Raw genomic sequence first — 144,179 nt, forward strand, 5'->3', positions numbered from 1 at the left:
TCAAGCTTATCATTAAGCCCATTTGGGAACATTCTTTTCTGAGGAGTACTTTGTCATTGTCACCTCCTCTACCATTGTTAATGCCTCTGTCAATACCTATGAACAGGAGGGAGTCAGGATTGCTAGTATGAAATTTTTCGAAGTGTTTAGCCACATTGCTCTTTTAGTTCACAAATGTTCAGTGAAGTGATCTTTGATCATACTTTTAGTTTTTCCCACATAGTACCAGGGACACGAGCAGGAAAGCAGGTACACAACCCCTTCGGAGTTACAATTGGTAAAATGTTTAAGTTTGTAGATCTTGCCATTATTTACAGCAAATTCTTTTGTTTTCACCATGTATTTGTAGGCAACACACTTGCCACATCGGTGGTTGCCCACAATTTTGTTTTGAGTTAGCTAGTGTTTTTCTTTCGGTTGGGACACAAACTGGCTTCTTACAAGTTTGTCTCACAAACTGGGGGCCCTTCTTGCAGTTAGGCCTGGGTATTCCCCCACTTCACGGGCAACACTTTCGTCACTCAGGAGCGTGCTCCAATTTCTAGCAAGAACCTCTTTTAAACCATTCCACAATTAAATTCAGTAATGAATCTAATTTTGGAATTTTAGTCTTTATCTTTTGGAATGAGTAATTTATCTCTATTGGTTTGTCCTGCATCATTTTTTGCCCCCTTTACAACCCTTTTTGAGTAGCCTCTTTCCACAAAATGTTTTTCCATCTCCACTGCATGTTTTAAGTATTTTTCCCTAAAGGAACAGATTCTATGTAGTCTTAGAAACTGTCCTTTAGGGATACTTCTTTTTAGGTGGGCCGGGTGATGGCTTGAAGCCAAGAGGAGACTATTTGTGGCCGTCTGTTTCCGATAGTTCTCGGTTACTAGGGTGCCTTTCTCTACTCTGACTTTTATGTCGAGGAAGGCAAGTTCTTCTTTAATGTATTGTAGAGTAACGGTTATATTTTTATTGTTCAGGTTTAAGACCAAAACAAATTATTTCAAGCTTTCAACAGTACCTTCCCATATCATGAAGATATCATCCACATATCAAATCCATATGTGGATGTTCCTCTCGAAAAGGGGATTTTGATATACCCCATTCATCTCCCAGGAAGCGAGATGGAGACAGGCATAAATAGGTGCGCAAGTAGCCCCCATCGCAGTTCCTCTCAGCTGTTTATAGATTTTGCCATCAAACATAAAAAATGTATTTGTCAAAACAAAAGTTAGTAGTCTGATGACAAAATCTGTATGGTTGCGGAAAGAGTGCCCTCTTGTCATGAGGAAGTGTTCACAGGCTTGTATGCCAGTGTCATGAAGAATAGAAGAGTATAACCCCTCTACATCTAGCGACACCAGGATAGCTTCCTGGGGAATGGTTAGTCCATCTATTTTATGCAGAAAATCAGCCGTTTCCAATACAAACAAAGGCATTGTACTGAGGAAGGGTCTAAGGAAGAGATCAATATAGTTCCCAAGATTCTCAGTGAGACTACCTATGCCCGCTATGATGGGCCTCCCCGGTGGATTGTATAGATTTTTATGAATCTTGGGGATTCAATAGAATTCTGGCATCACTGGGAAGTCTGGGTACATATATTTGAGTTCTGCAAGACTAATGATACCTTCACTTTTAGCATCATTAAGTATTTTAAACAAAGTAGACTGTAGGGAAGAGATCGGACTATGTGTGAGACGCTTATATTGATCGTTGTCAAGGAGTTGTCTTTTGACCTCAAGAGTATATTTGTTCTCATCCCAGAGGACAAGGTTCCCACCCTTGTCTGCCGGTTTGATGACCACCTCTTTGACATGCATACGTTCATTCAAGGCCTTTCTTTCAGCCTTGTTCAATTGTCATTCACTAAGCCAAAAGTAGAGAATTTTTTAATATCTTTCTCTACCTGCTTAACGAATATGTTGACAGCTGGTACCATCAACAGCTGGGGCATATATTTGGACTTGGGTCTGAAGTTTGAGACAGCTTTAGTCTGAGGAGCATCCTCCTCAGGCTGTGTTAATAACTGCTGGCTCCCTTCACTGTCTACTAATAGTTCTTGGAAGTCCTGGATTGCCAATATGTCCTCTCTACTCAGGGCTACGTCTTCTACCAGATGTTTACTTTTGCCTTTCACAATTTGCGAGAGTACAATACATCTTGCAAACAGATGTAGATCTTTCAAGAAATTGAATTTATCAAAGTTATTGGTAGGACAAAAAGATAAGCTCTTTTTGAGAATACTCATATGTGCTATATTGAGCTTGAAAGAGGACAGGTTGACCACCTGTAGATCAGTGCTCTGGGAAGTTAATAGCCCCTGCGGCCTCGAAATCTCTGTGGTCGATTCTGTTAAAATCTCTCCTGGTTCTGATTGTAGTTTTTTTGACGTCTTTGTCTGGAAGGATACCGCCTCTCTTTGGAGTTTGTATTTCCCCCTCCCACATCTCTTCCTCCCCCCTCTCCTTCTCCTAAAAAACTTTGCAAATTACTTGCTCTATTTTTTAGGGTTTCTGATTCAATATCTGACCCATCAGTCCTGGAGCCATAGGACCCCCTTGCTGACTGGTAGCTATATTCTCTAATATTTTTAAAATCATCACTGTCTCTTGAAAACTTCCGACCCTTCCTGAGTTTAATGTCTGTTTGAAGTCTGGCAATCTGTTATTTTATTTCTTCATTAAGTTTCACAAAGTTGGGGTCACTTTCAAAATTATTAACCACTTTTAGGTATTCGTCAGCCTGTACTATGGTTTTGTCTAGTCTCTCTTTGTTTCGTTTCACCATCTTGTTCATAAGAATGATGGAGCAGTCAGAGAGACTGGAATTCCAGTCTTCCATAAACTCCTCTCCACCTTCATCTTCCCTAAGGTTGGTTCCTGGATCAAGTCTAAGTCTAAGACCTCTAGGGGTTATTTTGGTTTTTATATATTTTTGTAGGCTTGATGTTTCTGCTCTAAGTTTAACTTGTTTTACAAGTAATTGCTTATAGTCTTTAAATGCTCCATATATATTAGTCGGAGTAGTGCCTTTATCCTGGCCCTCTACCAGGTTAGACATAGCAGAGTGGCAGTCAGTTCTGCTTCACAATTCTCATCTTACAAAGTAAATGCCATCTTAAAGTACTGATGCAGTGTGTTTACAAGTGAAAAAAAACTTAACCAAAATCTCAGAGAATAAAACTGTCTAGCTCGGGATCAACCACTGGGGAAAACCTTGGTCTATGGGCAACTAGGCCTAAGTATACAAGGTAGTAAAGTATTTTATCAAGCAAGATACAGAGTGGGAAGCAGTTGCTTGCTTTTAAAAAGTGTTGGAGAGGTGAAGCAATGCTTTATTTAATTTTGATTACATGTGTAATTCAATGAGAAATAATGACGTCGAAATTTGCTACCATTTATCTGAGCATGCGCGCATGTCCATTGCCACTTTAAGAAGAAATGTGAGGACTAAGTTTCTTCTCTGTAGAGATTTGCTACCTGCATGTGCGCATGTTTGTAATTATGTAATTGCATTCCACACATTATTTTAAAACATATGTGGATGGAGATTATGTGATTGTGCACATGTTCACATGAAGGCAGCAAATCTCGACGAGGGAGTTTCAACAGAACACCAACCCATTTCTGGAGAACTATAGGGCAGCAGTTTTGCAAAAATGTTATCCATTTGCAAGAGCACTAGATGGCAGCATTAATTCCTGTCAAGTAGGGCCCCAGATACCTACCAAGGTATCTCTTCAACAAATAATATCATGGGAACTAAGAAAATTGGATAAAAGAAGTAAATTGCAATATTTTTTTTAATGGTATGCTCGGTCTCATTCACAAAATATTTTTTTGGGTTTCATATCCCTTTAAGTCTAACTGTAAATATGTTGTTTGCTTAGTTCAAAACAATCACAATGTATTTTGAAGCTGGGTTAAATAATTATGTAGCATACCTAACATAATTTGATCTCCAGCCTTTCAAGCACACTTTTAAGAGGTATTTTACAGCAAAATCAAGCAAAATAAATAATTAATGTATATTGCTGCTTTATTGTCATTTAAATGAATTAGTGTCCCTTTATTAAGGATCAATGTCCCTTTAATAAGACAGCTAGAAACATTCCATACTTAGCTACATAATTAGAGGCCCATACTATTCATGGCACATACTATTCATGGCACCACTAATCATCATCATCAAAAGGGAACAGCACTGTGATAACACCTGTCCTATAACAACATGGAAGAATATCCTCTGAGCCATTTAAGTTGAACTGGGGGTTAACTGATCAATGTCACTTGTGATTTCTCCACCTGAAAGGTTTAGAAGCCATGACATACACTTGACATTCACACTGCAGAGGCAGTGTTCATATATCTTAACTAAACATCATTTATACCTGTAATTAAATATCCAGTTCTTTGGATATTGATGTGCAATGACAAAAGGTGTTTCCCTCATTTATAGCGATCCTATTGTTCAACTGCCTTTGTTATAGCAGAGACAGACATAAATCACAATATATATATTGGTATGTAAAATTCTTTATTTACCAGCAGACAACAATTATATCTGTTTGAATCTGGTTTTAAAACTACCTACAACTGCTTTTTACAGGTGACTTCCAACAAAGCAGAACATTCTAAAGTTGCCCGGGCATATAACCTGCTATCTGTAACACTTATTTCTATATACTTGTATCTGTTGTTACATACACATTTTGAAAATCTTTGTTTTATTGGTTTAATATTGTTTGAAAAATATACTAGAATTTTCACAAAACATTTGGGGCCAGTTTACAAGAGGTGCACTAATTAACGCTCCTGCTCTAGCGTTAACTGAGCTAGAAGTAAGCTTTTTGCGCTCGTCGGGTTGTGTTGGTATCATGAGTCGAAAGTAAACTGTTTTCACTCACGTGCTAACCCGACGAGTGCAGGAAGCTGAACTTAGAATATTGCGTGCGTGCAAACTCAATTGCATAGTCTCATGTGCGCTAACCCGACATGAAAATAGGAATATTTCACATTGCAATGTTCTTCACATACAAGAATATGTTCTATTTATTAAAAAATACATACTTCAACATATATCTGATGGTATTTTGGTACAATATATATTTACACCTATATATATATATATATATATATATATATATATACACAGTATATATAATCCAAGAAAATAGTAGTCTCAGCACTGTTTTATCAATTAATCCTTTATTGAGGTGAGAAGAAAAAAAACACAGCAACGTTTCGGGCCTACATAGCCCTTACTCATATATATACCTGTATATTATGATTATTTATACACTTTAGACATGTATATGTATGTATCTCTATGTTAAAGCCTATTTCTTGCCTCATATCTTTTAGCACTTATAACTTTTGGTGCAATATATTTTTTAAATATTTATTATGAGTGTAAATATACTTTTTAATGTATTTTTGATGTGTTCTGTGACACTTTTTAATTTCATGAAACTGTTAATCAGATCTCTGAAGTTGCGGTAATCATTCTAGCATAAATTGCGATTGTGCTCAATCGATCGTATTTACTTTCAACTCGTAATATGAGCGGTAAACCAGATGAGCACAAACCTCCGTGTTAAACCCCTTATCACTTGCGCAAATATTTGCGCTCCACTCATAGGGGCCGATTTATAAAAGTCTGGTGGACATGATACGCTGTAGCGTATCATGTCCGCCAGACATCACTGAATGCCGACAGCATACACTGTCAGCATTTAACATTGCACAAGCAGTTCTGTTGAACTGCTTGTGCAATGCCGCCCCCTGCAGATTTGCGGCCAATTGGCAGCTAACAGGGGGTGTCAATCAACATAATTGTACACGATTGGGCGGATTGCAGACCGCAGCCTCAGAGGAAGTGGACCAGTTAAGGAGCAGCTGTCTTAAGACCGCTGCTTCATAACAGCTGTTTCTGGCGAGTCTGAAGGCTCACGCGGAAACAGGGGCATCAGGGGCCTTCTGCCTTGATAAATCGGCCCCATAATCTGGCCCTTTATAAATCATCAATATGAAATGAAGTGAAATTACTGCCATGATTATATTATGAACATCCGTGTGCTCGTATTACAAGTAAATTGTAACTGAAGTGCACGTATCACTGGAGTGCAAGTTACCAGAGCTGAATGTATATAAACCATGATTTCGATTGTGAAGTTACCAGAACTCTAGATACACCTAATATAAATGCAAATCACTAACACTAAGGACATTACATTGATACCATTGTACAGAGTGAAAGACAAAAACAATTTATACATTTAATCTGGGGCATTAGGGGTCTATGGTATATATGACTATGACTTGCAATTTACATTTATTATACTGTCAAATTGTAAAACATGTGTATACATTATTGAACTCAGAGTCGCAAATGCTCGTTCCAGTTTACAAGTTCAATAATGTATACACTGTTGTGTACAATTCAACAAATGTTATTTGGAGTTTGCGAGTTCAAAAACCTAGTGGTGTCTATAGGTGCATAAATCCAGTCACATTTTACTGACAACAGAAAGCTAATTCTTACACATCTTGTATGCAAGTATCAGTTTAGCGTATCATATCTGCCAAAGCTGAGGTAAAACTCATATTAGGTGACTCCTACACATATTTTAAAACTTATGACACATTTCAAATCAAACCATGTGTAAAATCTCCAGTAAAATGGGGTAGGCTGTAGTTTATTGGTAGATGATGATTTCATGGTTGCAAGGTTCAATTCATACCTTTAATTAGAGCACGCTGGGACTGGCAGATGCATCTAGATGATACTAACAGCAGAAGAGCAGGACAGGTGCTGATTGGATATGTTGCTAAATATAGTGCTGATAATGACCACATATATACCTAAAATGGCAGAAATTGGAGACAACTCTTGGGGCTGCACCCAAGTGTGTAACACGAAATAGTTGCACAAAAAACAGATATACTCAACTCTAGTATTGATTGCAAACTTATATAGAATAGGACATGATCAGTAAATCTGACTGCCCAGATGTACAACATAATTACCGTGTAAGACCTACATTGTGAAACACAAAGTGTAATTCTTATTATTAAATATATACATACTGTATATATATATATATATATATATATATATATATATATATATATATATATCAATATGTATTTACAATAAAAATAACATATTATATATACAGGCATAGCTCATTTTATTACGCTTCTCAGATATTGCACTTTTTAGAAATTGAAGGTTTGTGGCAACGCTGTGTTAAGCAAGTCTATCTGCACCATTTTACAACAAATATACACATATAAACACAAATACAACTGAATACACATATATGCACACCTATATGTACACACCACCAGCAAAAAAGATTATGGGGCCTATTTATCAAGCCGTCAACTTACTTGCATTCAACGGCACCAATACGCTTGCCTGAGATCGCCTAACATCGCTGCTGCGGACCTGAATACGCTCTCCAAAGTTACCAAAAAAGCTGTCAAAAAGCCGCGCACCAAGTACGGGGCAATGAGCAGCGGACTGTTGTTAACTAACAGTCATCGATCTCGCTGCTCTTCGGCTTTTTCCCAGATTTATTGGTACCCTGTCACTAAACACCACCACTATACTACACTGTTTTACCCCTATCCCGCTGCTCACGAACCCCGCCGCAACTAAATAAAGTTATTAAACCTTAAACCGCCACTCCCGGAGCCCACCGCCACTCTAATAAACTTATTAACCCCTATCCTGCCGCTCCCGGAGCCCACCGCCACTCTAATAAACTTATTAACCCCTATCCTGCCGCTCCCGGAGCCCACCGCCACCTACATTATGTTATTAACCCTTAATCTGCCCCCTACACCGCCGCCACCTTCATTATATTTATTAACCCCTAATCTGCCGTCCCCAACGTTGCCGCCGCTATATTAAATGTATTAACCCCTAAACCTAACACCCCTAATTTAAATTTAATTTAAATAAATCTAAATAAAATTCCTATCATTACCTAAATTATTCCTATTTAAATCTAAATACTTACCTATAAATAAACCCTAAGCTAGCTACAATATAACTAATAGTTACATTGTAGCTAGCTTAGGGTTTATTTTTATTTTACAGGCAAGTTTGTATTTATTTTTACTAGGTAGAATTAACTATTTAATAACTACCTAGCTAAAATAAATACAAAAGTACCTGTAAAATAAAACCTAACCTAAGTTACAATAACACCTAACACTACACTATAATTAAATAAATTAACTAAATTAAATACAATGAACTAAATTATATACAATTATCTAAAGTACGAAAACAAACACTAAATTACAGAAAATAATAAACAAATTACAGATATTTAAACTAATTACACCTAATCTAATAGCCCTATTAAAATAAAAAAGCCCCACCCAAATAAAAAAACCCTAGCCTAAACTAAACTACCAATAGCCCTTAAAATGGCCTTTTGTGGGGCATTGCCCCAAAGTAATGAGCTCTTTTAGCTGTAAAAAAAACAAACAAACAACCCCCCCAACAGTAAAACCCACCACCCACACAACCAAACCCCCCAAATAAAATACTATCTAAAAAACCTATGCTCCCCATTGCCCTGAAAAGGGCATTTGGATGGGCATTGCCCTTAAAAGGGCAGTTAGCTCTTTTGCGACCCAAAGCCCTAACCTAAAAATAAAACCCACTCAATACACCCTTAAAAAAACCTAACACTAACCCCCTGAAGATCGACTTACCGGGAGGCGTCTTCATCCAAGCTGGGCGAAGTGGTTCTCCAGACGGGCAGAAGTCTTCATCCAAGCCAGGCAGAAGTAGTCCTCCAGACGGGCAGAAGTCTTCATCCAAGCCGGGCAGAAGTGGTCCTCCAGAAGGCAGAAGTCTTCATCCAAACGTTATCTTCTATCTTCATCCATCCGGCGCGGAGCGGGTCCATCTTCAAGACATCCGATGCGGAGCATCCTCTTCTGCAGACGACTACCCGATGAATAAAGGTTCCTTTAAGTGATGCCATCCAAGATGGCGTCCCTTAGATTCCAATTGGCTGATAGAATTCTATCAGCCAATAGGAATTAAGGTAGAAAAATCTTATTGGCTGATGCAATCAGCCAATAGGATTGAAGTTCAATCCTATTGGCTGATCCAATCAGCCAATAGGATTGAGCTTGCATTCTATTGGCTGTTCCAATCAGCCAATAGAATGCAAGCTCAATCCTATTGGCTGATTGGATCAGCCAATAGGATTTTTTCTACCTTAATTCCGATTGGCTGATAGAATTCTATCAGCCAATCGGAATCTAAGGGACGCCATCTTGGATGACATCACTTAAAGGAACCTTCATTCGTCGGGTAGTCGTCGGCAGAAGAGGATGCTCCGCGTCAGATGTCTTGAAGATGGACCCGCTCCGCGACGGAAAGATGAAGATAGAAGATGCCGTCTGGATGAAGACTTCTGCCGTCTGAAGGACCACTTCTGCCTGGCTTGGATGAAGACTTCTGCCCATCTGGAGGACCACTTCACCTGGCTTGGATGAAGACGTCTCCCGGTAAGTCGATCTTCAGGGGGTTAGTGTTAGGTTTTTTTAAGGGTGTATTGGGTGGGTTTTATTTTTAGGTTAGGGCTTTGGGCCTGCAAAAGAGCTAACTGCCCTTTTAAGGGCAATGCCCAACCAAATGCCATTTTCAGGGCAATGGGGAGCTTAGGTTTTTTAGATAGTATTTTATTTGGGGGGTTGGTTGTGTGGGTGGTGGGTTTTACTGTTGGGGGGGTTGTTTGTATTTTTTTTACAGGTAAAAGAGCTGATTACTTTGGGGCAATGCCCTGCAAAAGGCCCTTTTATGGGCTATTGGTAGTTTAGTTTAGACTAGGTTTTTTTTTATTTTGGGGGGCTTTTTTTATTTTGATAGGGCTATTAGATTAGGTGTAATTATTTTAAAGATCTGTAATTTGTTTATTATTTTCTGTAATTTAGTGGGGTTTTTTTGCACTTTAGATAATTGTATATAATTTAGTACATTGTATTTAATTTAGTTAATTTATTTAATTATAGTGTAGTGTTAGGTGTTAGTATAATTTAGGTTAGGTTTTATTTTACAGGTATTTTTGTATTTATTTTAGCTAGTTAGTTATTAAATAGTTAAAAACTATTTAGTAACTCTTCTACCTAGTTAAAATAAATACAAACTTGCCTGTAAAATAAAAATAAACTCTAAGCTATCTACAATGTAACTATTAGTTATAGTGTATCTAGCTTAGGGTTTATTTTACAGGTAAGTATTTAGTTTTAAATAGGAATAATGTAGTTAATGATAGTAATTTTATTTAGATTTATTTAAATTATATTTAAGTTAGGGGTGTTAGGGTTAGATTTAGGTTTAGGGGTTTATAAATGTAATATAGTGGCGGCGGCGATGTTGGGGACGGCAGATTAGGGGTTAATAAGTATAATGTAGGTGGCGGCGGTGTAGGGGCGGCAGATTAGGGGTTAATAAGTATAATGTAGGTGGCGGCGGTGTAGGGGTGGCAGATTAGGGGTTAATTAGTATAATGTAGGTGGCGGCCGTGTAGGGGGCAGCAGATTAGGGGTGTTTAGACTTGGGGTACATGTTAGGGTGTTAGGTGTAAACATAACTTTATTCTCCCATAGGAATCAATTGGATTTCAGGCAGCAGCGAACATGAGCTTTCGCTGCTTTCAGACTCCCATTGATTCCTATGACATCCGCCGCCTCCAGGGCGGTGGATTGAAAAGCAGGTACGCTGGGCCGGAATAGTGGCGAGTGTACATGGTAGTTATTTGATAAGTAGCAAAAGTAGTCAGATAGTGCCGAATTTGCATTTGGAACATCTGTAGTGACGTAATTATCAATCTGTGTCAGACTGAGACCATGGAATCGTATATTACGTCACAAAATTCTACTTTTGCCGGTCTGTAGCCTTTGATAAATAAGGCGAATCAGGCTCGCCACAATTACGCTGTTGATAAATAGGCCCCTATGATTCACTGAAGGCTCAGATGGTGGTTAGCATTTTTTAAGCAGTAAAGTATTTTTACTTAAAGTATGTACATTGTTTTTTAGACATAATGCTATTGCTTAGTGTGACTCACTTTATTGCTATTTTTGGTTTATTGCGGTTGTCTGGAACCGAACCCGCAGTTTCTCTGAGGTACGCCTGTACTGTGTGTATATATATATATATATGTGTGTGTGTGTGTGTGTATGTATATATATATATATATATATATATATACATACGTATATATATATATATATATATATATATATATATATATATATATATATATATATATTTAAATTTAATAGCCCTTTGCAGTCAAATACTTAGCCATATACTATACACCTTTGAACCCTTATAAATATTTTTTATGAATACTTGTAAGATAAATTTTTTTTTTATCAGATAGTGTTTATATGAGTATAACAGTATATTGTAATCATGTATCTATGTTTTATTTGGTGCAACTTTTATTTTAGCCCTAACCCTTTATGCCAGCTGTGATAATCAGCCGAGCATTAAATTAAATTGTGCTCAAGCAAACCCATTTAGTTTCAACTTGCAATACACATGCAAATTAATGCACCCGCAATATTCTTATGTTGCGCGCACGCTAACATCACACCACTTGTAATCTAACTGGCCTATGGAGACTTTAAAGTATTATTTGCTGGGCAGGCACTTCATCCTTGTCATAGACCATGCTCTGTTGAAATGGATACACACCAACAAAGACAGAAACTCACGATCCACTAGATGGTTTTTGTCCGTACAGTCATTTAGTTTTGCAGTGAAGCACAGAGCTGGTTTGCTCCATGGCAACGCTGGTGTTATGCTGGGGAGGGGGATGTGTGACAGGTTGAGAGAATGAGTGTATATTAGCAGGAAACTGGAGAGGTCACATTTTCCCTGCTACTAAAGGGTTAATTTGTTAGCAGCTTACCACAGCTGAGACCTATTAGACCAGCTTGAGCCTTTAGATACAGCTTTGTAAATGCAATCTTGGTCTCATTGTGCAGACTTTTATTTAGAGAGGGAGGAACCCTCCCTCTCTAAATAAAGAGACCTTGCTGGATATCTGACTGTATAACTGGCAGTAACAAGAGAGTGGTTAGCAAATTAGGATTAACTTTACTTCATTTAATTTGTTTTGATGACTGGAACCCAGTTCTGGTAAGGTATGAAAACATTGAGGGCCAGATTATGAGTGGAACGTTAACAGTTACTCTCGAGCAAAAAGGGTTTTATCGCCGATGTTTGCGCGGGTCGGGCTTACTGCTCGTATTACAAGTTAAAAGTAATTGCGATCGCTTGAGCACAATTGTGATTTACGCTAGAATGATTACCGCGGTCTCAAAACTCTGGTTAACTGTTTTGTGAAACAAAAAAAGTGTCACAAACACGTAAAAAATATATTACAAAGTACAGTTACACTCATAATAACACTGATAAAACATTACAAACATTGCACAAAAAAATTATAAGGGTTCTCAGGTATTAGAAAAAAAAGGAAGGCAAAGGGATTAACAAAGAGATGCATACATATACATGTCTAAATATATACACGTATGTACACATATATAGACATATACATATATAAGTGCATCGGAGCCCTTTGCAGTCAGAGGAAAGCATGTAAAAGCATATTTATGGAACATTCCTATTTAATAAAGGTTTTAACTATTTATTTACTGTAAATATTTCACAATCCAGTGTTCTGCACATAGCAGAATATGTTCTAAGTATTTATATATAGATATTCCTATATACTGTATATACATAATAATCATGTATATATAGGTATGGATATATAGTGTACCAAAATGCCACCAGATACTGTATATGTAGAAATATGCATTTATTAATAAATAGAACATATTGTGCTATGTGAAAAACTTTGGAATGTGAAATATTCCTATTTTCGAGTTGGGTTATCACACTTGAGAATATGCGATCAGGCTTGCGCTCTAGTAGGGTGTTTCCCCACTTTTTTTGCTGACTATTTGTGCTTTAGTTAGCAGTCAGGCTAGCCACTGTCATAAAGTTAGCATAAAATGCATTCATTTCCAGTTGTTTTCAGTTAAAGCCAGTTATGGACATATATTTAGCAGAGTCAGCAAGGTGCATTTCAAGTTCTGAGTATTAGAAATTGCTTAATTTTGAGAGCTAAATTACATGAAAAGGGTCCAAAATAAATATATATATATATATTGCAAAGCTGTTTCAGTATGCATAGCTAAACATTTTATATACAAATCTCAATATATTTACTATTCCTTTAAAGTGGGGAAGAGCACTCCATGTTAAAATTCTTGATTAAAAAAAAAGAACCTAAAGAAACCATATTTCATGCTAAAGTCACTAATCCTGCTTACCCAGTTAAACATGGAGGAAATGGGGGGGCGGAGCGTGGAGCCGAATGGAGACGGATGTGTGAACTCCTAGCTCCGTGCTACTTGTTAAAATAAAAGTAGTTTACACTGACTACCTAACCTGGATTACACTCAGACAGGCTAGGGGAAGACTCCTGGCTCTGATATAGCCATATATCATGGATCCCAGCAACGGAATAGAGCTGGTGGACAAAACGAAGCGGCCACCATTACAGCTATGGCGCAGCAACACCCATGCTGAAGTGAACAGACTGCCACTACCTCTAGCGGATTACAGAGCCCGAAAATAATGCCAAATTAGGGGGAAAGAAGAATGCAAAGCTGAAGCATAGCGTTGCTAAGACCTTCTACACCGCCATTACAGTAACTTAGCAATTTTATGCAAGCGGGGGAAGGCTACAGGAAAAATCCTCCCACATGGCACCGATGTACTATTAAACATCAAACAAGCTGAATATCAATAGCGTTTATCACCTAATCACTACAGAAACATTTACTGGCTTAAACATTATACAGGCCTATAAATAAGCACTGCTACTATCTCAGCGTGGGCCAAAACCACACCATGGCCTTTATTTCAGACAACCATATCTAGCTGCACTACTCATAGATGACAAGGAGTAAATTCAGCAGCTCACTCCTATGCCTGCTACATCTAAATGCAGAAGTACCCTACGAAACATACCTCCACATGATTAAAGACATTTATACATAAAATAAAATTCTACAAGAGACTATAACCTACTTACTAATTTCTCAAGAAGAACTACTCATGGACTGACAAAACTTTACATAGCCCTTTTCCTGATATCACCTAACAACTGGAACTTTACATAGACTATATGCTGGTAAGGGGTGACTGAAATATTCACAACACAAAACTCTCTAGAACACACTTCATCTTTATTCAGCATATCTCTTGAACTGTGAAATGAATATGTCAGCTAGGAAACAAACTAAGCCTAACACAATGAACAAGACATCAGCAGCCGCTTTATTTTTTAAATCTGCAAAAGGTGATAAGGCCTTAGAAGCCTATAATATCACACTTGAAGAAGATTCAGAACCTGATATGGAAACCCAAACTGCAATGGATGATGCAATTCCCGTCACCAAGGCTGATCTTAAGCTACTGGTTTCTAAGCAGGACATATCAGTCAATTTTGAAAAATTGTGGGAGAAATTTGACACCCTACAAAATACAGTCACTAATAGCCTAGCAGAACTGAAATGAGATATGAATGTTCTTGGCACTAGAGTGATTACTTTAGAGGATGCAGAATCGGTCACGGTCGATGAAATATCTACTCTAACTCAGCAAGTCTCCACGTAACAGCAAACAATTACTGATATTCAGTACAAAATGGTGGATTTGGAGAACCAGAGCCGCAGAAATAACTTGAGACTAAAAGGCATCCTAGAATTAGTCACCCCAGACTAGCATAATAACGACTTATTACAACTCTTTCAAGCTATATCAGGAGAGACAGTGAGGCGACAACATGTTCCAAATGGAACGGGCACATTGCAAACTCCACGCAAAACCCAAAGAAAATGCCCCACCACACGATGGGATCGTCAAGATGCTCCGCTTCCCAGACATAGAGACTCTTCTCTCTGCAGCAAGAAAGTACTCAACGTTCAAGATTCAGGGCTCCATTATTCAATTCTATCAAGATCTATTCTTGTAGAATATAAAGAAGAACAGAGGGGCGCCTCGTGCAGGATTATCAAACACAAATATGAACTCGATATAATATAGGCCAAATAGGTACTCACATATTAATAGAGCACACCCATGTGCTAGTAGGTGCAGGCTGTAGAATTATCGGGTGTAACAGCTCACCCACAGCTGGGATTTTCAGTGTGCTGCAATGGATATAAAGCATAGATAGAAGGTACTACATGTGCAGATCAATCAGAGTATAACCATATATTTTGTTAATGCCAAATGGGTACTCACATATTCACCAAGCACACCAATGTGCTAGTAGATGCAGACTGACAGATGTATAGCAGGTGTGTCAGCTCACCCCACTGTGGTTCTCCCAATGAGGCAATGGGTAGATTAGGTTTTTTTTAGTTAGGTTTTTTTTTGTGGGTTTGGGGAGGTTGGGGGTTTGTAATGTTTGGGGGGGGTAGGTGTTTGATTTTATTTGTTTGCAAAAGAGCTGTTAATATTAGGGCAATGCCCTACAAAAGGCCCTTGGTAGTTCTAATAGATTAGGGTTTTTTATTTAGGTGTTTTTTTGATTTTTTTAAACGGGGTATTAGAATAGGAATAATTTTGATTATTTTGCATAATTTCGTTTGTTATTTTTTGTAATGGTTAATTTTTAGTAGTTTAAATTTTTTAGTAATCTTAGGTTTTTTTATTTTTAGTAATATTAGGAGTTTTATTTTTAGTAATGTTAGCTTTTATTAGTGTAAGCTTGGCTTTTATTTTTATTTCACAGGTAAGTTTGTATTTATTTTTAAATAGGTAGGTAGTTAATTGTAACTATAATTTAGCTCTATTTTAATTATGTTAAAGTTAGGTGGTGTTAGGTTTAGGGGTTAATAGTTTAATTTAGGTTGCTACGATGTGGGGGCCGGCAGTTTAGGGGTTCATAGGTTTAGTTAGTGTTGGTGATGTTTGGGGACGGTGGTTTAGGGGTTAATAGATTTAGTTAGTGTTGGCGATGTTTGGGAATGGCGGTTTAGGGGTTAATAGGTTTATTTAGTGTTTCAGTTAGTGTCAGCGATGTCAGGGAACTGCGGTTTATGGGTTAATAAGTTTAGTTAGTGTTGGCAATGCTTGGGAACGATGGTTTAGAGGTTAATAGGTTTATTTAGTCATTTAGTTAGTATCAGCAATGTCGGAGAACTGCGGTTTAGATTAGAACAATGAAAAATTCCGAATATGAATTATGGATCTGAAAATTCAGAAACTGATTTATTAATTTTTGGAATTTTTCGGGATTTTAGTTATGGTGCCGATTCGGAAATTCGGATGCATTAGCATCTCTGAATGGGACAAAATTCGTCTGAAAACTAAATTCGGCTGAAACGAAATGCACATGTCTAATAATAACTAAGTTCTGACAGGTGTAGTATTGAGAACACAGCAAATATATTTATACAGTAACAAGGGCTCAGCTATGATAAAATATATAACAGATTTATTAAAATATTAACAAGATGCAAATAAGCAACAAGTCATTCAAACTATATACAAGGACAATAAAAATGTAAATAGATTGCAAAATAGTTATTTATATATATATATATATATATATATATATATATATATATATACATACAGGGAGTGCAGAATTATTAGGCAAGTTGTATTTTTGAGGATTAATTTTATTATTGAACAACAACCATGTTCTTAATGAACCCAAAAAACTCATTAATATCAAAGCTGAATAGTTTTGGAAGTAGTTTTTAGTTTGTTTTTAGTTATAGCTATTTTAGGGGGATATCTGTGGGTGCAGGTGACTATTACTGTGCATAATTATTAGGCAACTTAACAAAAAACAAATATATACCCATTTCAATTATTTATTTTTACCAGTGAAACCAATATAACATCTCAACATTCACAAATATACATTTCTGACATTCAAAAACAAAACAAAAACAAATCAGTGACCAATATAGCCACTTTTCATTGCAAGGACACTCAAAAGCCTGCCATCCATGGATTCTGTCAGTGTTTTGATCTGTTCACCATCAACATTGCGTGCAGCAGCAACCACAGCCTCCCAGACACTGTTCAGAGAGGTGTACTGTTTTCCCTCCTTGTAAATCTCACATTTGATGATGGACCACAGGTTCTCAATGGGGTTCAGATCAGGTGAACAAGGAGGCCATGTCATTAGATTTTCTTCTTTTATACCCTTTCTTGCCAGCCACGCTGTGGAGTACTTGGACGCGTGTGATGGAGCATTGTCCTGCATGAAAATCATGTTTTTCTTGAAGGATGCAGACTTCTTCCTGTACCACTGCTTGAAGAAGGTGTCTTCCAGAAACTGGCAGTAGGACTGGGAGTTGAGCTTGACTCCATCCTCAACCCGAAAAGGCCCCACAAGCTCATCTTTGATGATACCAGCCCAAACCAGTACTCCACCTCCACCTTGCTGGCGTCTGAGTCGGACTGGAGCTCTCTGCCCTTTACCAATCCAGCCACGGGCCCATCCATCTGGCCCATCAAGACTCACTCTCATTTCATCAGTCCATAAAACCTTAGAAAAATCAGTCTTGAGATATTTCTTGGCCCAGTCTTGACGTTTCAGCTTGTGTGTCTTGTTCAGTGGTGGTCGTCTTTCAGCCTTTCTTACCTTGGCCATGTCTCTGAGTATTGCACACCTTGTGCTTTTGGGCACTCCAGTGATGTTGCAGCTCTGAAATATGGCCAAACTGGTGGCAAGTGGCATCTTGGCAGCTGCACGCTTGACTTTTCTCAGTTCATGGGCAGTTATTTTGCGCCTTGGTTTTTCCACACGCTTCTTGCGACCCTGTTGACTATTTTGAATGAAACGCTTGATTGTTCGATGATCACGCTTCAGAAGCTTTGCAATTTTAAGAGTGCTGCATCCCTCTGCAAGATATCTCACTATTTTTGACTTTTCTGAGCCTGTCAAGTCCTTCTTTTGACCCATTTTGCCAAAGGAAAGGAAGTTGCCTTATAATTATGCACACCTGATATAGGGTGTTGATGTCATTAGACCACACCCCTTCTCATTACAGAGATGCACATCACCTAATATGCTTAATTGGTAGTAGGCTTTCGAGCCTATACAGCTTGGAGTAAGACAACATGCATAAAGAGGATGATGTGGTAAAAATACTCATTTGCCTAATAATTCTGCACTCCCTGTATATATATATATATATATACAGGTGTCCCTCAATTTACAATGGTTCAATTTGCACCGTTTCAGAATAACAACCTTTTTTATGTCATGTGACTGCTATTAAAAAGCATTGAGAAGCAGTGCATTGATTAAAATAGCCAGTAGGTGGAGCTGTCCGCTTGTGTTGCAGCAAAGATATGCAAGCCAAGCAAGCTAAAATGAATCAGTTTAACTAGACCTGAGCTATCGAGCAGCTTTCATAGGAACAAGATCTTCCAGTCTATAAATCAGTCCAGATTGGAATGCATAGAAAGAATTGTTTGCATCAGTAACACACTATGTCGCCAGGGACTCAGATCCTGCAGTGCCAGACGTGTCCACCTGCTTAAGCCAGTACATGTCTGGGCCCGTCTGAAGTATGCTAGAGAGCATTTGGATGATCCAGAAGCAGATTGGGAGAATGTCATATGGTCAGATGAAACCAAAGTAGAACTGTTTGGTAGAAACACAATTTGTCGTGTTTGGAGGAGAGAGAGAATGCTGAGTTGCAACCAAAGAACACCATACCTATTGTGAAGCATGGGGGTGGCAGACACCATACCTACTGTGAAGCATGGGGTTGGCAACATCATGCTTTGGGGCTGTTTCTCTGCAAAGGGAACAGGATGAATGATCCGTGTACATGAAAGAATGAATGGGGACATGTATTGTGAGATTTTGAGTGCAAACCTCCTTCCATCAGCAAGGGCATTGACGATGAAACATGGCTGGGTCTTTCAGCATGAAAATGATCCCAAACACACCGCTCGGGCAACGAAGGAGTGGCTTCGTAAGAAGCATTTCAAGGTCCTGGAGTGGCCTAGCCAGTCTCCAGATCTTAACCCCATAGAAATCCTTTGGAGGGAGTTGAAAATCTGTGTTGCCCAGCAACAGCCCCAAAACATCACTGCTCTAGAGGAGATCTGCATGCAGGAATGGGCCAACATACCAGCAACAGTGTGTGATGTGACAACCTTGTGAAGACTTACAGAAAACGTTTGACCTCTGTCATTGCCAACAAAGGATATATAACAAAGTATTGAGGTGAACTTTTGATATTGACCAAATACTTATTTTCCACCATAATTTGCAAATAAATTCTTTCCAAATCAGACAATGTGATTGTCTGGATTTGTTTCCACATTTTGTCTCTCATATTTGAGGTATACATATGATGAATATTAGAGGCCTCTCTCATCTTCTTAAGTGGGAGAACTTGTACAATTGGTGGCTGACTAAATACTTTCCCCCCCAACTGTATACATATTTATATATGTGTATACTTGTGTATATGGGTGTTTCTATGTGTATGTATAAATTTACATTCATATATACACATATAAACACATATATGCACATATATACATGTGTATATATACGTTTCACTCAAATACCTTAAAATATGAAACATTTAATATTTAATAATGTGTTTTCCTATGTATGTACTGTAAGTATTTTACATTCCAATGTTCTTCACATAGGGGAAATGTTCTATTTATTTATATATTTTACAAAAAATACTTTAGATATATATATAGAAATATTTATTTAAAAATAAAAAGAACATTTTCTTCTATGTATAGATCATTGGAATGTAAAATATTCATGAATACCTTTGTGTTAGCGCTGTAGTTTCAACACCTGTTGGGTTAGCGTGCAAGCGATAAGTGTTAGGTTTGTGCTTTCCATTGAAGTCTATGGGGAGAAGAAGTATCTGAAGAAATGAAGTTAGCGCGTGTTGGTTTTTTCCATGGTAATACGCATAACTTTCACTGGTAATACGCATAACTTGCACTGGTAATACGCATAACTTGCATGCATAAAATGTTTACTTCTGGCTGTGTTTGCGCACTAGTTAAATTGCTAAATAGCGAACCACTTGCAATCAGTGTGCTTAAGTGACAGCATGAAGAAGAACGATCAGGTGGACGATGGAAGAAGACTTCGGATAGGAGATAAGATGGATGACTTCGGATCAGATGGAAGATGGATGAAAAGGACAGCCCCAGAGGAGCGCCGCCATGGACCTTTAGCTGCCTCCATAAGGAGTGTGATTCAAGTTTGGGGTTTAGCGGAAGGGTTTTTTTGGGGTGGGTTTTTGGGGGGGTTTTGGGGGTTTTGGTATAGGGTTTTTTAATGTTGTTTTTTTATCAAAAGAGCTTAATTGCTGATGCCCTTTTCAGGGCATCTTTTTAAGGATAGGGTTTTTTTATTTTTCCTGGCAAAAAAAGCTTTACTCACTTATACCCTTTTCAAGGCATACTTTTTTCGCCATTTAGTTTTTTTTAGTGTAGGATTATTTTATCATAATATTATTTTAGACTGTAAAAAGAACTATAATCACGTATGCCCTTTTCAGGGCACACTTTTTTTTGGCAATATAGTTTTTTTTAGCATTGAATTTTTTAGCATAGGAATTTTAAAGATAGGATTTTTTTGTAATGAAAAAGAGCTATAATTACTTTAGGGCACTCCCCAACACTATTATTTTCTCAGGGAAATTTGTTTAGGATAGTTTTTTTGGGGGGTGGGGGTTGGTTATTTGGTTTTAGGATAGTTTTTTTTTATGCAAAAGAGATAACCACTTCAACTAGGGCACTGCCTGACAAATGTCCTTTTCATGGCAGTTTTTAGAGTAGGGTTTAGTGCTAGTTTAGGTTTTTTTAGGGGTGGGCTGTTTTTTAAGTGTGATACTGTTTTTTATTTTTTGTAACTTTTTCTTTATTTTTTTGTAACTTAGGGGATCTTAGGTTAAGGGTCTTCTGGGGGTTTTCTGACATTAGGAGGTATTTTGCGATGGGGGGGTTGTGGTGGTAGGGAAGATAATAGGTTAGGGGGTAGTTTGCGATGGGAGGTTGTGGCGGTTAGGACTTTAAGAGCTTAGGGGTTAGTTTCCTATGGGGGTTGTGGTGGTTTAATGGTTACTAGTATAGGGAGTTATTTGCAGTGGTCTATGTGGCGGTTAAAGGGTTACTAGTGTAGTGGAGTTTTTTGCGGTGGGCTATACAGTGGTTTAGGGGTTAATAGTGTAGCAGAATAATTTGTGGTGGGCTACAGTATGTAATGGTTTAGGGATTAATAGTGTAGGGAGTTTATTGTGGTGGGGGTTGTGGTTGTTTAGGAGTTATTAAAGTAGGGGGCTTATTGCATTTGGGCTTATAATGCAGGAGTGTAGGTGTTTTTTTTAACATAGCTGCTCCATTGAATAGAGTTACCGTGATATCAAAAACACTATATCCTCTTGTGCATGCGTCTGGTTTGGAACAAATGTCAAATTTTTACTTTCAGCTTGTAATACCAAAGCTACCTGACGTTCACAAAAAGTTAACCTCTAGCAATGTTAACGCACGAGCGAGATCGGTAATTACAACTCTACTCTACATACTCTAGCCCACAATTTATTATATGTAACTCAAACACAAATCTGTGTAAATAAATTTAGAAGATATTTCAGTACTTTCAATAAATGAAGCTCAAAATGTCAAAAAATGTTTGTTATGTATAACAACATTTTTATCTAAATATTTTACTCATCGGAGTAGCCAGGGCATCAGAACTTCAGTAGAGTAGAGATGGCTTCAGCGCAGCAAAGGGGGTAAGTAGCGCAGCGATGGCAGCCTGTTTAAATATATATATATACGAGTATACACATATATATTTATGTGTATATACACATATTATAAAATATTATAAACATATTATATAAATATATATGCATACAGTTTATAAGCATATACAAAAAGAAGGTTTTAATGTCTGGAATCAATATGATAATAAATCAAGGCTTATAAGCCTGTATGCCCCAACAGCTATTGCCCATAGACCTCTATGTGTAAAGTGCTATTTATGCAAGTAAATGCGTTCCTTGTAGAAAAAAGGGGCAATCTCAAATGCCAGACTGTCAGGCTGAAGGAAAGTCCGCAAACTAAAGTGTCCACAAAATGAACAGACAAAATGCAGCAGTCACATGTAGAGAAAGTTTTCAGGCACTACCAGTAAGGATCTATAGCACTTTAAACGATATATACATATACAAGTGAAAACCGCTATGCGGCTGGATCCACTCAACGGTCCTGGTGCCCCTTCAGTATTTTACCACTGACTGTGTCAGCTATAATTTCAGCATTTTTGCGAGCATATCCTAATCACTGCAAGTCGTTCAAGCTCTGGTGGTGTGTGTTAGAAAAACACGTGTCCTGCTTGTCCAATCCAAAGCGAGATTAGGACTGTCAGCTGTAGCTCGTATGAGACGATATCCTTCGTAGTACACTGGGTCTAGGCTGCAAAGTGCTGTAAATGCTTAGGTGGGGGCAGGAGAGCGATATTCAAAGAATGAAAGAGTTGCCTCTGCATGTCCTGGTAAAGATTCAGTCCATAGAAAATAGAGTTTGCAGAGGTAATCTTTCAGTTAAAACATCCACATTTTTTAGAGTATTTAAAAGATATAAAAATCCAACATGAAAAAGGTACCAAATATAGGAAAATTAGTAATGTAACAGCAACTACAATGCTAACATGTTTCGGCACAGGGCCGTATTCATAGCTAATGGGTACACCTGTGACCTGACTTTAAGTACCCCCTGTGGATTTCTCATTGCTTTAAAAACAAACAGTGGTGATTGCTGCTAATAGACACAGTGAAAATTTAAAGGCATATAGCCCTCCCTGCTAAAACAACTGAATAAGTTGTTTTGTAATCCATTACTGCTGACTATACTCAAGCAGAATCTTTGTTAACAAACAAAGGATAGACAGAAAACAAGGATCGAGCAAACATTCAAAATAAACTGAAAAGTTATATAGAAAACACTACAAAGGAAACAAATGTTACAAACAAAATGAACAGAATCCTGCATAGATTTTAGATAGTTAACACCATATATACATGATCTAAAAAGTAAGTATAAAACCAACTCATCATATTAGATGTCTCCAGAATAAACAAAAGATGAGAAGCTGATAGAGACAATGGCATCTACTTATCAAGCCGTCAACTTACTTGCATTCGACGGCACCAATATGCTTGCCTAAGATCGCCTAACATCGCTGCCGCGGACCTGAATACGCTCTCCAAAGTTACCAAAAAAGCTGTCAAAAAGCCGCGCACCAAGTATGGGGGCAATGAGCAGTGGACTGTTGTTAACTAACAATCATCAATCTCGTTGCTCTTTGGCTTTTTCCCAGCTTTATTGGTACCCTGTCACTAAACACCCACACTATATTAAACTGTTTATCCCCTATACCGCCGCTCCAGGAGCCCACCGTAACTCTAATAAATGTATTAACCCCTAAACCGATGCTCACGGACCCCGCCGCAACTAAATAAAGTGTTTAACCCCTAAACCGCCGCTCCCGGAGCCCACTGCCACCTACATTATACTTATTAACTCCTAATCTGCCGCCCCCTACACCGTCGCCACCTACATTATACTTATTAACCCCTAATCTGCTGCCCCCTACACCGACGCCACTTACATTATACTTATTAACCCCTAATCTGCCTCCCCCTACACCGCCGCCACCTACATTATATTTATTAACCCCTAATCTGCCGCCCCCACTATATTAAATTTATTAACCGCTAAAACCTAAGTCTAACTCTAACCCTAACGCCCCCTAACTTAAATATAATTTAAATAAATATAAATAAATATCCCTATCATTAAATAAATTATTCCTATTTAAAACTAAATACCTATAAAATAAACCCTAAGATAGCTACAATATAACTAATAGTTACATTGTATCTAGCTTAGGGTTTATTTTTATTTTATAGGCAAGTTTGTATTTATTTTAACTAGATAGAATAGTTATTAAATAGTTATTAACTATTTAATAACGTCCTAGTTAAAATAAATACAAAAGTACCTGTAAAATAAAACCTACCCTAAATTACACTAACACCTAACACTACACTATAATTAAATGAATTCCCTAAATTAAATACAATTAAATAAAAATAATACAATTAAATAAAATAAAAACAAACACTAAATTACAGAAAATAATAAACAAATTACAAGATTTTAAAACTAATTACACCTAATCTAATCCCCCTAACAAAATAAAAAAAGCCCCCCAAAATAAAAAAGCCTTACCCTACACTAAATTACAAATAGCCCTTAAAAGGGCCTTTTGCGGGGCATTGCCCCAAAGTAATCAGCTCTTTTACCTGTAAAAAAAAATTACAAATCCACCCCCAACATTAAAACCCACCACCCACACAACCAACCCTACTCTAAAACCCCCCCAATAACCCCTTAAAATAACTTAACACTAACCCCTTGAAGATCACCTTACCGGGAGAAGTCTTCACCCAACCGGGCCGAAGTCCTCTTCAATCGACGTCTTCTTGTTGAATGAAGGTACCTTTAAGTGACGTCATCCAAGATGGCGTCCCTTAGATTCCGATTGACTGATAGAATTCTATCAGCCAATCGGAATTAAGGTAGAAAAAAATCCTATTGGCTGATGCAATCAGCCAATAGGATTTAAGTACAATCCTATTGGCTGATCCAATCAGCCAATAGGATTGAGCTTGCATTCTATTGGCTGTTCCAATCAGCCAATAGAATGCGAGCTCAATCCTATTGGCTGATTGCATCAGCCAATAGGATTGAACTTAAATCCTATTGGCTGATTGCATCAGCCAATAGGACTTTTTATACCTTAATTCAGCCAATCGGAATCTAAGGGACGCCATCTTGGATGACGTCACTTAAAGGTACCTTCATTCAACCCGTCTGGAGGAGCACTTCTGCCCGTCTGGAGGACCACTTCGCCCGGCTTGGATGAAGACTTCTGTCGGATTTGTTGAGGACTTCGGCCCAGTTGAGTGAAGACTTCTCCCGGTAAGGTGATCTTCAAGGGGTTAGTGTTAGGTTTTTTTAAGGGGGTATTGGGTGGGTTTTAGAGTAGGGTTGGTTGCGTGGGTGGTGGGTTTTAATGTTGGTGGGGGATTTGTATTTTTTTTTACAGGTAAAAGAGCTGATTACTTTGGGGCAACGCCCCGCAAAAGGCCCTTTTGAAGGGCTATTTGTAATTTAGTGTAGGGTAGGGCTTTTTTTATTTTGGGGGGGCTTTTTTATTTTGTTAGGGGGATTAGATTAGGTGTAATTAGTTTAAAAATCTTGTAATTTGTTTATTATTTTCTGTAATTTAGTGGGGGTTTTTTGTACTTTAGATAATTTTATGTAATTGTATTTAATTGTATTTAATTTAGGGAATTAATTTAACCCCTTAACGACTGAGGACGTGCAGGGTACGTCCTCAGAAAAAAGGACGTTAACGCCTGAGAACGTACCCTGCACGTCCTCAGTGTGGAAAGCAGCTGGAAGCGATCCTGCTCGCTTCCAGATGCTTTCCGGTTATTGCAGTGATGCCTCGATATGGAGGCATCCTGCAATAACCTTTTTAAGCCATCCGGTGCAGAGAGAGCCACTCTGTGGCCCTCTCTGCACCGGAGATCGGTGGCTTCCTTCGTTGGTGGGTGGGAGCCGGACCAGGAGGCAGGTGGCGGCCATCGATGGCCCTGGTTGTGTGAAGGGGGGCGGGCTCGTGGGCGGGGGTGGCTGGGGGCATGCATGGGCACGCGCGCGTGCACGGGAGGGTGGGGGCGGGCGCGTGCACGGGGAGGGAGCGGGTGGGAACCGCTACACTACAGAAAATGCTGAAATAAAAAATGTAAAAAAAATGTAAATAATGTAAAAAAAAAAACGATCAGCAAGGTGGTGGGGGTTTGTCTGTGTGTGTGTGGGGGGGGGAAGCTACAAAGCTACACTACAGAAAAAAACAAAAAACAAAAAAAAAGCACTTTTTATTGCAAACTGGGTACTGGCAGACAGCTGCCAGTACCCAAGATGGCCCCCAATAAGGCAGAGGGGAGGGTTAGAGAGCGGTTTTGGGGGGGGATCAGGGAGGTTGGGGGCTAAGGGGGGGATCCTACACAGTAGCATATGTAAATATGCTAAAAAAAAATGTATTTATTTTTTTAAAACCCTTTTATTTTAGTACTGGCAAACTTTCTGCCAGTACTTAAGATGGCGGGGACAATTGTGGGGTGGGGGAGGGAAGGGAGCTGTTTGGGAGGGATCAGGGGGTGGGATGTGTCAGATGGGAGGCTGATCTCTACACTAAAGCTAAAATTAACCCTGCAAGCTCCCTACAAACTCCCTAATTAACCCCTTCACTGCTAGCCATAATACACGTGTGAGGCGCAGCAGGATTTAGCGGCCTTCTAATTACCAGAAAGCAACGCCAAAGTCATATATGTCTGCTATTTCTGAACAAAGGGGATCCCAGACAAGCATTTACAACCATTTGTGCCATAATTGCACAAGCTGTTTGTAAATGATTTCAGTGAGAAACCTAAAATTGTGAAAAAATTTACGTTTTTTTTAATTTGATCGCATTTGGCGGTGAAATGGTGGCATGAAATATACCAAAATGTGCCTAGATCAATACTTGGGGTTGTCTACTACACTACACTAAAGCTAAAATTAACCCTACAAGCTCCCTAAAAGCTCCCTAATTAACCCCTTAAGTGCTGGGCATAATACACTTGTGGTGCGCAGTGGCATTTAGCGGCCTTCTAATTACCAAAAAGCAACGCCAAAGCCATATATGTCTGCTATTTCTGAACAAAGGGGATCCCAGAGAAGAATTTACAACCATTTATGCCATAATTGCACAAGTTGTTTGTAAATAATTTCAGTGAGAAACCGAAAGTTTGTGAAAAAGTGAACGATTTTTTTGTATTTGATCGCATTTGGCGGTGAAATGGTGGTATGAAATATACCAAAATGGGTCTAGATCAATACTTTGGGATGTCTACTAAAAAAAATATATACATGTCAAGGGATATTCAGGGATTCCTGAAAGATATTAGTGTTCTAATGTAACTAGCGCTAATTTTGGAAAAAAATGGTTTGGAAATAGCAAAGTGCTACTTGTATTTATGGCCCTATAACTTGCAAAAAAAGCAAAGAACATGTAAACATTGGGTATTTCTAAACTCAGGACAAAATGTAGAAACTATTTAGCATGGGTGTTTTTTGGTGGTTGTAGATATGTAACAGATTTTGGGGCTCAAAGTTAGAAAAAGTGTGTTTTTTTCCATTTTTCCTCATATTTTATCATTTTTTTATAGTAAATTATAAGATATGATGAAAATAATGGTATCTTTAGAAATTCCATTTAATGGCGAGAAAAACGGTATATAATATGTGTGGGTACAGTAAATGAGTAAGAAGAAAATTACAGCTAAACACAAACACCGCAAAAATGTAAAAATAGCCTTGGTTCCAAACGGACAGAAAATGGAAAAGTGCTGTGGTCATTAAGGGGTTAATTATAGTGTAGTGTTAGGTGTTAGTGTAACATAGGTTAGGTTTTATTTTACAGGTATATTTGTATTTATTTTAGCTAGGTAGTTAGTAAATAGTTAATAACTATTTAGTAACTATTCTACCTAGTTAAAATAAATACAAACTTGCCTGTAAAATAAAAATAAATCCTAAGCTAGCTACAATGTAACTATTAGTTATATTGTAGCTAGCTTAGGGTTTATTTTACAGGTAAGTAATTAGTTTTAAATAGGAATAATTTATTTAATGATAGGAATATTTATTTAGATTTATTTAAATTATATTTAAGTTAGGGGGTGTTAAGGTTAGGGTTAGACTTAGGTTTAGGGGTTAATAAATTTAATATAGTGGCGGCGGTGTAGGGGGTGACATATTAGGGGTTAATAAGTATAATGTAGGAGGTGGTGGTGTAGGGGGCAGATTAGGGGTTAATAAGTATAATGTAGGTGGTGGCGGTGTAGGGGGGCAGATTAGGGGTTAATAAGTATAATGTAGGTGGCGGAGGTGTAGGGGGGGCAGATTAGGGGTTAATAAGTATAATGTAGGTGGCGGCGGTGTCGGGCGGCAGATTAGGGGTTAATAAGTATAATGTATGTGGCGGCAGTGTAGGGGGCGGCAGATTAGGGGTGTACATGTTAGGGTGTTAGGTGTAAACATTACCATAGGAATCAATGGGATCTCGGGCAGCAGCGAACATGAGCTTTCTCTGCTTTCAGACTCCCAATGATTCCTATGGTATCTGCCGCCTCTAGGGCTGTTAGGAATTTGTTAACTAGCAAAAGTAGTCAGATAGTGCCGAATTTGTATTCGGAACATCTGTAATGACGTAAGCATCGATCTGTGTCGGACTTTGCCCGGCGGATAGTATGTTACATCACAAAATTCTACTTTTGCCAGTCTGTAGGGTTTGATAACTAAGGGGAATCAGGCTCGCCACAAATATGCTGCGGAATTCCAGCGTATTTGCGTTTGATAAATAGATTGATAAATAGATGCCAATATGTATATAGGTGAAGGGACAAATGTGCCACTGTCATATTGATATCTAATAGTGGTAAACACATTAGGAGCATCCACATAGAAACATTAACATCTATGAGATTATATTGCGTATCCATATACATGTGTATGTAAGGGGTATAAACATATTGAAATGATATACAATGTATAACAATACATAACAATTGATACAACAATATAAACAGCTCAGAGTCTGTATTTACTTCCAATAATTTATCAAATCGAATTCTGAATTCATTCCATGGGGAACTCTGGTGCCTAGGATGAAAATCCAAAACATCTCCCTCTTGCCCAGCAACTTTTCCCTGTCACCTCCTCTAGGTGGGGTATATACCTTTTCAATGGCTTGCCATCGAAAGGTAGCCAACGATTTATTGTGTTTCTTGGCAAAATGCTGGACAAGAGGGGTAGTTAACAAAGATTCTGCTTGAGTATAGTCAGCAATAATGGATTACAAAACTAATGGATTGTCTATTAGCAGCAATCAGCACTGTTTGTTTTTAAACCAATGATAAAGCAACAGGGGGTACTTAAAGTCAGATCACAGGTGTACCCATTAGCTATAAATATGGCCCTGTGTCGAAACATGTTAGCATTGTAGTTGCTGTTACACTACTAATTTTCCTATATATGGTACCTTTTTCATGTTGGATTTTTATATCTTTTGAATAGTCTAATAAATGTGGATGTTTTAACTGAAAGATTACCTCTGCAAAATTGTTTTTCTATGGACTATATAAACCTGTTTCTCACCCTCCTACCCATTTAGATTGTAAGTTCCCACGGGAACAGGGCTCCCAATTCCTCCTGTATTTGTTTGTTAAATTTTGTCTGGTGTCTCATATTGTACTGTCCTTTTATCTTTGTTACCTATGAACAGTGCTGCGGAATCTGTTGGCGCTTTATAAATAAAGAATAATAATAATAATATATTTAGTGGGGACACACAGTTCCAATAGAAGGCAATGTAAAGGCACTTTTCAGTGCCTTTTTTTCCTAACACCGCACTCCCACCAACTTTAACCCCAAATTACTGCCTTCCGCAGTAATTTTATTAAAAAGATGCTGTCATATTTGGGTTGGATTACAAGTGGAGCGCTAAATTATCGGGAGTGGGAGTGCGGTAATTAAACAACCATTACAAGTGGCTGGTTATTGCTACTACAAGCAATTAGCACTCTAAAAATTAACCAGAGATTAGATCTCTTATTTATTTTCTTAAAGTGCCCAAAATGCCCTCAAAATAGGGCATTGTAGTTTTTAATTAACAAAAAATTTGCATTTTTTTAATTAAAAACAACTGCACTAGGCAGTTTTTGGGGGTTTAAAGTTGATGGGAACGGGTGTTGGAAAACAAAAAGGCACTGAAAAGTGCTTTTACATTGCGGTCTATGGGAACTGTGTGTTCCCATAGACTGCAATGTAAATATAGTAAAGTATATGATTATATAAATATATATTTATGTGTTAAAATGTGTATATACACAGATTAACACATAAATATATACGTATATAATCATATACATATATATTTAAAAATGCTGCCCATCGCTTTTCTACTTACCCCTTTGATGCGCAAGGTTCTCATTTCGTCTGTAAAAATTAAGCCCTCCACTTGTTATCTATCCCTTAATGTATTCTTTAACATATTTTGCTTTTCAATATCTGTTCCCAACAGTAATATGCCTGTACGTGATGTGCTAAATGTAAAAAACAAATTAATATCGCTGATTTATTCTAATAAAGGGACATTAAATTCATTGTTACAAGTTAAAGGGACAGTCTACACCAGAATTTTTATTGTTTTAAAAGATAGATTATCCCTTTATTACCCATTCCCCAGTTTTGCATAACCAACACAGTTATATTTATATACTTTTTACCTCTGTGATTATCTTGTATCTAAGCTTCTGCAAACTGCCCCTTTATTTCAGTTCTTTTGACAGTTTAGCCAATCAGTGCTGGCTCCCAGATAACTTCACGTGCATGAGCTCAATGTTATCTATATAAAACACATGAACTAATGCCTTCTAGTGGTGAAAAACTGTTAAAATGCATTCTGAAAAGAGGTGGCCTTCAAGGTCTAAGAAATTAGCATATGAACCTCCTAGGTTAAGCTTTCAACTAAGAATACCAAGAGTATGTACCATATATATATATATATATATATATATATATATATATATATATACATATATATATATATATATATATATATATATATATATATATATATATATATATAAAAAATTATATATATATATATATAATCTATATATAAAACGTGCCTCTGTATTTTACTCACATAATAATGTTTTACCTTAAACAGAGTTAGGGTACAAGTGAAAAAAAGAAAAAACTAAATGTTCCACCCTGCAGCATGTGTAGCTCATAAGTTTCCAGGAAAACATGGCCGAAGTGGCAACCCTAGTGCAACAATATTGAAATCTGACTTTCACTAAATTCTAGTGCTGACATGTGTGAATAGGTGCAGCAACAGTTTGTCGGAAATTTAATTAACACATTGGGGTCGAATTATCAAGCTCCAAATGGAGCTTGATGCCCCTGTTTCCGCAGGAGCCTTTAGGCTTGCCGGAAACAGCAGTTATGAAGCAGCGGTCTAAAGAACGCTGCTCTATAAGTGATCCGCTGCCTCTGAGGCTGCGATCTTCAATCTGCCCGATCCTATACGATTGGGCTGATTGACACCCCCTGCTAGCAGCCAATTGGTCACAAATCTGCAGGGGGCGGCATTGCACAAGCAGTTCTGGTGAACTGCTTGTGCAATGATAAATGCCGACAGCTTATGCTTTCTGCATTCAGCTATGTCTGTCGGACATGATATGCTACAGCGTATCATGTCGGACAGACATTGATAAATTGGCCCCTTAGATTCCAAAATAGCTGTACCCATAATTAGATGAAGTATTATAAAATGTATTTAGGCCTAGATTACAAGTGAAGCGCTATTGAAAGCTCAGGGTGTGCTTTCCATACCGTGGTCATGCATTAATTTGGTGATTGGGGTGAGTGGAACTCAATACGCAGAAATAGATGTACAGGAAACTAAAAGTCTTTTACAAGGTTTTAATAAAGCAAGAGAAAACTAAAATCTTGTCAATTGCAAGGGGTAAAACAAGAGCAGAATCCAGGAACAGGCCATAGGTCGGGTACAGAAAGATCAGTCCAACAACTAGATACCAAGGGGCAAACAAGAGCAGAGTCCAGGAACAGGTCAAAGGTTAGATACCGTGATATCATTCCAGCAACTAGGTATCAAGGGGAAAGGCAGGAGCAATGTCTAGCAGGTAAAGGTGACAGATTAGCACAGGATACCAGATGGGTACAGTAGTGAAAACAGGATTCAGTTAAGCGTCCACTGGTACAGCAAATATTGGAGACTCAGCAGTCAAAGGATACCCAGCAGTTACTGTAGAATTCCAGGTAGGTGCAGGAATTACAGCAAGATTCAGGTTAAATGCCATGGGTACAGCAACCACAGGAAACGTAGCAGGAAGAGGTTACCCAGCGGGTACTGTTGATGAGGCTGTCACAGAATATCAGGTAGGTGCCGTGAGATGCAGGTAAACTGCCAATGGCACAGCAGGATACAAATGAGTCAGTAGGCACAGTATACCCAGTAGAAACTGTTTATGAAACTGTTATGGGATACCAGGTGAGTGTAGCAGGTACAGCGGGATACAGGTAATCTGCCACTGGCACAGCATGATACAGGTGACTAAGCAGGTTATTGTTGATGAAACTGTCATGAGATAGCAGGTGAAAGCAGCAGGTACAATGGGAGAAAAAAAAAGTACGAATGTGTAAAGTGAACTAAGTGGAGACCCACTAGTGCACTATACCAAACAAGGGGGCGCGCACCAGTAGGAAGAGCTAGTATACAGTGTCAGTGAAATAGGATACAATGTAGGTGAAGACAATAGCAATATCAATCTGTAACAATAACAGTCTGTCTGTAAGATTCTCAGTAGACAATAATAGATATTTAATATCTAGAGCATTCATAAGAGGTAAAAGTATATGACTAAAATGTGTGCCTGCTTGGTTTTCCAGCAACTTGAGCTGACACCCCACAGGGTTTCTGTGAATGTACTGACGCTGTCTGACTCCTCCCGGCATCGCTCATCTACAAGCCAGAATCTAGCCTCCCGCTATTACCAGTGATTGTCTCGCTGGGGGGACCGGTGTGCCTCAGCTCGCCTCTCACGCACCACTGGTGGTGCCTGTAAACACGTGAGTTGCCAACTGTCTTCCCTTTGCAAGTTATCACTTGTCCTTAGATACCACCCTATGAAGCGCATCCATTTCTTTTCATCCTCAATGGGAGAAAGGTAAGTTGTAACTGGTACAGCAGGATATAGGAGACTCAGCAGACTGTCACATGATACCAGGTGACTGCCGCAGGTACAGTGGGATACAGGTAAACTTCCACTGGTACAGCAGGATACAAGAGATTCACCGGGCTGTCACGGGATATCAGGTGAGTACAGCAGGTACAGTGGGATATAGGTAAGCTGCCACTGGTACAGCAGGTTAGAGGAGAATCAGCGGGCGGTCATGGGATACAAGGTGAGTGCCGCAGGTACAGTGGGATACAGGTAAACTTCCACTGGTACAGCAGGATACAAGAGACTCACCGGGCTGTCACGGGATATCAGGTGAGTACAGCAGGTACAGTGGGATATAGGTAAGCTGCCACTGGTACAGCAGGTTAGAGGAGAATCAGCCGGCGGTCATGGGATACAAGGTGAGTGCAGCAGATACAGTGGGATACAGGTAAACTTCCACTGGTACAGCAGGATACAAGAGACTCACCGGGGTGTCACAGGATACCAGTTGAGTACAGCAGGTACAGTGTGATATAGGTAAGCTGCCACTGGTACAGCAGGATACAAGAGACTCACCGGGCTGTCACAGGATACCTGGTGAGTACAGCAGGTACAGTGGGATATAGGGAAGCTGCCACTGGTACAGCAGGTTAGAGGAGAATCAGCCGGCGGTCACGGGATACAAGGTGAGTGCAGCAGATACAGTGTGCCTGCTGAGTCTCCTGCATCCTGCAGTGCCAGTGGCAGCTTACCTGTATCCAGCTGTACCTGCTGCACTCACCTGGTAAATCCTGCTGTACTGGCTGCACTTACCTTGTATTCTGTGACAGCCTCACCAACAATACCCGCTTGGTAACCTGTGTATGCTGAGTCTCCTATGTTTTCTGTACCAGTGGCAGCTTACCTGGATCCTGCTGTACCTGCTGCACCTACCCGGTATTCTGTGACAGCCTCACCAACAGTACCCACTAAGTATCCTATACCTGCTAAGTCTCCTGTGCTTGCAGTAGTGGTGGCAGCTTACCTGAATCCTGCTGTATCTGCTGCCCATACCTGGTATTCTGTGACAGCATCACCAACAGTAACTGCTGGGTAATTTTCTATATTTTTTGTTAGCTTACCTGAATCCTGTTTTCACTACTACACCTATCTGGTATCCTGTACCAACCTATACCTGCTGGATCCTGCCAGTGGCAGCTTACCTTTATCTCACTGTACCTGTTGCACTCACCTGGCAGCTTACAGTAGGACAGGTAAGCATGAGGTAAACTCCTCAGTAACTCAGCAGAGAGTGATGGGCTGGATGGGTTTATATAGGAATTTCCACACCTGTGGCCACTTAGTTAAGAGTTCCTGTAATCAGGTGTTGTCCCTTTAAAATAGTGCAGTGCATGGCCGCGCACGCCTAGGAGGAGCAGCAACCTCTGAAAGAGACAGGCTTTCAGTTCCATGTAGGGGAATGAGGAAGTAGGAGCTGTTGTGGGATCAGAGTTTAGATAAGTACCTGACAGTGTCCCCTCCTAAAGCGTAATCTCTGGCAAAGACTAAAAACAGGGTGATTGGGATTGCTTCTTAAAATCTCTAATCTGTGCAGGTGCATGTACCTTTCTTCAAGACAATATCCCATCCTATAGATGAGATAATCCAGTCTCCCTCTATGGATTCTAGCATTCATGATTTCCTCTACCTTCTATTCTTTAGACCCATCTATTACAATATGATCTGGGGTAGGTGGTTTCCAAGAAGGAAAAGGGTCGGGTATTGTATTTTCAGGAAAGAGACATGCAAGCACAATGTTTGTACTGTTGAAATTTAAAGACTTCTGACACTACAGAGTATGGTACTTTAATTTTGTTATTATGGATTTGAAGACCAGACTGCCCATCGCTCTCAAAGGGATTGGAGGAGGTATCTTGCTTAGAAATCTTCTAACGTATTTTGCCCCATAAAGAGGTTTGTTCAGCTAGGAAATGTCCTGTTTAAAGGACTGTATTAGGGACTATTTGTTCAACATACTCTTTCTTTTCAAATACATCTTGAAAATCTTAGTACATTTCAGGAAACTGTAGTTTAGTACTGGATGGTGATTCTGGTTGTCAAGTGAAATAGATGTGAGGAATAACACAATGGAGAAAACAAAAATTGGATCTAAATTTTACTGTACCCGTTTTTCAATTAATAAGTGCTGCAATGGGATGTGACGCAATGTCAAGCATGCCGGCGAAACATTCAAAAGTGCAGACATTACTCTTTAAAGGTAGCATCGATGAGAGGCATTTTACTGTACATTGCAATGGGTGGTGATGCTGGCGAAATATTCCAAGCAGCATCGGTACAGACATTGGCGGTGTAAAGTAAAGGATCCCCCTTAAATATATAGCACACAACCTAATAAATATACCTATGTACCCCTAAACAGACATATCCCACCACGGCAAACCAACCCTACATTGCTTAAACCCTAAACCACCAATAGCCCACCACAATAAACTACCTAATCTATTAACCACTAAACTTCCAATAACCAACCACAATAAATTTCCTAACCTATTAACCCCTATACCACCAACAGCCCACCTCAATAAACCTCCTAACCTATTAACCTCTATACCGCAAAAAGCCCACATCAATAAACCTCCTAACCTATTAACCCCTATAATGCCAATAGCCCACTGCAATAAACTTCCTAACCTATTAACCTCTATGGGGGCTAGTTATCAAGCCGTCTACTTTTCTGGCTTCGCCGGCCCAATACGTCCGCCTAAGCTCGCCTACCTTCGCCGCCGCGGACCTTGAATACGTTCTCCTAAGTTATCAAATAAAGCTGTCAAAAAGCCGCGGGGCGATGAGCAGCGGACTGTGACAGTTATCACTCATCCGATCTCGCTGCCCTTCGGCTTTTTCCCAGCTTTATTGCTAGCCTGTCACTAAGCACTCACACTAAACTACACTGTTCTACCCCCTATACCGGCGCCCCCGGAGCCCCCCGCAACTAAATAAAGTTACTAACCCCTAAACCGCCGCTCCTAGACCCCGCCGCAACTCTTATAAATGTATTAACCCCTAAACCACCGCTCCCGGACACCGCTGCCACCTACAGTATACCTAGTAACGCCTATCCAGCCCCCCTACACCGTCGCCCTCTATTATAAAATTATTAACCCCTATCCTGCTGATCTCGCACCTCTCCGCAACTAAATAAATAGTAGACATGTGCACCGCTAAAAAATTCGGTTCGTTTTCGGTTCGGATTGATTCGGACTTTTCGAATTTCGTTTCGGATCGAATCTGATTCGGCAAAATTTGAATAAATTCGTTTCGGATTTATTCGGATCCGAATAAATTCGTTTCGGATTTATTCGGATTCGGCTGAATTCGGTTCTATTCCGTTCCGAAATTCGGTATGTTTTTAGTACACTAACACCCATTTAGTACACTAAGTCACTAACACCCATAAACTACCTATGAACCACTAAACCGAGGCCCCCCCACATCGCAAACCCTATAATAACATTATTTAACCCCTAATCTGCCGATCGGATATCGCCGCCGCCTACATTATAGCTATTAACCCCTAATCTGCTGTCCCTAACACCGCCGACCCCTACATTATAGTTATTAACCCCTAATCTGCCTCCCCCAACGTCGCCGCAATCTAACTACAAGTATTAACCCCTAATCTGCCGACCCGATATCGCCGCCGCCTACATTATAGCTATTAACCCCTAATCTGCTGTCCCTAACACCGCCGACCCCTACATTATAGTTATTAACCCCTAATCTGCCTCCCCTAACGTCGCCGCAATCTAACTACAAGTATTAACCCCTAATCTGCCGACCGGATATCGCCGCCGCCTACATTATAACTATTAACCCCTAATCTGCTGTCCCTAACACCGCCGACCCCTACATTATAGTTATTAACCCCTAATCTGCCTCCCCCAATGTCGCCGCAATCTAACTACAAGTATTAACCCCTAATCTGCCGACCCGATATCGCCGCCTACATTATAACTATTAACCCCTAATCTGCTGTCCCTAACACCGCCGACCCCTACATTATAGTTATTAACCCCTAATCTGCCCCCCCCAACGTCGCCGCAATCTAACTACAAGTATTAACCCCTAATCTGCCGACCCGATATCGCCGCCGCCTACATTATAACTATTAACCCCTAATCTGCTGTCCCTAACACCGCCGACCCCTACATTATAGTTATTAACCCCTAATCTGCCTCCCCCCAACGTCGCCACAATCTAACTACAAGTATTAACCCCTAATCTGCCGACCGCAAATCGCCGCCACTATAATAAATGTATTAACCCCTAAACCGCCGCACTCCCGCCTCGCAAACACTATAATACATTTTATTAACCCCTAATCTGCCCTCCCTAACATCGCCGCCACCTACCTACAATTATTAACCCCTAATCTCCCGCCCCCATCGTTGCCGCTACTATAATAAGGTTATTAACCCCTAAACCTAAATCTAACCCTAACACTAACACCCCCTAACTTAAATATAATTTAAATAAAAAGAAATAAATTTACTATAGTTAAATAAATGAATCCTATTTAAAACTAAAGACTTACCTGTAAAATAAACCCTAAGATAGCTGCAATATAACTAATAGTTACATTGTAGCTATTTTAGGATTTATATTTATTTTACAAGCAACTTTGTATTTATTTTAACTAGGTACAATAGTTATTAAATAGTTAATAACTATTTAATAACTACCTAGCTAAAATAAATACAAATTTACCTGTAAAATAAATCCTAACCTAAGTTACAATTACACCTAACACTACACTATCATTAAATTAACTAAATAAATGAATCATATTTAAAACAAAATACTTACCTGTAAAATAAACCCTAATATAGCTGCAATATAACTAATAATTACATTGTAGCTATTTTAGCATTTATATTTATTTTACAGGCAACTTTGTATTTATTTTAACTAGGTACAATAGCTATTAAATAGATATTGACTATTTAATAGCTACCTAGTTAAAATAATTACAAAATTACCTGTAAAATAAATCCTAACCTAAGTTACAATTAAACCTAACACTACACTGTCATTAAATAAATTAACTACAAGTACCTACAATTATCTACAATTAAATAAACTAAAGTACAAACCCCCCCCACTAAATTACAAAAACAAACAAACACTAAATTACAAAAAATAAAAAAATATTACAAGAATTTTAAACTAATTACACCTAATCTAAGCCCCCTAATAAAATAACAAAGCCCCCCAAAATAAAAAAAATGCCCTACCCTATACTAATTACAAAAGTTAACAGCTCTATTACCTTACCAGCCCTGAACAGGGCCCTTTGCGGGGCATGCCCCAAAGAAAACAGCTCTTTTGCCTGTAAAAAAAAAACACAATCCCCCCCCCACATTACAACCCACCACCCACATACCCCTACTCTAACCCAAACCCCCCTTAAATAAACCTAACACTACCCCCCTGAAGATCTCCCTACCTTGAGTCGTGTTCACCCAGCCGGGCCGAAGTCTTCATCCGATGGGGCAGAAGAGGACATCCAGACCGGCAGAAGTCTTCATCCAAGCGGGGCAAGAAGAGGTCTTCCATCCATCATACAAGTACCAAAATACAAACAAACACTAAATTACAAAAAATAATAAAATATTACAATAATTTTAAACTAATTACACCTAATCTAAGCCCCCTACTAGCTATTAATATAGCTTCAATATAACTAATAGTTACATTATAGCTATTTTAGGATTTATATTTATTTTACAGGCAACTTTGTATTTATTTTAACTAGGTACAATAGCTATTAAATAGTTAATAACTATTTAATAACTACCTAGCTAAAATAAATACAAATTTACTTGTAAAATAAATCATAACCTAAGTTACAATTACACCTAACACTACACTATCATTAAATTTACTAAATAAATGAATCCTATATAAAACTAAAGACTTACCTGTAAAATAAACCCTAATATAGCTGCAATATAACTAATAGTTACATTGTAGCTATTTTAGCATTTATATTTATTGTACAGGCAACTTTGTATTCATTTTAACTAGGTTCAATAGCTATTAAATAGATACTGACTATTTAATAGCTACCTAGTTAAAATAATTACAAAATTACCTGTAAAATAAATCCTAACCTAAGTTACAATTAAACCTAACACTACACTATCATTAAATAAATTAACTACAAGTACCTACAATTAAATACAATTAAAAAAACTAAACTAAAGTACAAACCCCCGCCCACTAAATTACAAAAAATAAAAAAAATATTACAAGAATTTTAAACTAATTACACCTAATCTAAGCCCCCTAATAAAATAACAAAGCCCCCCAAAATAAAAAAAATGCCCTACCCTATACTAAATTACAAAAGTTAACAGCTCTATTACCTTACCAGCCCTGAACAGGGCCCTTTGCGGGGCATGCCCCAAAGAAAACAGCTTTTTTGCCTGTAAAAAAAAAACACAATCCCCCCCCCACATTACAACCCACCACCCACATACCCCTACTCTAACCCAAACCCCCCTTAAATAAACCTAACACTACCCCCCTGAAGATCTCCCTACCTTGAGTCGTGTTCACCCAGCCGGGCCGAAGTCTTCATCCGATGGGGCAGAAGAGGACATCCAGACCGGCAGAAGTCTTCATCCAAGCGGGGCAAGAAGAGGTCTTCCATCCATCAGAAAAGTACAAAAAAACAAACAAACACTAAATTAGCAAAAATAATAAAATATTACAATAATTTTAAACTAATTACACCTAATCTAAGCCCCCTACTAGCTATTAATATAGCTACAATATAACTAATAGTTACATTGTAGCTATTTTAGGATTTATATTTATTTTACAGGCAACTTTGTATTTATTTTAACTAGGTACAATAGCTATTAAATAGTTAATAACTACCTAGCTAAAATAAATACAAATTTACCTGTAAAATAAACCCTAACCTAAGTTACAATTACACCTAACACTACACTGTCATTAAATTAACTAAATAAATTAATCCTATATAAAACTAAATACTTACCTGTAAAATAAACCCTAATATAGCTACAATATAACTAATAGTTACATTGTAGCTATTTTAGCATTTATATTTATTTTACAGGCAACTTTGTATTTATTTTAACTAGGTACAATAGCTATTAAATAGATATTTACTGTTTAATAGCTACCTAGTTAAAATAATTACAAAATTACCAGTAAAATAAATCCTAGCCTAAGTTACTATTAAACCTAACACTACACTATCATTAAATAAATTAACTACAAGTACCTACAATTAAATACAATGAAATAAACTAAACTAAAGTACAAAAAAACAAACACTAAATTACAAAAAATAAAAAAAATTACAAGAATTTTAAACTAATTACACCTAATCTAAGCCCCCTAATAAAATAACAAAGCCCCCCAAAATAAAAAAATGCCCTACCCTATACTAAATTACAAAAGTAATCAGCTCTATTACCTTACCAGCCCTTAAAAGGGCCTTTTGCGGGGGCATGCCCCAAAGAAAACAGCTCTTTTGCCTGTAAAAAAAAACACAATACCCCCCCCACATTACAACCCACCACCCACATACCCCTACTCTAACCCAAACCCCCCTTAAATAAACCTAACACTACCCCCCTGAAGATCTCTCTACCGTGTCTTCACCCAGCGGGCCGAAGTCTTCATCCGATCGGGCAGAAGAGGACATCCAGACCGGCAGAAGTCTTCATCCAAGCGGGGCAAGAAGAGGTCTTCCATCCATCAGAAGTCTTGATCCAGGCGGCATCTTCTCTGTTCATCCATCCGGAGCGGAGCGGCAGCATCCTGAAGACATCCCACGCAGAGCATCCTCTTCTTTCTTGATCCGACGACTAGGTGACTGTACCTTTAAGTGACGTCATCCAAGATGGCGTCCCTTGAATTCCGATTGGCTGATAGGATTCTATCAGCCAATCGGAATTAAGGTAGGAAAAATCTGATTGGCTGATTCAATCAGCCAATCAGATTCAAGTTCAATCCGATTGGCTGATCCAATCAGCCAATCAGATTGAGCTCGCATTCAATTGGCTGATCGGAACAGCCAATAGAATGCGAGGTCAATCTGATTGGCTGATTCCATCAGCCAATCGGATTGAACTTGAATCTGATTGGCTGATTGAATCAGCCAATCAGATTTTTCCTACCTTAATTCCGATTGGCTGATAGAATCCTATCAGCCAATCGGAATTCAAGGGACGCCATCTTGGATGACGTCACTTAAAGGTACAGTCACCTAGTCGTCGGATCAAGAAAGAAGAGGATGCTCTGCGTGGGATGTCTTCAGGATGCTGCCGCTCCGCTCCGGATGGATGAACAGAGAAGATGCCGCCTGGATCAAGACTTCTGATGGATGGAAGACCTCTTCTTGCCCCGCTTGGATGAAGACTTCTGCCAGTCTGGATGTCCTCTTCTGCCCGATTGGATGAAGACTTCGGCCCGCTGGGTGAAGACACGGTAGAGAGATCTTCAGGGGGGTAGTGTTAGGTTTATTTAAGGGGGGTTTGGGTTAGAGTAGGGGTATGTGGGTGGTGGGTTGTAATGTGGGGGGGGGTATTGTGTTTTTTTTACAGGCAAAAGAGCTGTTTTCTTTGGGGCATGCCCCGCAAAAGGCCCTGTTCAGGGCTGGTAAGGTAATAGAGCTGATTACTTTTGTAATTTAGTATAGGGTAGGGCATTTTTTTATTTTGGGGGGCTTTGTTATTTTATTAGGGGGCTTAGATTAGGTGTAATTAGTTTAAAATTCTTGTAATTTTTTTTATTTTTTGTAATTTAGTGTTTGTTTTTTTTGTACTTTAGTTTAGTTTATTTCATTGTATTTAATTGTAGGTACTTGTAGTTAATTTATTTAATGATAGTGTAGTGTTAGGTTTAATAGTAACTTAGGTTAGGATTTATTTTACAGGTAATTTTGTAATTATTTTAACTAGGTAGCTATTAATTAGTCAATAACTATGTAATAGCTATTGTACCTAGTTAAAATAAATACAAAGTTGCCTGTAAAATAAATATAAATGCTAAAATAGCTACAATGTAACTATTAGTTATATTGTAGCTATATTAGGGTTTATTTTACAGGTAAGTATTTAGTTTTATATAGGATTAATTTATTTAGTTAATTTAATGACAGTGTAGTGTTAGGTGTAATTGTAACTTAGGTTAGGGTTTATTTTACAGGTAAATTTGTATTTATTTTAGCTAGGTAGTTATTAACTATTTAATAGCTATTGTACCTAGTTAAAATAAATACAAAGTTGCCTGTAAAATAAATATAAATCCTAAAATAGCTACAATGTAACTATTAGTTATATTGTAGCTATATTAATAGCTAGTAGGGGGCTTAGATTAGGTGTAATTAGTTTAAAATTATTGTAATATTTTATTATTTTTGCTAATTTAGTGTTTGTTTGTTTTTTTGTACTTTTCTGATGGATGGAAGACCTCTTCTTGCCCCGCTTGGATGAAGACTTCTGCCGGTCTGGATGTCCTCTTCTGCCCCATCGGATGAAGACTTCGGCCCGGCTGGGTGAACACGACTCAAGGTAGGGAGATCTTCAGGGGGGTAGTGTTAGGTTTATTTAAGGGGGGTTTGGGTTAGAGTAGGGGTATGTGGGTGGTGGGTTGTAATGTGGGGGGGGATTGTGTTTTTTTTTACAGGCAAAAGAGCTGTTTTCTTTGGGGCATGCCCCGCAAAGGGCCCTGTTCAGGGCTGGTAAGGTAATAGAGCTGTTAACTTTTGTAATTTAGTATAGGGTAGGGCATTTTTTTTATTTTGGGGGGCTTTGTTATTTTATTAGGGGGCTTAGATTAGGTGTAATTAGTTTAAAATTCTTGTAATATTTTTTTTTATTTTTTGTAATTTAGTGGGCGGGGGTTTGTACTTTAGTTTAGTTTTTTTAATTGTATTTAATTGTAGGTACTTGTAGTTAATTTATTTAATGATAGTGTAGTGTTAGGTTTAATTGTAACTTAGGTTAGGATTTATTTTACAGGTAATTTTGTAATTATTTTAACTAGGTAGCTATTAAATAGTCAGTATCTATTTAATAGCTATTGAACCTAGTTAAAATGAATACAAAGTTGCCTGTACAATAAATATAAATGCTAAAATAGCTACAATGTAACTATTAGTTATATTGCAGCTATATTAGGGTTTATTTTACAGGTAAGTCTTTAGTTTTATATAGGATTCATTTATTTAGTTAATTTAATGATAGTGTAGTGTTAGGTGTAATTGTAACTTAGGTTATGATTTATTTTACAGGTAAATTTGTATTTATTTTAGCTAGGTAGTTATTAAATAGTTATTAACTATTTAATAACTATTGTACCTAGTTAAAATAAATACAAAGTTGCCTGTAAAATACATATAAATCCTAAAATAGCTACAATGTAACTATTAGTTATATTGAAGCTATATTAATAGCTAGTAGGGGGCTTAGATTAGGCGTAATTAGTTTAAAATTATTGTAATATTTTATTATTTTTGGTAATTTAGTGTTTGTTTGTATTTTGGTACTTGTATGATGGTTGGAAGACCTCTTCTTGCCCCGCTTGGATGAAGACTTCTGCCGGTCTGGATGTCCTCTTCTGCCCCATCGGATGAAGACTTCGTCCCGGCTGGGTGAACACGACTCAAGGTAGGGAGATCTTCAGGGGGGTAGTGTTAGGTTTATTTAAGGGGGGTTTGGGTTAGAGTAGGGGTATGTGGGTGGTGGGTTGTAATGTGGGGGGGGGGATTGTGTTTTTTTTTTACAGGCAAAAGAGCTGTTTTCTTTGGGGCATGCCCCGCAAAGGGCCCTGTTCAGGGCTGGTAAGGTAATAGAGCTGTTAACTTTTGTAATTTAGTATAGGGTAGGGCATTTTTTTTTATTTTGGGGGGCTTTGTTATTTTATTAGGGGGCTTAGATTAGGTGTAATTAGTTTAAAATTCTTGTAATATTTTTTTATTTTTTGTAATTTAGTGTTTGTTTTTTTTTGTAATTTAGTGGGGGGGTTTTGTACTTTAGTTTATTTAATTGTAGATAATTGTAGGTACTTGTAGTTAATTTATTTAATGACAGTGTAGTGTTAGGTTTAATTGTAACTTAGGTTAGGATTTATTTTACAGGTAATTTTGTAATTATTTTAACTAGGTAGCTATTAATTAGTCAATAACTATTTAATAGCTTTTGTACCTAGTTAAAATAAATACAAAGTTGCCTGTAAAATAAATATAAATGCTAAAATAGCTACAATGTAACTATTAGTTATATTGCAGCTATCTTAGGGTTTATTTTACAGGTAAGTATTTAGTTTTAAATAGGAATCATTTATTTAGTTAATTTAATGATAGTGTAGTGTTAGGTGTAATTGTAACTTAGGTTAGGATTTATTTTACAGGTAAATTTGTATTTATTTTAACTAGGTAGCTATTAAATAGTTATTAACTATTTAATAACTATTGTACCTAGTTAAAATAAATACAAAATTGCCTGTAAAATAAAAATAAATGCTAAAATAGCTACAATGTAACTATTAGTTATATTGCAGCTATCTTAAGGTTTATTTTACAGGTAAGTCTTTAGTTTTAAATAGGATTCATTTATTTAACTATAGTAAACTTATTTAGTTTTATTTAAATTATGTTTAAGTTAGGGGGTGTTAGTGTTAGGGTTAGATTTAGGTTTAGGGGTTAATAACCTTATTATAGTAGCGGCGACGATGGGGGCGGGAGATTAGGGGTTAATAATTGTAGGTAGGTGGCGGCGATGTTAGGGAGGGCAGATTAGGGGTTAATAAAATGTATTATAGTGTTTGCGAGGCGGGAGTGCGGCGGTTTAGGGGTTAATACATTTATTATAGTGGCGGCGATTTGCGGTCGGCAGATTAGGGGTTAATACTTGTAGTTAGATTGTGGCGACGTTGGGGGGAGGCAGATTAGGGGTTAATAACTATAATGTAGGGGTCGGCGGTGTTAGGGACAGCAGATTAGGGGTTAATAGTTATAATGTAGGCGGCGGCGATATCGGGTCGGCAGATTAGGGGTTAATACTTGTAGTTAGATTGCGGCGACGTTGGGGGGAGGCAGATTAGGGGTTAATAACTATAATGTAGGGGTCGGCGGTGTTAGGGACAGCAGATTAGGGGTTCATAGTTATAATTTTAGGTTGTGGCGATATCAGGTCGGCAGATTAGGGGTTAATACTTGTAGTTAGGATTGCGGCGACGTTGGGGGGGGCAGATTAGGGGTTAATAACTATAATGTAGGGGTCGGCGATGTTAGGGACAGCAGATTAGGGGTTAATAGCTATAATGTAGGCGGCGGCGATATCGGGTCGGCAGATTAGGGGTTAATACTTGTAGTTAGATTGCGGCGACGTTGGGGGGGAATATTAGGGGTTAATAACTATAATGTAGGGGTCGGCGGTGTTAGGGACAGCAGATTAGGGGTTAATAGTTATAATGTAGGCGGCGGCGATATCGGGTCGGCAGATTAGGGGTTAATACTTGTAGTTAGATTGCGGCGACGTTGGGGGGGGGGCAGATTAGGGGTTAATAACTATAATGTAGGGGTCGGCGGTGTTAGGGACAGCAGATTAGGGGTTAATAGTTATAATGTAGGTGGCGGCGATATTCGGTCGGCAGATTAGGGGTTAATAAGATAATGCAGGTGTCAGCGATAGCGGTGGCGGCAGATTAGGGGTTAATAAGTGTTAGATTAGGGGTGTTTAGAGACTCGGGGTACATGTTAGGGTGTTAGGTGCAGACTTAGTGTTTCCCCATAGGAAACAATGGGGCTGCGGTGTTAGTTTTTTTTCAGCCGAAACTCCCATTGTTTCCTATGGGGAAATGCCGAATCTTAACGAGCTAATTCGGATTTATTCGGAGATACGGCAGCTATTTCGGATTCATTCGGTAGATTCGGAAGTATTTTAATTCGGAAATCCGAATCGATCAGAATCTCCGAATTTACCGAATTTACCGAATTTCCAAAATAATCCGAAACGAACCGCACATGTCTAATAAATAGTTTAACCCCAAAACCGCCGCTCCATGAACCCGCCGCAACCTATATTAAACCTATTAACCCCTATCCTGCCCCCCCTACACCGTCGCCACCTATAATAAATTTATTAACCCCTATCCTGCCCCCCACTACGCCGCGGCCACTGTAATAAAATTATTAACCCCTAAACCTAAGTCTAACCCTAACGCCCCCCTAACTTAAATATTAATTAAATAAATCTAAATAAATTAACTCTTATTAACTAAATGAATCCTATTTAAAACTAAATACTTACCTTTAAAATAAACCCTAATATAGCTACAATATAAATAAGAATTATATTCTAGCTATCTTAGGATTTATATTTATTTGACAGGTAACTTTCAATTTATTTTAACCATGTACAATAACTATTAAATAGTTATTAACTATTTAATAGCTTACCTAGCTAAAATAAAGAGAAATGTACCTGTGAAATAAATCCTAACCTAAGTTACAATTACACCTAACACTACACTATACTTTAATAAATTATTCCTATTTAAAAATAAATACTTACCTGTAAAATAAACCCTAAGATAGCTACAATGTAATTAATAATTATATTATAGCTATCTTAGGATTTATATTTATTTTACAGGTAACTTTGTATTTATTTTAGCTAGTTAGAATAGTTATTAAATAGTTATTAACTATTTAATAACTACCTAGCTAAAAGAAATACAAAATTACCTGTAAAATAAATCCTAACCTAAGTTACAATTAAACCTAATACTACACTATCATTAAATTAACTAAATAAACTACCTACAAATAACTACAATTAAATACAATTACATAAACTAACTAAAGTACAAAAAATAAAAAAAGCTAAGTTACAAAAAATAAAAAAATAAGTTACAAACATGTTAAAAATATTACAACAATTTTAAGCTACTTACACCTAATCTAAGCCCCCTAATAAAATAACAAACCCCCCAAAATAAGAAAAATCCCAACCCTATTCTAAATTAAATAAATTTCAAAGCTCTTTTACCTTACCAGCCCTTAAAAGGGCCATTTGTGGGGGCATGCCCCAAAAAGTTCAGCTCTTTTGCCTGTAAAAGAAAAATACACCCCCCCCCCCCCCAACATTAAAACCCACCACCCACATACCCCTAATCTAACCCAAACCCCCCTTACAAAAACCTAACACTAATCCCCTGAAGATCATCCTACCTTGAGTCGTCTTCACTCAGCCGAGCCACCGATGGAACTGAAGAGGACATCCGGAGCGGAAGAAGTTAATCCTCCAAGCGGCGCTGAAGAAATCTTCCATCCGATGAAGTCATCATCCAGGCGGCGCTGAAGAAGTCTTTGATCCGGCCGATGTCATCTTCCAAGAGGCGCTGAAGATGTCTTCTATCCGGGTGAAGTCATCTTCCAAGCTGGGTCTTGAATCTTCCTTCCGCCGACGCGGAACCACCTTCTTCACCGACGGACTACGACGAATGACGGCTCCTTTAAGGGACGTCATCCAAGATGGCGTCCCCTCAATTCCGATTGGCTGATAGGATTCTATCAGCCAATCGGAATTAAGGTAGGAAAATCTGATTGGCTGATGGAATCAGCCAATCAGATTCAAGTTCAATCCGATTGGCTGATCCAATCAGCCAATCAGATTGAGCTCGCATTCTATTGGCTGATCGGAACAGCCAATAGAATGCGAGCTCAATCTGATTGGCTGATTCCATCAGCCAATCAGATTTTTCCTACCTTAATTCCGATTGGCTGATAGAATCCTATCAGCCAATCGGAATTGAGGGGACGCCATCTTGGATGACGTCCCTTAAAGGAGCCGTCATTCGTCGTAGTCCGTCGGTGAAGAAGGTGGTTCCGCGTCGGCGGAAGGAAGATTCAAGACCCGGCTTGGAAGATGACTTCACCCGGATAGAAGACATCTTCAGCGCCTCTTGGAAGATGACATCGGCCGGATCAAAGACTTCTTCAGCGCCGCCTGGATGATGACTTCATCGGATGGAAGATTTCTTCAGCGCCGCTTGGAGGATTAACTTCTTCCGCTCCGGATGTCCTCTTCAGTTCCATCGGTGGCTCGGCTGAGTGAAGACGACTCAAGGTAGGATGATCTTCAGGGGATTAGTGTTAGGTTTTTGTAAGGGGGGTTTGGGTTAGATTAGGGGTATGTGGGTGGTGGGTTTTAATGTTGGGGGGGGTTGTATTTTTCTTTTACAGGCAAAAGAGCTGAACTTTTTGGGGCATGCCCCCACAAATGGCCCTTTTAAGGGCTGGTAAGGTAAAAGAGCTTTGAAATTTATTTAATTTAGAATAGGGTAGGGATTTTTCTTATTTTGGGGGGTTTGTTATTTTATTAGGGGGCTTAGATTAGGTGTAAGTAGCTTAAAATTGTTGTAATATTTTTAACATGTTTGTAACTTATTTTTTTATTTTTTGTAACTTAGCTTTTTTTATTTTTTGTACTTTAGTTAGTTTATGTAATTGTATTTAATTGTAGTTATTTGTAGGTAGTTTATTTAGTTAATTTAATGATAGTGTAGTATTAGGTTTAATTGTAACTTAGGTTAGGATTTATTTTACAGGTAATTTTGTATTTCTTTTAGCTAGGTAGTTATTAAATAGTTAATAACTATTTAATAACTATTCTAACTAGCTAAAATAAATACAAAGTTACCTGTAAAATAAATATAAATCCTAAGGCCTAGATTTAGAGTTCGGCGGTAAAAGGGCTGTTAACGCTCCGCGGGTTTTTTTCTGGCCGCACCATAAATTTAACTCTGGTATCGAGAGTTCAAACAAATGCTGCGTTAGGCTCCAAAAAAGGAGCGTAGAGCATTTTTACCGCAAATGCAACTCTCGATACCAGAGTTGCTTACGGACGCGGCCGGCATCAAAAACGTGCTCGTGCACGATTCTCCCATAGGAAACAATGGGGCTGTTTGAGCTGAAAAAAAACCTAACACCTGCAAAAAAGCAGCGTTCAGCTCCTAACGCAGCCCCATTGTTTCCTATGGGGAAACACCTCCTATGTCTGCACCTAACACCCTAACATGTACCCCGAGTCTAAACACCCCTAACCTTACACTTATTAACCCCTAATCTGCCGCCCCCGCTATCGCTGACCCCTGCATTACACTTTTAACCCCTAATCTGCCGCTCCGTAAACCGCCGCCACCTACGTTATCCCTATGTACCCCTAATCTGCTGCCCTAACATCGCCGACCCCTATGTTATATTTATTAACCCCTAATCTGCCCCCCACAACGTCGCCGACACCTACCTACACTTATTAACCCCTAATCTGCCGAGCGGACCTGAGCGCTACTATAATAAAGTTATTAACCCCTAATCCGCCTCACTAACCCTATCATAAATAGTATTAACCCCTAATCTGCCCTCCCTAACATCGCCGACACCTACCTTCAATTATTAACCCCTAATCTGCCGACCGGAGCTCACCGCTATTCTAATAAATGTATTAACCCCTAAAGCTAAGTCTAACCCTAACACTAACACCCCCCTAAGTTAAATATAATTTTTATCTAACGAAATAAATTAACTCTTATTAAATAAATAATTCCTATTTAAAGCTAAATACTTACCTGTAAAATAAATCCTAATATAGCTACAATATAAATTATAATTATATTATAGCTATTTTAGGATTAATATTTATTTTACAGGCAACTTTGTAATTATTTTAACCAGGTACAATAGCTATTAAATAGTTAAGAACTATTTAATAGTTACCTAGTTAAAATAATTACAAATTTACCTGTAAAATAAATCCTAACCTAAGATATAATTAAACCTAACACTACCCTATCAATAAAATAATTAAATAAACTACCTACAATTACCTACAATTAACCTAACACTACACTATCAATAAATTAATTAAACACAATTGCTACAAATAAATAACATTAAATAAACTATCTAAAGTACAAAAAATAAAAAAGAACTAAGTTACAGAAAATAATAAAATATTTACAAACATAAGAAAAATATTACAACAATTTTAAACTAATTACACCTACTCTAAGCCCCCTAATAAAATAACAAAGCCCCCCAAAATAAAAAATTCCCTACCCTATTCTAAAATACAAATATTACAAGCTCTTTTACCTTACCAGCCCTGAACAGGGCCCTTTGCGGGGCATGCCCCAAGAATTTCAGCTCTTTTGCCTGTAAAAAAAAACATACTATACCCCCCCCCCAACATTACAACCCACCACCCACATACCCCTAATCTAACCCAAACCCCCCTTAAATAAACCTAACACTACCCCCCTGATGATCTTCCTACCTTGTCTTCACCATGCCAGGTTCACCGATCCGTCCTGGCTCCAAGATCTTCATCCAACCCAAGCGGGGGCTAGACATCCACTGAAGAAGTCCAGAAGAGGGTCCAAAGTCTTCCTCCTATCCGGCAAGAAGAGGACATCCGGACCGGCAAACATCTTCTCCAAGCGGCATCTTCTATCTTCTTCCATCCGATGACGACCGGCTCCATCTTGAAGACCTCCAGCGCGGATCCATCCTCTTCTTCCGACGACTAGACGACGAATGACGGTTCCTTTAAGGGACGTCATCCAAGATGGCGTCCCTCGAATTCCGATTGGCTGATAGGATTCTATCAGCCAATCGGAATTAAGGTAGGAATTTTCTGATTGGCTGATGGAATCAGCCAATCAGAATATAGTTCAATCCGATTGGCTGATCCAATCAGCCAATCAGATTGAGCTCGCATTCTATTGGCTGTTCCGATCAGCCAATAGAATGCGAGCTCAATCTGATTGGCTGATTGGATCAGCCAATCGGATTGAACTATATTCTGATTGGCTGATTCCATCAGCCAATCAGAAAATTCCTACCTTAATTCCGATTGGCTGATAGAATCCTATCAGCCAATCGGAATTCGAGGGACGCCATCTTGGATGACGTCCCTTAAAGGAACCGTCATTCGTCGTCTAGTCGTCGGAAGAAGAGGATGGATCCGCGCTGGAGGTCTTCAAGATGGAGCCGGTCGTCATCGGATGGAAGAAGATAGAAGATGCCGCTTGGAGAAGATGTTTGCCGGTCCGGATGTCCTCTTCTTGCCGGATAGGAGGAAGACTTTGGACCCTCTTCTGGACTTCTTCAGTGGATGTCTAGCCCCCGCTTGGGTTGGATGAAGATCTTGGAGCCAGGACGGATCGGTGAACCTGGCATGGTGAAGACAAGGTAGGAAGATCATCAGGGGGGTAGTGTTAGGTTTATTTAAGGGGGGTTTGGGTTAGATTAGGGGTATGTGGGTGGTGGGTTGTAATGTTGGGGGGGGGGTATAGTATGTTTTTTTTTACAGGCAAAAGAGCTGAAATTCTTGGGGCATGCCCCGCAAAGGGCCCTGTTCAGGGCTGGTAAGGTAAAAGAGCTTGTAATATTTGTATTTTAGAATAGGGTAGGGAATTTTTTATTTTGGGGGGCTTTGTTATTTTATTAGGGGGCTTAGAGTAGGTGTAATTAGTTTAAAATTGTTGTAATATTTTTCTTATGTTTGTAAATATTTTATTATTTTCTGTAACTTAGTTCTTTTTTATTTTTTGTACTTTAGATAGTTTATTTAATGTTATTTATTTGTAGCAATTGTGTTTAATTAATTTATTGATAGTGTAGTGTTAGGTTAATTGTAGGTAATTGTAGGTAGTTTATTTAATTATTTTATTGATAGGGTAGTGTTAGGTTTAATTATATCTTAGGTTAGGATTTATTTTACAGGTAAATTTGTAATTATTTTAACTAGGTAACTATTAAATAGTTCTTAACTATTTAATAGCTATTGTACCTGGTTAAAATAATTACAAAGTTGCCTGTAAAATAAATATTAATCCTAAAATAGCTATAATATAATTATAATTTATATTGTAGCTATATTAGGATGTATTTTACAGGTAAGTATTTAGCTTTAAATAGGAATTATTTATTTAATAAGAGTTAATTTATTTCGTTAGATAAAAATTATATTTAACTTAGGGGGGTGTTAGTGTTAGGGTTAGACTTAGCTTTAGGGGTTAATACATTTATTAGAATAGCGGTGAGCTCCGGTCGGCAGATTAGGGGTTAATAATTGAAGGTAGGTGTCGGCGATGTTAGGGAGGGCAGATTAGGGGTTAATACTATTTATGATAGGGTTAGTGAGGCGGATTAGGGGTTAATAACTTTATTATAGTAGCGCTCAGGTCCGCTCGGCAGATTAGGGGTTAATAAGTGTAGGTAGGTGTCGGCGACGTTGTGGGGGGCAGATTAGGGGTTAATAAATATAACATAGGGGTCGGCGATGTTAGGGGTAGCAGATTAGGGGTACATAGGGATAACGTAGGTGGCGGCGATTTGCGGTCGGAAGATTAGGGGTTAATTATTTTAAGTAGCTTGCGGCGACGTTGTGGGGGGCAAGTTAGGGGTTAATAGATATAATACAGGGGTCGGCGGTGTTAGGGGCAGCAGATTAGGGGTACATAAGTATAACGTAGGTGGCGGTCGGCAGATTAGGGGTTAATAAGTGTAGGTAGGTGTCGGCGACGTTGAGGGGGGCAGATTAGGGGTTAATAAATATAACATAGGGGTCGGCGGTGTTAGGGGCAGCAGATTAGGGGTACATAAGTATAACGTAGGTGGCGGCGATTTGCGGTCGGAAGATTAGGGGTTAATTATTTTAAGTAGCTTGCGGCGACGTTGTGGGGGGCAAGTTAGGGGTTAATAGATATAATACAGGGGTCGGCGGTGTTAGGGGCAGCAGATTAGGGGTACATAAGTATAACGTAGGTGGCGGTCGGCAGATTAGGGGTTAAAAATTTTAATCGAGTGGCGGCGATGTGGGGGGACCTCGGTTTAGGGGTACATAGGTAGTTTATGGGTGTTAGTGTACTTTAGGGTACAGTAGTTAAGAGCTTTATAAACCGGCGTTAGCCAGAAAGCTCTTAACTCCTGCTATTTTCAGGCGGCTGGAATCTTGTCGTTAGAGCTCTAACGCTCACTGCAGAAACGACTCTAAATACCAGCGTTAGAAAGATCCCATTGAAAAGATAGGCTACGCAAATGGCGTAGGGGGATCTGCGGTATGGAAAAGTCGCGGCTGAAAAGTGAGCGTTAGACCCTTTAATCACTGACTCCAAATACCAGCGGGCGCCCAAAACCAGCGTTAGGAGCCTCTAACGCTGGTTTTGACGGCTACCGCCGAACTCTAAATCTAGGCCTTAGATAGCTATAATATAATTATTAATTATATTGTAGCTATATTAGGGTTTATTTTAAAGGTAAGTATTTAGTTTTAAATAGGATTCATTTAGTTAATAAGAGTTAATTTATTTAGATTTATTTAATTAATTATTTAAGTTAGGGGGGCGTTAGGGTTAGGGTTAGACTTAGGTTTAGGGGTTAATAATTTTATTACAGTGGCGGCGGCGTAGTGGGGGGCAGGATAGGGGTTAATAAATTTATTATAGGTGGCGACGGTGTAGGGGGGGCAGGATAGGGGTTAATACATTTAATATAGGTTGCGGCGGGTTCAGGGAGCGGCGGTTTAGGGGTTAATACATTTATTATAGTTGCGGTGGGCTCCGGGAGCGGCGGTTTAGGGGGTAATAACTTTATTTAGTTGCGGCGGTGTAGGGGGGGTCAGATTAGCGGTGTTTAGACTCGGGGTACATGTTAGGGTGTTAGGTGTAGACAGCTCCCATAGGAATCAATGGGATGTCTGTCAGCAGCGAACTTGTACTTTCGCTATGGTCAGACTCCCATTGATTCCTATGGGATCCGCCGCCTCCAGGCTGGCGCTTTGAAAACCAGGTACGCTGGGCCGTAAAAGTGCCGAGCGTACCTGCTAGTTTTTTGATAACTAGCAAAAGTAGTGAGATTGTGCCGTACTTGTGTGCGGAACATCTGGAGTGACGTAAGAATCGATCTGTGTCGGACTGAGTCCGGCGGATCGAAGTTTACGTCACAAAATTCTACTTTTGCCGGTCTCGAGCCTTTGATAACTAAGGCGAATCAGCCTCGCCACAAATACGCTGCGGACTATGTCCAGCATATAGGTGCAGAATACCAGATAGGTGCAGTAGTGAAAACAGGATTCAGGTAAGCTGCCACTGGTACAGAAAATACAGAAAACTCAGCAGGCATAGGATACCCAGCAGGTACTGTTGGTGAGACTGTCACAGGATACCAGGTGAATGCAGCAGGTACAATAGGATACAGGAAAGCTACCACTGGTACAGCATTATGTAGGAGACTCAGCAGGCACAGCATACTCAGCAGGTACTGCTGGGGAGACTGTCACGTGATACCAGGTGACTAGAACGGGATAGAGGTAAGCTGTCACTGGTACAGCATAATACTGAAGACTAAGCAGGCAGGCTGCCACAGGATACCAGGTGGGTGCAGGTGCAGCGGGATACATGTAAACTGATACTTGTAAACTGATACTTGCACAGCAGGATACAGGAGACTCAGCCGGCTGTCAGGGGATACCAGGTGAGAGCAGCAGGTACAGTGAGATACAGGTAAGCTGCCACTGATACACAAGCATACAGGAGACTCAGCAGGCTGTCACAGGATACCAGGATACAGGTGAGAACAGGAACAGGATGGCAGGTAAGCATGAGGTGGGTTTATATAGGAACGCCCATGCCTGTGGCCAATTAGATGGGAGATTCTGTAATTAGGTGTTGACCATTTAAATTAGTGCAGCACGCAGCCACATGATTCCAACAGGGTAGTCCCTGCGATGGTTGGTGTGAAAAACCCTGTCTGATACGACAAAATTTAGATAATCGGGCCCATAGAAACACTCATCCAGATTACAAGTTATGCGCTTAACTGGATGCGTAAATAATGCAAAAAAAAATGCGGTATCACACTATCCATAGCGCTGCCATTACATGTTACTGAAAAACCTTGTTTTGTTGTGCAGTATGGTGCGATAAGCTCCATACCACACAAAACCCAAGGCCTGACTTGACGTGCTTGTGCACGTTTTCCCCCATAGAAATCAATGGTGAAAAAGTGTTAGAAAAAAACGAACACCTACGATCGCTGAATGGAGATCGCTATATCACATTCCCCATTGATGTCAATGGAGAAAAGAAAGTTACGTTAAAACCTAACACCCTAACATAAACCCCTAGTCTAAATACCCCTAATCCACCACCCCCAATATCGCTGACACTAAATAAAGTGATTAACCCCTAAACCGCCGCTCGCCGGCATCGCTGACACAAAATAAACCTATTAACCCCTAAACCGCTGGCCCCGCACATCGCAACACATTAAATTAGACTATTAACCTCTAAACCTAACTATACCCTATACTTTAAATTAAATTTACAATATAACTATCTTAAAATAAATAAAAACGTACCTGTGAAATTAAAAAAAAAAACTAAGGTTAAACTATAAATTAACCTAACATTACTATATTTTTTTTAAAAAAAATAAAAAAAAATAAAAAAACCTAAGGTACAAAATTAAAAAGTCCTAACACAACAAAAAGATTAAAAAAAACTAACATTACAAAAAAATACACTAAAATGACGAAAAATAACAAAAAAACTAACATTACCAAAAATAACACTAAAATTACGAAAAATAAAAAAACCCACTAAGATTACAAAAAATAATAAATGAAATTATCCAAAATAATAAAAATTAAACCTAGTCTAATAACCCTATAAATACAAAAAAGCCACCCCAAAATAAAAACACCCCCTAACCTAACAATAAGCTACCAATAGCCCTTAAAAGGGCCTTTTTCTAGGGCATTGCCCCAAGTTAAACAGCTCTTTTACACTAAAAAATTGCAAAATCCCCTCTAAAAGTAAAATCCCCCACCCAACCATCCCCAAAAATAAAAAAACCTAAGTCTACAAAAAAAAATTAAGCTACCATTGCCCCTTAAGGGGCATTTGTATGGACATTGCCCTTAAAAGGGCATTCAGCTCTTTTACTGCCCATTAAAATAAAAAAGCCCTAATCTAACAAAAAAAACCACCCAAAAAAAAACAAAAAAAACCTATCTAACCCCCAAGCAATGCAAGGTACCCTTTTTATATTGAGGTACCGTTCCATTCCTATTGGCTGAAAAATTAACATCAGCCAATAGGATGAGAGCTGCTTAAATCCTATTGGCTGAATTGAACAGCCAATAGGATTTAAGCAGCTCTCATCCTATTGGCTGATTTGAATTTATCAGCCAATAGGAATGCAATTGTACCTCAATATAAAAGGGGTACCTTGCATTCAATCTTCAGTGTGCTGTGACGATCGCATGAAAAGGATCCTCCACTCTGGATGGCTCTGCAGTCACCTCCGCTCCGTGTATCCTTCACCCTGGATAAAGATGTCGCCGCCTGGAAGAAGACCTTCACCGCCTGGAAGAAAACCTTCTCCGACGGACTTCAGGAACGGTGAGTACCTGTTTGGGGGTTAGACTTAGGTTTTTGTTTTTTTTGGGGTGTTTTTTTTTTTTTTAGATTAGGTCTCTTTTATTTAAATAGTCATTAAAGAGCTGAATGCTCTTTTAAGGGCAATACCCATAAAATGCACCTTTAGAGGCAATGGGTAGCTTAGTTTTTTTATTTTGGGGGGTTGGTTCGGTTTGGGGTTTTACTGTTAGGGGGGACTTTGTAATTTTTTAATGTAAAAGAGCTGTTTAACACATAGCAACAACCTAAATTAAACTATTAACCCCTACACCTACCCCTAAACCTAACACCCCCTAACTTTAAAGGGACACTGTACCTAAATTTTTTCTTTTGTGATTCAGATAGATAGAGCATAACATTTTAAGCAACTTTCTAATTTACTCCTATTATCAAATGTTCTTTATTCTCTTGGTATCTTTATTTGAAATGCAAAAATGTAAGTTTAGATGCCGGCCCATTTTTGATGAACAACCTGGGTTGTCTTTGCTGATTGTTGGATAAATTCATCCACCAATTAAGAAGTGCTGTCCAGAGTTCTGAACGAAGAAAAAAGCTTAGATGCCTTCTTTTTCAAATATAGATAGCAAGAGAACGAAGAAAAATTGATCATAGGAGTAAATTAGAAAGTTGTTTAAAATTTTATGCTCTATCTGAATCACCAAAAAGAAAAAATTTGGGTACAGTGTCTCTTTAACATAATTAAAATAGATCTAAATTAAATTTACAATTATATGTAAGTTTTTATTTATTTTAACAAGGTAGACTAGTTAGTAAATAGTTATTAACTATTTACTAACTACCTAGTTAAAATAAATACAAACTTACCTGTGAAATAAAACCTAAGCTACCTTACACTAAAACCTAACATTACCGAAAATAAAAAAACACTAAAATCACAAAAAATAAAAAAAACTACCATTACAAAAAATAAAAAACCTTCCATTATATATATAAAAAAAAAATTATCCAAAAAATTAAAAATGATTCCTATTCTAATGCCCTTTTAAAAAGAAAACACCCCAAAATAAAAAAGCCTAATCTAGAATAAACTACCAAGGGCCCTTAAAATGGCCTTTTGTAGGACATTGCCTTAGGTTAAACAGCTCTTTTGCTACAAAAAAAACCAAACAAACACCCCCTAACAGTATACAAACCTCCACCCCGCAAACTACCAAGGGCCCTTAACCCCTTAATGACAACTGATACCAGGTACGTCATGCATTAACAAGCAGTTAATGACAATGGACGTACCTGGTACGTCAGTTGTCAAACAGAGTGCTGGAAGCAATCACAAATGCTTCCAGCAGCTCTGAGGGTATTGCAGTGATGCCTCGATATGGAGGCATCCTGCAATACCACTTTACAAGTCTCCGATGCAGAGAGAGCCACTCTGTGGCCCTCTCTGCACCGGTAGCGATAGTGCCAGTGTCCGCCGGGTGCACGATGCGCGTGCACGATGCGCGAGTGTGCACGTGAGCGTGCATGTGCGTGTGCACGGGGGGCCCGTGCACCCATTAGCCACACTGACACCAATGAATGAGGGCAGAAAGGGGAAAAAAAGGGAATTTTTTTTTAAAAAAAATATAAAAGGATCTGGGAGGGGGTGGGGGTATTGTGGGGGGCTGCTACACTACAGAAATAGTTTTTTAAGTAAAAAATAAAATAAAAATACTTTTTGGGGGGTTTTTGGGGCCAAACTGGGTACTGGCAGACAGCTGCCAGTACCCAAGATGGCGGTAATTAGGTAGGGGAGAGGGTTAGAGAGCTGGAGGGGGGATCAGGGAGGTTGGGGCTAAGGCAGGGGTCCATCACAGCTAAAATACTTTATTATTTTTATTTAAAAAAAAAAAAAAAACCTCTTTTATTTAGTACTGGCAGACTTTCTGCCAGTACTTAAGATGGCGGGAACAATTGTGGGGTGGGGGAGGGAAGAGAGCTGTTTGGGAGGGATCAGGGGGTGGGATGTGTCAGGTGGGAGGCTGATCTCTAAAATTAACCCTGCAAGCTCCCTACAAGCTACCTAATTTAACCCCTTCACTGCTGCAGCATTTAGCGGCCTTCTAATTACCAAAAAGCAACGCCAAAGCCATATAAGTCTGCTATTTCTGAACAAAGGGGATCCCAGAGAAGCTTTTACAACAATTTCTGCCATAATTGCACAAGCTGTTTGTAAATAATTTCAGTGAGAAACCTAAAATTGTGAAAAATGTTAAGTTTTTTTTTTTATTTGCTCGCATTTGGCGGTGAAATGGTGGCATAAAATATACCAAAATGGGCCTAGTTCAATACTTGGGGTTGTCTACTACACTACACTAAAGCTAAAATTAACCCTACAAGCTCCCTAAAAGCTCCCTAATTAACCCCTTCACTCCTGGGCATAAAACACGTGTGGTGCGCAGTGGCATTTAGCAGCCTTCTAATTACCAAAAAGCAACCCCAAAGCCATATAAGTCTGCTATTTCTGAAAAAAGGGGATCCCAGAGAAGCATTTACAACCATTTGTGCCATAATTGCAGAAGCTGTTTGTAAATAATTTCAGTGGGAAACCTAAAGTTTGTGACAAATTTTGTGAAAAAGTGAACTTTTTTTTTTTTTGATCGCATTTGGCGGTGAAATGGTGGCATGAAATATACCAAAATGGGCCTAGATCAATACTTTGGGTTGTCTTCTAAAAAAAAATATATACATGTCAAGGGATATTCAGGTATTCCTGACAGATATCAGGGTTCCAATGTAACTAGCGCTAATTTTGAAAAAAAGTGGTTTGGAAATAGCGAAGTGCTACTTGTATTTATTGCCCCATAACTTGCAAAAAAAGCAAAGAACGTGTAAACATTGGGTATTTCTAAACTCAGGACAAAATTTAGAAACTATTTAGCATGGGTGTTTTTTGGTGATTGTAGATGTGTAACAGATTTTGGGGGTCAAATTTAGAAAAAGTGTGTTTTTTCCATTTTTTCCTCATATTTTTTTTTTTTTTTTAGTAAATTATAAGACATGATGAAAATAATGGTATCTTTAGAAAGTCCATTTCATGGTGAGAAAAACGGTATATAATATGTGTGGGTACAGTAAATGAATAAGAGGGAAATTACAACTAAACACAAACACTGCAGAAATGTAAAAATAGCCATTGTCATTAAGGGTAAGAAAATTGAAAAATGGTCCGGTCATTAAGGGGTTAAAAGGGCCTTTTGGGGGGCCCTTAAAAGGGCCTTTTGTAGGGCATTGCCCTAAGTTAAACAGCTCTTTTGCTACAAAAACAAACAAACACCCCTAACAGTATACAAACCTCCACCCCGCAAACTACCAAGGGCCCTTAAAAGGGCCTTTTGGGGGGCCCTTAAAAGGGCCTTTTGTAGGGCATTGCCCTAAGTTAAACAGATCTTTTGCTACAAAAAACCCTAAAAAATACATTACACATAATAACAAACAAACTATCAAAAATAATAATACCCATAAAAAAACACCCCAAAATAAAAAAACTTAATCTAGAATAAACTACCAATGGCCCTTAAAAGGGCCCTTTGTAGGGCATTGCCCTAAAGATATCAGCTACTACTAACATTACAAATTCCCACCCCCCAAACCCACAAAATAAAAAAACTATATAAAAAACCTAAGCTACCCATTGTCCTGAAAAGGGCATTTGGGTGGGCATTGCCCTTAAAAAGGCATTTAGCTCTTTTACATGCCTAAACCCTTATCTAAAAAAAAAAAACACCCAAAAAAAACCCAGAAGATCCATTTACAGTTTTTGAAGTCCCGCTTGAACGATCTTCATCCAGGCGGTGGAGTCCTCATTCAAGCGCCTAGAAGTTTTCATCCAGACGGCCTCTTCAATCTTCATCCAGGTGGCATCTTCTATCTTGATCTCGGTGGCGCAGAGTGGGTCCATTATGAAGACATTCGGTGTGGAGCATTCTCTTCATACAGTCGCCACTGTACACTGAATCTTCAATGCAAGGTACGCGGTCCAAGATGGAGTCCCTTGCATTCCTATTGGCTGAAAAATTTGAATCAGCCAATAGGAATTAGAGCTGCTAAAATCCTATTGGCTGTTCAAATCAGCCAATAGGATCTAAGCAGCTCTCATTTTATTGAATGATTCATTATCCAATAGAATGAGAGCTGCTTAAATCCGAAGTCTTCATCCAAGCGGGCAGAAGTCTTCATCCAGACGGCATCTTCTATCTTCATCCATCCAGTGTGGAGGACTTGGCTATTCCAATCAGCCAATAGAATGCGAGCTCAATCCTATTGGCTGATTGGATCAGCCAATAGGATGAAAGCTCAATCCTATTGGCTGTTGCAATCAGCCAATAGGATTGAGCTTTCATCCTAATTTTTTCCCGTTTAATTCCTATTGGCTGATAGAATTCTATCAGCCAATCAGCATGTAAGGGACGCCATCTTGGATGACATACCTTAAAGGGAAACTTCATTTGTTAACCATCGTAAGAAGAGGATGCTTCGCGCCGGATGTCTTAAAGATGGAGCCGCTCCGCGTCGGATGGATGAAGATAGAAGATGCCATCTGGATGAAGACGTCTGCCCGCTTGGATGAAGACTTTGGCCCGCTTGGATGAAGACTTCTGCCGGCTTCGCTGAGGACTTCTGCCGCTTGCATAAGGATGGATGTCCGGTCTTCAAAACTGTAAGTGGATCGTCGTGGTTAGTGTTAGGGTTTTTTAAGGGTTAATTAGGTGGGTTTTAATTTTAGGTTAGGGACTTTGGGCAGTAAAAGGGCTAAATGCCCTTTAAAGGGTAATGCCCATACAAATGCCCTTTACAGGGCAATGGGGAGCTTAGGTTTTTAGATAGGGTTTTATTTGGGGGTGTTAGTTGTGTGGGTAGTGGGTTTTACTGTTCGGGGGGTGTTTGTATTTTTTTTTATAGGTAAAAGAGCTAATTTCTTTGGGGCAATACCCCTCAAAAGGTCCTTTATAGCCATTGGTAGTTTAGTGTAGGCTAGGGTTTTTTTATTTGGGGGGCTTTTTTATTTTTATAGGGCTCTTAGATTAGGTATAAAAAAAAAATATTTTTGATACTGTGGTTTTTTTATTTTTTTTGTAACTTAGTGTTTTTTTATTTTTTGTAACTGAGTGTTTTTTATTTTTTGTAACTTAGTTGGTATTTTTTTGTAATTAAGTAATTTTAAATAGTAGATTTAAATAACTTGAGTAGGGTTAGGTTTTTAAATATGTAATATAGTTAATTTAATTGTTAGTTTAATGTAATTTTAGTATAATAGTTAGGGTAGGTTAATTAATAGTTTAATATAGTTTAATGTAATTTAGGATAATAGTTAGGGTAGGTTAATTAATAGTTTAATATAGTTTAATGTAATTTTACTATAATAGTTAGGGTAGGTTAATTAATAGTTTAATATAGTTTATTTTAATTCTAAAGATGTTTAAATTTATTATAAGATAGGGATGAGGTAATTATAATGTAAAGTTAGTGGCTTGTTAGGTTTAGGGGTTAATAGCTTCATTTAGTTTATGGCGATGTGGGGGGCTGGCGGTTTAGGGGTAAATAAGTTTAGTAAGTGGTAGTGATGTGGGAGGCCAGGGGTTTAAGGGTTAATACATATATTTAGTGGCGGGATAGGGGTTAATACATTTATTTAGTTGCGGAGGGGTCTGGGAGCGGCGGGATAGGGATTAATAGCTTTATTAAAGTTGCAGTGAGCTCCGGGAGCGGCAGGATAGGAGTTAATAGCTTTCTTAAAGTTGCGGTGGGCTCCGAGAGCGTCGGGATAGGGGGTTAATAACATTATTAAAGTTGCGGCGGGGTCTGGGAGCGGCGGGATAGGGGTTAATAACTTTATTAAAGTTGCGGCGGGGTCCGGGTGTGGCGGGATAGGGGTTAAACATTTTAGTAAAGCGGTGTTTAGTGACAGGATATAAATAAAGTTGGGAAAAAGCCGAAAAGCAGCGAGATCGATGACTGTTAGTTAACAACAGTCCGCTGCTCATTGCTCCGTACTTGGGACGCAGCTTTTTGCCAGCTTTTTTTATAAATATGGCAATCATATTCAGGTCCGTGGCCGCGATGTTAGGCGATGTTAGGCGAGCGTATTGGTCCCGGCAAATGCAGCACAGTTGACGGCTTGATAATTCGGCCTCTATGTCTTAACTTAGACTAAGCTGCAAATAGCCTCCTGCACCCCATTCTATATCATGTAGCAGGAATGGTAAAAGTTATTTTGAAGTTAATATTGTTTCTGGCCAGTTTGAAATGGCTGCCAAGCTCCACCCACTGATGACATCATGATCTGTGCTGCATATTGCTTCCAATCACAAAAGGCTCACTAGTAGAATTCAACAGACTGTCAATGCTATTCAGTGCATAGATGCAGCCCAGATCGTGATGTCATCAATGGGTGGAGCTTGGCAGCCATTTCAAACTGGCCCAAAACAATAGTAATTTCAAAATAACTTTTTTTACTATTCCTGCTGCATGATATAGAAAGGGGAGCAGGAGACTATTTGCAGCTTAATCTAAGGTAAGACTTTAAGATGACTAAGTTGTTAGACTGTCCCTTTAACTCCGTAACTAATCAATCTCCTTTAAAATCACTATTTTCACAGCAACTGTTCTGTTTGTAACAATCACAACAGTGAGTGAGAAATGAAATCACATTTGAAAAATAAAATATAAAATCACCCAATTTGCTTATAGAAGTCTGTCAATCTTTCCATGATACATATGGTATTCATATGGATATTGAGGGGCAGATTTATCAAAGCTTAAACTGTGAATGGGCTGGAAGTCTGCGTCAAATTAGACGCCAAGTTGATCCGCCGTAGTTAACACAGCGTCATTGTTGAAATCTTAGACATAATATACGCTCCTGCAAGATCAATCGGATGCAAATCGTTGCTTGCGTTATTCGAGCGTATTACAGATCATCCGCCTTCACATTCGACTCTATTCAAGAGTATTACTGATGATCCGCCTTCACATTTGACTCACCAATTTATCAAACATTCAACATGTATGCTCACGTCTGTTCCGGCGATGTGTACCTATCCTTCAAACCACCACGTGTGAGGCCGCGGATGCCATAGAAATCAAGGGGAGTCTGAAAACACAGAAATGTTTGCGATACATTTGAGAAACGGAAGGAGGATATTAATGTACCATCTGAATCATGAAGTATAATAAAAATGTTTAATGCCCCTCTGATCTTATGTGTACATAAATATATCAATATAGTTAAAGGGACATGAAACCCAAAAGAATTATTTCATGATTTAAGAAAAAGATATAATTTTAAACAACTTTCCAGTTTACTTCTATTATCAAATTTGCTTTATTCTCTTGGTATCATTTGTTGAAGGATCAGCAATGCATTACTGGTTTCTAACTGAACAAATGGGTGAGCCAATGACATTCTGTATATATATGCAGCCACCAATCAGCAGCTAGAACCTATTTTCCTTGCTGCTCCTGAGCTTTCCTAGATAAATCAATAGGGTTTCTATTGAGAGACTCTATCTGGAAATCACTGTGAGGACTCGGGCAATCTCTGGGATGGTACAATTTCTGTCTGTCCTATATTTCTTGGCAACTGGATCCTTCCAAGCTGTGATGAGTCTAGCCATTGGTATGAACCAGGCAACCTTCTCCCGTCATCTGAAGGTGGTTCTTAATGCCTTGCACCTACAGCTAGTACATCATTTCAATTTCCCTAAAAAACTGGAGGAGTGGCATGATGTAAAGCTCCAGCTCTACCAACTTGCTGCCAAAAATATTGGGGGCGATAGACTGCACACACATATTGGTGCAGCCTCCCAAGGAAAGAGAGGAGGCATACAGGGACAGGAAGCAGAACCACTTGCTGACTATCCAGGTCATCTGTGGTGCCAGATTAATAAATTATGAGCATCTGCTCTGGATTCCCTGGTTCAACCCACAATTCCTTCATCATCAGGAATTCGGCCATATATGATCGGTTCCAGGAGGGACAAATGCCAGATGGGATTCAACTAGGTAAATATCTCTTCTAAATAGTCATATATGTATATTATAGGATTAATTCATATTGCTAATATCAATTGTCTATTTCTTTTATGCAGGAGATTCTGAGATCCGTGAGTATGACAATTTTGCACCGTTAGAGAAAAATGATGCAAGGGGGTCCAAGCTCAAGCTGACTATATTCAGGCGGTATTTGGTCAATAATGGTGTAATTATTGACTGTTGTACATACTGGTATTTTTATTTTTGTAATGTTATTTTACTTTATTGCTTTTGACCAAAAGAGGTTTGTAAAAACATACAGTATCTTGAAAAAACTATATTAAAATAAAGCTTCTTTATTGCACACTTGACTCTGTTTCATTCTAAAGTGTTTCTTGGATAGTCAATATATTTGTGCAGACATAAATCAGCAAAATAGTTTGAAATGCTTAAAATGCGTAAAATGGTTTTAATCTCTCATGTTTGGGAATGTTAAAGGGGCAGTATAGTCAAAATTAAACTTTCATGAATCAGATAGGACATGTAATTTTAAGAGACATTCCTATTTACCTTTTTCATAAAATGTGCTTTCTTCTCTTGCATCTAGATTACGAGTTTTGCGTTAGAGGCTATGCGGTGCTAACGAGTAGTTTATGCTCACCGCTCACTTACCTACAGTGCTGGTATAACGAGTTTTTACAAATCCGTTGTTAAAAGACTAGAAGTGAGCGTAGAGCAAAATGTTGCTCATTACTGCACTCCAATACCAGCGCTGCTTAAGTCAGCGGTGAGCTGGTATAACATGCTCGTGCACGATTTCCCCATAGGAATCAATGGGGAGAGCCGGCTGAAAAAAAGTCTAACACCTGCAAAAAGCAGCGTAAAACTCCTTAACGCAGCCCCATTGATTCCTATGGGGAAATAAAATGTATGTCTGCACCTAACACCCTAACATGAACCCCGAGTCTAAACACCCCTAATCCTACATTTATTAACCCTTAATCTGCTGCCAGCGACATCGCCGACACCTACATTATAATTATTAACCCCTAATCTGCTGCTCTGGACACCGCCACCACCTACATTATACTTATGAACCCCTAATCTGCTGCCCCCAGCATCGCCAAACCCTACATTATATTTATTAAACCCCTAATCTACCGCCCCCAATGTCGCCGCCACTATACTAAATGTATTAACCCCTAAACCTAAGTCTTACCCTAAACCTAACACCCCCTAACTTAAATATAATTACAATAAATCTAAATAAATATTCCTATCATTACCTAAATTATTCCTATTTAAAACTAAATACTTACCTATAAAATAAACCCTAAGCTAGCTACAATATAACTAATAGTTATATTGTAGCTTGCTTAGATTTTTTTTTTATTTTACAGGCAAGTTTGTATTTATTTTAGCTAGGTAGAATAGTTACTAAATAGTTATTAACTATTTACTAACTACCTAGTTAAAATAAATGCAAAGTTACCTGTAAAATAAAACCTAAGTTACAATTACACCTAACACTACACTATAATTAAATTATTTCCCTAAATTAAATACAATTAAATACAATTAAATAAAATTATCTAAAGTACAAAAAAATCACTAAATTACAGAAAATAATAAACAAATTACAAGATTTTTAAACTAATTACACCTAATCTATCCCCCCTAACAAAATAAAAAGCCCCCTACCCTACACTAAATTACAAATAGCCCTTAAAAGGGCCTTTTGCTGGGCATTGCCCCAAAGTAATCAGCTCTTTTACCTGTAAAAAAATTACAAATCCCCCCCAACATTAAAACCCACCACCCACACAACCAACCCTACTGCAAAACCCACCCAATACCCCCTTAAAAAAACCTAACACTAACCCTTTGAAGATCACCTTACCGGGAGAAGTCTCCATCCAACCGGGCCGAAGTCCTCAACAAAGCTGGGAGAAGTCTTCATCTAAGCCGGACGAAGTGGCCCTCCAGACAGGCAGAAGTCTTCATGCAGACGGCATCTTCTATCTTCATCCAACCAGCGCGGAGCGGGTCCATCTTCAAGACATCTGACGCGGAGCATCCTCTTCATCCGATGGCTAAGACTGAATGAAGGTTCCTTTAAATGACGTCATCCAAAATGGCATCTCTTCAATTCCGATTGCATGTCAGCCAATAGGATTTTTTCTACCTTAATTCCCATTGCCTGATAGAATTCTATCAGCCATTCGAAATTGAAGGGACGCCATCTTGGATGACTTTTTTGGCCAGCGGGGATTAGATTAGGTGTAATTAGTGTAAAAATCTTGTAATTTGTTTATTATTTTCTATAATTTAGTGTTTGTTTGTTTTTGTTTGTATTTAATTGTATTTAATAATAGGGAAATAATTTAATTATAGTGTAGTGTTAGGTGTAATTTTAACTTAGGTTAGGTTTTATTTTACAGGTAACTTTGTATTTATTTTAACTAGGTAGTTAGTAAATAGCTAATAACTATTTAATACCTATTCTACCTAGTTAAAATAAATACAAACTTGCCTGTAAAATAAAAATAATCTCTAAGCTATATACAATGTAACTTTTAGTTATATTGTAGCTATCTTAGGGTTTATTTTACAGGTAAGTATTTAGTTTTAAATAGGAATTATTTAGTTAATGATAGGAATTTTTATTTAGATTTATTTTAATTATTATTAATTATTAATTATAGTGTTAGGGTTAGGGTTAGACTTAGATTTAGGGGTTAATAACTTTAGTATAGTGGCGGCGACGTTGGGGGCGGCACGTTAGGGGTTAATAAATGTAGGTAGGTGGCGGCAATGTTAGGGGCAGCAGATTAGGGGTTCATAATATTTAACTAATGTTTGTGTGGCGGGAGTGCAGCGGTTTAGGGGTTAATATGTTTATTATAGTGGCGGGGATGTCCGGTTCGGCAGATTAGGGGTTAAAAATTTTATTTTAGTGTTTGCGATGCGGGAGGGCCTTGGTTTAGGGGTTAATAGGAAGTTTATGGGTGTTAGTGTACTTTTTAGCACTTTAGTTAAGAGTTTTATGCTACGGCATTGTAGTGTAAAACTCTTAACTACTGACTTTAAAATGCGGTACCAGTCTTGACAGGAGAGGGTATACTGCTCACTTTTACGCAATTTACGTAAGTGGATTTGCATTATTTCAAAGTCTGGCCAAAAAAGTGAGCGCTACACCTGTACCTGCAAGACTCGTAATACAAGCGGGCATTAAAAAGCAGCGTTAGGACCTCTTAACGCTGCTTTTTAAACCTAACGCACAACTCGTAATCTAGCCGTTGGTATTCTTGTTTGAAAGATAAACCTAGGTAAGCTCATATGATAATATCTAAGTACTTGCAGGGTGCCTCTTATCACATGCTGTGTTATTTGTTTTTCACAACAGCGGAGTGCTAGTTCATGTGAGCGTGATAGATAACATTGTGATCACGCACGTTGCTTGTGGCAGACACTGCACTAATTGGCTAATATGCAAGTCAATAGATAATAAATGAAATGTCATGGATGTGATCAGAGGGCTTTCAGGAGATGCTTAGATACAAGGCAATCAGAGGTAAAAAGTATATTAAAGGGACATGAAACACAAAGGTTTGCTTTCATTATTTAGGTAGAGCATAAAATATTAAAAAAGTTTCCAGTTTATTTCTACTATTTAATTAGCTTCATTCTCTTGGCATCATTTGTTGAAGGAGCAGCAATGCACTACTGCTTTATAACTGAACACATGGGTAAGCCAATGACAATCGGTATATATATATGCAGCCAACAATCAGCAGCTAGAACCTAGAGTTCTTGCTGCTCCTGAGCTTACCTACATAAGTTTTTCAGCAAAGGATAACAAGAGAATTATGCTAATTAAATAAGCTAAGTAAAGTCAAAAGTTGATATAAACCTCATGCTATTTCTGAATCATGAAAGAAAATATTTGGGATTCATGTACCTTTAATAGAAGTGTGTTGGTTATGCAAAACTGGTGAATGGGTAATAAAGGCATTATCTATTATTTTCAACAATAAAACCTCTAGTGTAGATTGACCCTTCAATAAACAGATCAAAGTATATCTGATCCATGCATTGAATTTGAACAACAAGCATTTTAAACAATAGATTATGTAAATTAAATCAAAACAAACAAAAAATCAAGAAAATCTTTTATTTAATGATTATCTTTAAATAAGAAAACCAAATATAAGCATTAAAAGGGCCTTTTGTAGGGCATTGCCCTAAGTTAAACAGCTCTTTTGCTACAAAAACCCCCAAACACCCCCTAAAAAATACATTACACAAAATAACAAACAAATTATCAAAAATAATAAAAATTATTCCTATTCAAATACCCATTTAAAAAAAACACCCCAAAATAAAAAAAACTAATCTAGAATAAACTACCAATGGCCCTTAAAAGGTCATTTGGATGGGCATTGCCCTTAAAAGGGCATTTAGCTCTTTTACATGCCCAAACCCTAATCTAAAATAAAAACCCACCCAAAAAACCTTTAAAAAAAAACAGTACACAGTTTTTGAAGTCCCGCTTGAACGATCTTCATCCAGGCAGCCTCTTCAATCTTCATCCCGGCGGCATCTTCTATCTTGATTCAATAGAATGAGACCTGCTTAAATCCTATTGGTCAGAGGCTTAACTAGAAACCACAGGGCCCAGGTGCAAGAATCTAAGAAGGCCCACCCCCCAAAAAAAAGTAAATTTAATATATATCTTAAAAAAATGTGAATCAGATTACATGCATGCAAAAGGAGGTACCCTGTGCCCACAGTCTGTGAGATAGTCTGACCCCCTATTAATGTATATAGTGACACTGTTTAACCCACCAGTACTGTATATAGTGAGTCAGACACAGTCTGTAATCTGCCGGTGAGATGGCTGGCCTGACCCTACCCCCCCAGTACTTTATACAGTAACCACAGTAGTCTGTGACATGGTCCAGCCCCCCCCGTACTGTATATAGTGGTACTGTATAGATTGATACTGTTTACCCCCTGCCCCCCCATGCTCTAGTAACAAGATCTGTAATTTGCTGGTTACACAAACATACACACAAACATGCATAAATACACACACAGTCACATACATACATACACACACACACACACACACATAAACACCAATGGGTAAAACAGAAACACTAACCCCTGTATTCAGAGACACTAGTGAAGCGTCATGTCACACTCACATGATATCAGTGCAGGCAGTGGCAGGTCAACGTTTTTTATTGTAAAAAAAAAATTGCGCCCTCTGCACCCCCTGTAGTTTCGCCCCTGCTATTGGCTGATTTGAAAAGCCAATAGGATTTTAGCAGCTCTAATTCCTATCGGCTGATTCAAATTTTTCAGCCAATAGGAATGCAAGGGACGCCATCTTGGATTGGAAGATTCAGTGTACGGCAGGGACCATATGAAGAGGATGCTCCACGCCGTATGTCTCAAGGATGGACCCGCTCCGTGCCGCCGGGATCAAGATAGAAGATGCCGCCTGGATAAGTTTTGAAGAGGCCCTCTGGATGAAGACTTCTCGCCGCTTGGATGAGGACTTCACCACCAGAATGAAGATTGAAGAGGCCACCTAGATGAAGACTTTTTGCCATCTGGATGAAGATCGTTCAAGTGGGACTTCAAAAACTGTAAGTGTTAGGGTTTTTTTAAGGGTTTTTTGGGTGTTTTTTTTTTTTAGATTAGGGTTTGGGCTATTCCTAAACAAGCTAAATGCCCTTTTAAGGGCAATGCCCATCCAAATGCCCTTTTCAGGGCAATGGGTAGCTTAGGTTTTTGTTAGATAGGTTTTTTTATTTTGGGGGTTGGTTGGGTGGTGGGTTTTACTGTTGGGGGTCTTTGTATTTTTTTTTTTACAGGTAAAAGAGCTGTTTAACTTAGGGCAATGACTTACAAAAGGCCCTTTTAAGGGCTATTGGTAGTTTATTGTAGGCTTTTTTGGGTGGGCTTTTTTTTTTATAAGGCTATTAGATTAGGTGTAATTCTTTTTTATTTTTGACAATTTCGTTTGTTATTTTTCGTAATTTAGTCTTTTTTATTTTTTACGATTTTTTTTAATGTGTAGTTTAGTTTAATTTAATTAGTAGTTAGTTATATTAGTTTAATTGTTAGTTTAAACTTAGTTTTTTTAATTTGACAGGTAAATTTTAATTTAATTTAAGCAAGAGATATTGTAATTGTAATCTAAAGTTAGGGGGGCATTAGGTTTAGGGCTTACTAGTTTAAATTAGTTTATTGCGATATGGGAGGCCTTTGGTTTAGGGGTTAATAGTTTACTTTAGTATACTTTGTTGTGGAGGGCTTGCGGTTTAGGGGTTAATAGGTTTATTATAGTGGCGGCAGTGTCGGGAGCGGCGGAATAGGGCTTAATAACTTTAGTACAGTGGAGGCGATGTGGGCGGACTGCAGAATAGGGTTTAATTATATTTAAATAGTGTTTGCGATGCAGGAGGGTGGCGGTTTAGGGGTTTATAAGTTTATTATAGTGGTGACGATGTCGGAGAGCAGCGGAATAGGGGTTAATACATTTTTGTTAGTGGCGGCGATGTTGGGAATGGCAGATTAGGGGTTATTAACTTTAATAAAGTGTTTGCGATGCGGGATGGCCTAGGTTTAGGGGTTATTAGGTAGTTTATGGGTGTATGTCGCCGGGATCAAGATAGAAGATGCCGCCTGGATAAGGATTGAAGAGGCTGTCTGGATGAAGACCTCTCGCCGCTTGGATGAGGACTTCACTGCCAGAATGAAGATTGAAGAAGCCACCTGGATGAAGACTTTTTTGCCGTCTGGATGAAGATCGTTCAAGTGGGACTTCAAAAACTGTAAGTGTTAGGGTTTTTTTAAAGGGTTTTTGGGGGGGGTTTATTTTTTTGATTAGGGTTTGGGCTATTCCTAAGAAAGATAAATGGGAGCGGCAGAATAGGGCTTAATAACTTTAGTACAATGGGGGCAATGTGGGCGGACTGCAGATTAGGGGTTAATTATATTTAAATAGGGTTTGCGATGCAGGAGGGTGGTGGTTTAGGGGTTAATAAGTTTATTATAGTGGTGACGATGTCGGAGAGCAGCGGAATAGGGGTTAAATACATTTTTGTTAGTGGCGGCGATGTCGGGAATTGCAGATTAGGGGTTATTAACTTTAATATAGTGTTTGCGATGCGGGAGGGCTTTGGTTTAGGGGTTATTAGGTAGTTTATGGGTGTTTAGTGTACTTTGTAGCAGTTTAGTTATGAGTTTTATGTTACAGATTTGTAGCATAAAACTCATAACTACTGCTTTTAGATGGCGTTACGGATCTTGTCGTTTTAGGCTGTAACGCTGTTTTTTTAGCCAGAACGCAAAACTCGTAATGGCAGCGCTAAGGCAATCCCATTAAAAAATGTAATTTTTAAGAGTGCGGTACTGACTTTGCAATACAGACCAAAAGGCTTACGGTACAGCTATACCGAAAAGACTCGTTATGGTTGCGTTAGGGAAAATTATGCGTTATGGCCATAACGTTGCTATTTGAGTCATAACGCTCAACTCGTAATCTAGCTGATTGTTTTCTCCTCTGACTTATCTCCAAATCTTCTTTTATATGTATGTTGGCATGACAGACAACTCTTAATTTGGTATGTTTTAGAAAGGTATATAAAAGCATTGACTAACCATTAAACAGATTTGCTTATCTGCGATTTTAGGAACCGGGAGATGGAAAAAGATGCTTGGTCGGTCCTCCTACTTCAATTTGGTATGTTTTAGAAAGGTATATAAAAGCATTGACTAACCATTAAACAGATTTGCTTATCTGTGATAAGGGGGATGTTTGCAGAGGTTAAGCTACTAGTCAATCACAGATTGTCAAATCAATGTAATGTAACAGTGTTGTTTCATACAGTGATTTTCTCTAGTAAGACAATTTAAATATTATGGCATTGACTGTCCCTTTAAGGGAGCACATTTCGAACATTCAGGTGTTTTCTTGATTTTGTTACCTGAGGAGGATATGGAAGAGATTGGAGGTGGTCCCATAGCCAGAGCTACTTCCACTAAAATAAAAAAGGTGTATTAAATTAAACTTGAATGGTAAAAATCCAATTGAAAACATAAGGATGATACCATTTTAAATAAAATAAATATTTAATTAACAGACATACCTGTTGTTTGTCCCACACCTACTTCAGGGGTGCTACACATCATATAAGGCAGTGTCGCTGCAGAGGAGAAGCTGTGGCTGGACTCGGTCAGGATAATTACAGGCAATGCCTGTGTGGCAGCAGCACTAGTAGATGCTGTAAAACATATAGGTTTAAAGGAGAAAAATAAACATTAATTAATATATTTATGTAGGAAAAAAACTACCTAACTATTATTTAAACTCCCAAAAATGTGCGACATGATTAACACATGTAATACAAGTGTAATACCTGCCAACTGGTTGGTATCGTGTCCGACCTCGTCCAGACCCTGCGCCATAGTATCCCTCAACTTCTCCATCAACAGATTTTCATAGGACCAAAGCTCTGCGACATAAACAGCGCCACCACCTGTACCACATGCAGACTTCTTCTCCCTGGCCAACATGGCTTTCAGGATCCTCTTGATGTCCGAAAAGCATTTTCAACAATGTTCCATCCGATTTCGCATTAGCTCCCCCGGCAGAAACATTATCGGCTATTGCTCTCCAGATTTCATTTTTCCTGGATAAAAAGGGTCTTCTGGGCTTTATTGCCAAATAAAAAATCGTAATGTTCCAGAATCATTGTAAAAAGAACCTGGCTCTGGTTGAAATTAAATTGCACATTACGACCGGATTTGGTCTTCCCAGACTCAGCAGACGCCATAACCGACAAATACTACAAAACACTACTGCACAATGCACAAAACTACCTTCTAAACAACTCAAAATCTAGCACATTTTCAAGATCTTTTTATTGGGAAAAGATCAATCGTGTGATTAATTAAATCAGCCAATAGGAATTTCATATACGTATTTTACTCAATCACCAATCACATTGCTCTATACTTGGATCATTGGTGACGCAGATATTATTATACTGTTAGAGGACATCATTTCAATATGGTGCGTCATTGGTGACACAGATAATATTATATGGTTAAAAAATATTTGCAATATGGTTGCCATAGAAATAGGCATAATCACATGATTAAGGAAATCAGCCAATTGGAATTTAAGATACTTGTGTGATTAGTGGTGCAGATATTATTATATTGTTAGAGGTGATTTTTTCAAATATGGTGCAACCAAATCCTTTCTCTGCAGGCAAACTTGTTATCCTTGTCTATGGGATGGAGAGGTACTTTGAGGAGTTTGTGGAGTGCGACAGGAATATCGAGATCACGTCATATATGAGATGATGCAAAGAATGTACCGCATATCGGGTACTAAAAGGACGCAATGACAATGTCTGCGTCATTTTAGCGATCTGAGAAGATGGGAAAAGGGATTATTATCAATCCATAAGATCGCTAATCAGGACTTTTAAGTATTATACTTTCTAAGTATTTATATGTATTAGTATTAAAGATAAACATTGATGGTGACATTAGGCCACACTTTGTCTAACATATTTGACAATGATTTTAATCATAATAATCTAATAATAAATATATGTGTTAGTAAAATATTCTTTGAGACAAACATCATTGTCAGAATGTTATGTGTCCACATATAATGGCTGTCACTTTCACTTCATGTCAAAATGGTTGACACATGAACAGAAACCAAGATTATCTTACAATGTAATAGTTTTTGAAATCAACATTATTCCTCATTTTTTAGAGTATTGATCAATTACATTATACTAATGATATTTTATTAAATTTAATCTGAAGATGGAAACTCTAAATATATATACAGTATATCACAAAAGTAAGTACACCCCTCACATTTTTGTAAATATTTTATTATATCTTTTCACGTGACAACACTGAAGAAATTACACTTTGCTACAATGTAAAGTAGTGAGTGTACAGTCTGTATAATTCAGCTTCTTTAGCAAGGCAGTAGTCATCTTGGAGGTGTGTTTGGGTTTGTTATCATGTTGGAATACTGCCCTGCGGCCCAGTCTCCAAAGGGAGAGGATCATGCTCTGCTTTAGTATGCCACAGTACATGTTGGCATTCATGGTTCTTTCAATGAACTGTAGCTCCCCAGTGCCGGCAGCACTCATGCAGGCCCAGACCATGACACTCCCAGGTTTATCTTGGTCTCATCGGACCACAGGACATGATTCCAGTAATCCATGTCCTTAGTCTGCTTGTCTTCAGCAAACTATTTGCAGGCTTTCTTGTGCATCATCTATAGAAGAGGCTTCCTTCTGGGACGACAGCTATGCAGACCAATTTGATGCAGTGTGCGGCATATGGTCTGAGCACTGACAGGCTGAACCCCCCACTCATTCAATCTCTGCAGCAATGCTGGCAGTTTTCATTAGTCTATTTCCCAAAGACAACCTCTGGATATGACGCTAAGCATGTGCACTCAACTTCTTTAGTTAACCATGGCCTGTTCTGAGTGGAACCTGTCATGTGAAACCACTTTATGGTCTTGCCCACTGTGCTGCAGCTCAGTTTCAGGGTCTTAGCAATCTTCTTACAGCCTAGGCCATCTTTATGTAGAGCAACAATTCTTGTTTTCAGATCCTCAGAGAGTTCTTTGCCATGAGGTGCCATTTTGAACTTCCAGTGACCAGTATGAGAGAGTGTGAGAGCAATAACACCAAATTTAACACACCTGCTCCCCATTTACACCTGAGATCTTGTAACACTAATGAGTCACTTGACACCGGGGAGGTAAAATCGTTAATTGTGCCCAATTTGGGCAGTTCCAAGGGGTATACTCACTTTTGTTGGCAACGGTGGGTGACAGCAAATTTACACTGTTATACAGGCTGTACACTCTGTATCTCTTCTCCAGGATACAGTAGGAAATGATTCAGGGAGCGAATCCGAGGTCCCTGATGATATCCTAGGTTATTTTCTATTCTAACACAATGTTTGCAGTCTTTAACACTACAGGGAGTGCAGAATTATTAGGCAAGTTGTATTTTTGAGGATTAATTTTATTATTGAACAACAACCATGTTCTCAATGAACCCAAAAAACTCATTAATATCAAAGCTGAATAGTTTTGGAAGTAGTTTTTAGTTTGTTTTTAGTTATAGCTATTTTAGGGGGATATCTGTGTGTGCAGGTGACTATTACTGTGCATAATTATTAGGCAACTTAACAAAAAACAAATATATACCCATTTCAATTATTTATTTTTACCAGTGAAACCAATATAACATCTCAACATTCACAAATATACATTTCTGACATTCAAAAACAAAACAAAAACAAATCAGTGACCAATATAGCCACCTTTCTTTGCAAGGACACTCAAAAGCCTGCCATCCATGGATTCTGTCAGTGTTTTGATCTGTTCACCATCAACATTGCGTGCAGCAGCAACCACAGCCTCCCAGACACTGTTCAGAGAGGTGTACTGTTTTCCCTCCTTGTAAATCTCACATTTGATGATGGACCACAGGTTCTCAATGGGGTTCAGATCAGGTGAACAAGGAGGCCATGTCATTAGATTTTCTTCTTTTATACCCTTTCTTGCCAGCCACGCTGTGGAGTACTTGGACGCGTGTGATGGAGCATTGTCCTGCATGAAAATCATGTTTTTCTTGAAGGATGCAGACTTCTTCCTGTACCACTGCTTGAAGAAGGTGTCTTCCAGAAACTGGCAGTAGGACTGGGAGTTGAGCTTGACTCCATCCTCAACCCGAAAAGGCCCCACAAGCTCATCTTTGATGATACCAGCCCAAACCAGTACTCCACCTCCACCTTGCTGGCGTCTGAGTCAGACTGGAGCTCTCTGCCCTTTACCAATCCAGCCACGGGCCCATCCATCTGGCCCATCAAGACTCACTCTCATTTCATCAGTCCATAAAACCTTAGAAAAATCAGTCTTGAGATATTTCTTGGCCCAGTCTTGACGTTTCAGCTTGTGTGTCTTGTTCAGTGGTGGTCGTCTTTCAGCCTTTCTTACCTTGGCCATGTCTCTGAGTATTGCACACCTTGTGCTTTTGGGCACTCCAGTGATGTTGCAGCTCTGAAATATGGCCAAACTGGTGGCAAGTGGCATCTTGGCAGCTGCAAGCTTGACTTTTCTCAGTTCATGGGCAGTTATTTTGCGCCTTGGTTTTTCCACACGCTTCTTGCGACCCTGTTGACTATTTTGAATGAAACGCTTGATTGTTCGATGATCACGCTTCAGAAGCTTTGCAATTTTAAGAGTGCTGCATCCCTCTGCAAGATATCTCACTATTTTTGACTTTTCTGAGCCTGTCAAGTATTTCTTTTGACCCATTTTGCCAAAGGAAAGGAAGTTGCTTAATAATTATGCACACCTGATATAGGGTGTTGATGTCATTAGACCACACCCCTTCTCATTACAGAGATGCACATCACCTAATATGCTTAATTGGTAGTAGGCTTTCGAGCCTATACAGCTTGGAGTAAGACAACATGCATAAAGAGGATGATGTGGTCAAAATACTCATTTGCCTAATAATTCTGCACTCCCTGTACAAAGGGAGTTTAAAGAAAGTTAATTCATGCTGCAGGATACTGCAATGAATTGTCTATTTGAATAAAAATGTTTGAACAAGTTTTTCATCATGTGGTCAGAACAGTCTACAACAATGATGTGTAAAATATAGGCCTTGTCACATATTCCTCATCGTAATGATGATTTGTGTTTGTTGTTGATAGCTGACATTGAAGAATCCATTGGCGAGGATCCTGCTCCAGCCAAATCGTCAGTGATAGCAGATGATGAGGTGGCTGGAACAGAATGTAAGAAATTATCATATTATGTTTTAACACTTGTATCTTTATAATGAATTTGTATAACATATTTTATTTTTTGTTTTTATAGATGCCGATCAGGGGACCCAAACTGACCCCATTATCCCACAATTGTTTGGCCAACTTGCTGAGGGCCTACAAAATTTTGGCAGCACTATCAATCTAATACAGGAGGCACTACGTGGCTTTAGTTATTTTTTTATTTTTTGTTGTTGTATACCTTGTTTTTATTATATTTTATGGTTCTCTTTAACCCCTTAATGACCAAGGACCTACAAAAACTGGTACTTAATGACCAAGGACTTACCCTGCACATCCTCAATGTTTTAAAGCACTGGAAGCAATCGTGATCGCTTCCAGCCACTTTCAGGTAATTGCAGTGATGTCTCGATATTTAGGCATCCTGCAATAATCTTTTTTAAGCATCCGTTGCAGAGAGAGCCACTTTGTGGCCCTCTCTGCATTGGCAAGCGATAGTGCTGATTGTTGGTGGGTGGGAGCCATAGCAGGGAGACAGGTGGGCGGTCCATCGCTGGTGGACTTCCGTTGTGTGGTCCAGGACCGCACAAGAAGGGGGTGCGGTAATGTGTGCGCGAGGGGGGCGGGAATGCACAGGCGCGTGTGATGGGGCGGAAGGGGGTGGAATGTGTCAGGTGGAAGGCTGGTCTCTACACTAAAGCTAAAATTAACCCTACAATCTACCTAATTAACCCCTTCACTGCTGGGCATAATACAAGTGTGGTGTGCAGCGGCATTTAGCGGCCTTCTAATTACCAAAAAGCAATGCCAAAGCCATATATGTCTGCTATTTCTGAACAAAGGGGATCCAAAAGAAGCATTTACAACCATTTGTGCCATAATTGCACAAGCTGTTTGTAAATCATTATAGTGAGAAACCTAAAGTTTGTGAAAAAGTTAAAAATGTGTTTATTTGATTGTATTTGGTGGTGAAATAGTGGCATGAAATATACCAAAATAGTCCTAGATCAATACTTTGGGGCCTATTTATCAAAAGTCTTGCAGAACTGATCCGACAGTGCGGATCAGGTCCGCAAGACATCACTGAATGCGGAGAGCAATACTCTCTCCGTATTCAGCATTGCACCAGCAGCTCACAAGAGCTGCTGGTGCAACGCCGCCCCCTGCAGACTCGCGGCCAATGGTCCGCCAGCAGGGGGTGTCGATCAACCCGATCGTACACGATCGGTTTGAATTCCGGTGATTCCTGTCCGCCTGCTCAGAGCAGGCGGACAGGGTTATGGAGCAGCGGTCTTTGTGACCACTGCTCCATAACTTGTGTTTCTGGTGAGTTTGAAGACTCGCCAGAAACACAGGCCGTCAAGCTCCATTCGAGGCTTGATAGATAGGCCCCTTTGGGTTAACTACTACACTACACTAAAGCTAAAATTAACCCTACAAGCTCCCTACAAGTAAACTAACTAACCTCTTCACTGCTGGGCATAATACAAGTGTGGTGCGCAGCGGCATTTAGCGGCCTCCTAATTACCAAAAAGTAATGTCAAAACGATAAATGTTTGCTATTTCTGAATAAAGGGGATCCCAGAGAATCATTTACAACCATTTGTGCCATAATTGCACAAGCTGTTTGTAAATAATTTTAGTGAGAAACCAAAAGTTTGTGAAATAGTTTGTGAAAAGTTTTTTATTTGATCGCATTTGGCGGTAAAATGGTAGCATGAAATATACCAAAATTGGCCTAAATCAATACTTTGGGTTGTCTACTAAAAAAATATATACATGTGAAGGGTTATTTAGGGATTCCTGACAGATATCAGTGTTACAATGTAACTATCGCTACATTGTAACACCCATGCCCTATAACTTGCAAAAAAAGCAAAGAATATGTAAACATTGGGTATGTCTAAACTCAAGACAAAATTTAGAATCTATTTAGCATGGCTGTTTTTTGGTGGTTGTACATGTGTAACAGATTTTGGGGGTCAAAGTTAGAAAAGTGTTTTTTTTTTTATTTTTTCATCATATTTTATCATTCTTTTTATAGTAAATTATTTGATATTATGAGAATAATGATATCTTTAGAAATTCCATTTAATGGTGAGAAAAACGGTATATAATATGTGTGGGTACAGTAAATGAGTAAGAGGAAAATTACAACTAAACACAAATACTGCATAAATGTAAAAATAGCCCTGGTCCTTAACGGTAAGAAGATTGAAAAATGGTCTGGTCACTAAGGGGTTAAAAAATTGTTTATATTAAAAAAAAATTACTAAAAATAATAGTCTACCAGTATTCATTTAAGTATTATCTTCAAGGGACATGAAAACTAAATACATGTTGAATGATGTTTAAATAGCATGCAATTTTGTTAATTTTGTTAATTTTTAAAGATATCTAATTTAACTTTATTCTTTTGCTATCCTTTGATGAAGAGCATATGCAAATAAACTATGTCGCTGATGAATGATGGCTGCACATAGATGACTCATGTGATTAGCTTGCACATGTGCATTGCTATTTCTACTAAAAAGGATATCTGAAGAATACGAACATTAAAAATGTTAAAGGGACACTGAACCCAAATTTTTTCTTTCGTGATTCAGATCGAGCATGAAATTTTAAGCAACTTTCTAATTTACTCCTATTATCAAATTTTCTTCATTCTCTCTGTATCTTTATTTGAAATGAAAGTTTAGATGCCGGCCCATTTTTAGTGAACAACATGGGTTGTCCTTGCTGATTGGTGGATAATTTCACCAATAAAAAACTGCTGCCCAGAGCTCTGAACCAAAAAATGCTTAGATGCCTTCTTTTTCAAATAAAGATATCAAGAGAACGAAGAAAAATTTATAATAGGAGTAAATTAGAAAGTTGCTTAAAAGTGCATGCTCTATATGAATCAGTGTCCCTTTAATGTTGCTTGAGATTGTCTTGTCTATCTCCATAATATAATTACATATATGAGTTTGATGTCCCTTTAAGCTCTGAACTAACATTATTTGAAATATTAATATTAAATGACTAATGCTTCACATTACATGTTATATTTGCAATTATATATATATATGCTCTGAATAATAATATATTTACAATATATAAAAATATGTATTTGGTGGTGAAATAGTGGCATGAAATATACCAAAATAGTCCTAGATCAATACTTTGGGGCCTATTTATCAAAAGTCTTGCAGAACTGATCCGACAGTGCGGATCAGGTCCGCAAGACATCACTGAATGCGGAGAGCAATACTCTCTCCGTATTCAGCATTGCACCAGCACAAGAGCTGCTGGTGCAACGCCGCCCCCTGCAGACTCGCGGCCAATGGTCCGCCAGCAGGGGGTGTCGATCAACCCGATCGTACACGATCGGTTTGAATTCCGGTGATTCCTGTCCGCCTGCTCAGAGCAGGCGGACAGGGTTATGGAGCAGCGGTCTTTGTGACCACTGCTCCATAACTTGTGTTTCTGGTGAGTTTGAAGACTCGCCAGAAACACAGGCCGTCAAGCTCCATTCGAGGCTTGATAGATAGGCCCCTTTGGGTTAACTACTACACTACACTAAAGCTAAAATTAACCCTACAAGCTCCCTACAAGTAAACTAACTAACCTCTTCACTGCTGGGCATAATACAAGTGTGGTGCGCAGCGGCATTTAGCGGCCTCCTAATTACCAAAAAGTAATGTCAAAACGATAAATGTTTGCTATTTCTGAATAAAGGGGATCCCAGAGAATCATTTACAACCATTTGTGCCATAATTGCACAAGCTGTTTGTAAATAATTTTAGTGAGAAACCAAAAGTTTGTGAAATAGTTTGTGAAAAGTTTTTTATTTGATCGCATTTGGCGGTAAAATGGTAGCATGAAATATACCAAAATTGGCCTAAATCAATACTTTGGGTTGTCTACTAAAAAAATATATACATGTGAAGGGTTATTTAGGGATTCCTGACAGATATCAGTGTTACAATGTAACTATCGCTACATTGTAACACCCATGCCCTATAACTTGCAAAAAAAGCAAAGAATATGTAAACATTGGGTATGTCTAAACTCAAGACAAAATTTAGAATCTATTTAGCATGGCTGTTTTTTGGTGGTTGTACATGTGTAACAGATTTTGGGGGTCAAAGTTAGAAAAAGTGTTTTTTTTTTTTTTTTTTCATCATATTTTATCATTCTTTTTATAGTAAATTATTTGATATTATGAGAATAATGATATCTTTAGAAATTCCATTTAATGGTGAGAAAAACGGTATATAATATGTGTGGGTACAGTAAATGAGTAAGAGGAAAATTACAACTAAACACAAATACTGCATAAATGTAAAAATAGCCCTGGTCCTTAACGGTAAGAAGATTGAAAAATGGTCTGGTCACTAAGGGGTTAAAAAATTGTTTATATTAAAAAAAAATTACTAAAAATAATAGTCTACCAGTATTCATTTAAGTATTATCTTCAAGGGACATGAAAACTAAATACATGTTGAATGATGTTTAAATAGCATGCAATTTTGTTAATTTTGTTAATTTTTAAAGATATCTAATTTAACTTTATTCTTTTGCTATCCTTTGATGAAGAGCATATGCAAATAAACTATGTCGCTGATGAATGATGGCTGCACATAGATGACTCATGTGATTAGCTTGCACATGTGCATTGCTATTTCTACTAAAAAGGATATCTGAAGAATACGAACATTAAAAATGTTAAAGGGACACTGAACCCAAATTTTTTCTTTCGTGATTCAGATCGAGCATGAAATTTTAAGCAACTTTCTAATTTACTCCTATTATCAAATTTTCTTCATTCTCTCTGTATCTTTATTTGAAATGAAAGTTTAGATGCCGGCCCATTTTTAGTGAACAACATGGGTTGTCCTTGCTGATTGGTGGATAATTTCACCAATAAAAAACTGCTGCCCAGAGCTCTGAACCAAAAAATGCTTAGATGCCTTCTTTTTCAAATAAAGATATCAAGAGAACGAAGAAAAATTTATAATAGGAGTAAATTAGAAAGTTGCTTAAAAGTGCATGCTCTATATGAATCAGTGTCCCTTTAATGTTGCTTGAGATTGTCTTGTCTATCTCCATAATATAATTACATATATGAGTTTGATGTCCCTTTAAGCTCTGAACTAACATTATTTGAAATATTAATATTAAATGACTAATGCTTCACATTACATGTTATATTTGCAATTATATATATATATGCTCTGAATAATAATATATTTACAATATATAAAAATACTCGTATTAAAAAATACAGAGATATGAAAGACAACATTGCTTGCTTTAAAACAAAATATATTAATGGACATGTACATATGTTTGGAATAAATAAATTTACATATATTTACAATCATATACAGTATATAAACGATCATATACAGTATATAAACACACACATATATATATACACAAGTATATGCAAAGATATATGTACAATGGTATAAATAAAGTTGGAATAAGAAGACTAAAATGTCTTTAGTTGATAGACATTCAGGGTTGATCATTTGATAAATAAGGATATCTGCGACATCGATGATTCTTATTTATCAACAGTCTGATGCTAATCGCACTGGACTTGACGCACGTGTTTTTGACAGACTTGTTGATAAATAAGTCCATTGAATGAAGATTCACGCCAGCTATGTATGGCGAGCATATATCCCATCGTGAATGCGTTGAGATTGACGCATTGCTAAATCAGCCCCTGAGTGTTAAGGATGTATTATGATTATAATAGGAGAGTCGCACATGCAAATTCATTTCCTTGCTGAGTGAACAGGGGTTACATTCATAATGTTAAATTGTAACTTTAACCCCAAAAAATATATTTTGTGATTCAGAAAGAGCATACATTTTTTAAAAAAAGTTTCCAATTTACTTCTATTATCAAATTTGTTTTGTTCCCATGATATTCTGTGTTGAAGAGATACCTAGGTAGGCATTGGTGCACTTCATAGCAGAAAATAATGCTGCTATCTAGTGCTCTTGCAAATGGATAACATTTTTGCTAAGCTGCCATATAGTGCTCCAGAAATAGGCAGGCTCCTAAGCTTAAGCTGATTTTCAAAAAAAGATAGCAAGAGAACGAAGATAAATTGATAATAGAAGTAAATTAGAAAGTTGTTTAAAATTGCATGTTCTATCTGAATAATGAAAGAATCATTTTGGGTTTCATATCCCTTTAAGAGGCTTAAATAGTCTATTGATTGTGTCAGTTTTGGGAAACCTCCCAGTTTCTATTTCAAAAAAAGGTTGTTGACACTTGAAAGGTCTCTGTTGCAGTGGCTTTTTAACAAATGATAAAATAAAGCATTGTGATCCCTCTGTTCAAAAATTCAGCTGGCAATCAAAAAAGGTTTTCAGGCGCCGATAACCAATAGATTGTAATCAACACCAAAGTTTGCTTTCAGCTTCACAAATACGTACTCTGTATTAAAAATTAATTATCACGACATATTGTATACTTTTCTGATCTAATTTTAATATTGTTACAAAGGTATCAGTTCTTATAATTGTACCCTAATTACATTAATGTTTGATAAATATATAGACGAGATTTTCAACAAAGAAAAAGTATAAAGTGGTTTTGCAAATAATATACAACTGCCAGCATGAATCATCATTCTACAGATAAGCTATTCTGATTCACATTACGCACAAGCTTGGATTTGCTAAATGATGCACACAAAGCATAATATGATAAGGTGTGTTGTGCACTGTTTTCGTGCACATGAACAGAAGCCAGGAAAATATTTCCAATCTACTTTTCATTCCGGCATTGAGTGAGAATTTATAATTTATACTTTATGCTTTGTCCCTAAGTACTTGCACATTCATAAGAACAGAACAGGCTGTTACAGAGGATTAAACTCTTAGCAAATGGAACTTTACTGATAGTTCTCACTACTGATGATAGATTTTTTTAATTTTTTTTCTCTGAGATCATCATGTCACAAATAGCCCTAATTTTTCATATCATAACACATGACTGCACATAATAATACCAACACTACCTTATTTATACCTAAACGTTTACAATTATAGAGGATATTGTAAAATGTAACAAGGGTGATCACTAATACACCCAATTGTTTAGTGCATGGAAAACAGTTTGTTCTGCTCTTGACATGGAGTAGAAACTCAGAAGGCTGATAATAGACATGTGCATAGACAAAAATATGTTTTTTTTTTTAAATTAATTGTTCTTCACACAAATAAATAAAATAAATCTTTTGTCCGATATTCGCTCACGGGGTCATTTGGAATTAACTTGTCAAATTAATATTTCCTATGTGGAATATCCTTAAGCGTGGCAGTAAACCTAGTGAAAGCTCTAACTAGTGCTACTGCTACAAGCCAGCAGCTCCACAAAAAAGGTATATTAAAATAATTTGAAGTATGTCTCTCCTTCCCTCTCCTACATATTTTCTTTATTCCCTCTCTAAGTTCTTCTTTTCTCCTCCTGCTATATCTTTTTGTCAGCACTTTACTCCCTCCCTAAATGTGTATAATGGCACTGGCAAGGTAAGCAAGCAACAAGCTGATCAAGAGTTAAAGCGACAGTCAAGTCCAAAATAAGCTTTCATAAGTCAGATAGGACATGTAATTTTAAATAACTTTCCAATTTACTTTTAGCACCAATTTTGCTTTGTTCTCTTGGTATTCTTAGTTTAAAGCTAAACCTAGGTAGGCTCATATGCTAGTTTCTTAGACTTTGAAGGTCTCCTCTAATCTGAATTCATTTTGACAGTTTTTTACTACTAGAGGGCCTTAGTTCATGTGTCATATAGATAACATTGAGCTCACGCACGTGAAGGTACCTAGGAGTCTGCACTGATAGTCTAAAATGCAAGTGTGTCAAAAGTACTGATATAAGGGGGCAGTTTGTAGAGGCTTAGATACAAGGTAATCACAGAGGTAAAAGGTGTATTATTATAACTCTGTTGATTATACAAAACTGGGGAAAGGGTAATAAAGGGATTATCTATCTTTTTAAACAACAAAAATTCTGGTGTTTACTGTCTCTTAAGTAAAAGAAAACTGAAAATGTATCCTGTTTTTTTTTAGATATATTCTAATGTCAGGATTGCCCAGAATCATTGAAGCTTGGATAGTTATTGGCTGACATAGGAATAAATCAACTGAAAAGACTGGATTGTTATTGAATAGTGTAAATGTGAAATCTTTCCCACCTGCAAGCCTTTCCCCAATATACCTGTACATTAATGATTTCAACCACATGAACAAATAAATCAAACAAATTCTTGCATTCATTGATCATTAACTTATTAACAGGGAGAGCTAATTTATTGTATTTCTTCCAAATGAAAAAATAAAATAAAAACAATAGAATATTTTAGCCTTTGTTCAAAAACAAAAGCACATGTCTAATGAATAGCTCCCATTCCTATACAATAGAGCTTGCGATATAAAGAGTTTGTATTCTTCTCAGGCTATGTGTTCATGTCTAAGTTCTTAGTTAACCTAGCCAAATGTGTTAAAAACACAATATTAGGTTTTCTTACAGTAAGATTGGTGCAAAAATATAGGAAACAGTTAAGAAAGACTTCCTGGCAGTGGTCATGAAGGAGAACAGGGCTGAATGCCTTGCACCCCTGTGCATCTCCTAGAACACTGGTTTTCAAACTTGTTCTCAGCCCTCTCTCACAGGCCATATTTTGTGGATATCTGAACTAGAGCACAGGTTAAATAATCTGCTTATTAGTAAACATGCAGCTAGATTACGAGTTTTGTCAGTAATGGCGTGCGGTGCTAACAAGCATTTTATTCTCACCGCTCACCTACAGACAACGCTGGTATTACAGGTTTTTACAAACCCGGCGTTAGCCACAGAAAAGTGAGCGGAGAGCAAAATTTTGCTCCACATCTCACCTCAATACCAGCGCTGCTTACATTAGTGGTGAGCTGGTAAAATGTGCTCGTGCACGATTTCCCCATTGGAATCAATGGGGGAGAACCGGCTGAAAAAAACCTAACATCTGCAAAGAAGCAGCGTTCAGCTTCTAACGCAGCCTCATTGATTCCTATGGGGAAAGAACATTTACGATTACACCTAACACCCTAACATGAACCCCGAGTTTAAACACCCCTAATCTTACACTTATTAACCCCTAATCTGCCGCCCCCGACATCACCGCCACTTATATTATATTATTAACCCCTAATCTGCTGCTCCAGACACCGCCGCCACCTACATTATACTTATGAACCCCTAATCTGCTGCCCCCAACATCGCCGACACCTACATTATATTTATTAACCCCTAACCTGCCGTCCCCAATGTCGCCGCAACCTACCTACAATTATTAACCCCTAATCTGCCGCCCCCAATGTCGCTGCCACTATAATAAATGTATTAACCCCTAAAACTAAGTCTAACCCTAACCCCCCCTAACTTAAAGTGTCAGTAAACTTTAAAAATAATGTTATATAAAGCTAAACCTAGGCCAAACATTATTAAAACATAATTTCCCCTATTCATTTTTTTAAAAAAGCGCTGTTTCACAGACCCGCTCTCTGCTCTCTGCTGAGCGGGTCTGTTATATTTACTCAGCGCATCGGGCCAGCTGTATAGTCACAGCCCGGCCAGACCGCGCCATAAGACTTAGTGTAGCTTTTACATAAATACTTTGTATTTATTTTAACTAGGTACAATAGTTATTAAATAGTTATTAACTATTTAATAGCTACCTAGTTAAAATAAAGACAAATTTACCTGTAAAATAAAACCTAACCAAAGTTACAATTACCTAACACTACACTATAATTAAATTAATTCCCTAAATTAACTACAATTAAATACAATTAAATTAAATTATCTAAAGTACGGAAAAAACCCCCACTAAATTACAGAAAATAATAAAATAATGACAAGTTTTTTAAACTAATTACACCTACTCTAATCCCCCTAACAAAATAAAAAAGCCCCCCAAAATAATAAAAATCCCTACCCTATACTAAATTACAAATAGCCCTTAAAAGGGCCTTTTGCGAGGCATTGCCCCAAAGTAATCAGCTCTTTTACCTGAAAAAAAGTACAATACCCCCCAACATTAAAAACCACCACCCCATACAACCAAACCCACCCAATACCCCCTTAAAAAAACCTAACACCTAAAACCTAACACTAACCCCTTGAAGATCACCCTACTTTGAGAAGTCTTCACCCAACCGGGCCGAAGTCCTCAACGAAGCTGGGCGAAGTTGTCCTCCCTAACGGGCAGAAGTCTTTATTCAAGCCAGGAAGAAGAGGTACTCCAGATGGGCAGAAGTCTTCATATAGACGGCATCTTCTATCTGCATCCATCCGGCACGGAGCTAGTCCATCTTCAAGACATCAGACACAGAGCATCCTCTTCTGTCTTCATCCGACAACTGAATGAAGGTTCCTTTAAATGACGTCATCCAAGATGGTGTCCCTTCAATTTTGAATTAAGGTAGAAAAAATCCTGTTGGCTGATGCAATCAGCCAATAGGATTGAACTTCAATCCTATTGGCTGATTGGAACATCCAATAGAATGCGAGCTCAATCCTATTGGCTGATTGCATCAGTCAATAGGATTTTTTCTACCTTAATTCCGATTGGCTGATAGAATTCTATCAGCCAATCGGAATTGAAGGGACGCCATCTTGGATGACGTCACTTAAAGGAACCTTCATTCAGTCATCGGATGAAGACAGAAGAGGATGCTCCGCGTCGGATGTCTTGAAGATGGACCCGATCCATGCAAGATGGATGAAGATAGAAGATGCCGTCTGGATGAAGACATCTGCCCGTCTGGAGGACCTCTTCTTCCCGGCTTGGATGAAGACTTCTGCCCGTCTAGAGGACCACTTCGCCCGGCTTCGTTAAGGACTTCGGCCAGGTTGGGTGAAGACTTCTCAAGGTAGGGTGAGCTTCAAGGGGTTAGTGTTAGGTTTTATTAAGGGGGATTGGGTGGGTTTTAGAGTAGGGTTGGGTGTGTGGGTGGTGGGTTTTAATTTTGGGGGGTTATTGTACTTTTTTTTTAGGTAAAAGAGCTGATTACTTTGGGGCAATGCCCCGCAATTGGCCCTTTTAAGGGCTATTTGTAATTTAGTATAGGGTAGGGCTTTTTATTATTTTGGGGGGCTTTTTTATTTTATTAGGGGGATTAGATTAGGTGTAATTAGTTTAAAAAAACTTGTAATTATTTTATTATTTTCTGTAATTTAATGTTTTTTTTTCCGTACTTTAGATAATTGTATTTCATTGTATTGAATTGTAGTTAATTTAGGTAATTAATTTAATTATAGTGTAGTGTTAGGTGTAATTATAACTTAGGTTAGGTTTTATTTTACAGGTAAATTTGTCTTTATTTTAACTAGGTAGCTATTAAATAGTTAAAGGGACACTGTACTCAAAAATTTTCTTTCGTGATTCACATAGAGCATGCATTTTTAAGCAACTTACTAATTTTCTCCTATTATCAAATTTTCTTCATTCTCTTGGTATGCTTATTTGAAAAGCAAGAATGTAAGTTTAGATGCCGGCCAATTTTTTTGTGAACAACCTGGGTTGTCCTTGCTGATTGGTCAGCACCAATAAACAAGTGCTGTCCATGCTCCTGAAGCAAACATTTGCTTTCACCTTAGATGAGATGTCTTATTTTTCAAATAAAGATAGCAAGAGAACAAATTAAAATTGATAATAGAAGTAAATTAGAAAGTTGCTTACAATTGCATGCTCTATCTGAATCATGCAAGAAAAAAATTTGGGTTCAGTGTCCCTTTAATAACTATTTAATAACTATTGTACCTAGTTAAAATAAATACAAAGTTGCCTGTAAAATAAAAATAAACCCTGAGATAGCTACAATGTAACTATTAGTTATATTGTAGCTATCTTAGAGTTTATTTTACAGGTATTTAGTTTTAAATAGGAATAATTTAGTTAATTGTAGTAATTTTATTTTGATGTATTTAAATTATATTTAAGTTAGGGGGGTGTTAGGGTTAGACTTAGGGGTTAATACATTTAATATAGTTGCGGCGACGTTGGGGGTGGCAGATTAGGGGTTAATAAATGTAGGTAGGTGTCAGCCATATTAGGGACGGCAAATTAGGGGTTAATAAAATTTAAATAGTGTTTGCGATGCAGGAGTGCGGCGGTTTAGGGGTTAATATATTTATTATAGTGGCAGCGATGTCTGGTTCGGCAGATTAAGGATTAAAAAAATTATTTTAGTGTTTGCGATGTGAGTGGGCCTCGGTTTAGGGGTTAATAGGTAGTTTATGGGTGTTAGTGTACTTTTAGCACTTTAGTTAAGAGTTTTATACTACGGCGTTAGCCAATAAAACTCTTAACTACTGACTTTAAAATGCGGTACCAGGCTTGACAGGAGAGGGTCTACCGCTCACTTTTTGGAAGACTCGTAATACCGGCACTACGCAAGTCCCATTGAAAAAATAGGATACGCAATTGACGTAAGTGGATTCGCGGTAATTTCCTCTTGGGACCTCTCGACGCTGCTTTTTAAGGCTAACACAAGACTCGTAATCTAGGCGATGGTTATTAACCTGCTCTCATCCAAGGTAATCCTGAAAATCTGGCCTGTTAGGAAGGCCTGAGCTGAGGACAGGTTTGAAAACCAGTGTCCTAGAACCACCACTAAATTATACTTTCATGTTTTTATTACAGCAACTTGTCCTTTCCTGGTCTTTGTTTTTCCTGTAAACTGTCATAAATACATCTGCTCTAGTCATTTTGTTCTCTTCAAAATTCCCCTTCTCCTTTGGTGAAATTACCAAAAACCTTTAAATGAATTAATTTATAAACTAAAAAAATAGTTACCTCACCATTTTATTTTATTTTTGGTCAGGTGTCCAATCTTTCACCTCACTTCTTTGCTACCTCTAACATTTTAGTTTAGTCTTGAATTTATTGCCTTTAGGTATTCACCAAGTTCCTTCTCTAATAATCTAAAAAGAAACACTTTATCAGAGTTGTTATTTCTATATATACTACTTGTTAAGTACTTATCTCTGGCCTTTAGGCACCATCAGTGACTTGCAAATGTACTAATCGTTTTAATATGTTTGTATATTTTCCCCAAAGCTAATTGCATTGCAAGCTATTAATAGAAAGGAATCTATTCCCACAGTTTGTTCTCTCACGCAAAAATGATACTTATATCCTTAGTTGTTTTTACACTATTATAGCTTTATATTTTAGTGTACATAGGACGTAGTATATGAATAGTGCTACATAATATACATAAATACATACAGCAATGTTTCTCTACATGTGAATATTTCTTGGTCTGTTTCGCATCAGTCAGGATTGCAGATAAAGAGAGGGAACTTATTCTAATTGTTTTATTTTTTAAGATGGGCGTGAAAATAATCTGGGTGTTTACAAAATAATTGGACATTTCCTCACTGTGCATATTTGACTTTTATTGCTAATATCTTTGGTGGTGAAATACAATATTTTATTCACAATATTTGAGAACAGATGAGCAAAAATCTACCAGATTGGCCCAAAATATGTAGAGATTTTCAGTAATGCCTTGAGTCTCATTTTACTTTGCAATTTTGAAAAATCCCTTTAAGAGTCCTATCTTCCTTTTATTAGCATTCTTTCAATATACCAGGTGTGAGGCTTTTGTCTGCAGGAGGAACAGTGGTCTTCTGGAAAATGTGTGCTTACCATTTGTTTTTTCTTCAGCATCATATAGTTGTGGTACATTTTGATTAGGTCCTTGGATTTGCTTATTACAGGGAGTGCAGAATTATTAGGCAAATGAGTATTTTGACCACATCATCCTCTTTATGCATGTTGTCTTACTCCAAGCTGTATAGGCTCAAAAGCCTACTACCAATTAAGCATATTAGGTGATGTGCATCTCTGTAATGAGAAGGGGTGTGGTCTAATGACATCAACACCCTATATCAGGTGTGCATAATTATTAGGCAACTTCCTTTCCTTTGGCAAAATGGGTCAAAAGAAGGACTTGACAGGCTCAGAAAAGTCAAAAATAGTGAGATATATTGCAGAGGGATGCAGCACTCTTAAAATTGCAAAGCTTCTGAAGCGTGATCATTGAACAATCAAGCGTTTCATTCAAAATTGTCAACAGGTTCGCAAGAAGCGTGTGGAAAAACCAAGGCGCAAAATAACTGCCCATGAACTGAGAAAAGTCAAGCGTGCAGCTGCCAAGATGCCACTTGCCACCAGTTTGGCCATATTTCAGAGCTGCAACATCACTGGAGTGCCCAAAAGCACAAGGTGTGCAATACTCAGAGACATGGCCAAGGTAAGAAAGGCTGAAAGACGACCACCACTGAACAAGACACACAAGCTGAAACGTCAAGACTGGGCCAAGAAATATCTCAAGACTGATTTTTCTAAGGTTTTATGGACTGATGAAATGAGAGTGAGTTGATGGGCCAGATGGATGGGCCCGTGGCTGGATTGGTAAAGGGCAGAGAGCTCCAGTCCGACTCAGACGCCAGCAAGGTGGAGGTGGAGTACTGGTTTGGGCTGGTATCATCAAAGATGAGCTTGTGGGGCCTTTTCGGGTTGAGGATGGAGTCAAGCTCAACTCCCAGTCCTACTGCCAGTTTCTGGAAGACACCTTCTTCAAGCAGTGGTACAGGAAGAAGTCTGCATCCTTCAAGAAAAACATGATTTTCATGCAGGACAATGCTCCATCACACGCGTCCAAGTACTACACAGCGTGGCTGGCAAGAAAGGGTATAAAAGAAGAAAATCTAATGACATGGCCTCCTTGTTCACCTGATCTGAACCCCATTGAGAACCTGTGGTCCATCATCAAATGTGAGATTTACAAGGAGGGAAAACAGTACACCTCTCTGAACAGTGTCTGGGAGGCTGTGGTTGCTGCTGCACGCAATGTTGATGGTGAACAGATCAAAACACTGACAGAATCCATGGATGGCAGGCTTTTGAGTGTCCTTGCAAAGAAAGGTGGCTATATTGGTCACTGATTTGTTTTTGTTTTGTTTTTGAATGTCAGAAATGTATATTTGTGAATGTTGAGATGTTGTATTGGTTTCACTGGTAAAAATAAATAATTGAAATGGGTATATATTTGTTTTTTGTTAAGTTGCCTAATAATTATGCACAGTAATAGTCACCTGCACACACAGATATCCCCCTAAAATAGCTATAACTAAAAACAAACTAAAAACTACTTCCAAAACTATTTTGCTTTGATATTAATGAGTTTTTTGGGTTCATTGAGAACATGGTTGTTGTTCAATAATAAAATTAATCCTCAAAAATACAACTTCCCTAATAATTCTGCACTCCCTGTATATCAACCTTTTATGTGAGCTTTGACCTTACTGCAGAGGATGCACTTTACAACTTCTCGATGGTGCTGTAATTTGCCTGAAGGTCTCACCCCCTGTGAAAGTGATTATCTTTGGGGCCTTTGGTTGTATTTTATTTTTTATTATTTTTATAAATGTTATTGATACATATGAAAATGTCATACATAAAACAATTCCAGAGATAAATCTGACACAGTAATAGAAGCGTGACAACGTATTTGCATACAAAACAATAAACACAATACAATCCACTGGTTCATAATTCTTAATGTTTATGTAAATTAACATATCAGTCAAGTGTGATTTGTTTTCTAAATACATTAACACAGTGTTTGCTGCAATTGTTGTTGTTTTTTTTTGATGCTCAAGATCTGTCACCACTTGCCTTATATTGAGGAACTATTTGGGACTTGTTATTGGCGTAGCTTGTTACTGTCATTTTGTTAGCAGAACTTACATTGTTTTCCGGTATCTTATCATCTCTGCTGAAAAAAGGGCAGATATATAACAGGGTTATGTCTGCAGCATGCACTTTTTACGAGTTAAATTATAGTAAATATGTAAAAAAATAAATAAAAAAAAATCATGAAAAGATATTGCATTTTAAAAAAATATATATTTTACATTTTAATTTTAAATTTGTGCATGTCCCTTTAATGCTTATTTTACATACAACACACAGGTTATTTATGTATTCATTTATTTATTTATTTGATATTTTATTCCTTCTTTCCTTCCTTGGTTTGTATTCAACTGCATAACTAGAATAGAACAATGTTTTATTTTAAGCATTTATATAAGAAACTTGTTTTTAAAATACACATAGTAGTGCTAAGAATACAAAATACAGGGCATACCAGTCTGGTTTAGTTTATATGCCTTCTAATCGATTAGTTATTTTTAATTGTACTTTCTTAAGGTCCAACCTATGGATATTTGTTTTACTTGATACTTTTGTGCACTTGGGGGTCCATCCGATAAAAATCGTCGCCCGCAAAAGCCGGCGACGCCAATAATTGCGCGGGTTTGGTATCCTATATACGGCGTAAGCTAGAAGTTACGCGCGTAGATTTCTGGCGTCGCCCGTAGTTTTTTGGCCCATAGACTGACATACAAAACACGCGCAATTTGCTATCCAATATACGGCGTAAGGACTTACACGCGCAGATTTTACAAAATCTACTCCATTCTCAGCTCGCCACAAATTGAAGGCGCAGGTACCCTTGCACTGACTTAGAAACCAACGTAACTCTCAGAAGGCCTAACAAATGCATGCCTAACAATATACATAGCAGCAGCTTGTTCACAAATAGTTAACCTCTTAAAAGCATTTATTATTCCTGCCCCTGCAAGTGTGTCAAACCAATCACAAACAGCACAACCTCTCACCTGCAGCCTTAAAACACCTGCAAATGCACACCCTCATTAGCCACCATGTTTCCCTTGCAGTATATTGCATTTAGAGTCAGACAGCGTCGTGGGGCACAAGGGGTGCTTGAACCCCTACAAGCCCCTGTTTTGGATGGTATCCCTGCTGCTGAGGTCCCTGGTCATGGTGCTGTAGCTGTCCCTGCTCCAGCTGCTGCTGCTGCCCTCCCTGCTCCTCCTGCTGTTGTCCCTGTTCCTGGTGCTCCCCATGCTGCTGTTGCTGCAGCTGCCCATAGGCCAGCAGGGCCTATAAGACGAAGGCATCAGCAGAGGGGAAGAGCACCAAGGGTACACAGGGTTAGGGTCACCCTGTTTGGGATGACAGAAGTGGAGGTCAGGGAAAAATATTGCTTGACATCTGCAAGCCTCATTAACCTATATGAGGTGTTGAAGGATGAAATTGACCCTCAAGCGTATAGGAACCGAGCTCTGACTGGTATGCAGAAGCTGTTGTGTGTTGTACACTTCCTGGCAACTGGCTCATACCAGTCAACAGAGGGGCTTGTGTCTGGCCTAGCGCAGTCTACCTTCTCCAGGATTCTAGGGGAGGTTCTGACTGCTCTAGATAACCAGACACAACGATACATTCATTTCCCCCATACCCCCCAGGAATGGAACCGTCTTAAACAAGGCTTCTATCGACTGGGGGGTATTCCTAATGTCATGGGGGCAATTGATTGCACACATGTGCGTATTGTGGCCCCACATGAGGAGACAATCCTCTATATTAACAGGAAAGGGTTTCACTCATTGAATTGCCAGATGGTCTGCGATACCAATCTGAAATTCTTACATGTGTATGCAGGCTTCCCAGGGAGTGCACATGATTCCTACATCCTGCGCCAGACCTCCTTATTCAATATGTTTGAAAATGGAACACTTTCGGGAGGATGGCTGCTTGGTGAGTACCTTCATTCTGTCTGTATATTTCTAATAAAGGGACACTAAACACATATTGTCATCTCATGTGTCAGATAGAGAATACAATGTTAAACAGCATTACAATTCACTTCTCTTATATCATTTTATTCATTCTTTAAATATCTTTTTTTTTAAATTTCTAATTCACATATATGAGCCAATCATATGAGGCTTCTATGTGCAGCCACCAATCAGCAGCTATTGAGCATATCTAATATGCTTGTCATCAAAAGTTATCTATAGAATGGAGAAAATGATCTAATCGAAGTTAATTATCAAGCTGCTAACAATTGCAGGTTCTTATTAAATGGACAGTCTAGTATAAATTGCACTTCCATTATTCAGATAGGCCTTTTAATTTTAATTAACTATCCTGATTACTTCCATTAATGTTTTTATTAAATCTATCTTTTATATGTGATTCATGTTGTGTCCCTTTAAAGCACATGATGTACCTGTAGTAATCCAAACACATATGTTACATGACAGGTGACGCAGGGTACGGCTGCAGACCATGGCTATTAACCCCCTTGGTGCACCCCATTACGGAGCCACAACTCAGGTACCAGGAGGCACACATAAGAACAAGGAATGTCATTGAAAGGAGCTTTGGCCTATTAAAAACCAGGTTCAGGTGTCTGGATGTTACAGGCGGAGCACTACAGTATAACCCCAACAAAGTGTGTTCCATTGTCAATGCTTGCTGTATTCTACACAACATTGCTGTGGACACACGTTTGTTGGGGGACATTGACCCAGAGCAGCAGCAGCAGCTGGTTCCTGTACTTGAGGATGTGGACAGGGGGACACTGAGGGGGAATGAAGTGAGGGATTATGTCATCCGGGAATACTTCACCTGTAAGTTACTTATTCATAAGTACAGTAAACCGTAACATTCACATGTATTATGATGTTTGACAGTACCTCACCAACCATTGCATGTGTATATATCATGTCTTGCAGAATTTAAAAGTTTGGATTTCCACTGCATGTAAGTGAAACTACTACATCCCAACCCCCTTCCCTTAAAGGGACACTATACCCAAACATATTGTTTCATGATTAAGGATAGAGAAGATAATTTGTAAAAACCTTATAATTTAAATCAATTACCTATTTTCATTATTTATTTAGATATACTTTAATGAAGACATAGAAATGCACACAGTGAAGAAATCGGAGGAGGCATCTATATACAGCTACTAATCATCAGCTACCAAGCATATCTCGATATGGTTTTCAGCAAAGAATATCAATAGAATGAAGCAACATAAATAATAGAATGAAATTATAATTTCTTTTTGGAATTATCTTCTCCTTCAAAATCATGAAGTAAAAATATTTGCTTTCATGTCCCTTTAACAACCCTAATTACTGTATATTTATAATTTGTTTCATTCATGTTTAGTTCACTATCATTAAGAATGAGGATAATGGATATTTATACCTTATGTTCACACCTTCTTTAAATACATTATTAGTTATATATACCAACGTGTCAATTTATATTGGATGTGAGAAACCTTGATGTACATCTTAGAAGTTAATATTACTATATGTACCGTTGAGACACAACCATGTGATGTTGTTTATTGAGCAGGAATATGTCATAAACATTATAATAATACCTTTTTGGTCCATTTCAACACAGGTATTATTATATGTTTTACCAATATTACTGTACTAAAACACAACTCACATGGATGTGGATGACAATTAGATAGTAAATAACAGAGGACAAGATTTTCAATGAAATAGAATAATATTTTTTTTTTTTTTTAGGCCTCTTAGATGAGGGGCCTGGTGTGGGTCTTCTGCCTCTCCTGGGTTGTGTGGATCCAGTAGGAGTGCTGGTCACAGAGGAGATACTTGATGCCATGTCCTGCTGTTGGGTGAAATGCTCCACCAAAGCCCCCAACAGTTGGTTCTGTTCCCTCCATCTTTGGTCACTCTGTATTTGCGTGTCCGATATGACTCGCAGCATTTGGTTTTGGTTTTGGACCATAGCTGATACAGATGCTGCCATGTCCCTTTGCAGCTCATTTGATCTCTGTTGCAAACGCTGTTGGCTTCTATGGAACCTGTGTTGTTCCCTCTGCATTCTTTGACACGTTGCCGTTAGAGTCTCACAGGTCAATGTTTGCCTCCTCTGTAGTGAGATATATTCGTCACCCATTGCGGAACTCAATTGATCCATGGGCTCTTCAGCAGCAGGGACAATAGGCACTGTTTCAATTACGTGTTCCTCAGCTGGAGGTGCAGGAACAACAACCTCAGTTGGAGGTGCCGGAACAACAACCTCAGTTGGAGGTGCCGGAACAAAAACAGCAGCTGGAGGTGCAGGAACAACAACCTCAGTTGGAGGTGCCGGAACAAAAACAGCAGCTGGAGGTGCAGGAACAACAACCTCAGTTGGAGGTGCCGGAACAAAAACAGCAGCTGGAGGTGCAGGAACAACAACCTCAGTTGGAGGTGCCGGAACAAAAACAGCAGCTGGAGGTGCAGGAACAACAACCTCAGTTGGAGGTGCCGGAACAAAAACAGCAGCTGGAGGTGCCGGAAAAACAACCTCAGCTGGACGTGCAGGAACAGATATCTCAGCTGGAGGTGCAGCCACAGGAATATGAGCTGGAGGTGCAGGGCGATGGATTACAGTTGGTGGAGCCCTTCCAACTGATGATGATGGTCCAGATGTCGGGATGGACCGATAGTCCCAATGGCCGCTGGTGTGCATCCACTCAGCCTGCTGGTATACTCCTGTAGTGCCATGATATTCTTGGGGGGGGGGGTAAATACATCTACCCTTTGGGGCTGGCGGGGCTCCCCCTCCAAGCCAAAGGAATATTCCTCATGCCAGGGCTCCTGCCAGGTATCCTCCTCTAATGCAGGCGGCATGATATGTGGATTCTCTATTGAGGCAGTCCAAGCCATGTCATGCCTGGCATACTCCTGCTGTATTATCTGTACCGGTGGTTGAGGTGGACATATAGTTTGAACCGGTGTTGGGGGATTCATGGGCGTAGGCACCCTGGTGACTGGAGGTTCTGTGGAGGAGTCAAATGATGAGAGGGATTAGTACAGTCAGATATCTATCCATGTGGGCATACAATTTACATGCTAGGGCCTATCCACATTCTCATGTCAAACTCTATAACATGCATGTGCACATTGAGATTTGTGATATGAGGGTTTGTAATATGCAAATTATACATGTATGTGTTTCATACAATAGTTCTGTGTACATGTCAGTGATGGAGAAAATGTGTTCTTTAAGTGACACTATGGTTGTGATGACTATGGTGTCCATTTACTGAAAGGTCTACATGTGGCTTGTGGCCTGTGTTACTCTGAGACATGTTAGTATTTCACTATTCTACCTCATATCATGATTTTCAATGTGTTAAGTAGCATTAAATGGACATGCAAACCATATTTATTATTTCATGATTCAGCTAGCCAAGCATGGAATTTTAAAAAACTTGTAATTTACTTCCAGTAGCTAATATGCTTCATTATCTTGATATTCTTAGCTGAAAAGCATTTCTAGATAGGCTCAGAAGCTGCTGATTGGTGGCTGTACATCAATGCCTCGTGTGATTGCCTCACCCATGTGCATTGATATTTAATAAACTAAGATTATCAAAATAATAATTAAAAATAGATAATGGAAGTAAATTTTGATGTTGTTTAAAACTGTATTCTCTATCTGAATAATGAAATAAATTCTTTGTGTTTCATGTCCCTTTAATGTGAAATCTCATTGTATATTTAGTTGTTAGTAATCAAAATACCATGATCCTCATTGTGTACATGAATGTGTGACAATATAGGATGTTATAACTCAAATACATATAATACTAGTGTGTGGGATGTTACTCACCAGCATGCTGTGCTGATGTTGCAGTCCCTGAGTCACGAGCCCCTGGAAGTCCACGGACTGCTGTGAGGCTCAGGGACCTACGAATGAGCTCCTGCCACTCATTGTATTCGGCCTCATAGTGAGGCCCACCTCCTGTTGCCCTCTGGGAGATTGCTTCCTGGCCCATCCTCTCCTTGACTCTCCTCTTGCAATCATTCCACCTCTTCTTTAGGCCGTCCACATTCCTCCTCTGTTGGGACACACCATTGACGGCCTCCACCACCTTCTGCCAAGCATCTTTACGCCTACGGGCAACTCCTTTGCCCTTCTCTTGTCCAAAGAGGGCATTATGGTTCTCCAGGACAGCCTGGACTAGAGCGAGGTTTTCGGCAAAACTGAAATTCGGACACCTCATACGCTCCTCGTCCTGGGCTGCCTGGCTCCCTCCCTGGGATGTCCCTGGTGTGGGTTCCTCCCTATCCTCTCCCTCCTCCCCCCTTCTATCCCCATGTGCACCCTCTATCCCTCTTCTCAGTGTGCCTGGCCTTGGGGCAACCCCACTCCCATCCTCCCTTCTGGCTCTCCCTCTCCCCACTCCGCTCACTCCCTGACGGGGACCCTGCTGCTCCTCCTGTACATAATCCTCTCCCTGCGACTCCCCTTCCCTCCTCCCCCCAGCCCTATCTCTCCCTGACATCCTCACACTACACACACTCACACACTCACACTCACTCCCACTTCAATCACACACAATCACAACCAGACACTCAGCCTTTCAAACTGTAAAAGATAAATAAAAAGTGTTGGGTGTTATCAAAAAAAAGTGTTGTGTATTTTGTATATGTGTGTATGCAAAATGTGTGCAATATGAAAAAAAGTGTAAGTAAATGTACTGGCTTAACAATCCAACAATCCAACCTAACTAACTTGATGAAATGCTCCTTTCTCACTACTCTTACCACTAATCTCTATACTCGCTGTAGTGTGCTGTAGCTCCAAGAACCAACCAAACACACTAAAGAAATGGCGGCTGCGCAGGTGTTTAAGTATGATTTTTGAATCTCGTCATTACGTGGCGCATCTCTTAGAACTGGCGTTATTTTTTACGAGTCGTAGGCTAATTTGCATAAAACTACACTTTATTGAGACTTTACGTGAACAAAATACAGGCGCAAGTACTTGCGACGACTAAAAGGTGTATTTGCGCACATTTTGCCTGCTCGTCGGTTTTTCTGACTTACGCCAGTTTAGCATCTGACGGCGGTGAATATTGGATAGCTCGAGTTGCGAGCTGAAACTGCGGGCGACGCGGGTTACCTCGCTTGCGCCGAAAACTACGATCTATATCGGATCGCGCCCTTGATTCCTATTTTCTAGTTCATCCCTAATGATTTCTTCTTTGCTCTGGCCAATTGCCAGGAACCTTTCAATTTATGTTTTGTTTACAAAACTCGTAAATTACTTTAAGGTTATTATTCTGTATAAGGGATTTTATGATTTCAGTTGTCATTGCTATGTGTCACTTATATTGTACAGTAATTTCGTTTATTTATTATGTTGGAACCTCAATAAAATCCTAAATTTAAAAAAAAATCATGTTGTAAACATTGTATATAATGTACTTATTTTGGCGAGTGCAGAGGGGCATTCCTTGGGCGTGTCTGACGTTTTCCCACAGTCTTTTAAGCATTTTACTCCTGCTGGTTTCACATTTTTTTTAAAAAAGATGTAAGCTGTATTAAAGGGACAGTCTAGGCCAAAATAAACTTTCATGATTCAGATAGGGCATGCAATTTTAAACAATTTTCCAATTTACTTTTGTGATGAGAGCAGGAAGTGACGTGACTGTTTGTGGGCGGGGCTTAGGTCCGGTTGTCTGTGTCGCAGTTAGTTAGGGAAATCAACCTGACTAGATGTATGTTTCTGTGCTCTGTAATAAAATAGAGTTGTACCATCATTGCTGTGTCCTGCATATGTCCTGCATCTCATGACATGGTGTCAGAAGTTCTTGCCTGCGCTTCTGTTCCTGATCGATGACAATGTCAAAGTTTACCCCACCTGAGCCTTTTGACTTCTCTAAGCCTGCAGCTTGGCCCACATGGCGTCAGCGGTTTCAGCACTTCAGGATTGCTTCCAAACTGAACAAGGAGAGTGGTGAAGTACAAGTTAATTCTCTTTTATACTCTATGGGGAAGGATGTGGAACCAGTGTTCAATGCTTTTGCTTTCCAAGAGGGGGAAGAATTTAACTTTGATATAGTTATGGATAAACTCAGTGCCCACTTTGTGCCCAAAAGAAATGTGATTCATGAGAGAGCTTGTTTTCACAAATGTAATCATTGTGTGGGAGAATCTGTGGAGTCATTTGTGCGAAGCCTGTATGAACTAGCTGAATTCTGTGAGTTTGGTGTTGCTAAAGAAGAGCAAATCAGAGACAGAATAGTTATTGGAATTGCAGATGCTGAAGTCTCACTGAAGCTGCAGTTAGAGCCTGATTTAACATTAGATGGGGCTATTAGGATGGCCCGCCAGAGTGAACTGGTGAAAAAGCAAAGTTCTGATCTGAGGTCTGAGAGTATTGTGGATGAAGTGCAACAGTTCAGGAAAACTGCTAGTGAAAGGCACAGTGTGAGCGGTAGATCTAAAATAACGGATAGACCTAGAAGTGGATGGGTGCAGCATGACCGATGCACACGGTGCAACCGTGCCCATGATCAGAGTGCTATATGCCCGGCCAGAGATAAAAGATGCAGAAAATGTAACAGAATGGGCCATTTTAAAGTGGTGTGTAAAACTAAATACATTAAGGAGATGCAGGTGGATAGTGACCAAGAGGGTCAGGAAGTGTCTTTTGTGGGGTCTGTTGTGGAACGGCCAAGCTCAGAGGAAGATTGGAAGGTTACTTTTACTGTAATGGGAGCCAATGTTGATTTTAAGATTGACACAGGAGCAGATATAACTGTAATGTCTCTTGCTGCATTTATGAAACTGCCTCGACAGCCCCAGCTGGCGAAGGTTACTACAAATGTCCATAGTCCCGGTGGCAGCATTGATATTGCGGGGAAATTTCTTGCCAGCTGTGAATACAAGCAAAGGAAATTCACTATGTAGGTGCATGTGATTCGAGGTCAGTGTGTTAGCAATTTATTGAGCAGAAAAGCAGCCTGTGACTTGGGCCTAGTGGCCAGAGTGAATGAGATCTCCAAAGATATGTTTGGCGAATTGGGCCTACTGAATTGCAAGCCAGTCCATATAGCACTTAAAAGTGACGCAGTACCATACAGTATTTCTACTCCCCGTAGAATTCCTTTCCCGCTCATGCCTCAAGTGGAGAAGGAGCTTATGCGCATGAAGTCTATGGGGGTTATTGAAGAGGTTGTTGAAGCAACTGACTGGTGTGCCCCCATTGTTCCTGTTGCAAAGAAAAACGGAAAGGTGCGCATCTGTGTGGACCTGAAAAGGTTGAATGAGGCAGTGAAGAGAGATAGATTTGTGCTGCCGACATTAGAAGATATAGCTCCAAAGTTGGCTGGGGAAGTTCTTTTCTACATTGGACGCTTCCAGCGGCTTTTGGCAGATCCCCCTAGATCCAAAGTGCCGCAAACTGACTACCATTATCACAACGGTAGGTCGGTTTTGCTTCTGCAGACTCCCCTTTGGGATATCCTCTGCTCCTGAAATCTTTCAAAGGGAAATGAGTTCTCTCCTAAGTGACCACGTGGGCACGGCAGTCGTCATGGACGAAATTCTGATGTATGGGTCTACAGTGGAGGAGCATGATCAGCGTTTAAGTTGTGTGCTGCAGGCTATCAAAGAGTCTGGGCTGAAGTTGAATAAAGAAAAATGACATTTTAGGAAATCTGAATTATGTTACTTTGGACATATTATCAATGGGGAAGGCATCAAACCAGACCCCGAGAAAATTTGTGCTATTGAACAGATGAAAAGTCCTTCTGATGTACATGAGATAAGACAAATATTGGGCCTTGTAAATTATGTGGGCAAGTTTCTGCCAGATTTATCCACAGTTCTACACCCTATCACAGAGTTGCTAAAGAAAGATGTTGCCTGGGTCTGGGGACCTTCACAAGAAAAATCCTTTATGCAGGCCAAGTCCCTGCTGGGGTCTGCCCCAGTGCTGAGGTTCTACGACCCTTCCAAAAAGACTGTGGTTAGTGCTGATGCAAGCAGTTATGGGTTGGGGGCTGCTCTCCTGCAGTTAAATGAAAATAAACTACAGCCCATCGCTTACTGTTCCCGCACACTGATGGCTGCTGAGTCAAAATACGCTCAAATTGAGAAAGAGTGCCTGGCTGCGGTTTGGGCCTGTGAGCGCTTTCAGCGTTACCTTGTAGGTTTGGAGAAATTTAGTCTAGAGACTGATCATAAACCCTCTAATCAACTCCTACGATATCGACAAAACACCCTTAAGATGCCAGAGACTTTTAATGAGACTACTAAGGTTCAATGTTCAGGCAGTGCATGTGCCGGGGAAGCAACTGGTTGTGGCAGATACATTATCCAGGCTCCCGCTGGCTGCTGCTGAAGAGTCTTCAACCGAATCGGACGTGAAAGTATATGTTGATTCGGTTCTGGCCTCAAAGTCCATTTCTTTAAGGAAACTGAAAGAAATAAAGAAAGAGACATATTTGGACACAGATCTGCAAGAGGTTATAAAGTACATAAAAGAAGGCTGGCCCGAGAGCCGGGCAGCCTGGTTGTCTTTAAGTTCTTACCAGTCAGAGAGGTTGCAGCTCACGGAGCTGGAGGGGTTGGTGATGTTCCAAGACCGCATCGTTATTCCTGTCAGCATGAGGAAGGAGATGTTAAACAGGATTCACGATGGCCACTTAGGTATTACAAAGTGCAGAGAAAGGGCAGCTACAGCTGTGTGGTGGCCTGGGATCAGCTCCGACATTGCAAATCACGTGTCTAAATGTGCCTTTTGCCGGGAACGCCGGCCTACTCAGAGAAGGGAGCCCTTGATTTCTACTCCGCTGCCTGCAGGGCCATGACAGAAAATAGCTGCTGATTTGTGTGAACTGCACGGGAAAAAGTTCCTTGTTGTGATCGACTACTATTCCAGGTATTTGGAAATTGCACCCTTGAATGATATCACAAGTCAAGCCGTTATAATTCGTCTGAAGAGCTTGTTTGCCCTGTGGGGCATTCCAATGGAGCTGGTGAGTGATAATGGCATGCAGTTCGCTTCTACAGAGTTCAGTGCTTTCAGCAGGGAATATGATTTTGTACATTCCACGTCAAGTCCACATTACCCGCAGGCCAACGAAATGGCTGAAAGGGCAGTTCAAACAACAAAGTTCATTTTAAAGCAATCTGAGCCGTACCTAGCCCTCTTGTCCTATAGGGCGACGCCCATCCAAGCCACTGGGTTTAGCCGGCGCAGCTGATGCTAGGACACCAGATTCGCACCACCTTACCCTCAGTGGGTGTCTTCAAGCCGACTGGCTCTATTCCTCGGGACGAAGTCCTTAGGAGGGATAAAGAGGCCAAAAAGGGCTATTGTTTCTTCTACGACAGGAGACATTCTGTCAGGCCCTTACAGGAACTAAATGCGGGGCAAAGTGTCAGAATTAAACTGGATGATGAGAAGAAATGGAAGACGACTGCTACGGTAATTGGACACTCTCCAAAACCAAGGTCTTATGTAGTCCTTACTGATGGAGGGACGGTTACATGCCGTAACCGGAAACATCTTCAGCCTGTACCTGAGAGTTTGGAACTGGATGCCGCAGTACCACCGCCGGTGGGATCCCCTGTTCTAAAAGGGGTGCCTTCCCCTCAGCAAGATCACAGTGGGGATATGTCTTTGCCTCCAGCGGACTCTCATTCACCTTCTTCTGTATCAGAGGATAGTTCATGCAAAGTTACATCAAGCGGAAGAGTGGTGAAACTTCCGGCCCGATATCGGGACTAACTTTAGCTAGAACAGTGACCGGAAGTATGGGCAGAATAATCCCATGGTTACTGTGGACTAGGGTAGTTTACCCCGATGTTCAAGTCAGGATGTAATTTATGTTGTTCATTTTTCCTGTAACCTATTTGTTATATACTGTTCAAAAATATTGTTGTATACTCTGTTTGTATGCCATGTAATTTGTTATATTCAAATATATGCTTTGCCCTTTGAAAAGGGGGAAGATGTGATGAGAGCAGGAAGTGACGTCACTGTTTGTGGGCGGGGCTTAGGTCAGGTTGTCTGTGTCGCAGTTAGTTAGTGAAATCAACCTGACTAGATGTATGTTTCTGTGCTCTGTAATAAAATAGAGTTGTACCATCATTGCTGTGTCCTGCATATGTCCTGCATCTCATGACAACTTTTATCACCAATTTTGCTTTGTTCTCTTGGTATTCTTAGTTGAAAGCTTAACCTAGGAGGTTCATATGCTAATTTCTTAGAACTTGAAGGCCACCTCTTTTCAGAATGCATTTTAACAGTTTTTCACCACTAGAGGGTGTTAGTTCATGTGTTTCATATAGATAACACTGTGCTCATGCACATGAAGTTATCTGGGAGCAGGCACTGATTGGCTAAACTGAAAGTCTGTCAAAAGAACTGAAATAAAGGGGCAGTTTGCAGAGGCTTAGATACAAGATAATCACAGAGGTTAAAAGTATATTAATATAACTGTGTTGGTTATGCAAAACTGGGGAATGGGTAATAAAGGGATAATCTATCTTTTAAAACAATAAAAATTTTGGTGTAGACTGTCCCTTTAAGTGTATTACACTGAAAAAGAAATGTACGTGAAACTAGATGTGAATACAAGGTAAAACACAGTTCGCCATTCGCTGGGACTTCAATATTTACTCAGCTGCCTTTTTTCAATGATTTATGTGATTTCTGCCCATGTGTTGGCATGATGATTTGACTCAATGCCAATACTTCCATTAGTTTCTAGCAGGGCATAACTAGATCTAACTGGGCCCCAGAGCAAATGTTGTGTTGAGGGTCCCAATTGGCCCTTTCTGGCTGTACGCAACCAGAGGAGTAGCTTCTCCATGACTGTGAATCATCCTTCTCCATTGGTTGTCTGTACCAGAGGATATAACCTTGCTCAGCCGTTCTGCACATATATGGGGGCAGATTTTTTTCCTAGAGGCCCCTCTATAGTAGCACTGTTAGTGATTGCAGAGTCAGAGGGCTCCTTAGGGGTAAGAGCCCAGTTTTAAATGAGACCTCTGTGACCCCTACAGTTTCACCCCTGGTTACTAGGCCGTGTGGTACATTTTAGCTGCTCATGGTTTCTAGTCTAACTACACTAATAATTCCAAAAAATTATTGTTGAACAAAATGTTCAATTTGATAGGCCTGGCTTTCTAAAGTAGCTACAGGTAAAAAAAAAAACCTTTATACAAACTGCTTGGGATCAGAAAAGGTTTGGATTTCGTAATAGTTTGGATTTTGGAATATTTGCATCTATAGAATCGTACAGTTTGGAGAGGGGATAGGACCAAGTGTAAACAACAATATCTTATGTTATTTAGGCAATATTTACATGTCATTATACAGCTTATACGTATAACCTAAAGGTAGTTGCATATAATTTGTAATAATTTTGTATACATAGTACCCTCAGAAAGATAGCACAGTAGTGTAAACAGAAATGTAATATTTGTTATAAATAAATATAAACTACTATTTTATTTTTACAACAGGAAAACCAAACCAAAGACACAGGCAGAAAAGATTGTGACTTACAGGCAGGGAAAAATAGTCATTTTTTATCAATTTATTTTAAAAAAATATTAATTAAAAAGTTTGGATTTCAGAATAAATTTGGATTTTGTAATTCCAGATTTGGGGATTTGTACCTGTATTCAATGTTTGTAACTGATGTCTAGAGGAAATCATAAGAATTAAAGAAATCCTCAGAGCCTTTTATTTAAATGTTAGTGAATTTATGTAAATATATATATTTCTACTACATACTGAAGTCTAGCAAATTACAGATGGACTATGCTGACTACATAGCCAATTTTCTCTGCTTTGAATTGAGTAAAATATTTTAGCTTTATATACAATATGTCATGCATTATGCAATGATCACATCATTTCTTCTCCATTTCCAATAAAAGCATTTTTGATAATACATTGTACTTACATTTATTTTGATCAGAAACAGGATATCTATTTTATGTACACTGTATTGTTTTTCTCTTTATAAAATCATTATTGACTCACAAGGCTTTTCTGGTACACTTGTAATGATGTGTAATGAATAACTGAAGAGGAAGTATTAAAGGAGGTTGTAAATGGAAATAAATTATTAATGAATGTAGCTTTCTTTGCCAGATTTTGAAAATCACAGCTGTTCTGAATACTAAGGATAATGGGTCACAAAGTTTAAATAATAAAGGAGGTTCATTGCCTTAACTTAAGGATGGTATACAGACATCTTATTATCTTTTTGACACAGTAAAAGTTCACTGTTGTCTCTGCGTTGCCTGATAATGAAATATTTAGGAAACAATTAGGGAGCTAGAATACAGTCCTACCATACATTGAAAAGAAAATCTTGTTGCAAATAATACAAATCAAGCTACACAAAGGTTGTGTGTAGTGACAGCCATGACTGTATACTGACAGTTAATAATTTAAGTTCATTGAAGGTTGTTATAGATAGATAAGTGAGGTAGAAAAGTAGTGATAGTTGGCACTCCCCCCAAAAAAGAAATGCTATGATGAAAAATTATTGTCCAACTTGAATTAATACCTACCATGATTTAAAGCTTATTCGTGATGCAGTTCCACTGCAATAAACTCTAAAAGCTGCTCATTAAGACTTCAGTAAAGATAATTATAATGTGTTGTTAGTGTTTAGTTGCCATGCTTACTTGCATTCTTTTCTTTTATCCAGTGGGAATGCTGTGATTTGGGGGTTATTGAATCACCCTGCAAGGAGCATTTGTGTTCCTCTTTTTACTAACTTCACTAACATTGTTTAAGACAGCTGAAGTACCATTCAAGTGCTTAGCTATTTTCCATGCTGCTCACATTTAGCGCCAGTGCCTGGACATGTTCTTTGACACCTATCTGACCACTTGTGCCTCATATCTCAATAACCATAGTCACTAGTATTCCATTTTCTGTCAACCGAGCTCAGTTTTGAGAATTTTTATCTCCCTGTCAGAGATGAGAAAACAAAACAAAGATGTCACTTCATTTACGACATGCAACATACGCAAAACAAAAAGAATGAATTATTAAAATAAATTTTTGTTGTAGCATTTCAACCCATTTATTTTAAATTAAATAATGAATGAAAATAATAGCTGTCACTTTTATCACTGTTATTAATTAGCAACTTCACATTCAACATTGCTGAAAACCTACAGATAACAATATACTGTATACCAGGCAAATTCAACTGTACCTACCACATGGGATTTTTTAAGTTGGTTACGCAGAAGACCCACCTTCATATGTATGATTCTTTTTATTTTACATTTTGAAAGGTGTTTCTTGTACCTCTCACACACCCTGACACATTTTGTAATACAAATAGAATATTCACAACAGATATCACTTAACAATTAAGTACATTAATAGTTATTAACCAGAAACTCACAGTAATCTCTTTGCAGTTCAACTCTCACTCTCTTTGTTCATCAGCCCTGTCTCTGTCTCAATATCCTCTTGTCCTAATAGGAAGTGTCAGGGGAGAGCCAGAAATCCATCACCTAATTAAAGGCTTTCTTAAGATGGGATTGATCTAATATTTACCTCTGTGCACTTTTTAACTATGTTGTTTCCCACTCGTTGCGAGTAACTATGGAGAAGTGGTGGTGGCACTTTATAAACACCACTATTGGGAAGACCTCTGATTGGTGATGATGAGCCAATGTGTCAATTTGGGACTGAGAGGCAGAGGACCACACTCTTAGAGAAACAGTGAGGCTTGGAATACAGTACAGATAGATTGTCTGACACAGGCTTATAGGTAAAAGAAACACACAGGGGAGTACAGATGAAGATAGAGGTCTGTTCCTTGAGAGGTGTGACAAAAGTATAGTTTGAAACAACAGGGGCTGGTGGTGCAAGAGTAGGGGGAAGAGCAGGCAGCAGGCTAGGCAAGATCGTTAAACAATCCTAGGTCAGGGAAGGTGGCAGGCAAGAAAAAGTCTCCGCAGGGAAGGTACCTTACAGTCAGTTGCTTCCATATGACATTTTTTGCTAAGCTGTTATTTTAAGTGTTTAAGTGTTTATTGATGGTATTAGTATTCTTGTTTTACTATGGATTTTTTTAGCACAACAATTTTTTTTTTACATTTTCCTGGCAATTGCGCAATGTATAAGGAATTTTAGAATTTTTAAAGTGATTGGTCACTGAAAGTTACATTGTACAATTTCTTATAATAAAATTATTTGCTTTACAAAATTGTTTGTAAAATTTAGAGATTTATATAGGATTATAACCTTTGCTTGTTAGTACTCTCTAGACGGCTTTTCACTTGTTGATTTAATAACTTTTTATTAACAAAGTCCAGACCCATTGTATTTCAGTTGCAACTGGTATATATTTTAGTAGGGGGTTCACTGATGGGGAAACATGTAGGGGGGCTTCTCAATGGATAGGATGGCTTAGCATTATGAGTGTATTTCAGTGGTGGATAACTTTTTTGTCAGGGAAATGCCAACCTAGATAGAGGCTAGGGTTAAAAGTGGTCTGGGGGTATGGTCATCGATGGTAACAATGTATCTTTTTGGTGGGTCTGGTTGTGCTTTGGCACACAGGGCTCTAGTATTCAAATATGACATAGGTACCAGGGCCATAGCATCAATTTATAACCTGGATGCATCACTCTAGTATTAAATATGTGAAGATATGTTGCAATACCAAAAATAATAATAATAATAATAATAATAATAATAATAATGCAAAAACATTTTGTAAATGTATTACAGTTTTTTTTAACGTATTGTCCACCATTGAAAATGTGGAAGAATTCCTTATGAGCTAATGAGCTTCTTTCCCACAGACCAGTTGTTCTCAAAACACACACTTCCTGTTAGTGTCAGTATCTTTTGAGACAGCTTTAACATAAACATTTTTTCCTACAATAAATATTTTAGGATGTCTAAATATTGATTTTTGATATGTATAACCAACATGTTTAGAGTTGAATATCCTTTTAATAAGTTGTAATAATTCCCTTGTACAGATTGTATCACTTGTCATCTTACTAACTTACTACCTAATAGAGCAGGTCATTAAAGGGACATATTCTTAAATTCTGATTAATTTGAAATGAACAACTTTAAAAAACTTTTTCAAGTAAAAAAAGAAAGACATTTTTAATCAAAGTATCCTAAGTACCCAAATCCCATGGTAAAGCAATTTTAAGCATCCACTCAGGATGCTTGTCCTTGGACTTGCAAGGGAGCATGCTTCTGGCATGTGCAGGTACAGTCACTTTATTTCCCTCCTCATTTTAAAGTTTATAATTAAAGCTTGTGTGATTATGCTAAAATACCCTGAGATGCCATTAAAAGCAAAGTGGGAAGTCAGCACTGATGATGTCGATTGTTTGTTTTTTTCTACCATGCAGACAACAGTAAATAGAGTAGCCGAATGATAACTGCTCACGGAGCACTTACTCTGGGGAGCTAAATAATTTTTGATGTTCATGTGATATTTCATGTGATATTTCCTAGTACGCTTTCAAGTCATTTAGCATTTGTGTAATAAATCCTTTTAAGAACTGGCAATACAAATCAACAGTCTACTACCATGGTCAATATGTTAGCTTTATTTTGGTGCTCAGATATAATGTTAGTGCTTACCTAGTGGACTAGCAAATGCCAAGCTAAATCAAGGGTCATATCATTCTTAAAGCATTTTCCTTTTTGTTTTGTAGTCTATTAAGACCTAGATTTAGAGCTTTGACTAACCACACTATATTCCCATTAACACTTTCCTCAGTATACATAATTAAATGTATTATGCATAATGCCTAAAGCACTGAAAGACATTAATGGCCGCTATATGTTCACTGTCCATTAAGAACTCTGATTAATGACCCTAGCTACTGTTTTAAATATGTTTATAACAGCAAATAAATAAATGCTATGGAAAAATCAATTTTCATAATATAGTTATCTCTTAATTTTGCCTTCATTCTTAGTATACAACCAATTAAATCATAACCACTGCTGTAACTTGATTTTGATTCTATGGGGCCGATTTATCATCAGTCTATCCGGCATGATCCACTCAGCAGATCATGTCCGACAGGCATCCATGAATGCTGACAGCATACGATGTCGGCATTTATCATTTCACAAGCAGTTCTTGTGAACTGCTTTTGCAATGCCCCCCCTGCAGATTCGTGACCAATCGGCTGCTAGCAGGGGGTGTCAAGCAGCCCGATCGTATGAGATCGGGTGGATTGATGTTGGCAGCCTCAGAGCAGGCGTACCAGTTAAGGAGCAGCGGTCTTAAGGCTCACGCAGAAATAGGGGCATCAGGGGCCATTCGGCCCTTGATAAATCTGCCCCTATATCTCTTTGTTATATTATTATAATGTTTTCTGGTAATATCTTCCAGTGTACAAAATGCAAAAACTAATTTGCACTTATCCATGTGCAAAAATCCTATCAAATCTTTGATTACAGTGAAGTGAAATGGTCCAAGTATGTAACTGATAACATTTCTAGAAGTATTTTTGGAAAGAGTCGCTTATATAGACTTCTAATAAAACTTCTAATTAAATGCAATTTTAATTTTTATTAACCTAAAGTGATAAATGTTGAATTAATGAGCCTATGGTTGATTTAATGGGTCAACCTGGAAGTTGAGTTATTGATTTAATGGACTTTTATAAGCGCATAGAGAATGAGCTTAAAGGGACACTGAACCCAAATTTTTTCTTTTGTGATTCAGATAGAGAATGCAATTTTAAGCAGCTTTTTTATTTACTCCTATTATCAAATTGTCTTTGTTCTCTTGTTATCTTTATTTAAAAAAAGGCATCTAAGCTTTTTTATTAGTTCAGACCTCTGGACAGCACTTTTTTTATTGGTGGATGAATTTATCCACCAATCAGCAAGACCAACCCAGGTTGTTCACCAAAAATGGGCCGGCATTTAAACTTACATTCTTGCATTTGAAATAAAGATACCAAGAGAATGAAGAAAATTTGATAATAGGAGTAAATTAGAAAGTTGCTTAAAATGTCATGCTCTATCTGAATAACAAAAGAAAAACATTGGGTTCAGTGTCCCTTTAACTGTATAATCAGAAAATCAAGTTGTTTGCCTGATATTACAAACAAAAAGGATTTTCTAGTTAAAGGGACATGAAACCCACATTTTTTCTTTCATGATTCAGATATAACATGCAATTTTTAACAACTTTCCATTTACTTCTATTAGTTAATTTGTTTAAATCTCTTAATATCCTTTGTTAAAAGAGCAGCAATGCACTACTGATGAGGTAACTGAACACATAAGGTGAGTCAATCACAAAAAGCACATATGTGCAGCCACCTCCCAGTAGTGCACTGCTGCTTCTGAACCCACCTAGTTATGTTTTTCAACAAAGGATTCCAAGGAAACAAAGCAAATTAGATTATAGAAGTTAATTGGAAAGTTTTTTTAAAACCGTATGCTCTATTCTACTTATGAAAGACAAATTTTGGGTTTTATATCCCTTTAACGACTAATTAACTCTGGGAGGCATTCACTTCTCTATGAACCAATGGAGCCATTTCTATCTAGCAACTTTTATTTTGCTGCTGCATAGAACGTCCCCCACTGTCAAGGATACAAGTACCACAATTGTTTTTAAAAAAACATTACAAAACAAACAAAGATTTTTTTAAAAAGCACAGAAAACAATCAGCTCTAAGATATGCACAAAATAAATCTTGAAAAAAAATTCAAGAAAACAACTGTGAGGTGAGAAACTTCCCACAGGCAACTATGTCTCACTTAGGCCCTGATGATTGAAAGTGCTGCAATGTAACAATATATTCAAAGGGATCCGCCGTGATGTTGAGCTGTACGACAAATTATTCCAAGCTGCCGGCATCTATGTTAACAGCAGGCATCCTTGAGAGGCATTTTACTATACATCCCAGTGGGCGTCAATGCAGGCGATAAATTCCAGCCAGAATGAGGCTTAAGTATACTTTAGAAAGCACGTTATATCACAAATGTGTGTTTGGAGATACAAGTAAAGAAGGTAAAGCTAGTAGTGATAAAATAGATGCAGTTAAATTATGTTACATTTAGATAAAGTGCGCTTAAGTTGCAATTATAAGGATAAAGTGTTGCAACAATCGATAGAGCAGTAGTGATTAAAGAAAGATTTTAAAGTAAGGCTGCTGGAATATGCAGCGACAAAACCAGTGGAATAATAATGGCTAATAAGTATACTAATAGCTTAAATGTATAAATTATAGCTGTAGCAAACAGCAACAGTTAATGGGATAAACAGCAGCAATAGTAGCTGTAAATATGGCAAACAGCGACAGTTATAGCTGTATACAAAAAAGAAGCAAAATATAACACTTAAATCTAGAGAGTAACGAATGTACTGTTATATACAGTAAAATCTATAATTTAATATATTAAAACAAGATACAAATCAGGATATGATTAGGCATAAATCATAAATTATACAAACACGGCTAAGTATGATCTGTAAGTCTAGGAAAAAAGATTGGCCAATCTGTTAAAAAATAGAACAATGGAAAAAAAGGGGGGATACAAAAAGGAGGGGGTTGCATGTGAGGAGGTCGGGTGTCCCCCCAAAAAAGGGGGGGAGGCAAAATAGCTGTTAGTAGTGTTCTAAAGCAAAGTTCCTAAGTGGGGGCTGAATAAAGTGTCCTAAAAAGATCCAAAAGTGATGTCCCCAGTGGGGGTAGGTGTGATCCACTTAATTAAAGTAAGTACGGTCTGGTTCCTGGGGAATCCAAAGGGAGTAAATAGTGTCCAACATCCTATAAGAAGGACCTGTGGAAAAAACAACAAAAATATTGCACAAAGCAATCACGATATGATAGCTATATAAGGAAATGTGCTCACAATTTATAACAGAAACTCGGGCTGGTATGTCATTCACCATGGATGTCTACGCGTTTCAGCCTACAACGAGGTCTTTATCAAGACTATACCAGCTATGAGTGTTCAAAATACTTAAAGGATTGTTTAGCCAATCATGTGTAAAGGGGTGTGGCATTATTACATGTCACATCATATCTGACAATTATATCTCTAATGCTACATTTGTTAGGTAGTTCGATTATACAAACTCAGAGAGAATTGATTTCATTAAAAATGTGTTTAGCAAATTGATTTGTTTTAGTTTTCGTAAAGGATAAAGTGATGGGATATTAGGGTAGCAATATGGCTTCTTCAGCCATTTTTGAAATGGGCAGTGTAGTTTCTAACTGAATGTGAAGATACTGACAGCATAAAAATATAAAATATATAATATATATTATTATAGAACTTCTTGTATAGATGTGATCTTTATATCAACACTACTTTCAGAAATTATGGAAAAAGTCTACATATAGTAATCATAGATAATGTATATAACTCAAGAATACGCATATATGCAAACTTACAGAAAAGTGAGTACCCCAATATAGGATATCGGAATCGTGGTTGTGTCTATTGTGTTTAAAGATGTCAACAAAAACTATAAAAGATAATAAATAATAAATAATTAATAAAAGTGAATATCCATATCAAAATAAGGGCAATGTCTGTATAGACTGTTAAAGCCAGTTATACGTCTACTTCTCAGTAGAGATTGCGGTATCGGCTAATAGCTTGTGCTGTATCGTTGAAAAGGCTAAGAGATACAACATTATATTGAGAGATGATATAACAGCAAAAACATTCCATTGCTGCCAGGTACAGAAAAAATGTACATGTAAAACAATGGTTGTCATGACAATTGGAGTATCCCATTGTGGGATATCGGAATTATGGTTGTGACTAGTGTATTTAACAATGTCAGCAGACTCTGTAAAAAATAATATTTATACCTCAAAGTGGATATCTGTATCAAAATAAGGGCAATGTCTGTACAGATTGTTAAGACCAGTTATATGTCTGCTTCTCAACAGAAATTGCGGCTTTGTCTAAGAGTTTGTAGAAGACTTGTCTAGAAAGAAAGTTTACGCTTATTATATGATTGGAAAGGCTAAGAGGTACAACATGAAACATAATATTAAGAGAGGATATAACAGCAATAACATTTGATTGCTTCCATTAAAAACATTCATATAAAACAATGGTTGTTGTGACAATTAAAATATAAAATCTATATTGGCATAATAATAATATCTAACCAGTAAAGATAAATCTTAAAAAATCATAAAACATATAATATATGACAACTGTTATGTTCTCTGTGTAGTCAGGATTAGAACATTCAGTTCTGTGCTGTTACCTTGTGTCTGATGTCTCTTGCACATATCATGAAGACTCTGTTCCAGGAATTTTAGATAACTTTTATTCAGCTAAAACCACATGGCTTATTCACTAACAGGTTCATCAGTAAAAACTAAACATGGCTTCTGATGATGTCACAGAGACCCAGACACACCCAGAGGGTGTGGTGAGCTGAGCTTAAAGCTGCAGCACTTCTAACGTATAATAATGAGACAAGGTTAGTGCAAAGATACAGTAAAAGCTGCAGTAATCGTAACAACAACAGCCCGAGTTGGTGAGACACATTCAATAAGGAAAAAAGATAAAGAAAAAAGAGGACAAATTAAAAATGAGAAAATTATTTTTCATTTACCCGAATCTAAACATAGATGTTAGACTACAGGAGATCAACGTAAATAGAAATTGATCTTAAAAATTAAGATTAAAATTAAATATGTATCCTAAATAGAAATATCTGGAAGAATATAAGGAAATATTGTCTATTGTGTTGTGTGCATAGACGTGACTATAATCGCTTGGTAGGTGTGGGTAAGTGTAGAGGTTATGGCTAAAAAACATATAGATTTTACTGTATATAACAGTACATTCGTTACTCTCTAGATTTAAGTGTTATATTTTGCTTCTTTTTTGTATACAACTATAATTGTCGCTGTTTGCCATATTTACAGCTACTATTGCTGCTGTTTATCCCATTAACTGTTGCTGTTTGCTACAGCTATAATTTATACATTTAAGCTATTAGTATACTTATTAGCCAATATTATTCCACTGGTTTTGTCACTGCATATTCCAGCAGCCTTACTTCAAAATCTTTCTCTCTTTAATCACTACTGCTCTATCGATTGTTGCAACACTTCTAATCCTTCTAATCGCAAGTTAAGCGCACTTTATCTAAGTGTAACATAATCTAACTACATCTATTTTATCACTACCAGCTTTACCTTCTTTAATTGTATCTCCAAACACACATTTGTGATATAATGTGCTTTCTAAAGTATACTTAAGCCTCATTCTGAGACGCTCCTTTACTCCCACATTTACCACTCACGTCTGAACAATACGGATAGGCTAATGTTCTTCCACAAAGTGAGCTTGTATACATCTTCTTACTTTTGGCGCTGTCCTCTATGTATCCTCTCCAGATAAATTCCAGACAGCATTGGTGCCGAAATTGGAGATGTATAGTAAAGGATCCATTTGGAATATATTACACCAAACCTAACAACTATACCTATGTACCCCTAAACCGACAGTGCCCACCACCTCAAACTAGCCCTACACTACTTAGCCCCTAAACCATCAATAGCCCACCGCAATAAACCTTCTACCCTATTAAACCCTAAACCACCAATGACCCACCACAATAAAACTTCTACCCTGTTAACCCTAAACCGTCATAGCGCACCACAAGAAAACTTCTATGCTATTAAGGTGATGTGTAGTATACAGCGCCGAAGGCAGAGGTATTTGTGGTATATAAGGATGTAGGCCACTCTTAGGTGGGATGATTAAAAAGAGTCTAATTTATTACATGCAAATAAGCTTAAAATAGGATACAGTGATGAATTTAAAAATCATGAAAGAAAAAAAGAAAAATTATGTAAATGTATCTTAGACAGTATATATCATTGGCAATGTATGAACAAAAAAGATGGATAAATAATAAATAAACAACAGGTACAATACAAAAGAAACCAAACAGGGATTCAGATTGGGGAATGTAATCCCATAAAAATTGTGGTTAAAGTCCAACACAAGTGAAAATCCAACATAAGAAAAAATCCAGCACAGAAAAAGTCAATGTCAAATGTCAATCAATCCTCAAAAGTTGTGTAGTGTTCATGTGCAATTCCAAATAATGATGGTGAGTTCCTGCAGTCTCACTCAGCGTACCCGCAGCAACACTTCAGATACAAATGAGATCCTTTGCTGCCGTAAAACCTTCACTCCACCCAGCATCAGGCATAAACCATGAACCAACCAAAGATAAATGGATTACCAGGGAACCTTTTAAAATGTCACACTTTATTGAATATAGATTAAAATCCAAGCAGACAATTGTTGCATCAATTTAGCAGATAGCAGCACCTGTATGATGCCAGCAGTGTCACAGGTCAGCTGACACATTTTGGCCTATAGCCGTAGTCATAACTGGATGACCTGCCCACTGTCAGTACTCATTATTAAAACACTAGAGTTGTAGAAAATGTGCTAATAGAAAATTACTTAGCGCTGTAATCATATTGCATCCATTACATGGTGATACATGTTACATTATATTACAAAACATTTGGTTGTTACCTAATCTATATAATTTAAATAACTCCACTCCTTGCTGCTAAATTTTATTTAAAGTTAATACCTGTATAAATACAACTTCAGGCAATAAACCAAATTAATTTTCTTTCCAAGCAATTGAAGAATAGTAGCAGAAAACCCTCAAATGGAAATGAATCGCAGCATACCATTATAAATGCAAAAGGGAACCTATGTCACACTAAATTGATTTACTCCAATTCATTATATAAAATACCTTATTGTCTCAATAATGAAAATAGCAATAGGATAGTCAAATTATTTACCCTGCCCACATACTCTCAGCCAGTTTGCTACTAGGTTCCTTGATGCCATTAGTAAAATTAATTGTTGAGCGTTTGGAAGAATATTTCTCATCAACATTAGTTTAAATGTCTCAAAGGTTGATATTGACTACACTATTGCCAAAAGTTAACCAAATCAAATTCTGAATTTAGGCCTTGGGGCACACTAGTTAAAAATCCAAGAAACCTCTCTTTTGGCAAGTATATACTCAACAACTTCTTTTCTCAAGTCACTAATTTCTGAATAATGGTTCATTAGATGAATTTAAATGTTTCCCAGTGAAATGTTAAATAAGAGGTGTTGTCAGATTACCTGCCTTAATATTTGTCAGATGATCAGTCCTATATATTGAACATGGCAATCTGTACAAGTTAGTAAATAGATCACATTTCTAGATCTACAGTTGAGAAATTCTCTGTGTTCAAAAAGTATGACTGCTGCACCTATGTAAATGCCTTTAAATGACAACCAGGAATTTACAGGAGATATTACTGAGGGAAGTTTAGTGGGGGAAATAGTGTTTATTAACGTCTTTGCTTTTCTAAATGTGAATCTGCATCCCTTTGACACTGTCTCCAGCAGATCATCATCTGCCATCAAAAGAGGCAGATGTTTCCTACAATTCTGCATATTGAATCATATTGGTCACTATAATTCGCAACAAACATAACACCTCCCTGTCCATATTCAAGAGATTTCTTTGAGCCATCCCTTTTCAAAAGCTGAACCTGTTCTCTTACCCTATGTACCATTTTGTAACCTTTTGAAATGAAATGTTTAGTGAGATCTTTTGCATGGTTTTTATAATCTTCTAAATTTATGCAATTCCTTCTTAGATGTATGATTTGTCTTTTGGCCACTGCACTAAATACCATTTTAAGGTGACAGCTCCTAGCGTGTAACAAGAAATTGCTAGAAATGGGTTTCCTATATATTTCAGTTTTATTTTGGCTGAATAAAGGCCTGATAGCCTCACATCCAAATAATCTATGCTTTGTTTTTCAAATACAATAGTAAAACTAACCCCGGCCCTGTTGCTATTTAAATGATCAACAAAAGGATGTGCTAGATGCTCTTCCCTCCTTCACATAAAAGCTCATCTTTATACTGCCTATAAAAGGCCACATTAGATTTATACGTATTCATATCTCCATAGATGTGGGAAAGCTCGCAACAACTCATAAACAGGTTAGCATAAGAGGGTGCAAACATTGCCCCCATGGCTGTCCCACACCTATGGAGGTAGAATTTGCCCTCAAAGGCAAAATACTTGTGTGTTAATAAACAATGTGTTACCCTTAAAATAAAGCTACAAAAAATCAGACTCTATTTATGAGAACTCTCAAGTAAAAATCTTCCAGGCCCACTATAGATCCTTAACCCATTTTGTATCAGACATTAGAACATTAAAGCTCTTTGGTGTCACGTAAATAGGAGTACATGTTCTCCACCAAGGGATGCAGAATCTCATCAAGCCACTGAGAAAGAGGTTCCGGGAGGGAACCAATCCCACTAACAATCGGCCTTCCAGTAAGATTTTTCAACAACTTATGTACCTTCGGTAGGTGATTTAATATTGGTATTACAGGGTGATCCACCAGGAAGAAAGCAGCTGTATCCTGGTTAAAAATACCTAGATCTTTTCCTTCATCCACAAGATGTTTAATTTCTCTTTGAAACCCTACAATGGGATCACCATGTAGCACCACATATTGTGTAGTGTCCTCCAATTGTCTCCATGAACCATATTGGATCCATTACTACCACAGAGCCCCCCCTTATCAGCTGCCCTAATAGTGATATTTTTGATGGAATACAGATTAATTAGGGACTGTTTTTCTTTCCATGACAAATTCCCTTTTTGAGTACAATTTGTCACGTAAGATAATTCCTTAAGATCCTTCTCTATTAGCTTTTTAGGGGGGTTAATGTTACTGAAGAATGGGGTTGTATTTTTGTGTAGAAAAAGAGCTAAATCACCTAAGCTCAAAGTCCTACAAAAAACCTTTTAAGGGATATTGCTATAATACATTTTAGTGTTAGTATAGGGTTTTTTATATTGGGGTGATTATTTTTTAAAGGGGGCCTTAGTTTTAGTTTAGTTATAACTGTGGGGATTTTTTTTTTTTTGGTAGTGTTGTTTTTTTGTTTTGTTTTTTTTTGTGTGTAAATGTAGTGTTAATTTATGTAACTTATGAGTTGTTAGCTTAGAGGTGTGGGGGTTAGGTGTTAGGTAGAAGTGCTGTTGTAGTAGTTTGTGTCTGGGTGAGAGGCATATTAGGGGTTAATGGTTTAGGGGCTTATTGCATTGGGGGTTGAGGCAGTGTAGGAGTTAACAGGTTAGGGGGTTTATTGTATTGGTGGGTTGTGGAGGTGTAGGGGTTATTAGGTTAGGGGGTGGTTAGGTCCTTAGGTTATGGCAGATTAGGTGTTAATTGTATAGTTTTCTGCTGGGGTGTGAGGGCACGTAATAGGTTAGTAGTTTATTTTAATATTGTAATTATATCCAATGTTAAAATGATATGCATTTAGTGATGTCGCGAACCTAAAAATTTGGGTTCGCGAACAGAGAACTCAAACTTCCACAAAAGTTTGTGAACCAGCAAACCGGGCGAACCGCCATAGACTTCAATAGGCAGGCGAATTTTAAAACCCACAGGGACTCTTTCTGGCCACAATAGTGATGGAAAAGTTGTTTCAAGGGCACTAACACCTGGACTGTGGCATGCCGGAGGGGGATCCATGGCAAAACTCCCATGGAAAATTACATAGTTGATGCAGAGTCTGGTTTTAATCCATAAAGGGCATAAATCACCTAATATTCCTAAATTGTTTGGAATAACGTGCTTTAAAACATCAGGTATGATGTTGTATCGATCAGGTAGTGTAAGGGTTACGTGTAAGGGTTACGCCCGCTTCACAGTGCGCAGTGTAGGTGATATACCTTTCCCTGACCATGCTTTGCAGACCAGGTATCAGTGGTCAGATGGACCCTTGCCCGAACACTGTGTGCCAGACATGCCATTATAGCAGACTTATATGGCTTTGGCGTTGCTTTTTGGTAATTAGAAGGCTGCTAAATGCCACTGCGCTCCACACGTGTTTTATGCCCAGCAGTGAAGGGGTTAATTAGGGAGCATGTAGGCAGCTTGTAGAGTTAATTTTAGCTTAAGTGTAGTGTAGTAGACAACCCAAAGTATTGATCTAGGCCCATTTTGGTATATTTCATGCCACCATTTCACCGCCAAAATGCGATCAAATGAAAAAAAATTGTTAACTTTTTCACAAACTTTAGGTTTCTCACAGAAATTATTTACAAACAACTTATGCAATTATGGCATAAATGGTTGTAAATGCTTCTCTGGGATCCCCTTTGTTCAGAAATAGCAGACTTATATGGCTTTGGCGTTGCTTTTTGGTAATTAGAAGGCTGCTAAATGCCACTGCGCACCACACGTGTTTTATGCCCAGCAGTGAAGGGGTTAATTAGGGAGCATGTAGGGAGCTTGTAGAGTTAATTTTAGCTTAAGCGTAGTATAGTAGACAACCCAAAGTATTGATCTAGGCCCATTTTGGTATATTTCATGCCACCATTTCACCACCAAATGCGATCAAATTTAAAAAAAACTTAAATTTTTTCGCAATTTTAGGTTTCTCACTGAAATTATTTACAAACAGCTTGTGCAATTATGGCACAAATGGTTGTAAATGCTTCTCTGGGATCCCCTTTGTTCAGAAATAGCATACATATATGACTTTGGCGTTGCTTTCTGGTAATTAGAAGGCCGTTAAATGCTGCTGCGCATCACACGTGTATTATGGCTAGCAGTGAAGGGGTTAATTAGGTAGTTTGTAGGGAACTTGCAGGGTTAATTTTAGCTTTAGTGTAGAGATCAGCCTCCCACCTGACACATCAGACCCCCTGATCCCTCCCAAACAGCTCCCTTCCCTCCCCCACCCCACAATTGTCCCCACCATCTTAAGTACTGGCAGAAAGTCTGCCAGTACTAAAATAAAAGGTTTTTAATTTTTTTTTAGCATATTTACATGTGCTGTGGTGTAGCATCCCCCCTTAGCCCCCAACCTCCCTGATCCCCCCCAAAACAGCTCTCTAACCCTCCCCATCTGCCTTATTGGCGGCCATCTTTGGTACTGGCAGCTGTCTGCTATTATTTCACAGTCAAAAAAGTTTTTTTTTTTTTTTAAATGTACACTACTGTTACACCAGATATGAGTGGTGGCACTGGGCAAGTGGGCACAGTATACGCTGTGAGCCTGACATACACGCTGGCAGGCAGGCAACTGCAATTAGATTACACAGGAAAAAAAAAAAAGCAGACGACTGATGTTCTAGCCCTAAAAGGGGCTTTTTGGGGTGCTGTCCTTACAGTAGAGATCAGATGAGTCCTTCAGGACTGTAGTGGACACTGAATACACTAGCCTAGCTATCAATTTCCCTATTAAATCAGCAGCAGCTACACTGTCCCCCCTCTCACTAAGAATGCAGCTTCCAAATGAATCTAAAATGGATGCTGTCCAGGAGGTGGGAGGGTCTGGGAGGGAGGGTCTGCTGCTGATTGGCTGTAATGTGTATTCTGACTGTGAGGTACAGGGTCAAAGTTTACTCAATGATGACGAATAGGGGGCGGATCGAACATCGCATATGTTCGCCCCCAGAGGCGAACGCGAACATGCTATGTTCACCGGGAACAATTCGCTGGCGAACAGTTTGCGACATCACTATATGCATTGTCATGTATAATGCATGATATTTTAAGTATTGTATATAATTTAAAAATGTAGTTATTTTTTATTGTTATTTCTATTTTAAGCAAAAATATATAATTTAAATGATATATTTATGTTTAAAATAATAAAATCAATTAGATACAATACTTAAAATAATATGCATTATCCACAACAATGCATAGCATCTTAACATTGGATATAAATGTAGTGACAAAGCTCCTATAATTTTATTTTTATATTTTATTAGTCAGGTCGACTGCGGATACTACGTAGGTGTGGTCGCTCTGTGGAGTTAGCTGGGCCTTCCAGGGGCAGTATAGGGAAAACATGACTTAGGTGTAGGCAGTATTAGGGAGTTATCTGGGTGTTCCACTAGTGTAGCTACAACATGACATAGGTATGGGCAATGTTTTGATGACATAGCACTCCCCATTATATCCTAAGGGAGACACACTCGCCGACACTGGGTCCCTTTTATTCAAATATATCAACAGACCGATGGACTGCGAGGCGGATGATGCCAGAAAGGCAGTTTCTTGCCGGCCTGTCAATGCTCTGAATATCGGGGCCTGTAAATCCTTCATTATGACTTGTGGTTTAAGTGAAAATCCTGACTACACCATAAAAATCAAACAAACAAAAAAATAAAACGCCACTATTAGCGCTTTTTTGTGTCTGTGATTGATGAGACAAATTCCATTCTATCTAGCAAGACTATTTTTGCTGAAAAAAATTGCAGTGCTTTAGAAATATCTTTCTAAAATGTATCAGTGCATTTCAGCTTAATGTATTTACTAAATGGGGATTAAAAGACTTAACAAATAGCTGTTTTGTGCTGTGAAGGGAAGAGGCTAAAAAGATAAACTGAGATAATCAGAAAGTAACATTGACAACACAGGCATTGCCCAATACATTTGGTACTACCTGATAAAATTAGCCCCAAAAGGGGATACTTTGTAGTAACAATTTTCTTGAACTTGGCTTAAAGGGACATAAAACCCAAATGTTTTCTTTTATGATTCAGATAAAGCATAACATTTTGGATAACTTTCCAATGTACATCTATTATCAAATGTTTTTAGTTTTCTTGTTATCTTTTGTTAAAAAACAGGAAAGAGTGTGCTTGTGTCCGCAGCACTATATGGCAGCAGTTTTGCAACAATGTTATACATTAGCAAGAGCACTAAATGGCAGAACTATTTCCTGTCATGCAGTACTCTAGACATGTACACGCTACCTCTTCAACAAAAAATAACATGAAAACTAAGCAAATTTGATAATAGAAGTACATTGGAAACTTTTTAAAAATTGTATTCTATATCTAAATCATGAAAGAAAAATTTGGGTTTTATGTCCCTTTAAAAATATTTTGTCTTTTTGTCTGCTTATACTGATGGCATCAGAACGAGGCTGCCATTGGAGCCTAAGAAAGTGTGCTCTTGTGAGCACAATGCTTCCCAGCAATGCGAACGCGAGCTCACCTTCACATTGCTGTCAACTTGTAAAACCAGCGCACAATAGCATGCACTGGTATTACTCAGTGAAGCACAAATATCGCTTTTACAAAATATGTAAAGTGAAAGTGAAACACTTGCATTGTTTGTAAACTTTAATATCTCAATGGGAACTAAGCCTCAAGAAGCTTATATTTCCTCTTTAAGACCTAGTTGAGCATGCCTTAATATTTGAGACCTTATCGAAGGCTTCCAACATTGTTTTACCTGTTTGCATGTTCAATAGAAACCAGGTGTAATTTTTCGGCTTTTCAGCTTCAATTATTTTCTATGGGACTTGTCATTTTTTTAATGATGGAAAACATATTCGCCTAGATTTAGAGTTCTGCGTTAGCCGTCAAAACCATCGTTAAGGGGTCCTAACGCTGCTTTCTACCGCCCGCTGGTATTTAGAGTCAGCCAGGAAAGGGTCTAACGCTCACTTTCCAGCCGCGACTTTTCCATACCGCAGATCCCCTTACGCCAATTGCGTATCCTATCTTTTCAATGGGATCTTCCTAACGCCGGTATTTAGAGTCTTGGCTGAAGTGAGCGGTAGACCCTCTACCGACAAGACTCCAGCCACAGAAAAAAGTCAGGAGTTAAGAGCTTTATGGGCTAACGCCGGTTTATAAAGCTCTTAACTACTGTGCTCTAAAGTACACTAACACCCATAAACTACCTATGTACCCCTAAACCGAGGCCCCCCCACATCACCGCCACTCTAATAAAAAAATTTAACCCCTAATCTGCCGACTGGACACCGCCGCCACCTACATTATCCCTATGTACCCCTAATCTGCTGCCCCTAACATCGCCGACACCTACATAATATTTATTAACCCCTAATCTGCCCCCCCCAACGTCGCCACTACCTTACCTACACTTATTAACCCCTAATCTGCCGACCGGACCTCGCCGCCACTTTAATAAATGTATTAACCCCTAAACCGCCTCACTCCCGCCTCGCAAACCCTATAATAAATTTTATTAACCCCTAATCTGCCCTCCCTAACATCTGCAACACCTAACTTCAAGTATTAACCCCTAATCTGCCGACTGGACCTCGCCACTACTCTAATAAATGTATTAACCCCTAAAGCTAAGTCTAACCCTAACCCTAACACCCCCCTAAGTTTAATTATATTTTTATGTTTAAAATAATAAAATCAATTAGATACAATACATAAAATAATATACATTATCGACAACAATGCATAGCATCTTAACATTGGATATACAGTGAGGCAAAAAAGTATTTAGTCAGCCACCAATTGTCATTTTCAGCATAGGTATACCTCAACTATGAGAGACAAAATGTGGAAACAAATCCAGACAATCACATTGTCTGATTTGGAAAGAATTTATTTGCATATTATGGTGGAAAATAAGTATTTGGTCACCTACAAACAAGCAAGATTTCTGGCTCTCACAGACCTGTATCTTCTTCTTTAAGAGACTCCTCTGTCCTCCACTCATTACCTGTATTAATGGCACCTGTTTGAACTTGTTATCAGTATAAAAGACACCTGTCCACAACCTCAATCAGTCACACTCCAAACTCCACTATGGTGAAGACCAAAGAGCTGTCGAAGGACACCAGAAACAAAATTTAAGACCTGCATCAGGCTGGGAAGACTGAATCTGCAATAGGCAAGCAGCTTGGTGTGAAGAAATCAACTGTGGGAGCAATAATTAGAAAATGGAAAATGATTGAATCAGCCAATCAGATTCAAGTTCAATCGGATTGACTGATCCAATCAGCCAATCAGAATGCGCTCGCATTCTATTGGCTAATCGGAACAGCCAATAGAATGCAAGCTCAATCTGATTGGCTGATTCAATCAGCCAATCAGATTTTTCCTACCTTAATTCCGATTAGCTGATAGAATCCTATCAACCAATCGGCATTTGAGGGACGCCATCTTGGATGACATAATTTAAGGGAACCTTCATTTAGGGTTAGGACGTCGTTAGAAGAGGATGGATCTGCGCCGGCTGCTTCAAGATGGACCCGCTCCGCTTCGGATGGAAGAAGATAGAAGATGCCGCCTGGATGAAGACTTCCGACCCTCTGGAGGACCTCTTCTGGCCGGATAGGATGAAGACTTCGGACCCTCTTCTGGACGGATCGAATGGTACCCGGCTGGGTGAAGACAAGGTAGGAAGATCTTCAGGGGCTTAGTGTTAGGTTTTTTAAGGGGGGGTTTGGGTGGGTTAGATTAGGGGTATGTGGGTGGTGGGTTGTAATGTTGGGGGGGTATTGTATGTTTTCTTTACAGCCAAAAGAGCTGATTTCTTTGGGGCATGCCCCGCAAAAAGCCCTTTTAAGGGCTGGTAAGGTAATAGAGCTGTTAACTTTTTATTTTAGATTAGGGTAGGGCATTTTTTTATTTTGGGGGGCTTTGTTATTTTTTTAGGGGGCTTAGAGTAGGTGTAATTAGCTTAAAATTCTTGTAATCTTTTTTTTTTTGTAATTTAGTGTGTTTTTTTTTTTGTAATTTAGTTTAGTTGATTTAATTGTAGGTAATTGTAGTTAGTTTAGTTAATTAATTTATTGATAGTGTAGTGTTAGGTTTAATTGTAACTTAGGTTAGGATTTATTTTACAGGTAATTTTGTAATTATTTTAACTAGGTAGCTATTAAATAGTAAATAACTATTTAATAGCTATTGTACCTGGTTAAAATAAATACAAAATTGCCTGTAAAATAAATATAAATCCCAAAATAGCTACAATGTAATTATTAGTTATATTGTAGCTATATTAGGGTTTATTTTACAGGTAAGTATTTAGCTTTAAATAGGATTATTTTTTTTAATAAGATTTAATTTATTTCATTAGAATAAAATTATATTTAACTTAGGGGGTGTTAGGGTTAGACTTAGCTTTAGGGGTTAATACATTTATTATAGTGGCGGCGAGGTCCGATGTTGGGGGGGCAGATTAGGGGCTAATAAATATAATATAGGGGTCGGCGATGTTGTGGGCAGCAGATTAGGGGTACATAGGTATAATGTAGGTTGTGGCGGTGTCCGGAGCGGCAGATTAGGGGTTAATAATATTATGCAGGGGTCAGCGATAGCGGGGGGAGGCAGATTAGGGGTTTATAAGTGTGAGGTTAGGGGTGTTTAGACTCGGGGTACATGTTAGAGTGTTAGGTGCAGACTTAGAAACTGTTTCCCCATAGGAAACAATGGGGCTGCGTTAGGAGCTGAACAATGCTTTTTTGCAGGTGTTAGGTTTTTTTTCAGCCCAAACTGCCCCATTGTTTCCTATGGGGGAATCGTGCACGAGCACGTTTTTCAAGCTAGCCGCTACCGTAAGCAACGCTGGTATTGAGAGTTGAAGTGGCGGTAAATATGCCTCTACGCTCCCTTTTTGGAGCCTAACGCAGCCCTTCAGAGAACTCTCAATACCAGTGTTATTTAAAAGGTGCGGGGGAAAAAAAACACGCGTAGCTAACGCACCCCTTTGGCCGCAAAACTCTAAATCTAGCCGATTTTCTATGGACTTGTAATTCCTTTAATGATGGGAAACACACCATCAGAAACTGACGATAAGCATATTGGCTTTCGACAGTAGTTTTTTCATTTTGCAACCTCTGGAAAATTCAATTGTGGCTCAAAGGAAATTAACCCTTTGTGGGAGGATAAACATAACTGGTAATTCATGTATTCCTTAATTCATGTGGAAATTCAATGATAAAACTGTCCTGTTAATATATACAGTATGGGTAACTATTATTTTATCTCTATTACTTACTACCAAGCTAATTTTTTTTTACAACATGTCAAAACAGTCAAGTTTAAATCAGATAGTTAGACATCACTGTTGTATTTTGCAGAAACAGAGGTGTCCATGTTATTAGTAAGAGCTAAATTGCGGTGAAGTCCTTAATATATAAACAACAAAAGAATAAACAAAGGGTGGGAAAGAAGGGTGGGGAATGGTGTGAGAACAACAAAGGAATTGTCCAAGGATTTACATGAACACAGAAGCGCTGAGATGCAATAAATTATACAATTGATATATTATAACTGATTCGTTCAATTGCCATCACAATCTTGTTCTCTATTTATTTTGTTTAGCATGGATATATTGTTCCCACAGAAATATCATATCATTGTAGAAGTTCATTTGCCCTGTTTTAAAATAATGAAATCTTTCTAAAATTAAAGTATTTTTCACTGAAGCCACCCAATTTGAGAGGGTTGGGGTCTGGATGGATCTCCATAATCTAGCTGTGTTTAGCATTATCTGGTATAGGCACCTTTTAATTTTACAGGGGATGTCAAATAGGGCATTAAAGAGAATCTTTCCTGGGGTGAAAGTGGTTTGTATGCCAATTATTTCACAGGCCTGTTTATGCACTTGCTCCCAGAATGGGCACAAAACTTCGCAGCTCCACCATATATGATGCATAGTGCCTTCCTGATCACAACCCCTCCAGCATTTATTGCTAGCATTACTTAACATGTGTTTTAATTTACTTGGAGTCAAATACCACCTGGTAAGAATTTTTGTATTGGTTTCCAAAGCTGCCGCAGAATGAGCTGACCTAGCAGTGGCCTTAAACCAAAAGGTCAATTTTTTGAGTGGTATTGACTGATTGAGCTCTTTTTCCCATTTCTGGGTATAGTTTGGTTTAATGGGTGAATGTGACTGAAGAAGACACTTGTACATCAGTGATATCACTTTTTGGGGGGGATAGAGTGCAGTGCAGAGGGTTTTGAATGTAGTAAGTGGTCTAAGCAAGTCTGTTTTTAATTTATGAGTGAGGATATAGTGTCTGGCTTGATGGTAAAGTAGCCAGGAGTTAAAGTGAGTGAGTCCTTTTTCTATCATTGTCTGGCTTTGAACTATTTGTCCTAGTTCTACAAGTTGGTGTATGGGAAGTAAGTCTGATATAGACATAGATTTGGAGTAAACTAAATCCTTCCCCTGTATTTCAACTGGAAAGTCTTTATTGAGAAGTAGGGTCGCTAATGGGGAGTGAGGGGTGGATATTAGACAGTACTTGTTGCATATATTTACCCAGTCTGACCAAGTTTCCTTTAAAATCAGATATAAGGAAAATGAATTTGAGGGAGATTTTTGGGGAGCACAACATATACCTCCAATATGGGGGATATTAAGTAGCTGTGTTTCAAGATGTATGTTTTTTTTATTTGATAAGTCTCCTTGTCTAAACCATTCCATAACCCTATTTAGGAAAATCACTAGTTTGTATAACTGGAGTTTAGGGACTCCTAATCTTCCTTCTTCTTTATGTGCATATGTTTTTAGCTAATCTGGGGGGTCTGCGATGACAAATGTATGTATCCATAATGGATTGTAATTTGTGTATTTCTGCTCCTGCGCCCGGGATTAGGAGCGCTTGCATTATATATAGAGCTTTCAGCAATAGCGTCATTTAAGATGCCCCTATTCCCCCTAACCAGGAAATATTCTTTGGCATCAACAATGAGGTTAAAGTTCAGAATTTATCTTGTAGATGGCCATAATTTAATTTATGCAAGTCCTCTGCATCGGAGGTTATGAATATTCCTAAATATTTTAAGGCCTTCTTCTAAATTTTAAAGGGGAATTGCTTTTTGAGCGTGTTTAGTTCATTAGTGGGTACATTTATTGGGTATAACTCAGATTTGAAAGTGTTAATCAGAAAATTAGATACTGCACCAAAGGATTCCAATTCGGATTGAACAGTCGGGAAAGAGGTTAAAGGGGATGTAAGAGTCATTAGAATGTCGTCTGCAAACATTGCCAATTTATAAACTTGATCGTGTATCTTAACACCTGCGATTTGCGGGTTCCTGTGTAAATGAGTTGCTAATGGCTCCAAAGAAAGTACAAACAAGAGGGGGGACAGTGGGCATCCTTGACGGGTGCCATTGCGGATCTCAAAGATTTCAGAAAGAATACCATTAACCTTAACTTGTGAGGAAGGGTTTGAATATAGTGCTAAGATTTGATTAATACATTTAGAGGGAATCAAAATTTTAGGAGGGTGACATCTAGGAAGGTCCAATCTTTTCTATTGAATGCTTTTTCAGCATCAGTTGAGAGGTAGATTGAGGGAGTTTTAGTATTGTTAATGTAGTCTAAAAGATTTAATATTTTACTAATATTATCTTTAGCCTCTCACTGTGGTACAAACCCCACCTGATCGTGGTGGACTAGATTTGGTAAAAATTGGTTTACTCTATTAGCTAAAATCTTTGCGTATAATTTCAAATCAAGGATATGGGTCTAAAGTTTGCTGGGGCATTTGGAGGTTTACCGGGTTTGGGGAGCACTGATATACTGTATGTGCTTGAAGCATGGAGTCAGGAAAAATATTAATGTCTGATATATAATTAAACAACGTAGAGAGGTGGGGGGCTAATTGGGCGGAAAAGGTTTTATACGATTAAAATACGTAACGATTAAAAAAAAAAGCCGTCTGGGCCTGGGACTTTGTCTGGTTTCAAGTCCGCAATAGCCTCTAGGATTTCTTTGTTTGAAATGGGGGATTCCAATATTTTGACATCATCTGGATTTAATTTGGGTAAAGGTATACCATTCAAATATGCCTCATAACGATCCTTATGAGAGTCCGCCAATCTCTTGGGGAAGAGGTTGTATAGTTTGTGATAAAATAATTTGAACAATTTACCTATTGTTTTAGTGTCTTCTACTTTAGTTCCTTGACACGAGTTGAGTAACTGGATGTATGATTTTAATTTTTGTTTCTTTAGGGCCCTGGCCAGTAACTTACTTGCTTTATTTCCCTCCCCATAGTAATTTTGTTTTAAAAACAACTGTTGTTTTTGGGATTAAATTTGGAGATGTTTTGTCAGTTTGTCGCTTTTAACCTTTAATTTGTTTAAGAGGCATTGATCAGATGGATGTAGTTTTAGCAGATAATCTGCTTCTGCTACTTGGGCTACTTTGGTGTATGTTGCTAGTGTTTGTTTACATTTGTAAGCTTTTGTTTTAATAAATTCTCTGCTTATAAATGATTTGTGCGCTTCCCATATCGTAGTTGGCTTGGACTCAGAGGTGTTATTAAAAGTGAAATAAGTATGTAGTTAGTTGGTCAATTTTTCCATTAATATTGGATCAGTTAACAGTGTGTCATCAAACCTCCAGGTGAAAGGTTTTATTGGTATTGAAGGCCAATGAAGGGTGCACTCTACCATGGAATGGTCTGTCCAAGAAGTATGTTTGATATTAATTTGTTTAACTAGGGATAGGGCAATGTGATCAACCAGTATGTAGTCTATTCTTGAGGAGCTCATTTGCGGGTGAGAGAAGAAAGTGTAGTCTTTTGTATAGGGTTGTGTGTATCTCCAAGCATCTAGGAGAGTAAGAGTTTTAAGGTCTTGCCAAATAGATTGGAGTGTTTTTTGATTTTTTGCGAATATGGGGGATCGAGCTATCAACTCTGGGGAACAAAGGATGTTCAGGTCACCTGCAACTATGAGGGGACCCTTGGATAGGTCAATAATTTTAGTGGTGATGCGAAAGATAAATTGGTCTTGGCCTAAATTGGGGGCATATAAATTGATTAATGTAACTGGCTTGCCAAACACCTAGATGTCTTCCTTCCTTGTCTTTATCTAATTGCAGGAGTTTAAAAGATAGGGATGTATGTATTAGGATGCTTACCCCGTTGGTTTTCTTTTTTGTATTTGTATTGTGGAAGTGTTGAGGGTAATGAGTGGGAAAGTATTTAGGGATTTTATTGGCTTTAAAATGGGTCTCTTGTAGGAATAGTATTTTCTCTCCCCTCTTGCGTAGATCTTGTAGGGCTAGCGCACTTTTGTTAATGCAATTGAATCCTTTTACATTCTGTGTGAGAATATGAATGTTCTGTGGGTCATGGTGGGCCATGGTATGTTGATATACTTGTTATGCAATTAGAGTGACAGTTTTGCAAAAGAACACTTGTTTTGCAATATTCTTTTGCAAAAAATACAATAATCCTTGGGTAACTATTAATAACATCATGGAACATAGCATAAAAAAACAACTTTTAACATTAACATTACACAACAGGTGTACAAGACTATAGATATTCTAAATATTCTTAGAAGTTGGGTAAGAAATTTCCCCTTTGGGCATTATGATTGGCCTAGAAAAGGGGGCAATCAAGAACATATATTTAGAATTATATATTACACTGCTGATTCAGAATTAAAGTTGTGCCTAACAACCCTCTGAAGCTTAAGTACATGTGACAAGTAAAAAGGATAAACAATATACTGTTAACTTAAACACAATATGTTCTATGAACAGAGTCTGTCTTATAGTAAATTAATACATCCTACAATAACTTTTGGTTTAACAAACAACATTTTGAACAGTTTAAGCAACCTTTATGAGGAAATTTTGGGAGTCAGGAGAAAAAGTTCCCTCTGGGATCCTAAATTCAATGTCGCCTGTAGCGGCTTACTTAATTATAATGGCTCAAGACTTCCCCATCTGAGAGGCCTTAAACCTAGATTGGGCATAATATGGGACTTAGACATAACTGCTTAAAAAGTAAACAGTAGACTGGATCTATTACCGTCCGTCAGCCTCAGGGACAATCGTCTTGGAAACTGATTTGTGGGTTCTCTTTGCAGGTGTCTTCTGCCATTCTGACCTTTGAGAGAGAGGAGGTGGGTGAGGTCCTACTTCAGTACTAGATGCGGAAGGTTCTTCTTGAAGAGGTGGAGGTATTATCTCAAGTTCTTTACATATACTTTACTTTATTCTTTATGTCTTCCTGAGAATTGAATATTATCCGTCTGCCTCTCCATGGAATTTGCAAGTTGAAAGGATGACCCCATCTTTAGGGAATATTGAGCTGGCGTAATTTAGCCGTGAGTGGATGGATGTCCCTTCTTTTTTGCAGAGTTCTGGGAGAGAGATCTTCAAAAAGCTGTATGTCAGATCTGAATTTTATCGGATGCTTCTGTCTCGCTTTCTTCATTATGTTTTCTTTAATTGGAAAACTGGTGATTTTAACTATTATGTCTCTCAGCGGTTGATCACCCAAGGGCTTGGCTCACAAGGCCCTGTGAAATCTATCCAAAGCTTTAGTTGCAGCTTCGTCTTTATCCATCAAGATAGTGAAAAGGCCATGAAGATATTGCTCCAGATCTGTAGGTTGTATTGTTTCTGGAACGTCCCTAATATTATTATTATTATTATTATTATTATCGGTTATTTGTAGAGCGCCAACAGATTCCGCAGCGCTAAATACGGACATTATTGTGATGGCTTCTGTTTTCCAGATAATTCATTTTATATTCCATCTGAGTAATTGTCTCCTCTTGTTGATTCAAGTGTGTACGGAAGAAGGTCAAGTTAGAATTAAAAAGGTCTGTGTCTCCTTCAAGTTTCTTCACTCTTTGTCCTACGTCATAAAGTTCCTTTTTAATTTCAGAAATTTCTTCCCAAATGCATTGTCTTACTTGACAAACAAGTGTTGAAAAATCCCTTTTAGATGGTAGTGATTGCAACAAGGCCTTGGAAATAGAAATGGCTGTATAAGGATGCTCTTCTTCCGACTCTGAAGATGGTGACGAGGCTCTGGAGTGTGTGTCTGAAGGGTTGCTCAATGTTTTAGAGGGGGTTTCCAGATTCTTTAAGAAATTGTTTACTAAGGGTGTTGAGGGAGGTTGTTTCTTTGCTGATTTATCAGCCTTGTTTGCCGTCTTAAGAGATATGGTGGTAAGAGTATGTCTAGAATGTGGGAGGATAAATAACACGTGGAGGGATTTCAGTGCTCTTAAAAAGCGTCTCAGAGAGGCTCTGCTGAATATCTGTTGTTTGTCAACTTATATTTGTTCAGCAGGAAGTTTGGTAAATAAGTAGGCCTGTATCTAAGGTTGAAGAAAGCAAAATAAACTTGTTGGTGGGCCTAAATCAGGTTAAGAGGCCAAGGATTGGGGTTCCCTCTTCAGCAAAACAAAGCTTGTGTAACAAATACGTTATAATCGCTACAATATTTATTATAAAAAAATAAGTTTTTGTTGCTCTTTTGTGAATGATACCCAAGAGTCACTGATTACTTTAAGTAACAACACAGTGAGCTAGTTTTGATGTTAAGTAATTTCAGATAATTGAGAGCAGAATTTATGCTTAAAGACTTTTCTCTCAGCGTGGGCTGACTCTGATATGAGTAGCTTAGCAAGGAGATGGTAGTTTGAATTGGTAATAGAAGCAGTAATAAGTCCTTACACAAATGATGAGGTATAATCTGTTTGAGTCTTTCTATCTTCACACACACACACCCGTACAATTCATACACTCACAGAAGCTCACAGATATTGAGAGGAATCCGGCAATGAGCAATAATGAGGTAAAGATTAGGTAACCAGTCATAGAATGAGTTCCGGTATTTGTATTGGTAAAGTTGATACAAGGTTTTGTATATACACAAATGATGAGAAAAATAATAAGATTGAAGTGGTAAACACTATGATACCTGACCTCCTCGGCGTGTTCAGCGTTTACACAGCAGCGGGTATGTGCGTGACTGACTTCCGGTCCTGCAAACACTGTGTCCTTGCTGAGAGATTCTGCAGACAGCTGACTCCTGTCAGCGTAACGGTTATTTCAAATGAAAGTTTCCTGGGAAAAGGCTGTGAAGAGGTTTGCCCAATAATGCAAAAGAAGAAGTAACGAAACTGCTAACAAAATAATAATTAGGACTGAGTAACAAAAACTTGTAGTAGAAAATTTGAAACACTGCAGAAACAATCAGAGCAAATTAGAAACTCAGATGCACAGCAGTGTATGTCCTTCAATATTCAGGCAATGAGATACAGGAACAGGAAGCCTTTTATAGGGTTAGAGGCCAAACAGGTGATATACCTTAAAGGTATATCACAGCTTGTGTATGTATGTTAAACCTCCTCTTTTGTTGTATTTATATATCCTGCACTGCGAGTGAAAGCTATATAGCATAAGATGCTCTGAGATGCTGTAGTTGTCCTTTATTATATCATGTGCTAATCAGAGGGTAGAGATTGCCTGCATAACATTAGCTCATACTACAACATGTCTGACTGCCATGCAAGGTAGGCCTGTGCGGCGTGGGTAAATTATGTAGAACTATCTCGGAGGCGTGCTATTTCCTCAGAAGTTATACTGCTTGATGAGGTATGTATTGAGGAAGTTTAATATTTATTAAGCAGTGACACGATATTCGGCATTGGCATAGTAGTGGATTTTAGCTCCAGTTTGTTATTATATTAGCCTGGCAAGGCCCAGCGATCCATGGTGCCACATATGGGTGTCGTTACAGCCTGTGTTTATTGTGTGGCTCAATGTTTTAATAACTGCAGCGTGCAGGAATTCCAGATTGGATTAGGGCTGCGTCTCCATGTGGCTTCTCCACGCAGCTTGTTCCGCTGTCTGGATTGCCCACTTGAAGCCGATACAGCTATCTTCTATTCGCAGCTAGTTAGATTGATCACAGCATCGTCAAGCCCCTGTTGCCCTAAATTTTCAGTGTTAGGATGGCCTTTGAAGCTATGAACGCTGCAATTTGCCCTGTGTGGAGATCGGAGCTCACAAAAGTACAGCCATCTCCGACGAACGCTAGCTCCGCCTCTTCCCCCAAGCTAAATTTTTATCTTTATTTTGAATGTTTTACTTTAATCTTATTTTATTATTTTAAGTGGAGATATATGTGTGCAAAGACCATATATTATTTTCTCTCTCTTTAAACAATAACTCTGCAGCATCATCCCAGAATTTCCTTCTAAACCTGTTCAGCCAATAAGTTTAAAACCCATACAGTCTTAGACTGAGGCCCTGTCATGGAGATAACTAATTCATTATATTTAGCATTATATTGAAATGTATGTGTCTCTCCTTCACATTTAAAACTCTGCATAGTTGCTAAAAAGCTGTGAATATAAAATGTGCCTTTTAGATTAAGGGGGATTAAGGGGCTTTGTGGTACTGACAAGACTTCTTAGATAACTTTGCTAGAGCAGAGAGATTTAGACTGACCTGGAAGTTAACCCTTAAACTTGAAGTTGGTTACCCAATATACTTTTGGTGCCCTGAAAGATTTGATCATTAGTTTACACTGTAAGGCATTGTGTTAATTAACTAGCATCCAAATAGATCTTACTGTTGTAAATCAAACAAATATATGTTTATTCTAATTGTTACTCTTAACATGTAGCATATTTTGTAATCTCACAGGGATTTCTAAGGGAATTTTCTTGAGGAAGACTTTAGAAGAAGTTATTAATTTTTTTATTCACTTTTTATGTTTTATTTGTGACCCTAATACATGCATACTTACGATTAGATTACGAGTGTTGCACTAACTGCAGTGCAAGTGCGTTTTTTTTTTTTTTTTTTGTTAGGCTCCCTCGAGCATCTTCAGCCTCACTAGCCTCACCAGTCCTTATGTTATTAAATATTATTTAATAACATAAGGACGGGTGAGGCTAGAGAGGTCAGCAGTTGGTGCGATTATTCGCAAATGGAAGAAACAAAAAAAAACTGTCAATCTCCCTTGGTCTGGGATCTCACCTTGTGGAGTTTCAATGATCATGAGAATGGTGAGGAATCAGCCCAGAACTACACGGGAGGATCTTGTCAATGATCTCAAGGCAGCTGGGACCATAGTCACCAAGAAAACAATTGGTAACACACTACGCTGTGAAGGACTAAAATCCTTCAGTGCCCGCAAGGTCACCCAGCTCAAGAAAGCACATGTACAGGCCTATCTGAAGTTTGCCAATGAACATCTGAATGATTCAGAGGAGAACTGGGTGAAAATGTTGTGGTCAGATGAGACCAAAATCGAGCTCTTTGGCATCAACTCAACTCACCATGTTTGGAGGAATGCGGCCTATGACCCCAAGAACACCATCCCCACCGTCAAACATGGAGGTGGTAACATTATGCTTTGTGGGTGTTTTTCTGCTAAGGGGACAGGACAACTTCACCGCATCAAAGGGACGATGGACGGGGCCATGTACCATCAAATCTTGGGTGAGAACCTCCTTCCCTCTGCCAGGGCATTGAAAATGGGCCGTGGATGGGTCAAATACTTATTTCACTCATTAAAATGCAAATTAATTTATAACTTTTTTGAAATGCGTTTTTCTGGATTTTTTGGTTGTTATTCTGTCTCTCACTATTCAAATAAACCTACCATTAAAATTATAGACTGATCATTTCTTTTGTCAGTGGGAAAACATACAAAATTAACAGGGGATCAAATACATTTTTCCCTCACTGTACACATATAGATATATGTTCCTCTGAGTGCACTTCTCTGTGTGTGTGTGTATGTATATTAGACATTTGCATTCAGAAGTTTTGCTCACCTCTGAATGCAGAAGCACTAAAATCTGGATTTGCACAGATTTTAGTGCGTTGCTGCTGCACAAGAATAAATGTGGCATCGAAAATAGTCGAGTGACACGAAGAGCCACCTTCTTTTCCACATTCGGAGTTGAACAAAACCTCTGAATAGACGTATCAAATATATATATATATATATATATATATATATATATATTTGTTAGGGTGGGTATTTATACATATGTGTGTGTGTGTGACCATATACAAAATAGAGAAAACTAATATGCTATACAACCCACAGGATCTCATATTGTGTTCACTTTCTCATTTTCCTCTTTTCCCAAAAGTGTAATGGGAAGCATAGTACAAGAAAGGTATAAATACTAAAATGATTGCTTTACTCCCTTTGTGTACTGACTTGCTTGACCTTCTTTACAACATTTTTATAATAGAAACAAGTCAAATACTATATCACAAATACAATAAAGAAACAAGTCATATCTTAAACATTTCTATTTTTTAACATTTAAAACGGTTTTATGATACAGTTGCACAGAATAATGTGCAGAATAACGTCAAGCAGCATCCTATTTATTTAAACTCCCTGCAGTTGACATCCTATTTCCAGAATTATTTGAAGCCTATTACCTATTCAGTAGGGAGTCGTAAAGTTTACAGCCTCCAGTTAAGAGCTCAGTGAATTATTTTATGTTAGTTTCCAGTCTATTCATCCACTTGTTAGCAAACCCTATGCCAGCATTTTCTGGAATGATTTTGTGACGGAATATTACCTGATAATTTTTTATTGCTTCTTTACATTCTATTGAGTGATTCATTGGAATATATGGGAGTTGTAGAATTTGTTTCCAATTGAATCAGCAAAACTAAAATAATTTTGAAGCTAAACTACAACTGCAGCATAATGTAGTGAGACAGTATATTTAACTCATGAAGTCAGCACTTATGACTATTGATCATTATAGCACACTTTGTGACTACAAAGACATCACATGGTAGTTTGTGCTATGTATGCAGATATTCTTAAGCAATGTATATAATCATAACTTTCAATGCTCTACACTTACTAGCTACTAAGTGAGATTATTGTATTGATTTGGTCAGTTAAATCACTTACAGATGGGATAATAATGAATGTAACACATTCTGATCACAGTTATATTCTGTATTTATTATTAACGATCTACAGAAACAAATGCAGCTCATAGACTATAAATTATATTCTGTGTACTTTATGCCTACTAGAAATTTACACAAGAAGAGCATCATTTCATAATAGCCCAGTTTTACTGACAGGATCATACTCAGATTGTTATTATTTACTGACAGTAAGAGGCCTATCTATCAAGCTCCGAAAGGAGCTTGACGGCCCGTGTTTCTGACGAGTTCTCAGACTCGCCAGAAACAGCAGTTATGAAGCAGCGGTCACAAAGACCACTGCTCCATAACCCTATCCGCTTCTCTGGGCAGGCGGACAGACATCGCCGGAAATCAACCCGATCGAGTACGATTGGGTTGATTGACACCTACCTGCTGGCGGCCCATTGGCCGCGAGTCTGCAGGGGGCGGCCTGGCTGGTCAGCTGCTCATTTAGTGTGACTGATTCACCTGTGCTCAGGTAGGGAAATCCTTAAAATCTGTCCAGTTAGTGACATTTAAAGACTGGAGTTGGGAAACACTGTTTTAAAGTGTGTCACAAGGAAAGTGTCATGTAAAGTGTATATTGCTGTGAAAAAAGTTTCACAGAGATATGTGCCACAGTAGAATATCATATGATAAATATGCCATGATAAAATGTCTCATGTAATGTATTCTATACCAACGTTTGCCACAATGAAATGAGTCTGATATGCTACTGATGTGATATGAGGTTAGATGCAGAAAAGTGTTAACATAAGTGTTTGCTTCCCTCACCATGGTTTAGATTGCAATTGTGTACAAATAGATATACACATACAGTATCCCACAAAAGTGAGTACACCCCTCAGATTTTTGTAAATATTTTATTATATCTTTTCATGTGACAACACTAAAGAAATGACACTTTGCTACAATGTAAAGTAGTCAGTGTACAGCCTGTATAACAGTGTAAATTTGCTGTTCCCTCAAAATAACTCAACACAAGGCCATTAATGTCTAAACCGTTTGCAACAAAATTGAGTACACCCCTAAGTGGAAATGTCCAAACTGGGCCCAAAGTGTCAATATTTTGTGTGGCCACCATTATTTTCCAGCATTGCTTTAACCCTCTTGGGCATGGAGTTCAACAGAGCTTCACAGGTTGCCACTTGGGTCCTCTTCCACTCCTCCATAATGACATCACAGAGCTGGTGGAAGTTAGAGACCTTGCGCTCCCCCAACTTTTGAGGATGCTCCACAGATGACCCACAAGTTAAGGTCTGGAGACATGCTTGGCCAGTCCATCACCTTTACCCTCATCTTCTTTAGCAAGGCAGCGGTCATCTTGGAGGTGTGTTTGGGGTCGTTATCATGTTGGAATACTGCCCTGCGGCCCAGTCTCCAAAGGGAGGGGATCATGCTCTGCTTCAGTATGTCAGAGTACATGTTGGCATTCATGGTTCCCTCAATGAACTGTAGCTCCCAAGTGCCGGCAGCACTCATGCACGCCCAGACCATGACACTCCCACCACCATGCTTGACTGTAGGCAAGACACACTTGTCTTTGTACTCCTCCCCTGGTTGCCGTCACACACGCTTGACACCATCTGAACCAAATAAGTCTGTCTTGGTCTCATCGGACCACTGGACATGGTTCCAGTAATCCATGTCCTTAGTCTGCATGTCTTCAGAAAACTGTTTGTAGGCTTTCTTGTGCATCATCTTTAGAAGAGGCTTCCTTCTGGGACGAAAGCCATGCAAACCAATTTGATGCAGTGTGCGGCATATGGTCTGAGCACTGACAGGCCGACCTCCCACCCCTTCAACCTCTGCAGCAATGCTGGCAGCACTCATACATTTGTTTCCAACAGGACAACCTCTGGATATGACGCTGAGCATGTGCACTCAACTTCTTTGGTTGACCATTGTGAGGCCTGTTCTGAGTGGAACCAGTCCTGTGAAACCACTGCATGGTCTTGCCCACCGTGCTGCAGCTCAGTTTCAGGGTCTTGGTAATCTTCTTATAGTCTAGGCCATCATTATGTAGAGCAATAATTCTTTTTTTCAGATCCTCAGAGAGTTCTTTGCCATGAGGTGCTATGTTGAACTTCCAGTGACCAGTATGAGAGAGTGTGAGAGCGATAACACCAAATTTAACACACCTGCTTCCCATTCACACCTAAGACCTTGTAACACTAATGAGTCACATGACACCAGGGAGGGAAAATTACTATTTGGGCCCAATTTGGACATTTCCACTTAGGGGTGTACCCACTTTTTGTTGCCTAACAGTTTAGACATTAATGGCTGTGTGTTGAGTTATTTTGAGTGGACAACAAATGTACACTGTTATACAGGCTGTACACTCACTACTTTACATTATAGCAAAGTGTAATTTCTTCAGTGTTGTCACATGAAAAGATATAATAAAATATTTACAAAAATGTGAGGGGTGTACTCACTTTTGTGGGATACTGTACATACGCACATACAAATATACACACATACACACACACCTTTGAGCCCTTTCCTGTCAAACATTTTGTCATATACTGCCCCATATCCCTTTAAAATACTTTTGATACATTTATTTCAACAATAAACATATAGTTTATGCTTAATATTTACATATATATTAGTGTAAAACTTTATTTCAATATATTTTAGATGCATTTTACTGTACTTTTATTCTAGCCCTAACACTTTACTTCAGGTCTCAAGTCGCAATAAAAAATGTTAGCACTGTTGTGTCATGCTTTCCATTGAAAATATAGGGTGCGCTAAAGAGATGTTGGCATTGATAAAAATTCTCTGGTAAATCCTTTTTATAGCATGGACCAATACCAGATTTGCACTATTCTTAGAATGGACTTGTGATATTAATCAAAAGTGCAACACTTGTAATCTCGGCCCATATGTTTTATTTTCTAATGTGACATAATTTTAAAGCTGTTTTCTCTTTAAGCTACTTTCTTTATTATTTTTTGTTCTAATATTTCTAAATATTTGTTGCATTATTATTCAGCAAAACTGGATTTTAAAAAGAATTCCAGAAAAAAAGAACAATACATCTGATACCAATTTGTTACATATTGGGTATGCACAATTGCCTCTTATTTTTTGGCCTAATAGTATTTACTTCTTGCATTTGGATACTCAGGGCAAACATTTATGTCTGTAGGTGTATTTGCTGCAAAAAAGGTTAAAGGACCAATAAATACAGTCGTTTTACATAATGAACAAATGCATGAAAAAAGAACTTCAAATAATAAGTAGATTTCTTTCTGACTAATATCAAAGATATGTATTTTTCAACTGCTCATGTATCCTGTGACAGCCATCAGCCAATCACAAATGCATATACGTATATTCTGTAAATTCTTGCACATGCTCAGTAGGAGCTGTTGACTCAAAAAGTGCACCCAGGACATACTTGAAAACGAGAGAAATGTCAATGTATCCTTCCTGGTAAAATATTTTATAAATAAATAAATATAAAAAGACTGTGCACATTTTGTTAATGGAAGTTAATTGGAAAGTTGTTTTCAAATTGCATGTTCTATCTGAATCATGAAAGTTTAATTTTCATTTGAGTGTCCCTTTAGTTAAGCACTAGTCTATAAAACCTTTCTTGTCTTTATGTTGGGCCTCAGTTTCTGGGATTATCCTATTTATATATCAGAGACAATTACATGTGTGCTATTAGATTTTTCATCCAACTAAAACTCAACGAAATACTCTCAATAAGTTTCAATAATATTGCATCTTTTCAGCTTATCTGTGCAAGCGGATCATGTAGTCTCAAAGCAAAACACCTGAAGAGTTGATTGGGATACAATGAAGTGCTTTAACCCCTTATGGACCAGACCATTTTTCAATGTCTTACCCTTAAGGACCAAGGCTATTTTTACATTTCTGCAGTGTTTGTGTTTAGCTGTAATTTTCCTCTTACTCATTTACTGTACCCACATATATTATATACTGTGTTTCTTGACATTAAATGGATTTTCTAAAGATACAATTATTTTCATAATTTCTTATAATTTGCTATAAATTTTTTTATAAAATATGATAAAAAAATGAAAAAAAAAAACACCTTTTCTATCTTTGACCCCAGAAATCTGTTACACATGTACAACTACCAAAAAACACCCATGCTAAATAGTTTCTAAATTTTGTCCTGAGTTTAGAAATACCCAGTGTTTACATGTTCTTTACTTTTTTTGCAAGTTATAGGGCAATAAGTACAAGTAGCACTTTCAAAATTAGCGATAATTATATTGTAATACTGATATCTGTCAGGAATCCCTGAATATCCCTTGACATGTATATATTTTTTATAGTAGACAACCCAAACTATTGATCTAGGCCCATTTTGGTATATTTCATGCCACCATTTTACCACCAAATGCGATCAAATAAAAAACCCTTTTTCACAAACTTTCGGTTTCTCACTGAAATTATTTACAAACAGTATCCAGTTTGCTCAAAATTTGGGCTTTTTTATCATAAATACCCCATTTTTCTGTGGTGTAGCTGCCCGCCCTCAATACCCTCCCCTCTCCCAGATCTCTTTCCAAACATTAAATTACCCATCCCCCTCTGCCTCATCCCGCCTCTCCCTCTTCCCCCCTCTCCCTCCCTCTCCCTCCTTCCCAGAGACAGTCACTTTTATGTAATTGCCCCCCCCCATGCACGCCCTCTCGCACACTCCCGCAGCACTATGGCACAGAATCCGGAAGTCCCTGCAGCGATGGGCCGCCCACCCGCCTCCCTGCTAAGGCTCCCACCCACAAACGATCGGCATCACCGCTGTCTGTGACCCTCTCTGCATCGATAACTCTGCAAATCTATTTATGCAGTGCCCCACTCATGGGGCATGCAGAAATAGTGCGATCTCGCTAAAAATAGAGAGATCTCGGCAGAGAGAAGCCCAGGACTGCAGCGACGTACAGGATACGCCGCTGGTCCTTAAGGTCATAATGACCAGCATCGTACAGGGTACGACACTGGTCAATAAGGGGTTAAGACCAGGGTCGGCTCTAAGAATGGAATGCTGTGCCCCCCAGTGCAAAATAATTAATTTTTTTTTTTTTTTTTTTACAGTTTAAAAGTGACGGAACATCCAGGGTCCCAAATGTCGCATCAACCATTTGCAGCCACTGGACCCTGGAGATCTGCCACTGGAGGGCCCAGCTAATCTCTTTACTCTCCTCTATTTACAACCAGATAACAAATAAGGTTGCATTTCCCTGCTGGTGCTCTCACAGTTAACCTAGGGCTTGCAATGCCCCTCCTCCTGCTAGCCCACTTACTACAGAGCTGAAGAGAGATAATGACATCATCAGACCTCTGCAGGAAGTGCTGGGAGAAGCTAACACTCAGTGAGAGGGAAGGCAGAAGTAATTTTGTGAAAACACAGCCGTATAACAAATGTGTGTGTGAGAGTAGTATCCCTTCCCTATTGTGCTTTATATCATGGCAGCCACAAATAAAGAAGC

This window comes from Bombina bombina, chromosome 3 (assembly GCF_027579735.1).
Source record: "Bombina bombina isolate aBomBom1 chromosome 3, aBomBom1.pri, whole genome shotgun sequence".
Classification (NCBI taxonomy): domain Eukaryota; kingdom Metazoa; phylum Chordata; class Amphibia; order Anura; family Bombinatoridae; genus Bombina; species Bombina bombina.